This window comes from Fringilla coelebs (assembly GCF_963513975.1).
Source record: "Fringilla coelebs genome assembly, chromosome: 28".
Classification (NCBI taxonomy): domain Eukaryota; kingdom Metazoa; phylum Chordata; class Aves; order Passeriformes; family Fringillidae; genus Fringilla; species Fringilla coelebs.
This window is the reverse complement of record NC_140054.1, coordinates 4,837,162-4,973,084: the sequence shown is the minus strand read 5'-3', so window position 1 is coordinate 4,973,084 and position 135,923 is coordinate 4,837,162. Positions and strand designations below refer to the sequence as shown.

The following is a 135,923-nucleotide window of genomic DNA, read 5'->3' as shown; positions in this document are numbered from 1 at the left end:
GAGGGAAAGGGGTGGGATGAAGGGAAGTGTCCCCAGTGTCACCAGTGCCACCCAGAATGGGGGAATTGGGGTGGAGGGAAGGGGGTGGGATGCAAGGAATTGTCCCCAGTGTCCCCAGTGCCACCAGTGCCACCCAGAATGGGGGAATTGGGATGCAGGGAAGTGTCCCCAGTGCCACCCAGAATGGGAGAATTGGATGGGAATTGGAGGGAAGGGGATGGGATGCAGGGAAGTGTCCCCATTGTCCCCAGTGCCGCCAGTGCCACCTGGAATGAGGGAATTGGGGTGGAGGGAAGGGGGTGGCATGAAGGGAAGTGTCCCCAGTGTCACCAGTGCCACCCAGAATGTGGGAATTGGGGTGGAGGGAAGGGGGTGGGATGCAAGGAATTGTCCCCAGTGTCCCCAGTGTCCCCAGTGCCACCAGTGCCACCCAGAATGAGGGAACTGGGATGCAGGGAAGTGCCCCAGTGCCACCCAGAATGGGGGAATCGGGGTGGAGGGAAGGGGATGGGATGCAGGGAATTGTCCCCAGTGTCCCCAGTGCCACCAGTGCCACCAGTGCCACCTGGAATGGGGGGATTGGGGTGGAGGGAAGGGGGTGAGATGCAAGGAATTGTCCCCAGTGTCCCCAGTGCCCCCAGTACCACCCAGAATGAGGGAACTGGGATGGGGGGAAGCGGGTGGGATGCAGGGGGTGCTGGGGAAGGCTGGGTGCCCCCAGTGCCCCCCGGTTTTCTGCCCGGGTGAGCTGCCAGTGCTGCCAGCCACGCTTGGGTGACTTAACGTGTCACCTCCATCGTGTCTCACTGCAGAGAGGCTTTCAAAACTGCTCCATCAGTTGGGAATAAAAACCCCAAAAAACACTAAACCAACCCTTTCCTGCCTCTATCCCAGTGGATAAATGAGCTTTTCCCGGTCCCAGTGAGGGATGGATTTGTCACTGCCTTCCCTAATATTTGGGGTTAAACCCCCCTATTTGGGGCTAAAATCTCCCTAATTGGGGTTAACCCAGGGGAAAACCACCATATTTGGGGTTAAACCCCCTGTTTGGGGCTAAAATCTCCCTATTTGGGGTTAACCATGGGGTTAAACCCTGATATTTGGGGTTAAACCCCCCTATTTGGGATTAACCCAGGGGAAAACCACCATATTTGGGGTTAAACCCCCCTATTTGGGGTTAACCCAGGGGTTTATACTCCATATTTGGAATTAACTCAGGGGTTACAAGCCCATATTTGGGGTTAAACTCCCCCTATTTGGGGCTAGCCCAGGGGTTACAACTCCATATTTGGGGTTAAACTCCCTTATTTGGGGTTAACCCAGGGGTTACACCCCCGGATTTGGGGTTAAACTCCCTTATTTGGGGCTAACCCAGGGGTTACACCCCCATATTTGGGGTTATCCCCTCCTGTTTGGGGTTGAGTGAGGAGGACAGACCCCTCTGCTGTCCCCAACCCACGGAAAGTCCACCACGGGATGGCTTCAGGAACTTTTTTCTCCTCGAGATTTGCATCCAGGGATCCGCCGCGAGCTGGGAAGGAAAGGAAAGCAGCTGCAAGGAAAGGGAAACTGAGGCACGGCCAGCGGAATCTGGGCGCGGCGCTGGCTGTGCCAAGTGTCACCGCCGCTCGATGGGGGGTTAAGCGCCCTGTCCCCGCTGCCAGCAGCATTCCAGGGCTGCCACCTCGCCTGCGGCCGGGTGAATAAATAACGCGTCGCCTCCGCCGCCGCGGGGCTGCCGGCGCGGTAATTGCTTTTTGGGAGCCGCAATTACCGGGCAATGTTGCGGAACGTGTCGCGCCTGCGGGACCGGAGCGCGCTCCCGCCGGGATCCGAGCCTGGCCCGGCCTTGGTGGCAGCTGGTGACACCCCCGAGGTGGCTGGTGACACCCCCGAGGGCGCGGCTGGGCTGGGGGTGCTGCTCGGCGGCGCTGCCCCGCTCTGAGCTGGGCATCCCGATCCTCACTCCGGGGGGATTTTCCTCTCATAAGAGGAGGGAAGGGAGCTGGGAGGAGCACCCCAATCCTCCCCTTGTGGGATTTGACCCGCTGAAGATGTAGGAAGGGATCTGGGAGAGGATGGGGACTGTGATTCTGAGGATCCCAATCCTCTCCTGACCTCACTCCAGGTGGATTTTCCACCCAGAAGAGGAGGGAAGGGATCTGGGAGGAGATGGGCACCCTGATCCTGAGCACCCCAATCCTTTCCTTGTGGGATTTGACCCCCTTCAGATGTGGGAAGGGATCTGGGAGAGGATGGGCACTGTGATCTTGAGAATCCCAATCCTCTCCTGCCCTCACTCCAGGTGGATTTTCCACCCAGAAGAGGAAGGAAGGGACCTGGGAGGAGATGGGGACCCTGATCCTGAGCACCCCAATCCTCTCCTTATCGGCTTTGATCCCCTTCAGATGTGGGAAGGGATCTGGGAGAGGATGGGGACTCTGATCCTGAGGATCCCAATCCTCTCCTTGTGGGATTTGACCCCCTGAAGATGTGGGAAGGGATCTGGGTGAGGATGGGCACTGTGACCCTGAGCGCCCTGAGCATCCCAATCGTCTCCTGCCCTCACTCCAGGTGGGCTTTGCCCCACTCAAAATGGGAAGGGAGGTGATGTGGACCGTGGTGGTGAGAGTTCTGAGCATCCCAATCCTCTCCTTGTGGGATTTGATCCCCTTCAGATGTGGGAAGGGATCTGGGAGAGGATGGGCACTGTGACCCTGAGGATCCCAATCCTCTCCTGCCCTCACCCAGACGGGTTTTGCCCCTCTCAGAAACGGGCAGGGAGCTGGCAGGAGACAGGCACCGCGGTGCTGAGAGTTCTGAGCACCCCAATCCCCCCCTGCTTTTCCCAATCCCCCCCTGCTTTCCCAAAAAGCGCGGGCGGGACCTGGGAGAGCTCAGGCAAAAAACCAGAATCCCGCTCCCGATGACAAACTTGGAGGGAAGTGAGTGACAAACGACAAACGGCGCCGCTCTGATGTCCTCGCAGAAGCCCCGCGTGTGCGAGGGGGGCTTTGCATGAGTAATTCCATACATTTTTAATGGCAGGCCCTGGGGGAAAATCCATCACGCCGTTGAGTTTTCCTCATGCCAGGGAGCACAAAGGGATTGGGGTGGAGCAGGCAGCGCTCCAGAGGCGCCTCTTCCCCCGTTTCCCTGGGAAACACCCCCTGGCAAAGCCCTGGAGGCGCGGGCTGGCTCCGGGAAGGTTTTCCCGGCTGGTTTTGGGGTGGTTTGGGCATGGGAGGAACGCGCTCGGATCGCTGTGGGGTTGTCCCCGCTCTTGCTGGTGGCAGCCAGTGATCACCCCTGGGGTTTGGAGCCGTGCCTCCCTGCAGGGCTCCGGGTTTTTGGGAGCATCCAGTGGAATCTCAAGATTCCCAGAGAATCCAGCCCAGCCGGGGAGAGGGAGAGTGACAGGTCCTGCCAGGAATGGTTTTTTTGAGGGGAAAAAATTCCCCTATTTTTACTCCTGATCATCCCAGCTCCATTCATCTCCCACGGCAGGACACTCAGAGCAAGATGGTGACACCTGGGGACCTGCCACAACCTGGGGACACCTCACCATCCTCTGCCACCCCCAGGCCTCCCTGGCAGAGGTGGCAGGAACCTGGGGAAGCAGCAGGAGGGGATTTTTGGGATGGCTCTGGGGAGCCACTCCAACCTGTGCCGGGGGTATGGAACACCTCATTTACCGGGATATTTCTTCTGCCGGAACGGGAGGAAGCAGCTGCTATCTGTACAAACAAAATTAGGCCAAAGGAGGAAAGTAATTTTGTCAAAGAAATAAGGAGATGCAGGGGGAGATGGAGAGGAGACAGATGAATAAACACAATCTACATAGGAACTGATAAAAATTCAATTTCTGCTCACACACGTCCCGGTCTCACTCACACCCTTCCTCTCCTCCTCTCCACGCGCTCCCCGGCGTTGTCTGCATCCATCTGGGATGTGGGAGGCAAACACAATGATCCTCTTCTGTCTCCAGCATGCTGGAAAATTTTTCCTTTAATTATGGTGCTTTAATTCCCATCCAGCTCTGGCTTTGTATCCCCTGCTGAGCAAGGGGCAGCCTGGGAGAGGGGATGGCCCCAAGACTGGGGGGTCCTGGGGGTGTGACCCCATTGCCACTGGGACCCCAGGGTGGGGATGTGGGGTTGTGGATGAGGGAGCTGGAGGGATTCCTGGGAGTTATCCCGATTCTCCCTGTGGATTCCTGGAGCTGTGGGAGCACAAAGGGCTCTCCTGGATGGGTTTTTAGGGCGTTTAGATGTGGTTCATACAAAAAAACAGCACTTCCAAAACCTTCATGGGGTCACAGTCCGTGTCCCAAGGGAGTTGAGCACTTGCCGTCCACACTGTGGGGACACCGCGTCACCCCCAGGTCGGGACCCCCCGGAGACCCCCCCAGGACACCCCAAATCACCCCAAACCACCCCAAAACCACCCCAAATCACCCCAAACCACCCCAAAACCACCCCAAACCACCCCAAAACCCCCTAAACCAACCCAAACCACTCCAAAACTCCCCAAAACCACCCCAAACAAACCCAAACCACCCCAAAGCAGCCCAAAGCACCCCAAAACCCCCCAAAGCACCCCAAACCAGCCCAAGGAAGAAGCCGTGGATGCAGCCATGCCGTGGCACTTCTGTGTTCCCCCCGGAACGCCTTTTTCAGCTGTGGGGTGCCTGGAGCTCTGGGCTTTGTGGTTTAAAAATCCTGACCCCAGGTGCAACCCTAACCTGGGGTTCTCCTCTCCTGTTAGGCCTGGGATGGGTGACAGAGGGTGCAGAGCACCCACATCCCTCCCTGCACACCCACATCCCTCCTTGCAAACCCACATCCCTCCCTGCTCACCCAGGGCCCCCCTGCACACCGGAGCATCCTCCGGGATGTAGGACCTGCATTGTCCCCAGGAATTCCTGCTCAGGGGACACCCAGGAGTGGGAACTCTGCTCCAGTCCCTTCTTGGGAGGTTTGGGAGGATCCAGACAGAGTTGGGAGAGGGTGCAGGGCACCCACATCCCTCCCTGCACACCCACATCCCTCCTTGTACACCCACATTTCCCCTGCACACCGGAGCATCCTCTGGGATGCAGGACCTGCATCGTCCCCACGGATTCCAGCCTAGGGGACACCCAGGAGTGGGAACTCTGCTCCAGTCCCTTCCTTGGGGTTTGGGAGGCTCCAAGGAGAGCTGAGAGAGGACACAGAGGGTGCAGAGCACCCACATCCCTCCCTGCCCACCCACATTTCCCCTGCACACCCCCGTGCGCGGGGGCTGAGCCGAGCTGCAGCCCGGTTTCCCTAGGAAACCAAGCAGAGCCCAAAATCCCGCAGGGAAGCGCTGGAGGGGCTCCAGAAGGCAGCTGGGAGAGCTCTGCACCCCGGCGGCCCCTGCTGCAGGGACACCGTGACAGTGACAGTGACAGCGTGGTGGCACTCGGGGAGGTGCTGCTGGCAGGTCGGGGGGGACGGGAAGGGGGATTTGGGGCTGTCCCTGACGTGACCAGGGTGACCCAGAGGGTCCCTTCCTGAGGCACAAAGATTTTGGGGGCTGTTCCTGCAACCTCGAGCCCGGATTCCTGCTGCCACCGGGGCATTTTCCTGGGAATACCCCTGGGAGAGGGGGAGGAAGGAGAGCCTCGTTCCGGGATCGATCCTTGGGGACCAGAGAGGGAAGAGCCTCTCGAGGGTGGCAGGGTCACACCTTCACCCTCCGTGCCTCCTCCTCCTCCTCCTCCTCCTCTTCCTCCTCCTCCCCTCCTCCTCCTCCTCCCCGGGCCATTCACACGCTGCCAAGCGGAGATGCATTTACCGGGGCTGCACGCTCCGAAAGTTGCTCCTCTCCCCTCCAGGCAATTAAAGGGAAGCTATTTCTCTTCAATCAGGCGTATTTGAATATGGAAATGATTTTTAATTACTCAGAGTCAATATCATTTTATCACCCAAATGTGTTTGAACGAGGTTGGCCCGTATTTGCAGGGTGCCTAATAGGCGGAATGCAAATTCCCCCCGCTCCTCGGGTTCTGCGCGTCCCGCTGAGCCGCAGGAAGGTGCTGCCCTTTGGAATTCCATTCCCAGGCTCCTGACGGGACAGGGAATCCCGGTTAACCCCTGCCCCGATGGGGAAATCCCAAGGAAGCGACACGGGGACATCCGGTCGCGGCCATCCCCGTCTGGCCTGGCCCCGAACATGGCCGGGGTCAGCTCCGCGCGGAGCCGGTGACAGCTCGGCAGCCTCAGATCCCCGGCCATTGTCTGCTGATTAATTTGCTAATTATGTTCTGCTTTAATCCGAGGGCCTGGCGGCGGTGTGGAAATGTCAGGCACTTGTTTATGCCCCGGGTTGCTGGCGGAGTGACAAAGGCAGCGTCCCGCAGGTGTCACCACGCGTCACCTGGCCCCGCCAGCTCTGAACTCTGCCGCTGCTGCCACCTCCCACAGCCCTGGCGCTGCCTCTCTGCCTCAGTTTCCCCCACAGGAGCTGGGAATACCTGGATCCACCCCACTGCCCGCTCCGGGCGCTGGCACCACAGCCTCAGTGCCAGCTGTCACCAGTGCTGGGGACATCCCTGTCCTCACTGGCGTTGTGCAGGATTGACACTGCTCAAAGCTGGCCCTGAATGTCCCCTCTGGAGCCACGGTGGGGTTGGGGCTATTCCAGATCCCCCATCCCAAAGGGGGCTGGGCCTGGCTGCTGTCCCCGTGCCTCTGTGGGGTTGTCACAGGGGGTGCAATGGTGACCAGGGCAGCTCCCAGTGTCCCCGTTTGGGTCTCACCGCGCTCCAGCCCCCCGGGGAGGTGCCACCTCCTCGCTAACAAGGTGACAAAGGACGCGGCTGAGCGGTTTCCCAACATCCAACCTCTGGGTTTTCCTGCTGTGCAAAACCCGTCAGGTGTCGGGGTTGAGCTCCTTCCTGCCAGCCGCTGCAGCCGGGCTGTCTGCAGCCCTCATGTTTATTAATCGCCATGAATATTTATGCAAAGTTCCTCGCTGGCTTCTGGAGCTGCTCGAATGCAGGCGTGATCTGGCCACTGCTGCCGGGCTGGGCAGTGAGATGGCTCCTGTGCAAAAAGGGGGCTGAGGGTGGGATTGCTCCTTGCCAGGCTGCTCTGCATCAGGGAGGATCTCCCAGGAAGCAGCTGGAGGTGAAATCCCACTTTGTCCCACTGGTGTTGTGCTCATCTCTCAGTCCTACAGGCCCAGCAGGGAGGTCAGCACCTTATCTGGCAGAAATTCCTACAATTTTCCCCCAAAAACTCTCCCCAGCGTGCCCAGCCTGGCACCTCGGGTCCTTCCTGGTGCCTAACCTGTCATCACCTGGCACAGACAGGCAAGGACCAGCCCTGATCCATCCCTGGCTGCACCAAGAGCCTGGGAACACCAAGATGGAGATGCTGAGCTGAAATCCATCTCCCTGGGCACAGCAACGCATCCAGAGGCCCGGGAGCCACCTGGGAAGGGCTTTTGGCTGTGCCCTCAGTCCAGAACAAAGTGAAATTTATCCCACGGCTTGTCCTTCCTCTGCTTCTGGGCTTTCCTCCCTGGACACCAGCGGGAAAAAACTCCCCGCGAAGGTCGCTGGGCAGGGCGGGTCCCTCCCTCTCGGTGAGGGCTCCCATCAGAGCGGATTAGATTATCCTGCAGCCCCAAACTCCCCTGTTTACGGCTGGTTTTGTTTCCCCGCCGGAGCAATTCGCCGCCGAGTTTACGGGAAGCGATTCCGACAAGCGGCTGTCGTTACCGGCTGCTCGGGGGGCTGCGTCCCCTCCCGCCTCGCCCCTTCTTCCAGCCGAGGTGTTCCTCATCAACCTGCCCGAAAAGGGATTCAATCCCTGGGGATGGAGCCCAGCGGGGCCGGGATGAGCATCCCCACCCCCGCGGCCAGGAGCTCGGCTCTTCCCTGAATCCTCACCGGGCACAGAGCAGCTGCCACCTCGGTGACTCTCCCCGGCCCTGATTTCTGTGCCAAATGAAGGGGAAACGAGAGCTCTGCGCTGCGAGCAGCAGCGCCGGGTGCCTGGGGAGCCCCTGCCCGGCGCGGGGGGAGCTCGGCCGGTGCTTGGCTGTCCCGCTGCGCCCGGTCCCTGCGGCGCTGGAGGCCGTTAATGACAGCGGTGGCACCGGGGACCTCGTGTCAGCCTGGCGGGTTGTTATGGCCTTAATGGACGGCTCCGATTCCCAGCGAGCCATGAAGCCCCGGTGTCACCACCTCCGCGCGCTGCTCTAATTGCACCCTGCGAGGAGCTCCGCCGAGCCCAGCCCCCGAACCCTCCGGGCACCGGAGAGGCCCCGATCGGATCGGTGTTTTCCCACATCCCAGCAGCTCATGGGGGTGAGGAGGAGGATGGGGGGGCTCAAAGCCCTCACCCCGGACACGCTGGGGGGGTTCTCCAGTGCTTTTCCGAGCTGTGCCCGAGGGGCTGGGGGGAATGAGCACCCCCCTGGTTGAGGATTTGGCGGCAGCGGCGCTCCCGCGGCGTCGGGGGAGGTTTGCAGGGATGCAGCAGCAGCAACAAGCAGCTCCGGAGAGCACCCAGTTGTCCTGGTAACAGTGGGTGCCTCCCACTCCCAGAGCTCAGCCCCCCCAGAGCCGGAGCCCCCCAGCTCCTCTTTGCCCACCTGGGCCTCAGGGGACTTGGCAGGGAGGGGACGTGGGGGGCTCCCGGGCTGTACAGGGAGCAGCAGGGGGATGGTGGCCTTGTGGGACAGAGTGACACGAGCCAGGATGTGCCACAGCTTTGGGGAAGTCCCCATGGGGCACGGCATCCCACGTCGCATCCATCCTGCATCGCAACTTGTGTGGCATCCGCCGTTGCATGCGGCATTGCATCCTGCATCCCACACCGCATCCCGTGCTGCGTCGTGCATTGCATCCTGCAGTGCAGCCCCACGTTGCATCCTGCATCCCACATTGCATCCTACATCCCATGGCAATCCCACATTGCATCCTGCATCCCATGGCAATCCCACATTGCATCCTGCAGTGCATCCCCACATTGCATCCTGCATCCCAGAGCATCCCCACATTGCATCCTGCAGTGCAGCCCCACATTGCATCCTGCATCCCACGGCAATCCCACATTGCATCCTGCATCCCACAGCAATCCCACATTGCATCCTGCACCCCAGAGCATCCCCACATTGCATCCTGCAGTGCAGCCCCACATTGCATCCTGCATCCCACGGCAATCCCACATTGCATCCTGCATCCCACATTGCATCCTGCATCCCACAGCATCCCCACATTTCATCCTGCATCCCACAGCATCCCCATATTGCATCCTGCATCCCACATTGCATCCTGCATCCCACAGCATCCCCACATTGCATCCTGCAGTGCAGCCCCACATTTCATCCTGCATCCCATCCCGCATCCCGTGCTCCTCGCAGGGCAGTGGCAGCCGGTGCAAGAGATCCCTTTGGAAGTCCCCAGTTCCCTCAGCCGTGCTGGGCTGCTTGGCTGAGGGAGCCAGCACCTTGTGTGGAGCTGGGAATGGCCCAGGGAGCCGTGGTTTTGGGGTTGTTCCTCCAGGGAGCTGTGCTGAGCTGTATTTACAGAGCCGGGGTCGGGAATATCCTCCAGCTCTGGCGGAGCTAATGCTGCTTTTCTCCTCGGGATAAAGACCAGCCTGAAAAGCTGGTTTGCTTTCTCCCAGCCTTGACCTGCAGGGCATGAGTGTCTGTCTGGGGACGCTGGGTCAGGCACCCAGGGACTGCAGGGAAGCGCTGGGAGTAGGGAATGCCAGGAAGGGAAGGAGCTGAGCTGCATGAAGCTCTGGGGTGGATGCGATCCTGCACTTCCAGCAGCACCGGGCTGGATCAGAGCCGGTGCTGAGCCACAGATCCCCAGGGTGCTGCACAGTTGTCCTAGAACTGCCTCCTGGCCTCGCCATCAGAGGTGTCCAGCCTGGATGGAGGGGACAGGGGACAGCTGTGAGCAGCCCCAGGCTGAGATCAGCGCTGGCAGCAGCGCTGGGCAGGATGTGTCCGGCAGAGGTGGACAGGCAGCAGCGGGAATGTGCTGCATTTCCAGCTGCGCTGCTCCCGCAGCGTGGCAGCCAGGCCCTGCCGCATCCTGCTGAGCTCCTCCTGCACGCCCGGGGCTCGGTGGCCCTGACACCCCATCCCCTGCCAGCAGCAGGATCCGGGCTGCAGTGGAGCCTCTGTGCCAGTGGCTCAGTCGCCCGTGGACCACCAAGATCCTCAAGTTTATCCTGTCTGTGCTTCCTCTCTGGGCGTGAAACCGCAGCTCTGCAGCCCCCCGAGGTCCTGGGGGTCCGGCAGGCTCCGTGTCACCCCCACTCGTGCCACATTTGTGGTAGTGACAGCCCCATTTCTCAGCGTCCCTGCGCCCCACACCCCCCTGCAGAACTCCCCGAGGCCTGCACACGTGTGGGGACACACACGGGACACACACAGAGCCCCGCGTGCCTCGCACACGCGTGTGCAAACCTGCACCTCCACGGCAGAGCCTTCACACCCCCCCAGCCGTGCACACGCAGCCACAACCCCCCCCACCTCCGACCCACTCCACGTTTGTGACACGGCTGGGGAGTGGGGGGGGGGACACACGCCACCCACATCCCGGAGCACGACCACCCCCCCCGCCCCTTGTGCGTTTGCATCGCTCCCCCCCGCCCCCCGTGCGGCCCCCGCCGCCCCCCCAGCGCTGCAGCAGCGGCAGCGGCAGCCCGGGGGTCACCTCCCCCCGCACACACGGCGGGGGCGGGGGCGGCGGAGCGGGGAGAGGGGAGGAGGGTGGGGGGGGTCCCCGCCGTGCCCGGTGCTGTCACACCGCCCCGCGCCCGGCGCATGCAGCAAGTGCCCGAGCGGCGCGCGCCGCCGCCGCCCCCGCGCCCCCCGCTCCCCCAGCCCCCCCCTCTCCCTTCCCCTCCCCACCGCATCCGCCGCCGCCGCCGCCGCCACCGGGGCCCGGCGCGCTGCGCGCCCGCTCCCGGCCCCGCGCCCGCTCTCGGCCCCGCGCCCGCTCCCGGCCCCGCGCGCTGCCGCCGCCGCCGCCGCCGCGCTCCCCCGGGCGCGCCCGGGCACCGGCTGCCACCGCCGCCGCCGCCGCCGCCGCTCGGGGATGGCCAGCCCGCTGCTCGCCGCGCCGCGCCGGGGCTACACGCGCTGCTGACGGAGCGCAGGTAAGGGCGGCCACGACCCCCTTCGCCGGTGCACGGAGATATCCCCCCGCTCCGGTGCACCGGCGCTCCCCCGTTCTCGGTGAACCCCCCCCCCCACCTCTTCCCCGGTGCGGCGGCTCTGCTCCCCCCCGGCGCGGCGCAGCGGGGGCGGCAGCTCGCCGCCGATGCGGGCTGCGGCGGCCGGTGCTGCCGCTTGGCAGAGCCCCGGTTCCACCGGGGACCCCCCCGCCCGCCACCCCAACCGCGGCCAACTTTCCTGCCCCGGCGGCGGGGCTGCGGGAACGGGAGTTGCGGCCGCGCCGCGACACCGCCGGTGCCCCGTGCCCGGTGCTCGGGGCGGGCAGCGGCATCCCCGAGGCGGCCCCGGCCCTGCCGGGAAGTTGCGCGGGGCTGCGGCGGCGCGGAGGGCTCGGCACCGGGGCTGGCTGAGAGCCGCGGCGTGCCCGGAGCTGCCGGTCCTTCCCGCGGGGCTGCCGGCGCTCCCCTCTCCCGGGGCTGCCGATCTCCTCCTCCCGCTCTGCCGGTCCCCCCTCCCCGGTGGTTGCCGCTTCTTCCCCCCTCTGCCGGTTCTCCCCTCGGCTCCGCCGGTTCCCCGGGGGTCCCGGTGCCCCTCAGGACCCTCGTGCCCCCCGCGAGGCGCCGTTTCCTCCCGCGGGGTGCCGGTCCCTCCCGTTAAAACAGCGCCCGGCTCCGGCAGCCCCACGGCGGAGGGGCTGCACGCGTGTCCGCGGGCACACGTGTGTTCCTGGGCACACGTGTGGCACCGCGGTGTGTGTCACCCAGCAAGGCCACGGGCGGGTGCAGGGCTCCCTGCTGGCATCCCTGCTGCGGGCACACGCGTGGATCGTGCCAGCCCGGCCAGCGTGGGTGCTCGGCGGGGTTGGTCACCCGGCGTTGTCACCCCTTGGACAGGGCCCCGGGGACTCGGCACGCACCGGGGCTGCGTGGGCGAAGCCCCGGCCGTGGGTGGGTGGGTTCGTGGGTGGGTTCGCAGCCCTCCCCCGCGTGCTGGGGCTTTGTTCGGTGCCAGCGTGGGGGGCTGCTGTGCCACGGCGCCCGGGGCCCGTGGGCGTGCGGGAGGGCACACGTGGGCGCCCTGCGTGTGCCACCGCGGGCACGTGCGGCAGGCAGGTGGCAGCCGGGGTTTTGGGGGGAGCCGGGGGGGACCTGAGGGCCCTGGGAGTGGTGGCACGGAGCGGTGCCAGGTGCGCCTCCCGCGTGTGCCCGCGCCGGTCACTTGTTGAGGACGGGGAGGTTTTTCCGCAGCCGGCGCGGGGGGACTGGCGGCAGCGCGGCGTGTGAACAACCCTTCCCTTTTCTAGGTCATGTCACTGCTGGCTGTGCTGGCTGCCGCCTGGCAGCCGGGGCCGCCGGTGACGCGGGGAGGTGGCCCCGGGGTGGCCGGGCCGGGCTGTGGCAGAGAGCCTGGCCGGGGGTTCTGCGCGGGGCGCACGTGGAGCTGGTGGCACGGGGCTGGCTCTGAGCGGTGCCACCGGGATTGCTCCCAACGCTTGGGGACAGATTTGTCCCTCCTTTGAAGGCCGTGGCTGAGCTGAGGGGGGTCGTGGGGAGGCACCCGGCTCCGCGGGCTCACATGGGGAGGAGCGGGGTGGCGCAGCTGTTGTCACTGTCACCGTCACTGTCACCTGGCTGCTCTCTAGCCGCCCTCAGCAGGGAGGGTCTGCTCCAGGCTCCCAGCAGGGCTCCTTGGTGATGGCACGGTGGCAGTGGATGTGGAGTTGGCTGTGTGGCAGTGCCAGCCCTGCTGTGCCAGAGAGCTGAGCCTGGCAGCAGCTCCTCTCCCAGGCCTGCCCAGTTGCCTGTCAAGCCTTGTCAGCGGCCCCAGCTTTGATCCAAGGAGCCAGGATCCTACAAATTCTGGGCTGTGCTGGACAGAAAACGGACACGGAGCGGGCACAGCGGGCGCTCGCCCCCCGACTGGGAGCCGCGTGGCAGAGGGGCTCCAGCGCTGGCTGGGACACGCTGCCAGCTCTTCCCAGCTCCTTCTGGTTCTTCCCAACACATCCAAGGACCTTTGGCAGTGGAATCTTCTGCCTGGAGTCACTCCCTGCCATGCTGGAGATGTCACTGGGGGTGCTCGGCTCTCCCCGCTGGTGGAGAGCTCTGCCCTGGCACCAAGCTCCTGCTCACCACCGTGGGATTGGATGGAACTGCCACCAGCCAGGGTGTCCCCATTGCTGCCACATCCCTCGTGGGGATTTTCAGATGGGACAGGAGCTGCAGGATGGACTCCCCGTTTCCTGGAGGGAGATGATGCTCCAGCCCCGCTCCAGCCCTGTGCTGCTGTGATGCCTCCACGCTTCTCCATGGGAATTTGGACTGAGGCCCTGCAAACTCATTTCCTACCACGGGCCCGTCCTCTAATGGGGACGGGGCTGGCTCGGGGCCACCCGGTTTGGTTGCCAAATGTCAGAAGCTCTTCAGCTCCTCGCTGCTCACGAGGGCCATTGTGTCCCCCCTGCTCTGCTCCTGTCTGTTCCTTCTTGATGTCCTCCAGGAGCAGGATGGAGCCAGGCCCCTTCTCCTCCCTGGAGCACCTTGGAGGCTCATGGTGGGGCTGGGTCTGGATGAGATGATGGGTACAAAAAAAAGAAATCCCCTTTTGGGGTGAGAACGGATCCTGCCTCCTCTCCTTGGAGCCTTCCTGGGTCTCCCAGCCCTCCAGAATGGAGCTGATGGAAAAGAGGGACTCACATCCAAAGGATGTGGAAGAAACCCCTTGGAAGAGGCCGTGGGAGCACAGTGGCTGCTGCAGCCCCTGAAGCTGAGGTGGGGCTGCGACCCCAGGGACCCCCCAGCTGTGCAGGGCCGGGGGGGAGGCAGCACACGCCGTTCCCTGGCAGAGCAAATCCCTAATCCCGGGCGGAGATTTCTCTGTGCTGTCTCCCGGCCTTGCTTTTGGAGTGGAGTTTTACCAACAGCAGTTAAGTAAAATAAATAAAGGGGCCTGCGCTTGCCAGTGCTCGAGAGGCCGTGCCAGGGATTGGCAAAGCAGCACCATTAATTACAGCTCGGCACCGCTGCCAGCCTGCCGGCTCCAGGAGAGGCCGTGGCAGCTCGCCGGGGAGCCAGAGGGACCAGGGAGACGTGGAATCGTGGAAGGGAGGGGAAACGTGGTCCTGGATGCTGAGGGAATTGTGCCGGAGTGGGTGGAAGCAGCTGGGAGCTGGCGGTCCCCGCTGGGTGTCTGCGTGTGCACACGCGTGTGCAAGCGTGTGCCGAGCAGGGATCCGTGTTTTCGGGCTGGAGGTTGGGATTGCAGAGGAGTTTTTTCTGGGAATGGTGCTGGTGTGTTGGTGGAGGGGCTGGGAAGGCTCAGGACGGCCCACGGAGGTGCTTTGGGGCAGCTTTGGAGGCCCTGGATGCCTTTGAACGGCCGGGGGAGATCCCGGGGATCAGGGGGTGGTGGGAATTGCTCGTTGTGGCGCTGCCTTTGTCACTGTCACCTCTGGGTGGGCAGGCATGGCATCCCATGGGATGGAGCCTCATGGCCGTGCTGTGCCAGGGGCCAGCTTGTTCCTTTTGGCAGGGAGGAGAGGCTGTTCCAGGCCGGATCAAACACCCAGGATGCCCCAGCCTTCCCTTACTTTTTATTCCTTTATCCTAAGCCATGCTCATGTTAGGAATTTTCCTGGATCAGGTCTTTCTTTTCCCCACGGATTTTGTATTTTCTACAGCCTGTTAAAAGAACGGTTGGGTTAAAAACCACATCCCTCCACCCCCAAATCTCCTTTACTCTGCCATTAATCGTTCTCAGATTATTGATGCCGAGGGCTTTAGTGCTGCCCGTTTATCACTTTTTTGGGGACTGCTTGGTTGTCCCCGGCTTTTCCTGATCACGATCTGAGCTCCTGCCGTGCCGGGATGATGGAGCTGGACCGGGATCCAGCCAAAATCCAGGCAAAACATCCTCAGGAAAACAACCTGTTTGTGCGCGGGGAGCAGTGCCGTGCCGTGGCCGGGGAGAGCCGAGCCGCGGTCGGATCCGGCTTTTCCCGGAGCGAAATTCCAGCAGGGATGCGCGGCAGCGATGGAGAGAGACCGCGCTAAGAGACCGGGGAGCCGGGGCTGTCGCTTCCGCCCGCCCGGCCGCTTCCCAGCTCTGTGATGGCTCTTTAAAAGCTTTAATTAAAGCTTTAAACCCACCCCCTTCCCTGCGCCCGGGCGGGAACAAAGGCAGATGGAAGGGGCTGGCGCGGGCGCCCGCGGCGGGCGAGCGTGCCAGGCTGTGCCCGCCGCGCTCCGGGTGACATCGCTGTCCCCAGGGAGCACCGGCCACTCCCAGCGGGGTGCGGGGGGGTCCCTGGGTGGTCGCCAGCTGCCCCCAGGGATCCGGCAGAGCTGCCGGGATGCGGTGACGGCCGCCGGGGGGTTCATCCCGCGCGGAGCGAGGCGGTTTTGGAGGCGGCGGGGGTGATGCCGGCGCGGCCGTGCCCGGGCACCGCGGCCGGGCTGGGCTCCCCCGAGCCGGAGAACGCAGACGGTGACGCTGCAGGGCGCGAGGTCCCCGCCGAGCTGCCGGCTGGGGGTGATGGTGACCCCTGGTCGTGCCACCCGGCAGCTCCAGCCGGGTGACTCCGTGGCCCAGATGTTAAAAATCTCCTCGGGCCCCTCGCAGCTCGGTGAAATATTTTCACTGCAGCAGCAGCGGCGGCGGCGGATCGGGCGCTGCAGGGAGCGGGGCTGGTGCCGAGCGAGCTCCGGCAGCTCTGCTTCAGCCCCGGCCGTGGCTCCGTGCGGTGCCGGGCTCCGGGCAGCCGCAGCCCGGAGGTTTTGGGGCTGGGAGGAAGCTCCCTCCATCCCAGAACAGCTGGATCATGCATGCCTGGAGAGGTGAGGCGTGGGCTGTGTCCATCCCCGAGCCTTCCAGCGGGCGGGATGGATGGAGGATGGATGGATGGATGGATGGATGGATGGATGGATGGATGGATGGATGGATGGATGGTGGTGCCGGAGCGCCCCTGCTCGCTGCTCCTGGGCGAGGGAAGCAAGCACCATCTTGTGTCCCTGCCAGGCTGCGGGAGCCCCAGGAGCTCGCTGCAGAGCAGCAGCGTGTCCCTGCCTGACCTCCTCCTCCTCTCCCTCCTCCTCCTCCTCTCCCTCCTCTTCCTCCTCCTCCTCCCTCCCCCACTCCCGGCTCTCCCGGAGCAGCGGAGGGGGCTGCGACTCTCGGGGGGACCCCAGGTCCTTGGTGCAGCCGGTGGGGGATGCCCCGCTCCGGCTGCAGTTGGAATTCGCTGCTTTTGGCTCTCTCCTGTTGCATTTCCCGGGGGCTCTGGCTGGAGACCAGAAGAACCGGAGGGTTTTACTCCGGGAAAGCGGGGTTTGCTTTCACCCCAGATCCCCCTGCTTGCATCGGGGAGATCCAGCCCGGTCTGCTCGCTCCCAGCCCCTCTCCCCGTGCCCTGGAGGGGGGAACTCCAGCACCGAGCTCCCCTCCCCGCGCTGCCGGGGCGGCAGGAGCCAGCGCCAGCCTGTTGCATGAGAATCGGGATATTTTTAGCTCTCTAATGTCCCCGGAGTGGCTCCAGCGCAGGCTCGGCCAAGTGTTCCTCCCGATGAGCCGGGGGATGCCCCAGGATCACCCCCTCGGCTAGGGGGGGCTTGGGAGCAGGATTTGGTGTTTGGGGGTGGTTTGGGAGCAGGATTTGGTGTTTGAGAGTGGCTCAGGAGCAGGATTTGGTGTTTGGGGGTGGTTTGGGAGCAGGATTGGCTGTTTGGGGGCAGGATTTGGTGTTTGATGGTGGTTTGGGAGCAGGATTCACTGTTTGGGGTGGTTTGGGAGCAGGATTTGGTGCTTGAGGGTGGTTTGGGGGCAGGATTTGGTGTTTGAGGGTGGCTTGGGAGCAGGATTTGCTGTTTGGGGGTGGTTTGGGGGCAGGATTTGGTGTTTGGGGGCGGTTTATGAGAAGGATTTGCTGTTTGAGGGTGGTTTGGGAGCAGGATTTGGTGTTTGATGGTGGTTTGGGGGCAGAATTTGGTGTTTAGGGTTGGTTTGGGAGCAGGATTTGCTGTTTGGGGGTGGTTTGGGGGCGGTTCATGAGAAGGATTTGCTGTTTGAGGGTGAGCAGGAGCATCCCCCGCGCTGTGCCAAGCGCTCGGCATCCCCAGCACACGGCTGGGCGGAGGCGAGCGGAGACCTCAGCGATTTTGGAATCAACCTCTGCCACGGCATCTGGCCCTGTGGCCACCTCCTGGATGTCCCCTGATGTCCCCAGGGCTGTCCCTTTGCCACTACTGCCCCGGGCACAGGCTGAGTGACGCTGGCACGTGTGCGGCGGCCTCGGCCTCTGTAGAGCCGTGCTCTGGGCTCACTTAATAAGGCCACGGCATGCATTATTTTATTAATGAGGTATTAAAAAGCTGTTCATGGCCATGCTCTGCATTCCCAGAGAGGCATCCAAGAAATCTGCACTGAGCAGCGACTGCTCACCCAGTGCCTGATTCTTAGGACAGCTGTGGGGACGCCACGCTGCTGGGGTGTCACCGTGCAACGCCAGCACGTCACCCCGAGCTGCCAGCCTGTCCCCACCATGCTCCAGGGCACCAGGATGAGCTCCAAGGGCTTTTGTAGCCCTGCCTGAAGTTGTTTGGTGGCTCCTTGCTCAGGCTGTGCTTGGCCAGGGGTAAGCCAAGGGTGGGAGGGTCACGGCAGGGGGGACCTGCAGGACTCTGCTCTGGTGGTTTTGGGGTGAAATCCTCGCTCTGTGCTGCACTGTCCCCAATCTGGGGACTCACTGGCACTGCAAGGAGCCCCCTGTAACCCCACAAGGTGGCAGATGGGGACAGGAACCAGGTGGGGACATGAACCGGGAGGGGACATGGGGTAACTGGGATGTTGCTCACACACCAGCTGGGCTCAGGGCAGGGCGCTGACCCCCAGCCCAAGCCTCCGGGTAAGCCTCTGTCCGTGTGTCTGTCTGTCTGTCTGCAGGGCAAATGCCATAGGATGACCGCTGCTGGTCCCCTCTTACTGGCTGTGATATCGTCTGTCCTGTGGCTCACGCGGGGCTTCGACCCGGCTCCCAGCGCCTGCTCCGCCCTGGCCTCTGGCGTCCTCTACGGCTCCTTCTCCCTCAAGGACCTGTTCCCCACCATCTCCTCCGGCTGCTCCTGGACCCTGGAGAACCCCGACCCCACCAAGTACTCGCTCTACCTCCGCTTCAACCGGGAGGAGCAGGTCTGCACCCACTTCTCGCCCATGGTGCTGCCGCTCGACCACTACCTGGCCAACTACACCTGCGACCCCCGGGGCGAGGCCAGCCCCGCGCCCGCCCGCCAGCGCCCGGAGCAGCAGCAGCAGCAGCAGGAGGAAGAGGAGGACGAGGAAGCCGAACTGGAGCTGTGCGAGGGCGCGGGGCCCTTCACCTTCCTGCACTTCGACAAGAACTTCGTGCAGCTGTGCCTGGCGGCCGAGCCCGAGGCGGCCCCGCGGCTGCTGGAGCCGCAAGCGCTGGAATTCCGCTTCGTGGAGGTGCTGCTCATCAACAACAACAACTCCAGCCAGTTCACCTGCAGCGTGCTGTGCCGCTGGCTCGAGGAGTGCCTGCAGGCTCCCGGTGCCCGCCGCTGCGGCTTCACCCACGCCGGCTGCAGCTGCCAGGCCGAGAGCCCCCCGGCCCCCCGGCGCAACGGCACCCGGCCCCCGGCCCCCGCGCCCACCCCGGCGCCCGCCGCGCCCGACTGCTGCCCCACCGAGCTGCATTCCGCGAATGCCGACGAGCTCGACCTGCCCGAGGTGCCACACGGTGAGTGGGGAGCGGGGATGGACCCCCCGTGCCGTGCTGGGGGTCGCTGGGTGCTGCTGGTGCTGGTGGAGTGGGTGGGTTCTGCCGGTGCGGGGTCCACGGGGAGTGGGGATGGTGGGAATTGTGCAGTGGGGGGATCCTGCTTGTGTGAGCTCTGTGGGGCTTGAGGTGCCAGCTGGGAAGTGGGAATGGGGCAGGGAATCTGTGCAATGGATGGATCCTGGGGCTGCAAAGTGTCAGCTGGGCACTGGGAATGGGGCAGGGAATCTGTGCAATGGATGGATCCTGGGGCTGGAGATGCCAGCAGGGCACTGGGAATGGTGCAATGGATGGATCCTGGGGCTGGAGATGCCAGCAGGGCACTGGGAATGGTGCAATGGATGGATTGTGAGGCTGGAGGTGCCAGCAGAGCACTGGGAATGGGGCAGGGAATGGTGCAATGGATGGATCCTGGGGCTGGAGGTGCCAGTGGGGCACTGGGAATGGTGCAGTGGATGGATCCTGGGGCTGGAGATGCCAGTAGGGCACTGGGAATGGTGCAATGGATGGATCCCACCCAAGCACGCTGCTGGGGTAGGATTGGTGCCAGCTGGAAGCTGGGCATGGAGCAGGGAAATCATGCCATGGATGGATCCTTCCCTTGCACACTCTGTGGGGCTGGAGGGTGCAGCTGGGTGCTCTGCATGGAGCAGGAAAGCTGGTGCATGGAGCAGGGAATCCATGGGATGGATGAATCCTGCCTGTCTACACTCCTTAGGGCAGGAGGGAGCTGTGCATGGAGCAGGGAATCCACGGGATGGATGAATCCTGCCTGAGCACCCTCCTTAGGGCAGGAGGGAGCTGTGCAAGGAGCAGGGAATCCATGGGATGGATGAATCCTGCCTGTCTACACTCCTTAGGGCAGGAGGGAGCTGTGCATGGAGCAGGGAATCCATGGGATGGATGAATCCTGCCTGTCTACACTCCTTAGGGCAGGAGGGAGCTGTGCATGGAGCAGGGAATCCACAGGATGGATGAATCCTGCCTGTGCACCCTGCTCAGGGCAGGAGGGAGCTGTGCAAGGAGCAGGGAATCCATGGGATGGATGAATCCCTTTTGAGCACGCTCCCTTAGGGCTGGAAGTTTCCAGTGGGACACTGTGCACGGAGAGGGAATCCCTGCACGGAGCAGGGAATCCATACAAAGTTCAAATCCGTGGAGCCGCAGCTTGCTCTGCCCTTTCCACGGCCCGGCCATCTCTGGGAATGCCACAGTGACCCCACCACCGGCAGGGCTGTGGCCACGGCTGCCCCGGCACATCCCACACGGCTCCCCGGCCTCGCTGGCCGCCTCCCCGGCACGGGGCAGGAGCAGGAGCCAGCTCGCTCTGCCCCGGTGGAGACGCGGAAAACAATTTGCAGGTAAAATGACCCTTTGCCGTGGCAAATTACCCTTGACTGCTGCAGCCCGGGCGCTTGTTATTCCAGGCAGGATGTCACGGCACGGCGGCCGGGCTATTAACCAGGCGGAATGAGGCCATTTGCTCGTTCCGGGACCGTAGGAGCGGCTGAGGATAAAGCAGCCGGCTCCGGGATCCGCGGCAGGGCCGCCTTGTCCTGCCGCCGCCCGTGCCTGCGCTGCTAAGCCCGGCGAGGTGGTACGGGGGTTTTGGGACACATCTGGCCAGATGTTTTCCCTTCAGCAGCCTCAGGGTGATGCGCGGGCAGGAGCAATCCCCGACTGGGCTGCGCGGGGTCTTTATCCGGCAGATTAGGTGGCGGGGCCGGGCCGGGGGTGTGGAGATAATTTCATTGGGCTTTAGCGTTTATTTCAGGAGCTAAATGTCATTAAGGGCAGATCCCCCACTAAATCCCCGGTCCCTCACAGCTGCAGGGCTCTAAATCGCCTCATCCCGAGGGGAGCTGCTTGAGCTGATTTCGTTTTATGGGGGTTTTTCCCGTTTTGTTTTGTTTTTCCCTCTTTAAGCGCCCCTCCCGATGGGTGATTAAGAGCTCGGCGCCAGGGTCAGGCGCCAGCCCCAAGGTCAGCCTGGCTGACCCTGTGCCCGAGGGGTGACACCTGTGGTGGCTGGGGCTGCCTGTGGAGAGGGGGGATCCAGGATGGGATTGGGAATTGGGGTCTAGGATGGAGGAGGGGATCCGGGATGGGATGGAGAATTGGGATCCAGGATGGAGAATTGGGGTCCAGGATGGGATGGAGAATTGGGATCCAGAATGGAATGGAAAAGGGGGATCCAGGATGGAGGAGGAGGATTCAGGATGGGATGGAGAATAGGGATCCAGGATGAAGAATTGGGATCCAGGATGGAGGAAGGGGATTCAGGATGGGAGGGAGAATTGGGGTCCAGGATGGAGGAGGGGATCCAGGATGGGATGGAGAAGGGGGGTGCAGAACGGAATGGAAAAGTGGGATTTAGAATGGGATGGAGAATTGTGATCCAGGGTGGGATGGAAAAGTGGGATCCAGGATGGGATGGAGAATTGGGATCCAGGATGGGATGGAGAAGGGGGATCCAGGATGGAGAAGAGGGATCCAGGATGGAGGAGGGAGATCCAGGATGGGATGGAGAAGGGGGGTGCAGAACAGAATGGAAAAGTGGGATTTAGGATGGGATCGAGAATTGTGATCCTGGGGGGGATGGGAAAATGGGATCCAGGATGGGATGGAGAAGCAGGATGCTCCTCCAGGGGACCCAGCACGTCCCCAGGAGTGGCTCAGTGGGGTTGTTTCCCCCGAGCCTGGCCCAGGCGCTGGCCAGGGGGGTCCCTGCAGAGCCGGCAGGGCTCAGCGCCACATTCCGCCTCTCCGGCTGCCGCGGCCGCAGCGCAAACTCCGGCTCCTTCTCCAAATTACATTTGACATTCAATTAAAGGCTGGAGCGCCCGGAGCTTCGGCGTTATTGCGGTGCCAGAGCCACGGGGGTGACGCGCTGCCACGGCCACCCCTCGTGCCACGCCGCCGCCACCGTCCCCCCCCGGGTGTCACCGCGCTGAGCCGCGGGGCTGCCTCACAGAGCGCCCTTCATGCAGCTGGGGGGGGTCCCAGGCTCCCACCTGGCCTCCCCCAGCCCCCCGGGGTGGAGAATGGTCCCCTTTCAGGGGGATGGATGGTGGCAGGCAGGGCCGGGGGGCTGAATGGCGCCTGTGAGCCGAGGCTTGGCGGGCGCCCAGCGCTGATCTCAGCGGCTGCTCCGCCGCAGCGCCGTGGGGCTGGCGCCCGCCCAGAGCCTCCCCACAGCCCTGACCCCGGGGTCCCCGGTGCCCACGTCATCCCCGCTCTCCCAGGGGGATGCAGGGATGAGGTTGGAGCCACGTGGGTGGGTTGGGGTTTTGTGGGGTGACTTTGGGGTGTGTTCTACCCTGCTGCTCCAGGCTCCAGGCGGTGTGACCCCTCTGAAGACCCCCAAAAGGGTGACCCCCTCTTTTTGATGGCCTCTGGGTGACCCTGCTGTGTCAAGGCCAAGCAGCTCCAATTTTGGGTTTCTCTCACCCCAAACCCGTCCCTGCTCAGAAACCAACACCCAAAGAGGTGCTGCTGGGACAAGGACACAACCAGCTTTGAGATTCACCTTGAGGTTCCCAAAAAACCCCTCTGGTGTCCCCAAAATCCCCTCCCATCCTTGCCCCCACTGTGGTGGGGTGCTGGGGGACCCCTGGGCGGGGTGGGGTGCGGTGTTGGGGTTGGCTGCAGCCTCCTGGTGGTGACAGGCAAGGATTTAGTGCTCTCTGAAGGAAATTGAATTTGGTGTCTCTGTCGAACACAGCCAGGGAGAACGCCCTCGTATATCCTCGGGATTTATGGTTTTCCCCGGGCTCTTGCCGAGCCGTGTGTAATTCTGCTGTGGTGCTCCCAGAGGGGGGCTGGCCCTGTGGGGAATTCAGCCTGGTGGCCCCACAGAATCCCCTGGGCATTCCCTCAGTGTCCCCAGGTCCCCCTGTGTCTCCCGTGCCCCTGGGAATTCCGGAGTGGGATGTCCGAGGACAGGATCTGAGGGTGCCAGCGGGGAGCCCTGAAGGGTTACCCTGGGTTAAGGCAAATCAGGATGAATTTGGGGCTTTTTGACAGCACAAGCAGTGCCAGAGCAGGCTGTGCTCCCTGCCTGGGGCTGGCTGTCCCTCCTCTGTGTCCCAGTGGGAGCCACCATGTGCCCAAAGCACCCTGGCAGTGCCAGGTGTCCCCATGCCACCTCCCGTCCATCCCTTGGGGACATCGCTGTGTTGGGCTGGCAGGCACTTGTGCCATCCCTGGCTGCTCCCGTGGCTGTCACAGCAGTGGAGTCACCCCAGCATTTTGGGGGTTACATCCCTGGGGTGGCATCAGTGGTGCTGTCCCTCTGTCCCACATCCATCAGGGTCAGCCGGGATGAATCCGTGCGAGCTCCAGGGCCCAGATCTGGGGACAGGAGTCCCTCTGGAGGACAGGGTTGTGGCCCAGGGGGGTGGGGGAGGCCGAGGGAGGTGTCCCCCTGTGCCTGCAGCCGCGTCCCCCGCCGGGCCCCGCACATGCCAGTTAATTTCACGCCAAGTGCCCTTGATGGATCACTTGTTATTTTTGGTGAGCCAAGCCATAAATTTGTGCCACCTCGCTGCAGCGAGCTGATAAGTGGGGACAGGAGAGCACCTCCGCCTGGCACGGTGGGGACACAGGCACCCTGCCTGCGCCAGGGACGTGGCACCTCGGGCTGGGCTCCAGCTACCACCCCCGGGACATTTTGGGGTGGCTGTGACGCAGGTTTGGGGCGCTGGGAGTGTGCTCAGTGATGCTCAACCAGGTCTTGCTCTCAGCATGGGGTCAGGCACCCCTGTATCCCCCTGAAATGTCCTGCACTGGCCTGTCCTCATCCCTGTCCCCATCCCTGTCCCCTGCCCACTCTCATTTGGACATTTCTCTCTCTTAGGCAATGCGGTCGAGGAGAACCAGAAGGTGAAGACCCAGTGGCCACGGTCAGCAGATGAACCCGGGGTCTACATGGCCCAGACAGGTACCAGGAACAGGCAGGGGGACACTGGTGACACTGGGCTCGTGCACCTGGGCAGGGGTGACAGAGATGAAGCGACTCCCTTGAGCTTCCTGCCCACGGACTGGCTTAATTTGCTCCATTTATATATTTTTTCCTCTGCACTTTCCTCCGAGGGTTGTAAAGCAAGAGGGGAAAAAAAAAAAAATCTATTAATTGTTTCGTTCCAATGTATTTATTTGGCAAATCCATCTGGGTAATTTGAACGTGCTGCTCCCCCCTCCCCAGCCTCCCTGATTTATGGTCGGAGGGCTCGGAGGCGAGCGGGAGATGGATGGGCACAGCTCTGCTCCGTGTGCCTGGTGTGCAGAATTCCCGGCCACACTCGGCTGCTCAAGGGGCTCCTGCCCCGCCAGGAGCTCCTGGGTGACCCCAGGGGTGGCCCTGCCCATTCTCGGGGTGCCCGTGTGACAGGGAGCAGCCCCGGCACGTTGCCACCGCTGCGGGTGACACGGGAGCCACGTTCTGCTTGTCTCCAGGACAAATGGTCCCCTTTGGAGCCCTCCCCCATCTATCCCTGTTTGATTTAAACGGATGGGCTCTGCTGCTGGGCTGTCCAAGAGCCTCAGAGACATCATCAACCTTAATAAGAGCCAGTTGTTGTAAATGTCAGCGTGTGACGGGGTGGGGAGAGGGAGCTGCAAAGGGCTGCCCGTGCTGCCCACTGCTCACCATGTCCGTGCTGCCCACTGACCACACTGCCCACCCTGCCCACTGACCACTCTGCCCACCCTGCCCATGCTGCCCACTGCCTACCCTGCCCACCCTGCCTACTGACCATGCTGCCCACCCTGCCCATGCTGCCCACTGACCACTCTGCCCACTCTGTCCACCATGTCCGTGCTGCCCACCGACCATCCCGCCCACCCCACTCACTCTTTCTGGGCAGCCCAGCTGCCCACTGACCACCCTGCCCACCCTGTCCGTGCTGTCCCCTGCCCACCCTGCTCATCCTGTCCCCACTGCCCACCCTGCCTACCCTGCCCACCATGTCTGTGCTGCCCACTGACCACCCTGCCCACTCTGCCCACCCTGTCTGTGCCACCCATTGACCACCCTGCCCACCCTGTCTGCCCTGCCTGCTCTGCCATCCCCTCCCAGGACAGATCCCGTCCCTCACACCAGCTGCCATCCCCTGCCCCAGTCCCTTCCCCACCTCCATCTGCAGCCTCACCTCGCTCACACCCGCAGTGCCACCCCTATCACCCACCCCACCTCATCCTCACCCTGCGCTCACCGGTGCCACCCACCCCCCTGTCCCTTTGCCGGGCTGCCCTGCTGGCATGTCCCCTGTCCCCCGCGGGCTCTCAGGCTGCCTGTCTCCCTCAGGGGACCCCGCGGCGGAGGAGTGGTCGCAGTGGAGCGTGTGCTCCCTGACGTGCGGCCAGGGCTCCCAGGTGCGGACGCGCTCCTGCGTCTCCTCCCCGTACGGGACGCTGTGCAGCGGGCTGCTCCGGGAGACCCGCACCTGCAACAACACCGCCACCTGCCCAGGTACGGGGGACACTGCTGGCAGTGGGGACAGCGGGGACAGCGCGGGGCTGCGCTGCCGGCTCCCTGCAGGGCTGAGCAGGCGGGTGGGGATGGAGAGGATGCGTTGCTGGGATGTCTCTGGGGTGTCCTCGGGGTGCTGTGGTGGATGAGAAGGGTGACTCGGCACGGTTGTGGTGCCCAGCCTGTGCTGGGATGCTCGGGGTGCTGTTGGCATCCCTCCATCCTCTGGAGTCTCTCTCGGGGAGGTGTCTGGAACGGGTGCCCTGCACCCTGCGCCCTGTCAGCGAAGCTGCTGCTGGGGATTTGCCTCGGGAACTCCGTTCCATCCTCTCTCCTGGTGAGCTGTGGGCTCCTCCTGGGTGCCCCCAAGGCTTTGTGCTGGAGCCTGGGGCATTTGGAGCATGGCATTCCGAGGGATTCCCCCTGACAAGGAACAGGAGGGCGGCGAGCTGCTCGGTGACTTGAGGCAGGTGACAGCAGGATGCTGTCTGTCCGTGGTGGTGTCCGTGTGTCTCATGCGGGACACTGGAGGGACCTCAGGGTGCCACAGCAGCAGCCACGCTGCCCTGTCTGAATCTGGGGCGTTTCAAGGGATGCTCACCCCCAGGACATGCAGTGTCCGTACTGGGAAGGGCAGCGCCGCCCTGGCACTCTGGGGACATCAGAGCTCAAGGAGGAGCATCCTTTAGGATGGTCCCTGACCCTTTCCTGGAGCTGAGCTCCCGTGGACACGAGGGGCAGATCGTGCTCGGTGTGCTGACAGGGATCATGCGTGGCTTTGGGGGGACGTGCGCCGCCAGTGCCAGCACCCCAAAAGGGAGGCTGGAGCGCCAGTGCCAGCACCCCAAAAGGGAGGCTGGAGCACCAGTGCCAGCACCCCAGAAGGGAGGCTGGAGCACCGCTGCCAGCTCAGGGATTTGGGACCACAACGCAGCAGGCAGCGCTGGGAACTGTGCCCAGCTGAGCCCTGGGCAGGGCACGAGGGGTCTGCCGTGCCAGGACCCCTCGGTGCCGGGGCCCCTCGGAGGCTGGAGCCCCTGGGCTGTGCTGTGTTGCAGTTCCCGGCGCGTGGGAGGAGTGGTCCCCGTGGAGCCTGTGCTCGGTGACCTGCGGGCGAGGGGCCAGGACCAGGACGCGGCGCTGCGCGGCCTCGCGGCGCGGAGGGAAGGCCTGCGAGGGCCCCGAGCTGCAGGCCAAGCCCTGCAGTATCGCGACCTGCCCGGGTCAGTACCTCCCTCTCCCCACGCTCCTTCTTCCCGCCGGGAATGCCAGGAGATGGTGCCGGCTGAGCGCCAGGGCCGCGCTCCTGGTGCCGCGAGGGACGGGTGGCACCGCCACGGGCAGCTGGGACACTGGGTGCACCGTCCTGTCCCCGCTGGAGAGCCAAGGGGGAACTGGGTGCTGCTGGCTGTGCCGGGGTCTCACGACCCCGTCATGGGCAGGGGACCACGGAGGAGGCGGCTCCTTCCCCACCCCTCTGCTGTGCCTGGCACTGGGATGGCACAGGGACGCTGTGGGGTACAGCAAGGTGACAAAGGGGGTCAGCTGCAGGGTCTGTCTGCACACAGGTGGCAGTGCCACAGCTGTCCCTTTCTCCTGCGTGCCACCTGGCCGTGGTGGTGGCTGTGGGGTTTCTGCGGTGACAGGCGGGGATGCCATGTCTCAGATGTTGTCCCATGTGTGATGTGGGTCAGCTGGAGCAGGAGGGAGGGCAGGAGCTGCTCCTGCAGCAGCTCTGACAGGGACGTGGCACCCATGGCGCACAGCTTTGGCCACAGCAGTCCTGTGGAGATGCTTCTGGAGTCTTGAGCTTGGCAGGGAACGATGCCAGGGATGTTGGATTTGGTTGGAAGTGATGCCAGGGATGCTGGATTTGGCAGGACTGATGACAAGGATGCTGAATTTGATTGGAAGCAATGCCAGGGATGTTGGATTTGGCCAGAAGTGATGCCAGGGATTCTGGGTTTGGTTGGAAGTGATGCCAGGGCTGCTGGATTTGGTGGAAGGCAACGCCAGAGCTTCTGGATTTGGCAGGACCGATGTCAGAGACACTGGGTTTGGTTGGAAACAACACCAAGGCTGCCAGAAACGCGAAGTTCGGTGCGAGCAACACCAGGGTCCCCACCCTGAGCGTGTCCCTCATGTCCCAGCCGGTGGAGGGGCCAGTCCCAGTGACAATCCCCCCTCCCAGCACCACCTGCCCAGTCTAGCACATCCGTAGGCTGGACCTGTTGCCCGGTGAGCCCGAGCCGGGGCTGTGTGGCCGAGCGGCCGCAGTGCAGTGGGAGCTGACGCCTGTCAGAGAGCAAGACAACCCCAATGAAGGCAGGAAAGGATGCTTCTGGCTCCATTGACAGCAGCAGGCTAATTAATGACTTTATTATTCTATATTGTTCTATACTATATGACACGGTATCGCATCGAATCTGCCAAGCACTCAACTCCACTCAACTGCCCAGAATCTCATGGCTGTCCGCCGACAGTCCCGACACACACACACACCTGGCCCTGACAGGCCAAAGAAACAAAACCCCATCGCTCTGGGTAAACAATCTCCACACTGCACTCTACTTCTGCACAAACACACAGCAAGCGAGATCAGAGCGGCTTCCCCTTCCTCTGCGCTTCAGAGAACGCGAATCCCAGGAAAACATCCCGGGGAGGTCGTGCCTTGCTTTTCTCTGCGAAGAGAAACGCGGCTACAGACGCCGCTCTCCTTGTCCCCGCAGTGGAAGGGCAGTGGCTGGAGTGGGGCGCCTGGAGCCGCTGCTCCGTCACCTGTGCCAACGGCACCCAGCAGCGGACGCGCAAGTGCAGCGTCTCGGCCCACGGCTGGGCCGAGTGCCGGGGGGCCCACGCCGACGCCCGGGAGTGCTCCAACCCCACCTGTCCCAGTAAGGCCCCGCGCGCTGGGGGGGAGCGGGGGGACGGCACCGCGCACCCGGCACGGCCCCGCCGTGGCGCCGCCGCGGCGTCACCGCCCGTGACGCCCGGAGTGCTGGCGGCCCCCTTCGCCGCGGGGAGCCTGAGGGTGATGCCAGGGATCACCGGGCACGTCTCGGCTGGAGGAGCCGGGGGTTGGCACTGTCCTCGTCCCGGGTCGCGCTGGGGACCCGTCGGTGCCAGGTGGCGGCGGGTCCCGCCGTGCTTTGGGCGTACAAGCACGAGGGAGACCTCACGTGTGCACACGGGGCTGGGGACGGCTCTGGGCGTGGGGACACCGGGCAGAGGATGGACCGCGGGGTCCTCATCCTGTCCTTCGAGCCGCTCCTTGTTTTGTGGGAGAAGTGGTGGCACTGGTGGCAGCCACAGAGGGAGGTGGTGGCTGTGCCATGGTGCCCGTGGATGGCGGCAGGGAATGAGGGGCATCTGCAGCAGGAGGGGCATCTGCAGCAGGATGCCAGTCTGCTCTCAAAGAGATTTAAATCACCGATCCATGCATTTCACACCCCGCGGGATTTCAGCTCACAGCGTGTGGGGCAGCACTGACGGCGCCCCGTCCCCGTCCCCACGGGTGCCACTCCCTGTGCACGGAACCAGGTGTCCCACAGTGTCCCCATCCCCACAGCAGACAGCAAGTGGGGTCCTTGGAACCACTGGAGCCTCTGCTCCAAGACCTGCGACACCGGCTGGCAGCGGCGCTTCCGCATGTGCGAGGGCACGGGCATGCAGGGCTACCCCTGCGAGGGCACCGGCGAGGAGGTGAAGACCTGCAACGAGAAGAAGTGCCCAGGTATGGGGTGCCCCCCACCCCCCAGCACCCCTCACCCCATACCCGGGCTGTGCTGATCCCCCCTTCCCCCCCAGCCTACCACGAGATGTGCAAGGACGAGTACGTGATGCTGATGACCTGGAAGAAGACAGCTGCCGGGGAGATCATCTACAACAAATGTCCCCCCAACGCCACAGGTGACCCCAGATGTCCCCAGGGCTGGCACAGGGCAGGGGGGGGTGGGTGGTTGAGCACCCCAAACCCCACGGATTTGGGGCACAAGTGGCCCAAACCCCTCTGGCCTGGAGCAGAGTAGGGGGTGTGGGTGGCATTTGGGTTGAGCCACCTCAGAGCCCCAGGGGCAGGGGGTGACACGGGGGTCAGGCCCCCTGGAGCAGGGCAGGGGGTGGTGGGTGACACTGGGGTCAAGCACCCCTAAATCCCCTGGCCCTGGAGCTGTGCAGGGGGCTGTGGGTGGCACCGGGGTGCCAGGAAGGGATGGCAGTGCCAGCCCCGATCCCAAATCTCCGTGTGCAGGGGGCTGTGGGTGGCACTGGGTGCCAGGAAGGGATGGCAGTGCCAGCCCCGATCCCAAATCTCCGTCACAGGGACTGCCAGCCGCCGGTGCCTGCTGAGCCCCCACGGGGTCGCCTACTGGGGCGTGCCCAGCTTCGCCCGCTGCGTCTCCCACGAGTACAGATACTTGCATCTCTCAGTAGGTGCCCGCTCTGGCACGGCCCCTTCTGTCCCCTGTCCCTGTCCCTGGGGCTCTGCCCCATCCCTGGCACTCCAAGAGCCACCTCACCTCTCTGGCGTGGGGAAACTGAGGCAGGGCTCCATGGGTGGGTGGGGAAAAGGGGATTCCACCCAGGCTGTGTCTGTGGGAAAGGGTTCTTAGGACGGGAAGGTTCCCTCAGATCGCCATGGAATCCCCTGTGGGGTGGGAAGAGGGATCCCATCCCAGAGCTGGAGGGGGGTTCTGGTTGGAGCTGAGTTCCTGTGTGTTTGGGAAAAGGCTTTTGGGGTGGAGAGGATGGCCCCTGACTCCCATGGATGTCCCCAGACCTCCCTGGATGTCCCCAGACTCCTGCGACCACCCGCAGCCCTCTGTGGGCTTGGAAAAATACCCCAGTCCCAGAGCTGGCCTGTTTGAGTTGCACTCCCACGTGTTTGGGAAGAGGCTTTTGGGATGTGGACGATGACCCCAGACCGCATGCGTGTCCCCAGACCCCTCTGAAAGTCCCCAGACCACCCTGGACGTCCCCAAACCTCTGTGAATATCCCCAGACCCCTCTGAATGTCCCCAGACCCCTCTGAATGTCCCCAAACCTCTGTGAATGTCCCCAGACCACCCTGGACGTCCCCAAACCTCTGCGGGCTCCCTCAACCCGCGCGTCCTGCAGCTGCCTTAATGAGCTCTGCAGCGTCCCCGGGGCTTTGGGGACACACAGCACCGCTGGGGGGTGGTGGCACCAAAGTGACACCGCTGTCCCTCCCCGTACCAGCTGCGGGAGCACCTGGCGAAGGGCCAGCGGGTGCTGGCAGGGGAGGGCATGTCCCAGGTGGTGCGGAGCCTGCTGGAGCTCATGGCCCGCAAGACCTACTACAGCGGGGACCTGCTCTTCTCCGTGGACATCCTGCGCAACGTCACCGACACCTTCAAGAGGGCCACCTACATCCCCTCCTCCGAGGACGTGCAGGTAGCGGGCAGGGGGACGGCCAGGGTCCCCTCCCCGGGGAGGTGGCGGTCGGTCGCTCGGTCCATCCCCAGCCCCGCTGAGCCCCGTCCCCGCAGCGCTTCTTCCAGGTGGTGAGCTACATGGTGGACGCCGAGAACCGTGACAAGTGGGAGGATGCCCAGCAGGTGAGTGGCACGGGGTGGTGGCAGCCGGGATGTCCCCGCCACGGGGGTGTCCCCACCGCGGTGATGCTTCCCGGCGGTTCTGGAGCTGCCCCCGCCTCCCACAGGTCTCTCCCGGCTCCGTGCACCTGATGAAGGTGGTGGAGGACTTCATCCACCTGGTGGGGAATGCGCTGAAGGCTTTCCAGAGCTCCCTCATCGTCACCGACAACCTGGGTGAGCGGCGGGGCGGGCGTGGGGACCTGAGGGGGACGCAGGAGCGGGGAGGTGACACGGGTGTCCCCTGACAGTGACCAGCATCCAGCGGGAGCCCGTGTCCGCCGTGTCCAGCGACATCAACTTCCCCATGAAGGGCCGGCGGGGGATGAAGGACTGGGCCCGCAGCTCCGAGGACAAGCTCTTCATCCCCAGGGAGGTGCTGAGCCTCGCCTCGGCAGGTGAGTGGGAGAGCCCAGGTGTGGGCACAGCTGGCAGGGTGGGCACAGCTGGAGGTGGGCATGCGCCTACCTGAATGCTCCTGCACGTCTGGGACAGCGCCCTGGCGTGGGCTTGCACGTCTGGAGGGGTGCATGCTGGCAGAGTGCACATCTGGGAGCGTGCAGGTGTGCACACAGGTGTGAGTGCACATCTGGGAGCACACACATGCTTGCACATCTGGAGGGGTGCATGTTGGCAGCATGCACATCTGGGAGCGTGCAGGTGTGCACACAGATGTGAGTGTGCATCTGGGAGCACACACATGCTTGCACATCTGGAGGAGGTGTGCATGCTGGCAGAGTGCACATCTGGGAGCGTGCAGGTGTGCGCACAGGTGTGAAGGTGAACATCTGGATGTGCACACGTGCGTGAGCCTGCACATCTGGGCACGTACAGGTGTGCACACACATGAGCATGCACATCTGGAGGCGTCCCCGAGGGCACACCTGCTGCAGATGTGGGCTCACATCTGGCTCCCATTCACACACACGCGAGCTGCAGCCCCAGGCACGTGCAGGCCACCACGTGTGCTCTCGAGCTGTGTGCCCCACACATCTGGGTGCACATCTGGCGTGCCCCGCGTGTCCCCTCCCGCGTGCCACCCGGCCTGTGGCTCTCTCTGCAGAAGCCGAGGAGTCGTCGCACTTCGTCATCGGGGCGGTGCTGTACCGCACGCTGGGGCTCATCCTGCCCCCGCCCAGGTGAGTGGCGCCGCCCGCGGTGTCCCCCGCTGTCCCCCGGCCTGTCACAGCCCGTGTCCCTTCCCGCAGGAGCCCCCTGGCTGTCACCTCCAAGGTGCTGACGGTGACGGTGCGCCCGCCCACCCGGCCCGCGGAGCCGCTCGTGCTGGTGGAGCTGTCCCACATCATCAACGTGAGTGTCCCCTCCCCTGGCACTGGAAATGTTCCTTCCTGTGTCATCAACGTGAGTGTCCCCTCCCCTGGCACCTGAAATGTCCCTTCCCGTGTCATCAACGTGAGTGTCCCTCCCATGTCACCTGAAATGTCCCTTCCCACGTCACCAACGTGTCTCATGACATCAACCTGTGTCCCCCTCCAATGTCATCCTGTGTCCCCCTTTCCGCATCAATGTGACTGCTCGTGTCCCTCATCATCGCTGAGTGTCCCCCTCTGTGTCATCCACACAAGTGTCCCTTGTCCCACATTGCCATCGTGACTGTCCCCTCCCGTGGCATTGCCCTTCCTCATCACCAACCCTCCTGTGTCATCAACGAGTTCCTTCATCACCTCCATGAGTGTCACCTTCCCCTCCCATGCCGTCCAAGTGTCACCCTGCTGTCCCATCGCTGTGTCCCCTCCCAGTCCCAGGTGGGTCCCTGTCATCTGCAGGCACCGAGACCCCGGCAGGGACCAGCAGTTCCCAATTCATGGCATAGTCCCTGTGCCCACAGTGGGGACATGCCACCCCTGGGGCACCCAGGGAATGTCCCCAAGGGCCACCGCTCCTTGTGGGGTGGGGACAGGGCTGGTGGCAGCTCTAACCTGTCCCTGTGTCCACAGGGCACGTCCCACCCGCAGTGTGTCACCTGGGACTACTCGAGGACGTGAGTGAGGGGCAGGGGCACGGGGACATGGGGACACTCTGGGGACAGGGCAGAGCTGGCAGTGCCAGGGGGCTGCTGGGAGGGAGGGAGCAGGGACAGGGAACAGGAATGGGAACAGGGAACAGGGAACAGGGATGGGAACAGGGACAGGGAACAGGGATGGGGATACCGGGATAGGAACAGGGACAGGGAACAGGGACAAGGAACAGGGAGAGGGAACAGGGACAGGGAACAGGGATGGGAACAGGGACAGGGAACAGGGATGGGCACAGGGATGGGGGAACAGGGATGGGAATAGGGACAGGGAACAGGGAATGGGGGTGGGGACAGGGACAGGGAAGAGGGAACAGGGATGGGAACAGGGATGGGAACAGGGATGAGGAGCCAGAACCATCCCTTCCCGCATCCCGGCCCCGCTGGCACGGGTGAGCTGAGCTCCCACGGGATCGATGTGGCCCCGGAGCCGCGGGGCCGCCCGCGCCAGGCTGCCAGATGTGATTTGTTAGTGCTGGCAGGAATGAGGGAAAGTAGGGCAGGGAGGGGGGCGGGCAGCGCTGCGGGCTGGGGGAGGGCACTGCCCGCCCCCCTGCCCAGGTAGCCCCGCAGTTTGGGGTCACTGGTTCCGCTTCATCCCCCAAGCCGGTGGGGAGGCGTTGGCTGTGATGAGCGTGGCAGGCTCAGTCCTGCCCCAGGGACAGTCCCCAGCTGTCCCACAGACCCAGTGCCCAGTTTTGTGTCCCCCAGTGATGTGCTGGGGGCGGTGGCTGCTCTCCCAGGGCGTGGCAGTGCCACCCCACTCTCTGCTCCCTCACTGGGGACATCCCCTGGCAGGAGGGCTCCCTGTGACAGGAAGGGTCCCCAGGGAGGAGAAGTCCCTTTAACAGGAAGGGTCCCCATGGCTGAAGGGTCCCCACAGAAGGAAGGGTCCCCATAAAAGGGGGGGTCCCCATGATGGAGAGATCTTTCTAACAGGAGAGCCCCCATGGCAGGAGGGTCCTCAAGGGTGGGAGCGATCCCCAAGGGCAGGAGGGTCCCAAAGACAGAAGGGTCCCCATAACGAGGGATCCCCATGGTGGGAGAGGACCCCATGGAGGGAGGGGTCCCCATGGAGATAGGGAATCATCGCCCCCCTGGGAAGGGACACAGGTGCCAGGGGGCTCTTGGGGCTGTTCCTGCCTGTCCTGGCACTGCCCCAGTGCTGTTTCTTCGCCCCCAAATCTCTGTGGGATGATTAAACCTGAGGCCTTTCTGCTGGATCAGCTCAGGGCACGGCTTCACCCCCTCCCTGAGCTCATGGGGGTCCCCTGGCAGTGCCCCCTCGGTGCCTCCCACCGGGCAGGGTCAGGAAGGGGTTAACTCCGGCGAGGCGCGAGGGGCTGCGTGTGTTTGATCATTTCAAATTGCTCTCCCTCGCTCTCTTCCCATTAATCAGGGATGCTGGCTTGGGAAACTGGGACACGGAGAGCTGCCAAACCCTGGAGACCCTCCCGGCGCACACCAAGTGCCAGTGCCGCCAGCTCGCCACCTTCGCCGTGCTCGCCCAGCTGCCCAGAGACCTGGTAGGGGACAGGCTGGGGACAGCCACCAGCCTGCTGGGGACACGGCATGTGGCTGAGGGGTGACCCCCGGGCTGGGCGGGGGCGCTCCCGAGGGAGGGTGGGGATGGGCACGGAGTGTTTTCTGCTGGGATGAGGCGGGCACTGGAGGGTGGCGGTGTCCTCCAGCGGCCAGGGGAAGGGTCCCAGCACCCCCAGCACCCCCAGCACCCCCAGCAGGGTGGGTTTGTGTGGGCAGGGGCTGCCACGGCCCCTGGAGCTCAATACAGGGTGCTGCAGTGTGCCAGGAGGGGAGGGGGCACCCCGTTGTTATTCCTCCCGCATTCCCTGTTGGCACCGAGCCCCCTTTGGCTGTGCCACCGCTGTCACCGACCCCTTCTGGCACCCTGGGGAGGGCCCAGAGGGGGCAGGGAGCAGTGGGGAGGGGGCTGGGCTCAGCCAGTGCCCCCCCCGGTGTCCCCCCCCTCCAGGCCATGGACCCCTCGGGGACGCCGTCGGTGCCACTGATGATCGGCTGCGCTGTGTCCTGCATGGCCCTGCTGACCCTGCTGGTGATCTACGCCGCCTTCTGGAGGTGACATGGGGACATAGGGGACACCTGGGGCGTGAGGCCATGTGGGGAGGGGGTGACAGAAGGGGACAGGGCACCGGTGAAGGCTCAACACCAGTGGGACTGGTGGGAATGGAAAACCTGGGGGGGAAAAGATGCCTGGGAGTGTCGCTGCCCAAGGGCAGCGCCCACCCTGTGGCAGCGTGGGACAGGGGACAGGGACAGGGACAGGGACAAGGACATGGAACAGGGACATGGGACAGGGATGTGGGACAGGGACAGGGACAAGGGACAGGGACAAGGGACAGGAGACAGGGACATGGGACAGGGGACAGGGACAAGAGACAGGGACAGGGACCAGGGACAGGGACATGGACATGGAACAGGGATGTGGGACAGGGACAAGGAACAGGAACAGGGACAGGGAACAGGAACAGGAACAGGAACAGGAACAGGAACAGGAACAGGGACAGGGACAGTGACAGGGACAGGTACAGGGACATGGGACAGGGACAGGGACATGGGACAGGGACAGGGGACAGGGACAGGCTGGCCCCACGCCGCTCCTGCCGCAGGTTCATCAAGTCGGAGCGCTCCATCATCCTGCTCAACTTCTGCGTCTCCATCCTGGCTTCCAACATCCTCATCCTCGTGGGCCAGTCCCAGATGCTCAGCAAGGTGGGTGCCACCACGCTGCCACCACGCTGCCACCCTCGCTGTGGCGCCAGGCCACTCGCCTGGTCCCCTGCCGGCTCCCAGCAGCAGATTGGATTTGGATTAACTCGATCCCGGGATTAAATCCCCCGCGCCCGCCCCTGGCTTTGACACAAACCTCGCCGGGCGCGGGGGTTTAACTGCCACTGTGCCAGACACTGATGTCCCCCGGTGTCCCCTCCCCTGCAGGGCGTGTGCACCATGACCGCCGCCTTCCTCCACTTCTTCTTCCTCTCGTCCTTCTGCTGGGTGCTGACCGAGGCCTGGCAGTCCTACCTGGCGGTGATCGGCCGGATCCGGACACGCCTGGTCAGGAAGCGCTTCCTGTGCTTGGGATGGGGTAAGAGTCCGGCCTGGGTGGGAGGGGGGCACCCCTCGCTCCTCCCTGGCACCCCCCAGGCTCATCAGGAGGGAAACTGAGGCACAGCGGAGGAAAGCAGACCAGGTGTCTCAGCTGTGCATCCTCAGGCTGTGGGGAGCTGTCAGAGGAGTGTCACCGCTGTCCCCACCCCTGGAGCTGGCACAGGGGGGGACAGTGCCACCTTCCTCCAGCTCCTTCAGCCCCGTGTCCCCTCTCCAGGGTTGCCAGCCCTCGTGGTCGCTGTCTCTGTTGGCTTCACACGGACCAAAGGCTACGGCACAGCGAGCTAGTACGTGGGGACAGGGGACAGGGGACATGGGGCGGGGCACGGCGGCTGCTGCTGGCTGGGAGCAGGGCACGGCCACAGGGCTGTCCCCTGACCTGGGCCTGTCCCCTGACCTGCCACCCCCGGTCCCCTGCAGCTGCTGGCTCTCTCTGGAGGGCGGTTTGCTCTACGCCTTCGTGGGACCCGCTGCTGTCATCGTGCTGGTGAGCTGCCCCCGAGAGCCCTGCACCCCCCAAAACCCACCCTGGGGGGTGTCTGGTGGCAGCTGCTGCTGCGGGCGGGGGGCTCCTGCCCGCCCTGAGCCCACCCTCCCGCAGGTGAACATGCTGGTGGGCATCATCGTCTTCAACAAGCTCATGTCCCGCGACGGCATTTCAGATAAGTCCAAAAAGCAGCGAGCTGGGTAAGTGCCCTGTGCCCCGCGGGGGGGTCCCGGGGCTGCCCCCCGACCCCCGCACCCTGCTGGGGGCTGGGCACGGGGTGCCCCGGCAGCGGGCTCAGGGTGGGGCAGATTTCACCGCATCAGTGGGCGGCGGGGGCCAGGCCCAGGGTGAGCACAGCCCCTCGTTGGGGGCTGCTGGAGGGGCAGAATTTGGGGGGCAGCCACCCCCACTCCTTCCCTCGGGGAAGGGGGGTCCGCAGGCCGCAGCCCCCCCTCCGTGCCCGCCCCCTCCCCTGCCGCTTGGCCACCCCCCCTCGCCATTAACAGCTGCTGCCCTCGACTAACCCGACGCTCTCTTTCTCTCTCTCTCTCTTTCTTCTCCTCCTCCCATTCGCTTCTTGCCTGTGTCCGTCCGTCCATCCATCCCTCCATCCATCTGTCCATCCATCTGTCCATCCCCCCGCCCTCCTGCCTTGCTCCCTCCCCTCTCCCCGTGCCTGCATCTCCCCCCGTTCCCCCCGCGTGGCCCGGTCCTGGCCGCGGGGCGCCGGGGGGGCGCTGGGCTGGTAGCTCCAAGCCCCCCCCGTGCGGCAGCCTGCTGCTGAAATGCACCAAGTGCGGCGTGGTGTCCAGCGCGGCCATGACCTCCGCCACCGCCAGCAGTGCCATGTTAGTGCCCGTCCCGCGCCCGCCGCGCCCCCCGCCCCGAGCACAGCGCTGCGGGTGGGGAGGGGGGCTCCGGGCATCTCCCCGAAAGGGTTGGGGGGCGGGTTGGGGGTCCCCGAGGGGAAGGAAGGGTGACGCTGTGTGCTCGGGGCGGGGTGTCCCATCACGTCTGCATGGCATGGCTTCCCATGGCAGGTCACCTCATCGCTGGGGTTGGGGGGCTCTTCTGGCCTGGGGTGGGGGGTGTCCCCGGGACCCTCTTCCCGGGGTGTGAGCTCCAGAGGCTGCCAAAGTCCCCGCTCATGGGGGTTTGGTCACAGCAGAGGCAGCCCCAAAATTCGCTGCTAAAAAAAAGAGAAAAAAAAAATATCCCCTCTCTGCTGTTCTGGTGGCCGTGGGAGGGTGGCGGTGGCCCCGCGTCCCCCCAGCTCCCTGTGGCTGTGTGGGGACAGGGACACACCTGGCGGGCTGGAGCCCACAGGTCCCCTCAGCCCTCAGTTCCCCGCCGGTGCTGGCTTGGGGACACCGAGGAAGAGGGGACAGCTGTGTCACACAGCCCCGGCCATGCTTGCGGGGCGCGGGGCAAAGCTCGGGGGGCTGCTGCAGGGGAGGGGGGCAGTGCTCGGGGGGCTGTCCCGGGGCGGTCCTGCCCCGCGGGCTGACCCCGGCCCCTCTCTCCCTGCGCCAGGGCATCGCTGTGGAGCTCCTGCGTGGTCCTGCCTCTGCTGGCGCTGACCTGGATGTCGGCCGTGCTCGCCATGACCGACCGGCGCTCCATCCTCTTCCAGGTCCTCTTCGCCGTCTTCAACTCCGTCCAGGGCTTCGTCATCATCACCGTGCACGGCTTCCTGCGCCGAGAGGTGGGGCGGCGCCGGAGGGGCGCCGGGGGACAGCCCTGGCCGCGGGGCCGTGACCGGCTCTGTCCCCGCAGGTCCAGGACGTGGTGAAGTGTCAGATGGGGGGGTGCAGGAGCGAGGAGAATGAGAACTCGCCCGACTCCTGCAAGAACGGGCAGGTGCAGATCCTGGTGAGTGGGTCCCGCCCTGGAGACCCCGCCGCTGCCCGTGCCGGCCATGGTGCTTCATTTCCCCGTCTCTCTCCCTCTCTTTCTCTCCTCTCTCTCTCGCTCTCTCCCTTCTTTCTGGATTTTTATAGACAGATTTTGAAAAGGACGTTGACCTGGCGTGTCAGACAGGTGAGCTCCCCTCTGTTGTCACCGTGCCACACCCGGGAGGGACAGGCAGCACCAGCCAGGGGGTCCCTCCAGTGATCCCCACCCTCCGTGGGACCCTCAGGGCCGGCTCTGACCCCGCTCCCTGCCCACAGTGCTGTTCAAAGAGGTGAACACCTGCAACCCCGCCACCATCACGGGCACCTTGTCCCGCATCTCCCTGGACGGGGACGAAGACCCCAAGCTCAACACCACCTCGGAGGGCGGCCTGGGCTTCTCCAGCCTGCCCGGGAACATCCCCCCCGCCAGCATCCTGGTGCAGGTGCCCAAGATGACGCCCAACGTGGTGGCGGGTCTGACCGAGCTGGGCGAGCCGCAGGCGCAGCAGCTCAGCCTGGAGGCGCCGGGTCCCGTTTACCTGTGCACCGAGAGCAGCCTTCGGCCGCTGGAATACGGCTGGATCCGGGCCCCCGAGCCCCCCCGAGAGAGCGATTACATGATGCTGCCCCGCCGCACCGGCAGCCTCAAGCCCTTCCCCCGGGAGGAGGGAACGCTCGGTGCCGGCGCGGAGGAGGCGGTGCCCGGCGGGACGGGGCGCCCGGCGGCCGAAGGGGACGCCTATCCCGGGTTTGTGGCCGTGGATCACGTCAATGTGAACCTCAACCAGCCCTACGCCACGGTGAAGGCGCCGTACGGCCTCCAGTTCAAGCAGCACCCCACGGTGAGGCAGATCCTGGCCTCGGAGCTGTCGGAGCGCAGCCGCACCATGCCCCGCACCGTGCCCGGCTCTGCCATGAAAGTGGGGTCCCTGGAGGTGAGCGGGGGGCTGGTGCTGTTGGGCAGGCGTGTGGGGAGGGATGTTTATGCCCAGGACACGAGTGCACGTGTAGGGTTGCATGAATTCCCCCCGTGCTGCCCCCTGGCCATCCCACCCTTGGGAGGATGAGCTCCGGGTCCCCAGCCGGGCATGGATCGGGGCTGGCATGAGCCCCGAAACCCCGTTCCCCCTCATCCTGGCCCTGCAAAGACTTTTCCCTTTTCTTCTCCATCTCCTCCCCTGCTCCTGCCTGTCCCCCTGCCAGAGGAAGAGGTTGCGGTACTCTGACCTGGACTTCGAGGTAAGTCCTGCCATGGAGGTGTCACCGGTGCCATCGTGGGGGACTGATCCAGTTTGTCCCCACTCCCTTTGCCCCGCCAGCAGCTCCGGAGCTCTGAGGGGTTTAGACCAGGCAGTACCAAGTGTTGGCTCTGGATTAAAACACCGATGATGAGCGTGGAGTGGGCTCTGCTGCTGGTCTGGGATGCCCCAGGAAGGCAGGGATGGGGACAGGGATGGGGACAGTGCCGAGGGACAGGGGACAGTGCTGAGGGACAGCGGGCAGAGCCATGGCCACAGGCTCTGCTCTGCCCCCGCAGAAGGTGATGCACACACGGAAACGCCACTCCGAGCTCTACCACGAGCTCAACCAGAAATTCCACACGCTGGACCGGTACCGGGCTCCGTCCACCGGCTCCTCCAAGGTGAGGTCCTGGAGGCCCCGTCCTGCCCTGGTGTGCACCCTGCAAGCCTTTACCTCCTCCTGCATGGACTGTGGCACCCCAGGGAGATTGAGGGCACCCAGGGGCACCGCCGGGGCTGAGCGCTGGGGTTTTTCCGCAGCGAGAAAAGCGGTGGAGCGTCTCGTCGGGCGGCGGGGACAAGAGCACGGGCAACGTAAGTCCTGATTCCTCCTGGGGGGTTGTCCCATCCCATCCTGGAGAGGGCAGGAGGTGCCTGTGGGACAGAGCTGGCCACAGCTGCCCCCCACCCTGCAGGACGTGACCAGCCCCGAGGAGCAGCGGCCGAAGGCTCCGGCCGCGCCGCCCAAGCCGTGGAGCACGTTCAAGGCGATGACGCTGGGCTCGCTGCCCAGCGCCCAGCGGGACCGGCTGGAGCTGTGCAGGGCAGACTGGGACAGCCCCTGCGCCGGCCTGGACGCGGCCGACGGCGACTTCCAGACGGAGGTGTGAGCCCCGCGCCCGCCGCCGCCGCCTCCGCCCCGTGCGCGGCCCCGCGAGCCGACGCGCCGGGTTTGCTCCGTGCTCCGGGGCGGCCGGGGGGTCCCTGCCCCCCGGGAGAGCCGCCTCCCACTCGTCCTCGCGCGGTTCCTCCTCCCGCCACCCCCAGGACGCGGGTGTGGAGGGGACCCGCGCCCTCCCTCCCCCAAAATGCTCACCCACGCTCACGCCTGCACCCCACCCCCGGGGCAGGACCGGCCGTCGAGGCCCTCAGACCTTCGTTCTTTTCTACCGGGATGTTTCTTCACGCCGTGCACCGTGTGCACGCGAGCGGCCGCCCCCCGGGACCCCCCCGACCCCGGGACCCCCGCGGCCGCCCCCTCCCAGCCCTCCCCACCGTCCCCACCCCACGGGGCAGGTGCTGTCGTTGTTGGAAATAAAAGTTCACTCTCTGTGGTGCCGTGGGGCTGCGGCCGCCGCCTCGTGCTTCGCCTGGGGGTGGCTGTCACCCAGTGTCACCCCGCTCTGCCTGTGCCCCCCTGCCCAAAAATCCCCCCCTGAGCTGGGCTGATCCTGCACTCACACACTGCAAATGAGCGTCTGGTGATGGGAAGCAAGAGTGGTAATTACAGAGCAATTAATCTGTGAGTAAATTAGGAATCTCGGAGGTCATCACCACGTGGCGTCGCTCCAGGTGGGCTGCCCGGGAGCATCCCTGGCATCTGGAGATGGAGGTGGGGCAGCAGGGGCAGCAGCTGTGGGTGGGAATGCCCAGAGCAGGAGCTGGGTCAGGACAGCGCTGCTGGAGGAGGGGACATCTCTGCTGGCGGCTCTCGGCACATCTGGGATGAGAGACTCTGATCCACGGTGGGATCACGGCACCAAAACCCTCCTGCTGTGAGTGCTCCTCCATGGCTGCGCCCTGCTGGGAGCAGATCCTGCTCGTGGCTGTTCCTTCCCTCTGGGAAAAGCCTCCTGAGCTTCCTGAGGGCTTCACCTGGACAGGACAGGCTGGCAAAGAGCAAAGGACACGGCCCAGTTTGGGCTGGTGGCCGCTGCCCAGTTCGGACCATGGGACAGGACAGGGCTGCTCCCAGCCCCAGCACTGGGACGCTGGGACAGGATGTGACCCTTGGAGTGGGGGAGCCTCTCCCCAGCCCCCACGGGAGGGAAACACCAATTTCATAGCCCAGTTCATCCCAGCAGTGCCCAGTTCAGGTTTGGGGCGCTGGGAGAAGCCATTTGGGTTCCAGCGTGGTGATGGGAGTGAAGAGGAGGGGGTGGAAGGAGCCAGATTATTCCACTGACTCCTCCTAAGGGGGATCCAGCTGTGTGGGGAGGGGGCTGGCACGAGCACGAACATTTTGGCTGCCCAAGCCAGGGGTCAGGACCGTGGGTGACAGCCGGGGCTGCCATGGGGCTTGGCCCAGGTTCCCAGCCCCACAGAGGGTGTGGGTCAGGGGCACCATCCCCTCCCTGGGGTGTTCCCTATTTCTGCTGGAAATTCTGCAGCCACATCCTCCAGCTCTGGTCTCTGAGAGCTGCCACGCACTGGGATCCCCCCACCCCCTGCTCTGGGGGATCCGGGGCCTGCTCCAGCTCCCCTCCTCTCCTTCCCAGCCAAGCACAGCCGCGAGAGGCAGCGTCAGGGTTTCCTGGGGCATCTGTTGGCAATTAGCAGCTTTTATTACTCATGGAGACGCCAGATGGGGCGAGGGAACAGAGCCCGGGCCAGCAGCACAGGCTTGCGGTGTGTCCCAGCGTAAGGGGACAAGGGACAGCCCCCAGTCCTGCGGGACGGGGGGTGCGGGGCGGGACAGAGCAGATCCCAGAACTCTGGAGCCGTTTTCCATCTGCAGCTCCCGTCTCAGCCAGGCTGTGTCCCACCAGTGCCAAAAATGTGAGGTTTGGGGGGCGGAAATGATGGAGAAGCGGCTCAGAGGCTGCGTGGCCGCGGAGGCTCCGCGGAGCTTCTCCCTCCTCTCCCCGCGAAAGAAACTTCACCAAAAAGAGGCAAAAAGTGCTGTTCTAGCACCGCGGGTACGAACGGCCCAGGGAATCTGGAAAGAATTCCTGCAGGCGCTTTCCTTCCTGGCTGGAATTAGGCGGGGAGGGGGGGAATTTTGTGCCTGGATTGGAGCAGAAATTAATGCTGAGCCGCTGAAATCCTCGCCGCAGGAATTCCCTCCTGCGCCTCATCCAGGCCGGCAGCTGCCTCTGAGCCAGCGTGGTCCGGACGGCGTCATCCCAACCCTCATTCCCTGGATTTGGGGAGCCTTTTAGGGGGGGCTGAGCTCGGGGTGAGACGTGGGGAGCCCCAGGGTAACACAACCGCCGCCTCGCTCGGAGGCAAAATTATCTCCAGCCCCAAAATTGTCGGGCTCTGCTCCGGCTCGTGTTTTTTGGCAGGCGGCGCGGCAGTTTCTTGGAAGCGCAGCGTGCCTCTGCTTTTTCCATGATGGGATGGAGGGTGGGCAGGGGCTGCAGGATCCTGCTTTCCATCCCCCCGCTGGGCGCCGCTCCAAGCCAGAGTTCTGGGGAGGCGGGATCCGGCTTCTCTCTCCCTCTGGAAATGCCGATCCCGTGCTCCGGAGCAGCGGCGGGGAGCAGGAGCTGCGCGGAGCGGGGTTTTCCACGCTGCTGCCACCCCTGGGGGTGGCAGGGTCGCTTTGTGTCGCTGGGCTGGGGACAAAAAGCACCCTGGGGAGTGAGGGAAACTGAGGCACGGGGAGGGCGCCTCAATTGTAAACCCTCCGAAGTGTTTTGCAGATGAATGGAGGATCCTGGGGGATGCAGAGGATGGGATGAGGCTGCCCTTCATCCCTGCTCTGCTGTGGGGTTGGGATGGGATGTGGGGCCAGTTTTGGGGCCGTGCCCCTCACCCGCAGGACACGCAAACCCATCGCTGCTGGGAGGCCCCAAACAAAGAACAGCTCGAGGAGAGCAATCATCCCAAACGAAAGAACGAGGGAAATTCGCTGTATTTTCGTTCCCACATGCTTTAATTACCCTTAATTACCTCAGCAGGCACCTCGCGGGAGCGTTGTCACCACGTCACCGGGACTGGCAGAGCCGAGCTCTGGGGCTGCCCACGACAGCTTATTTACTGCCTCTGCACAAGCAGCAGTTGTTAATTAGCGAGTTTATTGAGATCCATGCGTCCCTCACGCGTCTCTAAAGCTGCAGCCTGAATAGACCCATCACAATTTGGGAGAAAACGCAGCTGGGCCGTCCTGAGGGTCCTGTGCCACCCCAGCACGGTGACACAGCTGCCGTGGAGATGCCAGTGGATGCTTTGCACCCTCCAGACCCAAACTTGCATGAGCTGGGCTCGTTCCCTGCCTGGTTTTGGGGGGTCAGGGCAGCCTGGCACGCACGGGAAGGGCAGGATGGGGCAGCCAGGCCCCGGGGCAGCATTCCCGGCTGGGATGGGCCGGGATCCCTCCAGGGCTTGGCAGGGCTCTGGGAAATCAGCAGGACGTGGGAGCAGCGGCGGTGCCAGCGGCGGGGATGGTGGCAGCGATCCCGTCTCAGTGCTCTGACCCCGGGCACCTCTCCCTGAGCCAGACTGTCCCCAAGCCACCCCGAGGCGCAGGGAGGGGACAGCAGCTCCGTGTCACACAGCGGGCTGGCTGTCCCCATGCCTCGAGAGCTGCCCGGAGCTGCTCCTGGAGCTGCGCCAGTGGAGGAGCATCCTTGAGGGACACCCTCCTTCCGCGGGGACAGACAGGCTGGCCAGCGATGCCACCACCGGTGCCAGCAGCGGGTGCCCTCAGCTCCCTGCGGGGAGGAAGAGCCTCTCCACAGGGGTGGCAGCCAGGGAATGGGATATCCCACCCCGGGATTGGGGTTCCCCTCTTCTGGGCCGGGGTCCAGCGCCCGGAGGGAGGAAGGAAGGTGGGGAGGGAGTGGAGGCGCTGCCGGGGGAGGCGCCCGGGGGAGGAGGAGGAGGAGGAGGAGAAAGGCGGGGATGCAACGGCGGCCCCCCTCCCGGGTTGGGGGGGTGGTGCGGAGGGCGGGCAGCGCTTGGGGGGGCGGCTCGGGCCCCCCCCCGGAGGGAGGCGGGGAAGGCGGCGGGGGCGGCGCGGCAGCTCCCGGTGTCCCGCGGCGGAGTTCCCGGTGTCCCGCGGAGGAGTTCCCGGTGTCCCGCACCCCCCGACAGCCCCGTCCCCACCGAGCCCCGTGCAGGTGAGCCCCGGGCAGCGCCGCACCGGGGGCGGGCGGAGCGCGGCGGAGCCCGGCCCTGCGGCGGGACGGGACGGGACGGGACGAGGGGGGATTCCCCGTTAATCACCGGAGTTAATCACGCCCCGGGGCCGCGGGGACCCGCCGGTGCGGAGGGTGCGGCGCGGGGAAGGCGGGGAGCGGGCGGGGGGAGCTGCGGAGCGGAGCGGGGGGCGCGGGGGTGGCGGAGGGGGTGGGCGTGGGCAGTGCCAGGCCAGCGGAGCCGGGTGGCAGCACCGGGGACAACCGGTGAAGGGGTTGTGGCTCGGGACAGGGGGGCTGGGAGCCTGGGAAGGGCTGGGGGTGCGAGAGAGCCCCGAGCAGGCAGGACAGGGGTGGCCCCGCTGCCGGGGATCCCGGGGGCAGTGCGGGGGGCGAAGGACGGGGATGCGCGTCCCGCTCCGGCAGCAGCCCCGGAGCCGAGGGTGTCCGGTCTGCCCCGGCTCCGGGCCCTGCCTGCAGCCCCAGCTTGCCTCGTGGCAGGAAGCAGGAGGGAGGCCAGGTCGGGGTGACCTGCAGGGACACCCCGGCATCCACACGGGACCGGGAGATGGAAGGGGAGGCGGTGAGACCTTCCCGGGGGCGTGCACGCTGGAGGTGCCCGGTTCCACCCTGGGGAACTTCAGCCAATGCATTTCTGAATGTTTGGAGTAAATTCGGGTGCTGGCCTTTGACACCCAGGGATGCTGAGGCTGGGGGTGGGTGTGGAGCAGATGGATGGGGGCCACACTGACCCCCAAAACATCCCCAAGCCATGGCCAGGAGGGTCAGTGCCACTCCATGCTGGTGGCTTTCCTGATGTGGGCAACCTCATGGGCTGGTGGCCACCAGGTGCCCATCTCGGGGTGTCACCTTTGCAGGTGGCCGTGAGGGCCCTGAGCCTCTGCCCCGGGCACCATGAGGGGTCTCTGGGCCCTGGTGCTCGCCGGGCTCGTCAGCGCCTGCCAGGGGGAGGAGCTGCTGCCAGCGGAAGGTAAGGACCACCGGGGGCTCCCAAGCCACCCCCCTCCTCACCTGTCCCTGTCACAGCTGGGTCAGACCAGGGGTGGCTGAGCAGAGGTGGCCGCAGGGCCGTGAGCTGTGCCAGGTCCCCCGTGCCAGGACCGGAGCGGTGGCTCCAGACTGAGCGCCGGGGCTTTGCTCGGCATCCCAGGCGGGCAGGGGGCCGGGGAGAGCCAGCCCGGGACACCCCGACACCGCCCCACAGCCCCGGCCGTGGGGACGGATGGGGCTCGGCCACTCTGGGACCCGGGGACGCTCGGTGGCAGCCAAGGCAGCGCGGCTGGAGCCGGGTCCGGGCGGGGCAGGTGAGCCAGGACCGCTCGGGGCAGGGTGAGGATGCACAGAGCTCCCGAGCGAGGTTTGGCCGGGAAGAGGTTTGGCCACGATCCACGCGATGGTGGAGGGCTGGCCAGTGTCCAGGCGCAGCTGGGGACAGGGGACGATGGCTGAGGCCAGCTCTGCCGGGTGTCCCCGGCCTGGGGGTGGGTCCCGGTGTGGGATGAGCCCCGGGCTGCAGGGGAGGAGCCGCTGGAAGCGACACCGTGGTTGCATCAGGCTCGGTGGGGGTGGAGCAGGGCTCGGGTTTGCCCAGGAGGGGACACTGTCACTGTCACCCGCTCCTGCTGGCCGGCATGGAGTGGTCTCGCGTGTCCCAGCCTCTCCTGAGGGACAGAGGGTTGGACAGGCGAGACTTTCCCTTCCCAGGGCTGGGAGAGGAACAGAGGGATGGCACTGGGGTGGTTTTTGCTCCTTGGTGTCTCCTGCCCTGCTGAGGGTGATGTCAGCGCCGGCTGGAGGGGACTCTGCCCCCGGCTGTGACATTCCTGCTGTGGCACTGGCTGGGGTCCCCATGCCCAGAGATGTCCCCACACCACTGCTGGCCCCGTGGTCAGCCTGGGTCACAAGCCACGGTGCTGCCAAGCTCTTGGACAGAGGTGGGCAGGGGCTGGGGGGGGTCAGAGACCCCCTGGGAACATCCAAGGAAGAGGTGGGAGCATCTTTGGTGCCCATCCTGCTTTGCATGGAGACAGAACGAATCCCTCCCTCCCTACTCCCTTGTTTACTCCTTTATCTCCCACCTCCCAACATCTGGCACATCTGGAGGTGGATTGGTGCTGCCGGAGCCGTGATTTATCCCTGCAAGCAGCGGCAGCACCCCCGTGACCACTCCTGACACGGCATTTCCTGCTCCTCAGCCTCCGGCTGGACCCTCAGCCTGTCCCCGAGGGCCACCAGCTCTGAGCTGTCACCGGGATGGGGCAGGAAGGGACAGATCTCGATGGCACTGTGGGTGTCCCTGGCAGCCGTCCCAGTCTCCTGATGCTGGTTGCAGCCGCGGGGCTGTCTGGAGGCAAAACAGCCAGGGCTGGGGAAAGCATTTCACCTGTGGGAGGCGCCAGGGCCAGCTCTGTCCCCTCCCAAGCCCTGTCCCCTCCCAAGCTCTGTCCCCTCCCAGCAGCTCCTGGAGCATTCCAGCCTCCCTCCTCCCTCCTGGGAGTGGGGTTTGCTTGGTCGGCGCTGCCTCGGGGGGCTGGGGCTGGCTCCTGGCAGCCCCCCAAGACCCTCCTGGGCTTGGGGAGCTCTGTGTGGTGCCACCCTGCTTGTCCCACCGTGCCTGGGGACACTGCAGTTACAGTGATGTGCCGGTTTGCCTCACAGGGGAGCTGTGCCCGCGGCTCTGGGACGAGGATCTGGTTGGGGACAAGTATGAGAATGTCACAGGTAAGGAAAGACCCTCTCAGGGCTCCCCTGACACCCCAGGATGGGCTCTGGGGACTGTCACCTGTCCCAGGGCCGGGTCTCATGTCCCCTGCTCTGTCCTGCAGGTTTTAACCTGGTTAAAAGGTTTGACCTGCTGAAGATCTCGTCGGTGAAAAAGATCCACAGCGCCCGGGGGCCCCTGGTGCTGCGCCTGGGCACCGTGCCCCTGGTCCAGCCCACGCAGTGAGTGGCCCTGGGTGACCGTGAGGTGGCCCTGGGTGACCGTGAGGTGGCCTTGGGTGACCTGTGAGGTGGCTCTGAGCGACGCTCAGGTGACCCGAAGCTCCTCCAGGCTATCCCCAGGTGTCAATTTGGGGTCTGGGTGCAGCTGGGTGGGCTTTGCCCTTCGCTCGTGCCAGGGATGCCGGGCAGCTCCGTGTCACCCGTGGGGACACCGGGGACGCCGAGGCTGCCCCAACACCTTTCTCCTCGAAAGTAAACCCCAGGCTGCCACGGCTCTGCTGGGTGCTGGCCAAATCTTGCGCAAGCAGGGCTCTGTGGCTGCTCTGTGGTTGCTCTTGGCAGAGCCTGCGGGGTCCAGACGAGCTCCAGAGGCTCCAAGCAGGCACTGCTGGCTGTGTGGGGGCTGCTGGGGGGGCACAGGGCGACTGGCCCTCATCCCCTGCTCAGTGTCTGGTGCCCACAGTGCCAGGGCTGGCAGGGATGCTGCAGCGTGGCAGGGTGGGAGCAGATCCACATCCTCCTCCTCCTCGGGAGCTGCTCCTGCAGGAAATGGCTGTGGTGTGTCCCCACACTGCCCCAGGGCTGGCACCGAGCTGTGCTGGGCATGGGGCTCTGCAGAGAGCCAGGGGATCCAGCCTGGGCAGCCAAATCCTTGGATGGCTGCGGGATGGGTGGTGGAGGCTCCAGGCTGGTGTTGCTCTTGGCCGGGGGTTTCTGGCACCCCAAATCCAGCCTTGGGGAGTCTGGACATGGGGACAGCCCAGGCTGGGAGATCCTGTGGGTGCCCACCCACCTCAGTGCCCTGCCAGGGTGTCCCCGTGCCCTGTGGAGAGCAGAGGGCACCGCTGGCCTTGTCCCAGTCTCCGTCCCTTGGTCCAGCTCCAGAGCAGTGGCTTGGAAAGCTGTGAGTGTGGAGCCAAGGCCAGGAGCGGAGCAGAGCCCGGAGCAAACATTTCCAGTGGCTGAATGGGCTGTGGGCGAGCTGGGAAAGGCTGCCACAGCTGCCTTGGGGATGATGGATGCATTTCCTGGCTGTCCTGGGACAAAATTCTGGGCTAAGAACACAGCCCTGGGCACTGCAGCCACACCAGCAGGAGCATCTTTGGGGCGCACAGCGTGGGGCAGAACGCACTGTGATGCCATCTGGGGTGCCACCAGTGGGGACAGCTCATGGCAGGACCCACGGTGGGGGGGTGGCTGGGGTGGTGCTGCCACCTGAAAGTGCCCTACGGATGGGTGCCACTCTCCTTGGTGCCAGCTCCATCCCCGGATCCCCCTGTCGGGCCCAGCCATCCCAACAGCTGTCCCCACAGGCAGGTGTTCCCCCGGGGGCTGCCCCCCACCTTCACGCTGGTCCTCACCTTGCTGCTGAAGAAGAACAGCACCGGGGAGCACTGGCACCTCTTCCAGGTCACCGACCGGCAGGGATACCCCCAGGTACACCCCGAAACGTGGGGGGACACCCCAGCAACGGCCAGGAGCCGTCCCTGAGCATGGCACTATCCCCTCTGTGCCCAGCTCTCCCTGTCCGTGCACGGCCCCGAGAGGAGCCTGGAGTTCCAAGCCCGGGCGCCGGGCGCCGCCTTCGTCAGCGCCGTCTTCGCGGGCAAGGCGGTGGCGTCGCTGTTCGACGGGCGCTGGCACAAGGTGGTGGTGGCCGTGCAGGGCCACGCCGTGTCCGTGCACCTGGACTGCGCCTCCATCTCCTCCAAGCCGCTGGGGCCGCGCCGAGCGCTGGCCCCGGAGGGCAACGCCTTGCTGGGGCTGGACGCCGTGCGGGGCACGCCGGTGCGGGTGAGTGCCCGGGGGCAGGGCGGCCCTGCCCGTGCTGTTGGGGACACCCCTGACCTGTCACCCGCGTCCTGCCACAGTTTGACCTCCAGCAAGCCCAGATCTACTGCGACGCCGAGCTGGCCAGGCAGGAGGGGTGCTGCGAGATCTCGGCCAGAGGGGTGAGTGCCCCTGGAGCCCCTGAGTGACACTGAGTGACTCTGAGTGACTCTGAGTGACACTGAGTGACACTGAGCACCCCTGAGTGTCCCTGAGTACCCCTGAGTGCCACTGACACTGAGCACCTGAGCACCCCTGAGCACCCCTGAGTGTCCCTGAGTACCCCTGAGCCCCCCTGAATGCCCCTGAGTGCCTTTGAGTGCCCCTGAGTGTCCCTGAGCACCGCTGAGTGTCCCTGAGCACCCCTGAGTGTCCCTGAGCACCCTTGAGTGTCCCTGAGCACCCCTGAGTGTCCCTGAGCACCCCTGAGTGTCCCTGAGTGCCCCCACCCCAACCCCAGCCAGACCCTGGAACTGCCCTGTACACGCTCAGGGTTTTCCCCACAGAGGAAACTGAGGCACAGTGAGGGCAGGTCTGTCCCCTTTGTGTCACTGCCTGGTGCTGGCTGTCCCCACGGCCCCGGCTGTCCCCCGGCAGCCTCCCCGTGACCCCGCTGTCTCCCTGCAGTGCCAGACGGAAACGCCCAAGACTCGCCGGCAAGCGGAGGTGATGCAGAGCAGCAATCTCATCGAGATGGTGCCGCAGCCTGAGGGCAGGGTGTTCACCCGCTGCTTCTGCCTGGAGGAGCCGCTGGGCACTGTGAGTTCTGGCAGTGCCACCCCGGCCCCATCCCGGTCCCATCCCAGTCTCCATCCCCACCCGTGCCTGTCCCAGTCCCTGTTCCCATCTCCATTCCCACCCGTCCCCATCCCAGTCCCTGTTCCCATCTCCATCCCCATCCTGGGTCCCCATCCTGGATCCCCGTCCTGTCACTGTCCTGCCCCTGAGCCCATCTACATTCCCATTCTCATCCCATCCCTGTTCCCAGCCCTGTCCCCATCCCCAACCCCATCTCCAACCCCATCTCCATCTCCATCCCCATCCTGGGTCCCCATCCCCATCCCAGTCCTCATCCCCATCCCAGTCCCATCCCCATCCCCATCCCAGTCCCCATCTCCATCTCCATCCCCATCTCATCCCATCCAAGTCACATTCCCGTTCCCATCTCCATTCCAGTCCCTATCCCAGTCCCAACCCCATCCCAGTCCCATCCCTGTTCCCAACCCCATCCCAGTCCCATCCCAGTCGCATCCCAGTCCCATCCCAGTCCCATCCCTGTTCCCATATCCATCCCATCCCCATCCCAGTCCCCATTCCCTTGATCCAGCCCCTGGAAAATCCCTTCCTCCCTACCCAGTGCGAGGCTGGGCATCCCGAAGGGATGAGGGACAGGAATGTCCCCCACTGCCTCCTCCTCCTCCTCCTCCCAGGATTCAGGAGAGGGAGCACCCAGGGCTGGCACGATCCAGGCCGGTGCCCCACGAGCTCTTCCCTCCCTGCAGGAGCCGGCCAGAACCTCGGGAAGGACCAGCCTGAGGGACGATCCCAAGGAGAAGGTGAGCGTGTCCCAGCCCTGCTCCCCTTCCAGCGCCACCCCAGCATGCCACCCGCTGTCCCACACCCAGGCTGGCTCTGTCCCTGCCGCATTTGGGAGCTCCCAGCGCTGCGGGGACGCCGGCAGGAGCGGCTGCTCTGCTCCCCCGAGCGGGGATTGAGGCCCCACTGGCTCCGTGCTGCTGCTGGAGCCATCCCAGCTCTGGCCAAGGGCCTCTTTGTTCCCTCCGAGCGGAGCTGGGAATCGTCTCCAGCGCTCCTGTTCCTCATCCCTGAGTGTCTCTGGGATCCCTCGTCCCAGCCTGCACATTGGAGTGGGGGGTGATACACGGTCCCATAAGCTCCTGGACATTTATGTCGCACCCAAGATAGCTCAGCTGCCTCAGAAGGCATAAAATCAGCAGGATGGCTTCTGTGGGAGTGTTGGAAACAAAAAAAGTTTTAATAAAAGGCAAAATAACAAAGTTCTTTACAGAGATAAACGAGGTGCGAAAGGTTCTTGCTCCCGGTAAAACACCTCACAAAAGCGATTAGTTTTTTTGTTCTCCTCTTTTTCTACTAAATTGCTCAGGCGGGACTTTCTGGCTCCTGTCCAATTGGCCATCCTTAAGTGCCCTAGGTCCCATGAGGTGTCTCTTCACCTAATCGAGGAGAGAAACTTCTGGGCTTTTTTTCCTTTTTAAGGAGCCAAAAGATCGTTTTGTCACTCCATCAAGGGGCCACATTCCTTGTCCCCAGTGCCCTGGGGTTGGTTTGGCTCGGCAGAACCGTGGTCAGGCCACAAATCCGCCGGGACAGCGGGCCAGGAGCTGGGCACCTCCCCAGGGAGGAAACCCGGCGGAGTTTCCCTTCTCCAGCCAGGAATTCCCTGCACCCAGGGAGCTCCGGGGATGGGGGAGAAGCTGCTGGGGGATCCCCACGGGTGTGGGGTGCTCAGGGGAGCGGGGCAGTGGCTGTGGGGTTTGGGGTGCTGTGGGGTTTTGGGAGTGCTGTGGGGTTTTGGGAGTGCTGCGGGGTTTTGGAGTCCTGTGGGGTTTGGGAGTGCTGTGGGGCTTGGGGTCCTGTGGGGTTTTGGAGTCCTGTGGGGTTTTGGGGGTGCTGTGGGGTTTGGGTGCCCTGGGTTTTGGGGTGCCATGGGCAGTGCATGGGGCTGCTCCAAGCTTCCATCCCTGTCTCTTCCAGTGCCCTCCTTGCTCATCCCAGACGGCATCAGGAAATGTGAGTGGGACCCTGGGCATGGGGACCCCGGGCTGGCCAGGCTGGGCTGTGAGCTGGGGGTGACAAAAGCCACCGGGGCGCTGTCACCAGCCCCCCACGACCCCACAGCTCCTCCTGGCCCTGCAACATCTGGAAGGCCCCTGATCCTTTCCAGATGTGGCCCCATTCCTACAGCAAGCGCTGGCTGGGGTGTGGGGGGATGGCGGGGGGGTGGCAGGCCATTGGGGCACCTCATGCCCCATGGTGGCACTTGGGGACAGAGTGCTGGGACCATGGGGACTGTGGTGGGCTCAGGACTCTGTTGCTGCCACCTTAGGGGACACATTTCTCCTGTCTCCACAGGTCACCCTCGGTCCCCCAGGTCCAAAGGTTGGTTTGTCACCCTCCGGGACACCCAGAGCTCCAGCAGGAATGTGGGAATGCTGTGCCAGAGCATCCCTGCTGGGAGCTGTGGGCACACATGGGGACGTGGGGACACCCTGTGCCCGTTTGTCACCCTCCCTGTGCCCCTTTGTCACCCTCCCTGTCCCCCTTTGTCACCCTCCCTCCCTCTCTTGCAGGGCACCAAGGGTGAGCGGGGCCTCCCTGGCACGGCCGGTGGCAAAGGGGAGAAGGGTGACCGTGTGAGTGTCCCTGGTGTCCCTGTCCCTTGTGTCCCCCCTGTCCCTTGTGTCCCAGGGAGCTGCTCCCTGCAGGGGATGCCCTGGGGGTGTCCCTGTCCCCCAAACCCCCCCTGTCCCTGAGCCACCTCTCCCCTCCGCAGGGCATGGACTGTGTGCGCACCCACCCCGGCGGCCCCGTGCAGGTGAGACCCCCCAAACCCTCCCCAAAGCCCCCTCCCCATCCCTCCCTCCCCTCTCACCTCCTCCTCCTCTTCCTCCCAGTGTGCTGAGGGGCCGCGGGGTGAGAAGGGGCAGCGTGGGCAGGTGGTAAGTCACACTGTGGGGACAAGCTGTGGGGACACTGCGGGGGTCCCCCTGCCCTGGCCTGGGGTGGGGGGTCCAGCTCTGCAGGTCCAGCTCCTTGTGGGCATGAAAGGAGCAGGAGGTGACCCTGCAGGAGCCCACCTGGGCACCCACCTGGGCACCCACATGAGCCCACCTGGGCACCCACATGAGCCCACCTGAGCACCTGCATGAACCCACCTGGGCACCCACTTGAGCCCACCTGGGCACCCACTTGAGCCCACCTGGGCACTCTCTTTGTCCCCTTTTTCCCCTGCAGGGACTCCCGGGGCCAGCTGGCTCTGAGGGGCAGAAGGTGAGTCCAGCCCACCTGGGGGTCCTGGCATGGCAGCAGGGACACCTGGGATGGTGGCAGAGGTGCCAGGACCTGCCAGTACCAACCTGGGCAGCTTGGGTGACACCACGGGTGACACCACGGGTGGCATCTGTCTGTCCTGCAGGGCCAGAAGGGTGAGAAGGGCGACGGGGGACTGCAGGGCAAGCCGGGGCGCCCTGGCCGTGATGTGAGTAGCGCTGGGGGGTACCTGGGCACCCCTGGGCACCCCTGGGCATCCCCCAGGCCAGGGGGCTCCGGCCACAGGAGCCTTCACACCCCACTCCCCTCCTGGCAGGGCCGGCCTGGAGAGATCTGCGTGGTGGGGCCCAAGGGCCAGAAGGTATCTGGGGGTTTGGGGGTGAGGGGTGGGAGATGGGGGCACCTGGTGACACTGCCAGCACCGCCACAACCCCCCATTGTCCTCCAGGGTGACCCTGGCCTCGTGGGACCGGAGGGGCTGGCCGGTGAGCCAGGAGCCCCGGGCAAGCCAGGCTCTCCAGGGGTTGGCATTCCAGGGAAGCCGGTGAGGAGCCCTGTGGTGTCCCTACGGTGGGCATGGCCGTGGCAGGGGCAAGGTGCCACCCCACAGCCAGAGCTGGCTGGCCAAGGCACCCCAGCAGGGCTAACACCTCCCTTTGTCCCTTTCAGGGTGACCCTGGTGGCCCCCCAGGTCCGAAGGGAGAGAAGGTGAGTGCAGGGAGAGGGGTCCCAGGTGTCCCCCGTGCCCAGAGCAGGGCTGGCAGGGCAGGGGGGCTGTGCTGGGAATCCCATCCAGAGCCAGATCCACCGGGGCTGAGCTGCAGCCATCAACCACTCTGGGTGGCCCAAGGACCTGGCTTGGGGGGCAGGACACTCCTGGAGGGACAGGGGTGTCACCCAGGGCTGCGGTGTCCCCCTTGCTGAGCTCAGGATTCCCCATCTCTGGCTCCAGGGCAGCCCGGGAGCTCCTGGACCCGGAGGATCGCCTGGGACACCCGTGAGTAGCAGAGCCAGGAGCCAAAGCCGGGGTCAGGGCCAGGTTGTTGGCTCAGGGTCGGGGCTGCTTGGCCAGAGAGGGGCCGGGATCCGAGCCCAGGAGCTGAGAGGGCTTTGGGAAAAGCAGTTGGGAGGGCTGAGGAGAAGTGGGAGCCAAGAAGGATTTGGGAAAAGCGGGAACTGAGAGAGCTTTGGGAAACCCAGAGCCGAGAGGGCTTTGGGAAAAGCAGGAGTTGAGAGGGCTGAGGAAAAGTGGGAGCCAAGAGGGCTTTGGGAAAAGGGGGAACTGAGAGCTTTGGAAACCCAGAGCCGAGAGGGCTTTGGGAAACCGGGAGCTGAGAGGGCTTTGGAAAACTGGCAGCTGAGAGGGCTTTGGGAAAAGCAGGATCTTCGGGAAAAGCGTGAGCGTTGCTTGGGGCTCGGATGACCCTGTGGCATGGCTGGTGGCCAGCTGAGGATGCTGGGTGGCCCTGCTGGGGCACAGCATGGCCTCCCTGAAGCAGCCCCATCCCCACTTTGCTCCTGCAGGGTCTCCCCGGAGTGCTGGGGCCGAAAGGAGACAAGGTAGGTGTGGTGACACGGGGGACGTGGTGACACGGGGGGGTGCGATGACACGGTGGGTGCGGTGACACAGTGGCCACGGGCACATCCCCCGGCCCTGGGGCTGCCGGGGACATCCTGGGGGCCACTGCACAGAGCCCCAGCCTCAGTGTCACTGCTGCCACCGGGCAGGGCGAGCCGTGCCAGGCGTGTCCCAGCGAGGGGACGCTCGGTGCCGTCGGAATTCCGGGGCCACGGGGAGAGCCCGGAGCGCCCGGCAGGGATGGAGTCTCGGTGAGTCTGAACCCGGGGGTGGGGAGGGTGGAGGGCAGGGCGGTGTCACCTCAGCAGCGTTGATGTTCCCACTGTTTCCCCCTTCCCAGGACACACCCGGCCCCGCGGGACCCAAAGGGGACAGGGTAGGTGACACGGGCCGGGCTGGCTCGTCCCCATCTCCAGCTGGGGGACACCCGAGCGGCGCCCAGCTCCTGCTTTTCCTTCCCAGGGCGATCCCGGCATCCAGGGGATGAAAGGGGACAAGGTGAGTGCGTGACCCTCCGTGCCACGCCTTGCTCGGCCCCGGCAGCCCCTGAGCTGTCCCCTGCTGCCATCCCAGGGGGACTCGTGCCAGCCCTGCGACCTCCGCGTCCTCTCCGCGCTGCGCCGCGGCCCCGCCGAGGACCTCGAGGGGGAGCCGGGGCTGCCGGTGAGTAGCGGGGCGGGACCCCCGTGAGTAGCGGGGCGGGACCCCCGGTGAGTAGCGGGGCGGGACGCGCCTGTCCCAGGGCGGGGTGACACCCCGGGCTGCTCTGGGCGCCAGGGCAGTGACCACACGCGTGTCCAGCAGGGCCAGGTGGGGCTGTCCGAGCTGGCCGGGATCAAGGGTGACAAGGTGAGTGACCCCCGTCCCCTCTGGGCATCCCTGGGGGGAGCGGGAATGGCCGGATGGTCCCATGGGGGCGGGGCAGGCTTGGCTGATCCCGAGCCTAATTCTAATCCTGGCTCTACTCCCTTTCAGGGGGACATTGGCCATGTGGGACCCACGGGCAGACCGGTGAGTGGGGACATTGTGGGGTCTCAGGGGTGTCAGAGCTGGGTTTTGGGGACCGTGGTGTCACCTGTGCTGTGGATTCTCGGCACAGGGAATGCCAGGAGAGAAAGGAGACCCAGGCGTGAGGGGGCTCAAGGGAGAGAAGGTGAGCGCAGCATTGGGGACAGCCCTGTCCCTGCCTTGTCCCTGCTGAGCTGGGGAGGGCAGGGAGCCGTGTCCGGGTCCCCAAGGCCACCTCCCAGCCGGGATGTCCCCCTGCAGGGTGACCAATGCGGGCAGTGCCCTCCCACCCCTCAAGCCCTCCAAGGGACAGCGACGGTGGTGGCAGTGCCAGGGCCACCGGGTGAAAGGGGTCCCGGTGGCCCCCCGGGCCGAGCGGTGAGTGCCCCCCGTGCCCACCGGGCCCGTTTTTGGGGGGGATGCCCCACCCTGACCCATGGCTGCATTTCCCCAGGGCAGACCCGGCGAGGCTGGCGAGAAGGGACAGAAGGTGAGAGGGGCTCGGGGTGGCTCCCGGCGGGCTCGGCGGTGACACGGGGCGCTGTGACCTCTGCGTGCCGTGCATCCCCTCCCTCCCTGCCCCAGCTTTGTCCCCTCTCTTTGCCAGGGCGACGCTGGCAGCCCGGGGGACCCGGGCACGCCGGGCATGGCCGGTGTGCCGGGGCTGTCGGGTGAGCCTGGCATCAGGGGACCGGCCGGCCCCAAAGGTGACAAGGTGAGGGGAGCCCCACACCCTGTGTCCCCGCGGTGTCACCCACCCCTCCATCCCTCTGCTGTCCCCTCCCTGCAGGGAGAGCCGTGTGAGCCTCACCCCGCCGTGCTCGGGCACCTCCCGGACGCCGTGGGCACCCCGGGACGAGCCGGGCCCAAAGGGGAGCAGGGCCCGCCGGGCACGGGCCAGCCGGGCAGACCCGTGAGTGTCCCCTCCCCAGGGACAGAGCCCGCTGGCACCGTGCCCCCAGGGTGACCCTGCTGTGTTTTAGGGCAAGCCGGGGCTGCCGGGGGTGCGGGGTCCTGCCGGGCCCAAGGGGCTGCAGGTGAGTGGGGTGTGCAGGGTCTGGGGTCCTGGGGACACCTCAATGCCTCTCTGTGTCCCCAGTGGGGTCCTGGGGACACCTCCCTGCCCCTCTGTGTCCCCAGTGGGGTCCTGGGGGCACCTCAGTGCCCTTCTGTGTCCCAGTGTGGTCCTGGGGGCACCTCAGTGCCCTTCTGTGTCCCAGTGTGGTCCTGGGGACACCTCAGTGCCCCTCTGTGTCCCCAGTGGGGTCCTGGGGACACCTCAGTGCCCCTAGGTGTCCCCAGTGGGGTCCTGGGGACAGTCAGTGCCCTTCTGTGTCCCAATGGGGTCCTGGGGACACCTCCCTGCCCCTCTGTGTCTGTAGGGTGAGCCAGGACCGCGGGGGATCGGCCAGCCAGGAGCACAGGTGGGTTTTGGGGTGCCTGCGCTGTCCCCTGCTGTCCCCTGCAGGGTGGCTCTGGTGGCTTTCACACACTCTGCTTTTCCCAGGGAGACCCCGGGAGCCCCGGACCCCCCGGACTCCCCGTGAGTAGGGTTGGGGTTTTGGGCTCACACCCCTGCCAGCCCTCTGTGCGCCTCGTGGCAGCTCTGGGGACAGCGTTGTCCCCTCCTTGGGGGGAACCCACACCCTGTCCTGCCCCCAGGGCCCCCCCGGACCGCAGGGACCCCCGGGGATGGCGGCAGAGAAAGGTGCCAAGGTAAGGGAGCGTCCCCCAGCCCCCGGTGCCCCCCGTGCTCCCCATTCCTGCTGTCCTTCCTCTGCAGGGATCTCCGGGCCCCAAAGGTGCCACGGGACCCCCTGGGCCACCGGGGAGCGGCGTCACAGGGCCACCGGTAGGTCCTGCCCTGGGGATGGGCAGTGCCACCCTGCTGGCACCTCGATCCCGGTCCAGCCAGGCACTTCCTCACCCTCCTCTTCCTCACAGGGCCCCCAGGGGCAGCGGGGGCCCCCCGGCTCCAGCGGGCAGCCGGTAGGTGATGGGGCGGTGCCAGGGGGGTGTGCCAGGGGTCTGGGGAGGGGTCACACGGTGGGTGGGGGGCACTGAGGGCTGCCCTAACACCCATCTCCGTTTTCCTCTGGCAGGGGGAGAAGGGTGCCCAGGGAGAGAAGGTGAGTGGGTCCAGGTGGAGCCGTGCCCCCCCCTTGCCACCCCAACCCCGCTCTGCCCTCACCCCCTGTGCCCACAGGGAGACCCCGGCGAGTGCTCCTGCCCCTCCAGCCCCCGCCAGGACCCCAGCTACAACGGGATGCCGGTGAGTGTCACCCCCCTGGTGCTGTGCCACCCTCCTGGGCACCCCCAGCCCCATTTCACCCCCCGGGATTCTCTCGCCCCCAGGGAGCGCCAGGATTATGGACCGGGATGTCCTGGCAGCCCCAGCCCGGCCCGCAGGTCGGTGCCACCCCTGTCACCCCCTCAGCCCGCACCCCTCACCCCTCTCTGATTGCTTTTGGGGGTCTTGCAGGGCCCCCCCGGAGCTCCCGGCCCCCCCGGGCCGCCCGGTGCCCCCGGTCGCCAGGTGAGCGGTGGGACAGGGGAGCGGGGCCGTCCTGAGCCTCCAGGGCAGGGTTTGAATATTCCCCCGGGATTTAGGGAATGCCAGGACACAACGGCTTGCCCGGGCTGCCTGGACCGGCTGGAGACCTGGTAGGTGGTGACAATTCCCTTGGCAATGTCCCCTGTCCCCATGGTAGGGACAATCCCTCCCTCCATCCCTCCCTCTCTTCCAGGGACCTCTGGCCGTCATGGCTGGGAGGAACATCGAGGTGCTGAAGGTGAGAGGGTGGGGATGGGGTCACCCTCCTGCCCTGGGGACCCCTCTGAGCCCCCTTTTCCCCCCTTTTCCAGACTCTCTGCGGGGACTGTGCCCAGCTGCAGGCAGCCCTGGAAGCTCCCGGAGGAGTGGAGGGGGAGAAGGGGGACGGGGGCATGCCAGGCGCCCCTGGCAGCGAGAACTGTGCCAGGGTGAGTTTCTGGAGGAGAATTTGTGTGCCCAACACCCCCTGGATGTGCAGGGGTGGGGTTGGAGAGATGCTCCAAGAGAATTGGATTTGGTGGCAGTTGGGGTGGAGGAGATGGGGACATGCCAGGCAACCCTGGCAGTGAGAACAGTGCCAGGGTGAGGATTTGTGTGCCTGACACCCCCTGGCCGTGCAGGGGTGGGGTTGGAGAGATGCTCCCGAGTCCCTCCCGAGTCCCGGAAAATTGGATTTGGTGGCAGTGGGGGGAATTGCCACCCTCTGGGGACACTGGCCCCTCTGGGCACAGCCCCAGCAGGGATGCCAGGCTGGTCCTGTGTCACAGCCGGGTGACTCCGGGGTTCTCTTGCAGTGCCTTGAGCAGTTCCCGCCGGCGGAGGAGGCGCGGGTGAGTGACACCGCTGTCCTGGTGCCACCCCCTGCTCCCCAGGCATGCTCCCTGCCGGGCATCCAGGGCTGCCCCCCAGCTGTGGGGGCTTTGGGGAGGCTTGGCAGGGCTCAGCGTGGGTGGAAGTGCCACCTCAGGGTCCTGATGTGTGCCCACCCCTGCAGGGTGACAGCCCTGACTGCACGGGTCACCCCGGGCTGCCGGGAGCCCCGGGCATCCCAGGAGAGCGAGGAGAGCAGGTGGGTGAGCCCCAAGCCATCCTCCCCTGCCACCCCAGCCCTGCCTGGCCGCTGTGGCGCTGTCCCCACCTCGGTGGTCACACCTGGCACCCCCATCCCCCTCCCAGGGCTCCCCAGGGCTGCGCGGACCCCCAGGACCGCCCGGACCCATCGTGAGTACCCCTGCCCGGGCTGGGGGGTCTGGGGGGCTCGCAGCCCCTCAAAGCAGCTTGCCAAAGGGGCCTGGCACCCTGCCCTGAGGCAGAGGGTCGTGGCCGTGGCGAGGCACAGGTGTGACGTGGCACGGCACGGATGTCCCCACGGATGTCCCCAGGGAGGCTGGAGAAGGAGGTGACGCTGCTGCCAGCCCGGAGGTGGAGCGGGAGCTCTGTGGCACCCGCAGGGCTCAGGCCAGGCTCCCCAGCGCCTTTTCCAAGCTGTGACCTCCCTGTTTCTCCCCTCAGGGCCCCCCAGGCTTTCCTGGAACGCCGGGCGCCCCCGGACTGCCCGTAAGAACCCAGCACGGCTCCGCTCTGTGCCCTCGTGTCGCTGCCGCTTGGTTTGGCTGTGTCCCCTGTCCCTGTCCCTGCTGGGGACAGCCGCAGCACAGCTGTCCCATCCACTCCATCTCCATCCCACCATTCCTGCTCCTCCCTCCCAAAGCAGGGGGTCCCAGCGGACCCGGGTTTGTTTGGGGGTGATCTTCCTCACTTCAGGGACCTGCTGCTGGCACTCGCCACCTGCTGGGGGTGGCACTCGCCACCTGCCGGGTCCCCGCGGCACCGCGGGGCTGGTGTGGCTCCAACTGTGCCAGGGAGGTGCCACCTGGGCCAGGTGACCCGTCACAGCTCCCCTGATGGTCACCAGGGAGACCCCTGGTGGGGACCGGGAGGATCCCGTGTGTGTGACCTGGGCTCCTGTGCGGTCACTCAGCCTCCACCACCATCTCCATCTTCATCTCCATCTTCATCCTCACCTCCACCTCCATCTCCACCCTCCTGCTGCCCCCTGCTCGCTCCCCACAGGAGCTGGTGGTGGGGCTGTGCCGGCGGCTCTCGGAGGATCCTGCGCTCCTGCTCGTGTCCCCTCGTCCACTAATGTCACCGTCACCCCACGGCCTCTCTGGGGCCCTCTGGGGCTCTCTGTGGGCCGTGCTCTGCGGTGTGCCAGCGTGTCCTGTCACTCTCTGTCACCTCGGCACCACGCCACCCCACTAACCCACCCCGGAGGTCCCCGTGGCGCTCCAGGCTGTCCCCGTGTCACCCTGGGAGGACGGGGGGCACCGGGCTGGAGCTGAGGCTGCAGCCAGAGCCGGGCACCCCACGCAGCCCCCCCAGGGCTGGCATTTCCGTGGCACCAGGGTCTGAGCGTCCCCGCCGCGCCTGGGTACTGACCCCGGTGCCAGGCAGGGTCCCAGCAGGCTGGCAGAGGTCACAGACCCCAAGGGCTGTGCCCAGGCCCTGCTGCCAGGTGGGCACAGCCCCGGGAGGGGCTGTAGGAGACCCCCCTGCATCTCTTCTCTTCTCCCCACCAAGGGTCTCCAAGGGGAGCGCGGCCCTGCCGGGCTGGCCGGAGCCAAAGGGGAGCCGGTGAGTGCTGTGGGACGAGGGGACAGGGGGACACTGGTGGCCCGTGGGGGTTGGCACCTGGCTGGGGCGCTGCAGGGGGCTCAAAGTTCTCATCCCTCACACACAGGGACCTCCAGGACAACCCGGCTACCCCGGGGCCACAGGGCCACCCGGCCTTCCCGTGAGTACTGGGGGGACCAGGCTGCCCCTGCCAGCCCCCATGGCCCATCCCTGCCTCAGATCCCATCCCTGTGCCAAATCCCATCCCTGCCCCAAATCCCATCCCTGTGCCAAGTCCTATCCATGCCCCATATCCCACCCATGCCCCATATCCCACCTGTATCCCAAACACCACCTGTACCCCAAATCCCATCTCTGTGCCAAGTCCTATCCATGCCCCATATCCCACCTGTACCCCAAATCCCACCTGTACCCCAAACCCCTCCTGTACCCCATATCCCATCCATGACCTACACCCCATGCCTGCCCCAAATCCTATCCCTGTGCCAAGTCCTATCTATGCCCCACATCCTACCTGTACCCCATGCCCCACCTGTACCCCAAATCCCACCCATGCCCCAGATCCCATCCCTGTGCCATGTCCCACCTGTGCCCCATGTCCCACCTGTACTCCAAATCCCATCCCTGTGCCCCAAGTCCCATCCCTGTGCCACGTCCTGTCTGTGCCCCATGTCCCACCTGTACCCCATGTCCCACCCGTGCCCCAGATCCCATCCCTGCCCCGTGTCCCATCTGTGCCCCATGTCCCCACCCTGTCCCTTCCCTCCCAGGGCATCAAAGGCGAGCGAGGCTACGTGGGTCCCCCCGGCGAGAAAGGGGAGCTGGTGAGTCCCTCAGGACCCCGCTCTGGGGGCAGTGGGGCTGGGGGCTCCCCCAGGTGTCCCCCATCCGTGGGCACCGGGGCTGGCACCTCCACCTGATCCTATTCCTGTCCTTCCCAGGGCCCCCCCGGCGTGGACGGGCTGCCCGGTCCCGTGGGGCCAGCGGTAGGTGCCCACCCTGGGGGCTGTGGGGAGGGAGGGAGGGAGGGGGTGGCTGGGGGGGGTTTTGGGGTGCTCCCACCACCCCATCCTGTCTCTCTGCAGGGTCCCAGGGGCGAGCGCGGGCTCCCAGGAAGCGCCGGAGAGAAGGGGGACCAGGTGAGTGTCCCCAGAGGGGACAGGACCCCCAGGACCCCTGTGGGCTGTGGGGTCCAGCTCAGCTCCTGTCTCTCCTCAGGGCTTCCAGGGCCAGCCTGGCTTCCCGGGACCACCGGTGAGTGAATCCCACTGGGAATTGTGAGTAAATCCCACTGGGAATTGTGAGTAAATCCCACTGGAATTCTGAGTAAATCCCACTGGGAATTCTGTGTAAATCCCATGGGAATTCTGAGTAAATCCCACCAGGAATTCTGAGTAAATCCCACTGGGAGCTCTGAGTAAATCCCATTGGGAGCTCTGAGTAAATCCCATTGGAATTCAGAGTAAATCCCACTGGGACCTCTGAGTAAATCTCACTGGGAATTCTGTGTAAACCCCACTGGGAATTCTTAGTAAATCCCACTGGGAATTGTGAGTAAACCCCACTGAATTCAGAGTAAATCCCACTGGGAATTCAGAGTAAATCCCACTGGGAATTCTGTGTAAATCCCATGGGAATTCTGTGTAAATCCCACTGGGAATTCTGAGTAAATCTCACCAGGAATTGAGTAAACCCCACAGGGAATTCTGAGTAAATCCCACTGTGAGTTCTGAGTAAACCCCACTGGGAATTCTGAGTAAATCCCAGTGGGAATTCCAGCACCCTGCGAGCTGGACCCCATTCCTGGCTGTGTGTCCCCACAGGACAGGGGGTTCCACACGGGGGACACGAGCCGGGTGAGGAGCAGGGAGCAGCCCTGGATCAATCCCATTAAATTAAACCAGGAAAGAGCGGGATTTATGGGCTGGGATCCCCCCTCACTCGGCACCCCTCTCCCCTCCAGGGTCCTCCTGGTTTCCCGGGAAAGGCTGGTCCAGCCGGGCCACCAGGGCCTGTGGCAGAGAAGGTGAGTGCCAGGGACAGGTGCCACCGGGCGGTGGCTCTGTGCTGTCCCCGCCTGTCCCCTGGGCTGTGCCCGCCTTTGGTGGCCCTGCCGTGCCTGTCACCTCCTGTGGCTCTTGCAGGGCAGCGAGGGCATGCGGGGCCCCACGGGGATGCCAGGGCCCCCCGGGCCCCCCGGACCCCCCGGAATCCAGGTAAGACCCCCCCAATGTGTCACCCTTGGGTGCTCCTGGGAACACTGCTGGCTGTTCCCATCCCCAAGGATCTGTTCCCATCCCCAGGGATCTGTTCCCATCCCCAAGGACCTGTTCCCATCCCCAGGGATCAGTTCCCATTCCCTACAACCCGTTCCCATTCCCAAGGATCTGTTCCCATCCCATAGATCTGTTCCTATGGCCTGGGGTGCCCTGAGCAAGTCCCTCACAGGGACCCCCAGAGCTCCCCAATGCCAGCCCCCCTCTGTCACTGTCACCTTGTCCCCACAGGGCCCTGCTGGCTTGGAAGGACTGGATGGCAAGGATGGCAAGCCAGGGCTGAGGGTGAGGCTCTGGATCTCCCCGGGTTTCGCTGGGGGGCAGCCACCCTGCACCCCCCAGGACACCCCCAACCCCTCTCTCTCTCCCCAGGGTGACCCTGGTCCCCCCGGGCCACCAGGGATGATGGGTCCTCCGGTGAGTGGCAGCCCTCCTTGTCACCTCTCCCTAGTGCTCCCCTGAGCCAGGACTGTCCCCTGACAGTGCTCCTGGGGACACCGAGCTGTGGGTGGTGGCCCTGGACCAGCGATGCAGGCTCAGGGTCACTTGGCAGCACCCTGGGACCCCCACCCAGCTCTTTTCTCTCTCCAGGGCTTCAAGGGCAAGACAGGACACCCAGGGCTCCCAGGACCGAAGGTGAGCCGTGGTGACACTGCCTGGTGACATCCCCAAGGACCTCGAGCCTGGCCAGGCCCCCACTCACAGCTCTGCCCGTGATGTCCCTTCCTCCTTTTAGGGTGACTGCGGCAAACCCGGCCCCCCGGGCAGCACGGGCCGGCCGGGAGCCGAGGTGAGCGAGGGCTGGGTGACCCCCGAGTCCCCCTTGTCACCACCCCCCTTCCTCCTCCTCCTCCTCCTCCTCACCTTGCCTTCCTCAGGGCGACCCCGGACCCATGGGACCCCAAGGCCGGCAGGGACCGCCAGGGCTCATCGTAAGTTGCTGTCCCCGTGACGGGGGGATGCCAGCGGGGATCCCTTTGGTGGGGACACCACCCGTGACCCCCAGCTGACCCCCCCGTCTCTGTCCCCAGGGTCCCCCTGGCAGCCCGGGACAGCCGGGGCCCGCTGGCCTCGCTGGGGTGGTGAGTAGTGCCAGGGCTGGAGCTTTGGGGTGGGGATGGGTGGGTTTGGGATCACCTGACCCCGGTGCTCCCGGTGCTCCCGGTGCTCCCGGTCCCTCCTCCCCGCAGGGGCTGAAGGGCGAGCGCGGCTCTGTGGGCGAGCGGGGTCTGCCGGGAATGCCAGGACAGCCAGGACCCCCGGGACACCCGGGACCACCGGTGAGCACAGCAGGACCCTGTACCCTGCAGCGTGGGGACCTCGGGGGTGGCCCTGTGGTGTCACCACCTCACGCTGCCCCTCTCTGACCCCGCAGGGAGAGCAGGGACCCGATGGACCCGTTGGGAAGGAGGTGAGCAGGGTTCTCTGGAGATTTCCTGCCCTGCTGGACACAGATTTTGTCATCCTCTGGCCCGGCTGGGGTGTCCCCAGGGTGGGGACATCTCTGTCACGCTGCTCCTGTTTTCCAGGGACCCCCAGGAAAACCGGGCATTGCGGGCCCGGCCGGACAGAAGGTGAAGCTGTGACACCCGGCACTGCCACCACGGCCACCACGGCTGTCCTGGCACGCCAGGACTGACCTTTCCTGTCCGCAGGGTGACTCTGGAGCCCCCGGCGAGCGGGGCTACCCCGGGGAGAAGGGCAGAGCCGGAATGCCGGGGGGGCCGGGCAAAAGCGGCTCCATGGGGCTCGTGGGGCCACGGGGACCCGCGGGAGAGAGGGGACCCCCGGGCTCGCCGGGCCCCGCCGGCAGCCCCGGCCTACCGGGACCCCCGGGGATGATGGTAAGGACAATGGGGGGGCCGTGTCGGGGGCAGGGCACTGTCCCTGTGGCAGGGCACGGTGGCTGCAGCCCTTTGTGTGTCCCCTCGTGTGTCCCCTCGTGTCCCCTCGTGTCCCCGCAGGGAGATGTGGTGAATTACGACGAGGTCAAGAGGTTCATCCGCCAGGAGCTGAACAAGATGTTTGACGGTAACGGGGGGGTGGTGACAAGCCCGGGGACCGTCCCCGTGTCCCCGCCTTGTCCCCGCGGGCTGAGCTGGCTCCGTGTCCCCGCAGAGCGGATGGCGTACTACACCTCCCGGCTGCACTTCCCGGTGGAGATGGTGGCATCCCCGGGCAGGCCCGGTCCCCCCGGGAAGGACGGGCTGCCCGGCCGGCCGGGACCCCCCGGCTCCCCGGGGATGCCGGGGCAGATCGGCAGAGAGGGGCGGCAGGGCGTGCCGGGCATGCGGGGTACGTGCTGCTCCCGGGGTAACCGCTGTCCCCAGGATGGTCCCGGTGTCCCTGGGATGTTCCCGGTGCCCCTTGGTTGTTCCTCAGTGTCCCCATCCTGTTCTCGATGTCCCTGGGGTGTTCCCAGTGTTCCCAGCACCTTCCCAATGTCCCTGGGACATTTCCCAGTGTCCCTGGGGTATTCCTATTGTCCCCATCACGTTCTCGGTGTCCCTGGAGTGTTCCAAGTGTCTCTGGGTGCTCCCGGTGTCCCCGTCATGTTCTCGATGTCCCTGGGGTTTTCCCAGTGTCCTTTGGATGCTCCTGGTATCCCTGGGCTGTTCCCAGTGTCCCCAGGACATTCCCAGTATCCCCAGTTCATTCCCTGTGTCCCTGGGCTGTTCCCAGCGTCCCCAGGACATTCCCAGTGTCCCTGAGCTGTTCCCAGTGTCCACAGTTCATTTCCAGTGTCCCCAGTTCATTCCTAGTGTCCCCAGGACATTCCCTGTGTCCCTGGGCTGTTCCCAGTGTCCCCAGTTCATTCCCAGTGTCCCTGGGCTATTCCCAGTGTCCCCGGGCTATTCCCAGTGTCCCCAGTTCATTCCCTGTGTCCCCAGTTCAGTCCCTGTGTCCCTGGGCTGTTCCCAGTGTCCCCAGTTCAGTCCCTGTGTCCCTCGGCTGTTCCCAGTGTCCCCAGGACATTCCCAGTGTCCCCAGTTCATTCCCAGCGTCCCCAGTTCATTCCCAGTGTCGCTGGCACTGGGATGCTGTGCCAGGTTCTCACCCCTCCTCTCCATCCACCTCTCCCCCAGGTGAGCCGGGTGCCAAAGGAGAGAAAGGCGAGAAAGGCGTGGGGCTGATGGGGGACAGCGGCCCCCCAGGACCCCCAGGTGAGCCCCCTCCCTCTGCCAACCCCCAGCCCTACGCTGGCCTTTGCTGCCACCCCACCTTTCTTTCCCTCCATCTCTTCCAGGTCCCCAAGGACCACCGGGCTATGGCAAGATGGGTCCCCCGGGCCCCGTGGGGCAGCAGGGCATCCCCGGCATCCCCGGCCCTCCCGGTGCCACGGGGCAGCCGGGCAAGACCGGGCACTGCAGCCCCGCCGAGTGCCTGGGGGCCGTGCCCATGGAGCAGCCACTCTTCCAGCCCAAGAACGTCAAGGGTCCCTTTGGCTGAGCCCCCCGTGCCCCCCGAGCCCCCCGGATTTGCTGTTAATATTGTTCCTGTTGTTGCCCCGCTGTGCCGGGGCCGTGCCCGTGGCGGGGGGCTCGGGGCTTGTACAGCTCGGCAGGGGCGGGTGGATCCTGCCCCAAAAATACACCTGTGAGTGGACACGAGTGGGTCTGTGCCTCCTCCCCAGCTTGTCCCCAGCCCTGTCCCCAGCCTGTCACCGAGGGATGCTGCTCGGGCTGGTTCTGAGTCACTCTGGTTGGGGACACGGTGACCCTGAGCTCCCTGGGGTGGATGGGGGAGTGGCAGTCCTGATGCCAGGGGATCCTGGTGCTGTCTCAGGGCAATCCCTAGCCCTGATTTGGGGTATCCCAGCGCCATTTCTGGGGAGATCCCGCTGTCATCCCAGCACATCCCAGCCCCGGTCCCAGGAGATCTGGGATGGGGTGGGATCCCAGCCTTGGCTCTGGAGGAATCCCAAACGAATTCCCGTGGTCTTGTGGTGATTCCAGCCCTACTCTCAGGCTGACCCCAGCCCTGCTCTTGGATTTTCTGGAACCCCAGAAAATTTTGTATTCCTGGGAAGCCCAGACCGCCATCCCACTCCTGCTCCTAGAGGGATCTCCGTCCTGCTGCCAGGGGAATCCCAGCCCTCATTTTGTGGGGTCACCAGCCGCACTCGCAGGCTGATTCCGGCTGAGCTCCGGGGAATTCCAGCCCCGCTCCCGGGCTGCTCCCGGCGCTATTCCCGCCGGTGGGCCCCACCCCAACCAGGCGCCGTTGCCGCTTTAAGGCTCCACTCGGGCGCGCGCTTCCCGCGCGTCACCGCTCTGCCTCCGCTCCGCCCAGGGGGCGTGGTCACAATTCACCGTAGCCAATGGGTTTCTACCGTTTCTGTGACGTCATCGGGGCGTGGCCGGGGCGGAAGACCCGCTATGGCGTACCCGGGGCAGGTTCGGGACCGGGACCGGGACCGGGATCGGGATCGGGGTCGGGATCGGGATCGGGACCGGGATCGGGATCGGGATCGGGATCGGGATCGGGATCGGGATCGGGATCGGGATGGGGATCGGGATCGGGATGGGGATCGGGATCGGGACCGGGACCGGGACCGGGATCGGGGTCGGGGTCGGGACGAGGACCAGGAGCGGCGGCGGGGAACTGGGACCGGAGGAGTGGGAGCGGCGGCAGGGAGCGCGACCGGGACCGGGGAGCGGGGACTGGGGACCGGGGAGCGGGTCCGGAGAGGCAGCGGGGAGTGGGACCGGGCAGCGGGACCGGAACCCGGAGCGGCGCCGGGGACCAGGGACCGGGATCCGGACCGTGACCGGGATCCGGACTGTGACCGGGACTGTGTCCCGGATCGGGACTGTGACCGGGATCCGCACTGTGACCGGGGCGGGGGTCGGACCGGGGGCTGGTCCGGGGGTGGGGGCCATGGGAGGCGCGCAGGGTCTCCAGGGTGAGCGACACCACGTCCATCCCCGTGCCCATCTCGGTGCCCGGTGTCCGGTGCCCGCCTCACACCGGCTCTGTCCCCTCCCCAGGGCTACCCCGGCGCAGGACAGATACCCCCGGTCGGCCCCTACCCCGGGGGTCCATACGGCGGGGGGCCACCCCCGGGACCCTACGGGCAGCCCCCACCCGGGGGTCCCTACGGCGGCCCCTACGGCGGCCCCCAGCCCGGGCCCTACGGCGGGCCGGCCCCGGGAGGTGAGTCCGGGGGTCTCCCTGCCGCGGTACCCGGGACGGAGGTGGGAGCGATGGGGTCCCCAGCCCGGTGCGGGGTCGGGGGGCTGGGGGATCCCCAGTCCGGTGCGCAGGCGGGGGTTGAGGGGGTGCCCAGCTGAGCAGAAGCCACCACGAGGATGAAATTGCATGTCCCGGTTTATTATTTTGAAATCCTGGAGGAGGAGGAGGAGAAGGAAGAGGAGGAGGGAAAGGAGAAAGAGGAGGGGGAAAAAGAGGAAGAGGAGGAAGAGGAAGTGCCAGGCAGCCCTAAAACTTTCACCCCACACCCGTCTCCCTTTGCTGCCGGCTTTCTGGGGCAGCACCGTGGCTCTCTCTACCCCGGAGCTCCACCAGGCTCTGGTTCCCAGCCCGTTCCCGGCTCCAGCCGCTCCGTGCCCATCCCAGCCCTTCCTGCCCCGTTCTCCCGGGATTTTACCGGGCTGTAAAACCCGTGGGAGGAGAAGCTCTGCCCGGCCCTGGGAGCCACCCCCGGGGCCAGCCCAGCCCGTGGTCTGTCCGAGGGGAAGGTGACAGCTCCGATGGCCTCTCCCCGCGCAGGGAATGCCCCCCCAGGGGTGGATCCTGAGGCGTTTTCCTGGTTCCAGACGGTGGATACGGATCACAGCGGGTTCATCTCCGTCAAGGAGCTGAAACAGGCTCTGGTCAACAACAACTGGTCCTCGTTCAACGATGAGACCTGTCTGCTCATGATCAGTGAGTTTGGGGTCTCCTTCCCCTCTTCTAATCTGGTTTGGTTGGATTTGGGGTGAAGCCCATCCTGGCAGAATTCCCCTTTTCCCTGGGCATTGCTCCTGGCTGGAGCTGGGCAAACCGAGCAGTTCCCAGTGGTGCAGGACACGGGTGAAGGGCCCAAATTCCTTCTTGGGAAAGGAAATCCCAGCTCTGCACAAACCCCAGATCCCAGAAAAACAGGGAGGAAAGGGAGGAAAGCCCAAAAAATGCAGGGACTGACCCAAAGCTTGCCCCAGCCTCAGCTTTTGGTGCCGTTTCTTACCAGCCTTGGGGGTCGAACGGTCCCATTCGCTCACAGTCCGGGTGAGGGTGATTTTTGGGATCAGAGCAGGATTCCAGGGAGCCACTGCATGGATCCCGAGCTCCCTGGAAGTTTCTGCAGCTTTTCCCCTCCTCCCTGCCCTGTTCCTGCTCCTCCCTGCCCAGACATGTTCGACAAGACGACGTCGGGGCGCATCGACGTCTACGGCTTCTCCGCCCTGCTGCGCTTCATCCAGCAGTGGAGGAGCCTCTTCCAGCAGTATGACCGGGACCAGTCAGGCTCCATCAGCTTCAGCGAGCTCCAGCAAGGTGGGTGAGGGGCACAGCCACCAGCCTGGCCCGTCCTGACCCCCCCCATAACCACTGCCCGGCTCTGTTCCCAGCTGGAAACTGGAATTCCTGCTGGAGGGGTCCCTGGGATGCTTCCCTGGGAATTATCCGTGGGATAAACCAGGAGCTTCCCAGGGGACAGGAGGTGATGAGCTGCAGCAGGGGTGGGGCACGAAGTTCCTTCAGGAAGCCCAGAATTCCCTCTCAACCATGAGTGGCTGGACCCTGGTTTTTGGGGAGGAGCTCTGGGGTGTGTGTAAAAGGGAAAAACGCCTGGAATTTGTGGTTTGATTCCTCTGGAGAGCCCTGCCCGCGCACACCCCGAGCGGGAAAGGCGGTGGGAGTGGGAGATGGGATGTGTGGCCGCTCCCCCCTCCCTTTGGGAAGCTTCATCCCGAGTTTTCCTTGCTGCCAGCTTTCTCCCAGATGGGTTACAACCTGAGCCCCCAGTTCAGCCAGCTGCTGCTGGCCCGGTATGCCCAGCGCTCCCCCAATCCCAGTATCCAACTGGACCGGTTCATCCACATCTGCATGCAGCTGCAGAGCCTCACCGACGCCTTCCGGGAGAAGGACACGGCCATGGCGGGCACCGCCCGCCTCAGCTACGAGGATTTCCTCACCATGGTGGTGACACGGATGCTCTGACATCCCCACTCCAAACGTTTGGAATTCTGGAGCTCTGCAGGAGCTGCAGCCATCCTCATCTTCCTGTTGGATGTGGCTGAGCCCCTCTGAGAGTTCCCCCCCCCACCCAGGGCCAAATTTCCAGCTTGATCCACCCCAAATCCTGGCAGGGTTTTCCTGGCTTGGATTCCTTGTGTCTGTTTTGTGGGAGTCAGGGTGAATCCCACGCCAAGCTGGGACAGCCAAAGCAGCTTAGAGCCCGTGCCAGCCCCAAATTCCAGCTCCATCCCGAGGTGCCTGCAGCAGAACATCCCTGTTTTGGGGAGGAAAAGCTGAGCCTTGGGTTTGGAAGCAGCTTAGAGCCCGTGCCAGCCCCAAATTCCAGCTCCATCCCGAGGTGCCTGCAGCAGAACGTCCCCGTTTTGGGGAGGAAAAGCTGAGCCTTGGGTTTGGAAGCAGCAGGAAAGGGGGAAAAATGAGGACAAAGCTCCTTCCTTCCCTCCCCGAGTGCCCTGGGAGCCCATCCCGCCCTGGGAATGCTTTCCTGGGGGTCTCATTCCTGTTTTTCCGGGGGCTGCTGGAATGGGATGTGCTGCTGCAGCCCCGTGGGATTGTCCCCTCGCTGTTGCCAATCCTGAAGCCAAATCCAGACAAAGTTTAGAGCTCAGTTTTTCCAGCTTTGGAATAAAACGTGTCCTGCTCCGGCTGCTCTGTGGTCTCTGTGTCCAGGGGGGGCTCCAGGGGACGTCAGGTGCCTCCTGTCCCCTGTGGTGGCACCAGGGGACACGTGACCATTGCCTAAAATCAATTCTTAGGAATTTCATGGCCAAATATAGAAAATAAAGAATTGGGGGGGTGCTCCTGAGGCACAGAAAAATCCAATCAATGCCGGAGTTTTCCTCCCAAGTGATGAGCCTGGAATTCACCCCGAGGAATCTCCAAGAGATTTGGAGGAATTCTTAGGGAATAAAAGGTGAAAAGGTCTGAGACCAGCAGGAGGAGCCCAGGCTGGAGTTTGCTGTGACCTCGGTGTTTTCCAGCCCCAGGCAGGACTGGCTGTTCCCGACCATCCCCGAGCATTCCAAGGATATTTTCCCCTGAGCATTTCCAATATTTCTGTTGAGTCAGAGCTCGGCCCTGCTTGGGCTTGAGGCAGAGGGGTAGGGGGCTGTAAATACATATACTTATATATATTTTATATGTGTATTTTATACACACATATATGTATGTTATATATATATATAAAATATATTAAAATAGAAAATACATATATAAAATATATATAAAAAATACATATCAATATCTTTTTAAAAATACCTGCATTATATATATCTTTATATATTTCCATATGCACATAGGTGTATAGGTACATAGATATATTTATGTAGATATATATATGTTTGTATGTGTATATATATACCCTGGTGTGCATATATATACATATATATAAGTGTGTATACATGCATATTTTCACATATAAATATATATACAGGCATTTTAATATATATATACACATAAACATATTAAAAACTGTTTATGTAAATATATATAAAGGCTTGTGCTTTTATATATATATATGTATATATGTAAATACATAGACACATGTTTTATATACAATATATATAATATATTAGATATAATATACAATATCTAATATATAATATATTCTGTACGCTATATATATTATATATATTATAAATTATGTATTCTATAGTCTATAACATATATGTTATATATTATTTATATTAAATTGGTGTGGTTGCATGTACATATATACAGATATAAAAATATATACAGGGTGGTTTTTACATATATATATATATATATATATATATATATATATATATGCAGGTGTATATATACACACAGAGAGATATATTTAGACATATTGATATATATGTCTATAGATAGATATTGATATATAGAGATGTATATAGGAGATGTTCATGTCTGGACACAAACAGGCACCTGTATATATATAGATATATATACACAGACATATTTATACTCCTGTATATCTCTACCTATACATAATAGAGATATTTTAACATATTTTAAGAATATAGAAATATATACGCAAACATCCCTGCAGTTGCAGGCAGTCACCACCAGGTGGCACCGCCCTCCACGCTGTGAGTGTCCCCAGCGTGGGGACCCGGGGGTGACCGAGGGAGGGGACACGGGAAGGGACAGGGACCGCCAGGAACGCAGGCCTTTGACAAGGGCGACAACAGCCCCAGCGCCACCCCGGGCATAGCGCCAGGCGGCTGCGGGGACACGGCGGCTGTGGGGACACGCGTGGATGTGGTGGCACACCTCACTGTGGTGGCACTTGTGGCCGCGGTGGCACTTTGGCCGCGGTGGCACACCCAGCTGCACGGCGGCTGTGGAGGCGGTACCCGGCCGTGGTGGCACAGCTGGCTGTGGTGGCACAGGTGGCCGTGGTGGCACAGCTGGCCGTGGTGACCCCCCGGCCGCGGTGGTGGCCCCGAGCGGCCGCGCGTGCCCGCGGCGTGGCCCGCGCTGGCCGCGGTGACCGGAGCGGCGGGGCCGGAAGGTGGACAATGAGCGGGGCCTTATCTCACCCCCCCAGCCCTTCCCGAGGCCACGCTGGGCCCCCCAGACAGGGGTGACAGGGGCCACGTGTCCCCCTCGGAGCACTGAGCGCACCCTCTGGCCTCTGAGGCTTCCGTAACTTTATTTACAAACAATAAAAAGCAAAATAAATACAAAAAATGTCTTAAAAGTACAGCCCTTGGGTTGGGGTGGAGGGGGGAGGTCCCGGGCTGTGCTGGCTGCGTGGACCCCACTTGTGGCCCCCCCAGGACAGGGACACCACGGGGCTGAGCCCTCCCTTGTCCCTGCTGTCCCCCAGAGGGGTGGCAGGGCCATAGCACCATAGGGACGGGCTGGGGGGGGGACGGTGGGGACCCCATCCTGGCAACACCCAGCCCTGGGGGCTCAGGGGACCCCCCCGCTGGGTTATTTCACCCCCCATCTCCAGCACTGCCCTGCTGGGGGGGAACTGCTGGGGCCAGGACGGGAGGGGCAGGAAAATGGGGGTCCCCAAACTGGGAAAACGGGGGGGGGAATCCCACAGCCCCAGCCGGGATGGAGTGGGGGGTGAGGGGGGTGCAGCTGCCTTTGAAGAGCCCCCTGCCGCCACCGCAGCCCCGCCGAGCCCGGGGCAGGGGGGGATTAGCGGGTAAATCCCATGGGAGACGGGAGCAGCCCCCGGGGCATCCCCCGCGCACGCCCCACTGCCCCCAGCCGCTGCGTCAGCACAGCGGGGACACGCTGCCCCCGGCCGGGGGACACAGGGGACAGCGCCAGCCCCCGGCCGGGGGACACGGGGGACAGCGCCAGCCCCCGGCCCAGCGTGCTGTGAGCTGGGCGGGGCCGCGCTGGGGACAGGGACATCGGGAGGGTGGGGCTCACTTGTGGGGCATGTCCTCCATGCTGACGCGGCCCCAGACCCCCACCACGAAAGTCTCCACCTCGCACTCGTTGACGCCGCGGGCGATGCGAAAGTGGCCGCCCTCGCCCCACGCCGTGCCCCACGAGTTGGCCGCCGTCTGCAGAGTGGACAGGGGACACGCTCAGCACGGTGACCCCCACACCCCCACAAAGCCAAGCTGGACCCCACATGGGTGAGGGGACCCGGCAGCACCCCCTGAGCCCCCACCCCAAACTCACCCAGTATTTTTGGGTCTGGCCGTCGGGCAGCTGCTCCTCTCCCCACCTGCAGGAGGACAGGACAGTGAGGGGGGGGTCCCCAAGCACCCCCGGACTGTGGGGTCCCCAAGCACCCCCCAGAGTGTGGGGCCCCCAAGCACCCCCCAGATTGTGGGGTCCACAAGCACCCCCCAGATTGTGGGGTCCCCCCACCCAGCCCCGTGGTGGGGTTGGGGGGATGGGGGGCTGACCCTGCTCATTTCCTGCCCCCAGCACCTCTCCAGGGCCAGGCCGAGGTTGTGACATCCGCTCCCAGAATAGGGGCAGCAATATTTAGCCACAGCAGGAGGAAGGAAACACCGACACAGGGCAGATCCCCCCCTCCCCGGGGGTCTGCACCTCCAAACCCCCCCTCTTCCAGGGTGCTGAGCCCCACACTTCTGCCACGTGTGCCACCATTCCCCTCCCTGCTTCCTTTCCCAGCTCGGGGACACCCACACGGGATATTTTTCCCACCCTGAGCAACCCTGTGAGCCCCCCCAGGCCACCCCCACACCTACCCCGTGATTTTCACCGAGTGGGTCCCGTGCCTCTGGTGCTTCGGCCCCTTCCCCTCGGCGGCGGGCGTGTGCCGATAGATCCCGCTCTTGTACATGAAGAAATCCTCGTGCACCTCCAGGATGGCTGCGGGGAGGGCCACAGGGGTTGGGGACACTGCCCACTGTCCCGAGGGAAGGGCTCTGTGTCCCCCTGGGGTGGGGGATGCGGGGGCAGCGCAGTCCCAGCGGGAGGAGGGGAGGCGGCAGCCGGAGCCTCCCCGGGGCGATGCAACCGCGCTCCGAGGAGGTTTCAAAAAGCACAAATAAAGTGAAACAAACTGCCAAGGCGGTGATTAAATCTCAGGAGTTAATGAGCAACCCGGTGCGGGCAGTGTGACGGGCACCGGGGCAGCACTGCCCGGGCACGCAGGGGGAGAAGCTGAGCGGGGTTCTGGCGGCTCCCCCAGCCCTGACAGAGCGGTTTTTCCCCCATACTTTGCTCCCCCAACCTTTTGGGGTGCACAGAGGGCTGCCCCCGCCAGCTCCGTACCTTGCACGGGGCCGTTCTCCAGCAGTTCCTTCATGATCTCCTTCTCCTGCAAGCACAGAACAGGGTGGCACCGGGTGGCACCGGGTGACAGCGGGGTCGGGACCCCCGGCACTGCCCTCCCCACCCCCAGGGATGCAGCAGAGCCGCTCCAGCAGCCACAGGCGGCTGCAGTGGAGGTGCGGGGCGGAGGAGCCGCTCCCCGCGGGCTCCGCAGCGGGGTTTTCCCAGCCGCATTCCCAACCTCGGTTTTCCCAGGTAAAGCAGCCCGAGCCAAGCCCCTTCCCGCTCCAAAGGGCTCCCGCTCCGCCCCCGGGCCCGGCGCTCACGCTGGAGGAGAGGCGGTAGGCGGGGGTGGACTGGTAGATCTCGTTGGAGTGGGTCTGGGGGTTGGGGCAGCGCGCTGTCGCCTGTCGCTTGCCCCGGCCCGTGGAGCGGCTGTGCATCATGCAGGGCGGAGCCGCAGGCTGGCTCTGCTGGCTCGTGAACGGGTAGCACTCGTCTGTCACCACCCTGTGTGCAGGGACAGGGGTGTAGGAGGGCTCCATCCTCATCCCAAACCCCACTCCCATCCCCATCCCAAATCGAACTTCCAGTCCCATCCCAATCCCATCCCCGTACCGAACCTATTCTCCGTCCCCACACCAAATCACCCTTCCATTCCCATCCCAAAACCCACTCTCATCCCCATCCCAATCCCCACTTCCATCTTCACCCCAAACCCCACTCCCATCTCTGCTCTGATCCCAGTCCCACCCCAATCCCAAACCCCACTATCCATCCTGCCCTGGCAGCCCTCATTCCCCAGCTGTCCAAGGCACAGGATGAGCACGGGGATCTTTGGGCTCTCTGCAGGTGACCAGAATCCCAAACCCTCTTTATCCTAGAGCAGTCCCTGTCCCCCACCCCATCCTATCCCAGTCCCATTCCATCCTGTTCCACCCCATCCAGTTCTTTTCCATTCCCATTTCATCTTGTCCCATATTGTCCTGTCCCATCCCATCCTGTCCCTATCCCACCCCATCCCATTCTGCCCCATTCCCATTTCATCTTGCCCCATAACACCCTGCCCCATTCCATCCTGTCCTGTCCCATCCCACAACTTTCCCACCCCATCCCACCCCTTTATCCCATGATCCCGTTATCCCACCCCACTCACCCCCTCCTGCGCAGGTACCACCAGGCCCCGTCCAGGCGCCCCCCGCTGCAGCCGCGCTGGTTTCGGGTGTCACAGGACAGGAGGTTTTGAGGGGACAGCGCGGGGGTCATGTGGCCCATGGAGTGGATGGAGATGCGGTCCGAGGCCACGGCTGGGGAGGAGCGGCAGCTCAGGGGGAGGCGGTTCCACCCCTGTCCCCGCTGTCCCCGCAGCTCCGGGGAAGGCGGCTCCATCCCTGTCCCCACTGTCCCCACTGTCCCCGCAGCTCCGGGGGAGGCGGTTCCGCCCCTGTCCCCGCTGTCCCCGCTGTCCCCGCTGTCCCCGCATCTCCGGGGGAGGCGGTTCCGTCCCTGTCCCCGCTGTCCACGCAGCTCAGGGCCAGGCGGTTCCGCCCCTGTCCCCGCTGTCCCCGCCCGCCGCCCCTCACCGGCCGTGGAGAAGGCCCAGGAGCCCGCGCAGTTCCCCTGGTCCAGGGGCTCGTGGATCATCCCCGGCCACTTTGCGGCGGCGTCGAAGTGCCGCGGCAGCACCTCGTTGGAGTCCATGTTCATCTGTGGGGCAGAGATGGGGGGCTGAGCCCACCAGGACCCCCCCAGCTCCTCCTGCCGTCCCAGCCATCCTCTGAGGTCGCCCCCAGCCAACTTTAGTGTCCCCAGCCCCACTGTGGGACCCCTGCTCCTCCTCCTCCTGCCCCCCAGCCATCCTCTGAGCAGTGTCCCCACCCAGGTTTTGTGTCCCCCAGCCTCATTGTGAGACCTCTCAGGACAGGGACATCACCCTGAGCGACAAAGATTCGGGTTCCCCTTTATCCCAGAAGGGCCACACCCCTCCATTTCCCCCAAATTTGGGCTCCACCGCCCCAGCAGCTCTTTGGAGAGCACCAGAACCCAGTGTCCCATCCCAGAGCCCAGCAAGGCCCCCGGTGGCCACCCCGAGGGGACAGCTCTGGGTGACACAGCCCCTCGGGGTGGCCTCTGGCCCTGCCTTTCCTCCCTGGAGCGGGGACAGTGCCCCCGCCCTGGCCTTCCTGGGGAGGACACGGCCACAAGTGCCCGCAGGAAACGCCTCTAAAATGAAACCTCGGGCTCCGGAGCGCGGGGCTGGGCGTGCACCGAGCTCTGCCAGCACCCCGGGGACCCCCGGGGGGCGCCCAGGCCGGGTTTGGGTGCGGGCAGAGGCAAAGAGAGGGAGCAGGCGGCTCTGCTGAGTCAGCAGCAGCGGGGCCGGCGTTCCGATGGGAAACGAACACGGAGGAGAGGGGGAAAAAACAACACTGGCAGCCCGGGGATTGTCCGGGGGAATTTGCTGAGCTGCTGTCTCCAAACACGAGGGCTGCCCTGCCTCCCCCACCATCTGAGAGCCCCTTCCCAGCCGTGGGGGATCACTGGGCGTGCCTCAGTTTCCCCCCCGGGGGGACTTACGTGCATCTCGTTCATGTTCATGACGGTGGGAGAGGGGCGGAAGGTGCCCAGGCGGTACCGGATCCCGTCCTCCAGGGTCATCCCCCAGAACTGGCTGTAGTTGGCGGCTCTCCAGCTGCGTGGGAAGAGGGGACACGGCTCAGGGGTCACCCCAAAAAGCACCGAGGGGCGCAGCATCCCGGTGCCACCCTGGCGGGTGCCCAGTCCTTACCCGTAATTGCCCCTGTTGATGGCATCGATTAACTCCCCATCCATCAGGCAGGCGTGGTCCTCGCACTGCCACTGCCCGCCGGGCCCGCAGGTGCTGCAGAGGGGACAGTCGGTGAGAAATTATGTCCCCAGGGTGACCAGGGGGACCCTGAGTGGTCGCTGCCCCTCCCAAACTGGGCAGGCAGCGAGGGGCTCAGGGCTGCTTTTGTTAGGGGTCACCAGAGCTTGGCACCTTACAGCGGGGTGATGCCGTGGGCAGCCCTCTGGGTGACCCCGAGTGGCCTTTGGGTGACCCTGCGTGGCCTCTGGGTGGCCCTGGGAGCTGTCCCCCCCCCGCCCCAGCCCCCGCAGGAGCCCCGAGGGCAGCCAGGCCATGGGACAGAAAATCAGCTGAAAAGCTGCCAGGGCTGCAGACATCAGAGAGGGGCTTGGACGGCAGCCCGGGGCTGGGGGTCGGGGCTGGGGGTCCCCATGGGTGACCCACAGTGACCAGGTCACCCCATGGGGACAGAGGGGCCGGGGGGGGGCTCTGGGGGTGTGGCGGGTCCCCTGGGGAGCCCCGGGCTGTGCTCCCCCCGTGCAGTGAGCAATGCTTGGCATGCTCCCTCCTGCCCAGATCCCGGCACATTTCCCTTTTATGGAGCTCCCTTTCAGTGAGGCCGCGGCCGTGTCCCGCCAGACACCCCCATCCCAATCCCGCCAGCAGAGCAGCACCTGGATTCCAGAGAATTCCAGCCTTCCCCCATCCATCCCTGAGCGCTCCCGGAGCTCTGTGTGACACCTGGCGACTCGGGAGCACCTCAGAGCTGGCGCACACCTTGTGTCCCCCCCATGGGTTTGTCCCCTGTCATCCCCCAGCAGGACCCCGGCAGGGACAGGGGTGGGGGTGCTGCTGCAGAAATTTCCCTTCTCCAGGCACCAAGTGCGGAGGAGGAGGGTTTGGAAGGGAAGATTTGCCCCCTCCCTGGCGCTGGTGGGTCAGAGATGCTCCCCCAGCAGCAGAGAGGTGACATCCACCTGCGTGGCTTGGGGACATTGATTTGGTGACACCCTCCATCCCTGAGTGCTCCGTGCCGCGATCCCGGAGAAACTCCGGGCTGCCCCAGAGCTGCGGGGAGGCTCCGGTTGGCTTTTCACCTGCAGCCCCGGCGCACACACATGTTCCCACACGTGCCCCTGCCCTCGCACACGCCCCAGACGCTGCCTTTGATTTCCGCTTATCTGCCGCATCGCCCCTCCGGCTGCAATCCTCGTCTCCCGGCAGCTTCCAGCGCCGCCAGGTTCCCCAATCCCCACCTCCGCATGCCAGTAATACCAGTACAGAAACACCAGCATTCCCAGTTAACCCCCTGCCGCCGCTCCAGCCCCGAGCTGCCCGGCGGGAGGCACAGCTGGCACGGAACGGCCCCGGCGTCCCGTCAGGCTTGGGCAAGCTGGGCTGGGACCAGCGTGGCCAAAACCCCCCTGGGCAGCGCCGGGGCGAGCGGCTCCCACGCAGGCATGCGCTGAAACTTGGGAGCGGCTCAAGGCCCTTGGCTCCGAATTTGTTAGAGCAAAAGCGTTTTGGCAGCGGCTCCCACCACCCAGCTCGGGCCTCGCTCTCTGAGGCCCACAGGACCGTGACACCTTCCTGTGGTGACATGCTGGTGACATGCCACAGGTGCCCACACGGCGTTCACTCACCACAGGTTGCAGTTCTCCCGGTACGTGGCTCCCGTGGGATAATTGTGTCCGGCACGGGCACAGCCTGCATGGGAATGGGAGAGCCCCTGGTGAGGGCTTGGGGTCCCACCAGCCCCCCAAATTCGCGGGGGTGCAAACCAAAGGGAAAATCAACGCGGTTCTCAAATCCTTGGCACCCCAAAGTTCTGCTGGGGGTCAGCGGGTGCAAGGTGGGAGCGGGGCTGGCTCGGCGCCGGGAGGGTTAAATGTGCTCAGCCTGGCGGGACAGGGATAAAGGGGCCGGTTGTGCCCGGGAGCTGGCTCTGCTCCGCAGGGACTTCTGAGAGAGCCTTGTGCTGGGAGCTGGGGGCTGCCCGTGCCCCCTCCTCGCCCCCCGCCGCCCCAGCTGCCAGCAGGGTTAAACCAGGGCCAGCATCTGCCTGCCCCAGACGTGACCAGGCAAGCTGGGATGGCGTCCCCTCCTGTCCCCTCACGTCCCTGCTCTGCCCGCAGGCGCTGCTGGAGCGGCCGCTTCCCCAGGGAACGGCTCTGGGGTCGCACACCTCTTTTCAGGGAGTCCATCCCCATCCCGAACACTCTGTAGGAGCTTTGAGGGGTCTGGAACAGCTCTGCAGGGAGGGCAGGACCGTGGGGCGCCACATCCATCACCCCGAGGAGCAGCAGCAGCACCACCCAGGGCACGCAGCACCCCAGGGCTGGCCCCCAGTGCCCGCAGCCTCACCTGGAGCTTTGGGGAAGGGCGCCGGGATGCCCAGGCAGTATTCCCAGAAGTCGGGGCAGCAGTCGGACACGGTGCGGTTGCAGAAGAGGTCGCAGTAGCAGAGGGTGTCGTGGTAGGGCACGGTGCAGCCGTCGTCGCGGCCGTGGCAGCAGACGTCCCGCTGCTGGCAGTAGGAGCCGCCCGCGTCGTAGACGCCGTGTTCGTACAAACCGGGGCCCAGCTCCCGGCGGGTGCGGACCCGGGAGGACAGGGCCACCTGGGCTACCTGGGCCACCAGCCAGAGGCACAGCAGGGCCCGCATGTCCCCGGTCATGTCCCCACACCTGCGGAGGGAGGGCGGTGAGGGCGCGCCGGCCCCACCGCGGGGTGGGCGCTGCTCCCACCCTGCCCTCCCCGGGCTCCTCAAAACATTCCGGTTTTGTAACTCCCCTTGTGACCACGCAGTTCAAGCTCCAAAACACCCTCTCCCCCCAGCTCTGCACATCCCGGCCTCGAAGGAGCCCCGTGCCCACCCACCCCTTCACCACCGCCTCCAAAACCAAACCCCCGGGGGAAGGGGCTCCCCGGGACACTCGGGGGGCTGCCCGGGGCTCGTTTCCAACGCCACCCCCAGTCCCCACGGCGGGCAGTGCGATGAGCTGCCGGGTCTCAGCCCGCGGGGCCCCAGGAGGTGATGGGGACCCCAAAAGGTGCCGGTGGGGACAATCCGAGGGCACACGGGGAAGGATCCCCTCCTGCCGGCTCCCTCCCGCGGCCGTGCCCACCCCGCCTGCAGCGTGGGGGCTGCCGGGACCCCGGTGAAGCGGGGAGGGTGACCCGAGAACCCACGGGGATCCCACGGGCTGCGACCCTCTCTCCGTTCCCGGCCGTACCTGCCGCGCCCGCCGCGCAGAGACCCCGTGAGAGGAGTGGCGGGTCCGGTGCTGGGATCCCTCACGGAACTCATGGGGCGGGACCCCCGTCTCTCCTCCTGCCTGGCACCCCCCAGCCCCACCCCGTGCCCCCGGAGCCCGTCCCGTACCTGCCGCGCCCGCCGCTCCGCCGCCCCGCGCCCGCCGCCGGCCCCGCCGCTCCTTATAGCCGCGCCCCGGTCGGGGGGGCGCGGCGAGGCGCCGCCGCAGCCGCGACCGGCCCGGGGCGGAGCGCAGCGGGGCGGGGGTCGGGCCTGGGGCTGGAGAGAGGAGCCCCGAACTTGTGGCCCCCTCTGTCCCCGCGGGGCAGGGGTGTCCCCGGCTCCTGATCCCCTCCCGGTGCCCCCCGGCACTGCCCTCGCCAAATTGGGGGGGTCCCGGCTATGGGGCCAGCAGCCCCGGCTCCATGAAGGGGGGACCCGTCCTGGGGGGCTTCCCCATTGCCCGGGTGTGCGGAGAGGAGGGGAGGGGAGGGCTGGAAAGGGGAGGGGGCTGCATTCCTGCCCCTTCCAGGGGCACAGCTGAGACAGGGACAGCCCAGGCCAGCCCAGGGCATGGAGCTGGTGTCACTTGGATCCAGCCCGGCTGTCAGCGCCCAGGGACCACAACAGGGGGGGTCTTGGCCGCCCCCCAGGCTCCGGTGCCCCCGCGGCACCAGCACCTGCTGCGGGACCTCAGCCGCCCACGCGGGGCTCCTGCCGTCCCCGCCTGGCCGGGAGCATCTCCCGGCGCTGCCAAAGGATTCCTCGAGGATGCCTCACGGCCGCCAGCACGGGAGCACCGCGGGGTTCCCTGGACGGCCACGGGCCACGGGCCACGGGCTCCTGGCTGAGCCCGCGGGGGGGGCGCCGCGGCCAGGGTGGGCTGCATGCCGGGCAAGTGGGGAGCACCAAATCCCGCCGGGCACGGGAGCTGCCTTCTCCCCTGGAGCCCGGGGGGCTCTGGGCGCCTGATCCAGGGTCCTGTGGAGCCCCCTCCGCAGGGAGCCCCTCTTCCAAGCGCTCTTGGAATTGCCTTTTCCTGTGAGCGCGTCCTTGGGCAGCGCACGCAAAGCGGAGCTGGAGGCCGGAGCGCCGCAGGAAGGAACTGAGTCCAGCCCAGTCCGTCTCCAGCATGACTGGACTCGCAGGAATCCACACTGAGTCACGAATTCCCCCAAGACCCCCGGAGAACAAAGCAAAGCCACTGGCACAAAGGACATCGCTGGTCACTGCTCTGTGTCCTTGTGCCCCCGCCAGCTCCCTGACAGCTAAAGACGCCGTGGGGTGCTGCGGGAGCAGCTGACCGTTCCCGTAACAACCCTGTCCCCCTGCCAGCTGATAAGAGGCTCTGCGCGGAGGCTGCCGGCGACCGTCCAAGTGTTTGGAGCATCCCCTCACCCCGTTCCTGCGGCTGGGCTCCGGCGGGACGCGGCCAGCTGGCCCTGCCAGGACACAGCTCCCTCTGTGTCACTCTGGCGCCGGCGTCTCCCCGCTGCGTGTGTCCCCTCTGCGGGGAGTGGCAGCCTCGGAACACGTGGGACAACCAAGGTGGAGGGGGACAAAGTCCTGCCGGGGCACCTTGGGCCCATGTGACGGCGGGTGGCAGAGCCGCGGGCTGGCACACACCTCCTGTCCTGCCTGTGCCACCGTCCCCGGCCGCGCTGGGGGAGGGACAAGCTGCCAGCACCCCGTCCCCACTGCTCAGAGCCACGGGAAGACCCCACAGCCGGCTGGCTGTAAAACCTCTGGGAAGATCCCACTGCTGCGGGCGTGGATCCCTCCAAACCCACCCGGGAAAGCCGCCCACCCCTCTGGGAACACCGCGAGAGGCCGGTACAGCGCCCCCCAAAGCCAGCCCCCCAGGGATCGCACCCCGCACATCGGGCACTGGGCGGAACCGGGGTGCGGGAGCCCCCCCGAGCCCCCAGCCCCGGGCCGGGCAGCTCTGGGGGCACCGGGGCGCTGCCCCCGCAGTGCTCGGCTCTGAGGGGATCCTGGAGAGAATTTCTTGGCAGGAGGCAGCCAGGAAAGGCAGGGACTGAGCCACGGCCAGCCCCGGCTTCCTCCCCGGCCAGCGGCACGGGAAGGAGCCGCCTCAACCCCCGACATCGCTGCAGGACGTGATGTCCCCCCGGGGATGCCAGCTCACAGCCGGGGGTGAAGCTTTGCTGTCCCTAGAGGGGTCTGGGGGCTCCTGGGGAAGGAGGCTCCACCCTCACCTCCCTGGGATGGCCTTGGGGACATGGCAGCGTCGCCGCTATTTGGGGGGGGGGACACACCAAACAGGCAGGGGGGCACAGCCCTTCCCGGGGCAGCGACCCTTCCCTGTAAGGTGCCAAAAAAGCAGGACACGGGTCCTTCTGCAGCGACACCAACCCTGCACCCCCTACCCGCAGCATGGGGAGGGCGAACGAGCTGGAGCTGCGCTCGCAGTCCCATCTCGGTGGCTTTCTGCAGCTTAAGGAGTCTGGGAGGAGTCCGGACATTTGTGTCCCCTGCCGGACATTCGCGTCCCCCGGGCGGACATGGCTGTCCCCTGGCCGCGGCTCGGTGGCAGGGCTGGAGTGCCACCTCTCGGGAGCGCCGGGAGACAGACGGCAGCAGGCGGGCAGCCTCTACTCCAAATTTTAATGAAACAAATAAGTTAATAAGTTAATCAAGTGAGGTAACTACCGCTGGCTCTGGGGGAGGGGGGTCTGCGGGGACCAGCCAGCCTGGGGAGGGGGGTTCTAAGGGTTAATTCCTGCGTGCGGCTGCGGGCAAAGCTGTCACATGCACCTCGCCCCCACGGCCACCCGCCCGGCGCTGTCCCCTGGTGTGGCACCGCCCGGGCACCCCCGGGGCAAGGGCAGGAGCGGGCTGGGGGGGTTCGAGCAGCCCTGGCACGGCCCGCGCTGGCCACATGCACTAACGGGGCGAGGGAACGAGCAGGGTCGGGAGCCCCCGGTGCCCGCAGCAGAGGCACGGGAGGAGGGGGTGAGGGTCCCACGGTGCCGAGCCCGGAGAGGGGAGGCCCTGGCAGCGGGGGGAGCAGCCCAGGACAGATCCTGGCACTGTGGGGTGACCACCGAGCCCCCCTGGAGCCCCGGGTGGGCGCTTTGGCACAGCCCCGGCGTGGCTGGACCGGGAGTGGGGCAGTGCAGGGGACTGGGGCAGCGCGGGAGCTGTCGTGGCTCTGTTGTAGGTGACATGCAAGGACACCACCCCGTGGCAGGTCCCCTCCGGGCCCGGCCCGTGCTCCCCGGACCGCAGAGGGGACAGGGACACACTGAGCACCGCAGGACCCAGCCGGGAGGGAATCCTCTAAGCAGGAGCAGGGGCTGGGACACAGGGGGAGGGACGCTCCTTGGGGACCGCGCCTGTCCCCACAGCCCCTGCTCAGCTTCCTGGCTCCAGGGTCACCCTCGGGGGGAGATTTCCCCCCAGCCCTGAGCCCTCAGGGCCTCCAGGGCCCTCCTGGGCAGCAAAGTCCAGCCCTGAGAGCTGGCAGGGGGTTGCTTATTGCCTATGGCCCCTCGGGTTGCTCTTCCCAGGGGTGTTGCATATTAAGACATTATTGCATAAATATATATAATCTATATATATATATTGCCCTGGGAGCATGCACGGGCAGGCAGAAGGCTCTGCTGTGCTTCTGGAGAGGTGCAGCCTGGGGAAGGGGGGACAGTCCCCTGCTCCCCACACTGAGGACCCCCAGTGACACGGGTAAAACCACCCTGGGTCGTGTCCCCACACCCCTGCACTGGCAGCAAGAGGGAGATGGGACCTTGCATAGCTGGTGGTGGCCCCGGCTCAGCTCTGGGGGGACCAGGCAGGACCTGTCCTGAGAGCTGGGGATGGGGTTCAAACCAAACCCCAGCAGATGGGGCCAGCCCAGAGCATCCCCACCACAGCTGGGGAGCACCCAGGACCCCAGAGCTGGGAGGGGGAGTGTCATCCTACAGGAGCATCCCAGGAGCACCTCAGGAACATCTCAGGACTATTCCAGGAACACTCCAGGAATGTCCCAGGAGCATCCCAGGAACATCCCCAGGAGCATCCCAAGGAGCATCCCAGGAATGTTTCAGGAGCATCCCCAGGAGCATCCCAGGAATGTTTCAGGAGCATCCCCAGGAGCCTCCCAGGAATATTTCAGGAGCATCCCCAGGAACATCCCCAGGAGCACCCCAGGAGCCTGAGCTGGCCATGCCCCAGTGCCACAGGCACCCTGCTGCAGCCGTGTCCCCACAGAGGAAGACTCGGTTCAAGTAACCCGGCGAGGGGACAGCGAGGGGACAGCGAGGGGACAATGCCACGCCTCCCCCAGCGGCTCCATCCCGCTGCCTCCTGCTCAGTCCATGTTGGCGCTGGCCGACCTGGAGATGCTGAGGGTCTGTGCGGACACGGAGATGTCCTCGTGCTCCGCGGGGCTGTGGTAGTCCGAGGTGATGTCGGGCTCGCCGGGCGGCGCCCGCACCGCCGCCAGGCTGAAGGAGTTGCTGGAGCCCTTGCGGAGGCACTGCGAGTAGAGGCCGAGCAGCAGGTCCAGCTTGTGCTCGATGGATTGCACCTGCAAGGCCCGCGGGGTGGGGGCTCAGCCGGGCCCACCCCCGCGGGAGGGGTGGCGGAGGGCTGCGTCCCTCCCAAGGGACGGCGACACTGCCGGCGTGTCCCCTCCTGACCTGCCGCTCCACTTTGACCACACGCCCCATCATGCTGAGCTCGTCCACCAGCTCCGCCTCCAGCGCCGGCTTCTCCCCCTTCTCCCGAACCTTCTTGTCCGCGGGGAGAGCCCGGTCCCTGCCCACGATCTGGTCCACGCTGCCAGGGAGGGAAGGAAGGGGCAGAGCTCATCCATCGCTCCCGAGGGCTCGGCAGCTCGCCAGGGAATGCCCCAGGGTCAGGAAGGAAGGGGCAGAGCCCATCCATCCTCCCGAGGGAATGCCCCAGGGTCACCTGCAGGGCACCTCACCGCGTCTGCAGGCTCTTGATCCTGCCCAGCATGTCCAGGTGTCCGGCCGAGTACTGCTCGATGACATCCTTGACGTCGTAGGGACGCAAGGTCTCCTTGAACTTCCTCTTGGCCACCAGGAACTTCAGGATCCTGCAGGGACAGCCAGGCTGGAGGCACGAGCGGGGTGCCCGGGGGGAGCTCTGTGGGAGGGGACAGTCTCACCTGACAGCCCGGATGAGGGTCTTCACCGCCGGCATGACCTCCTCGAAGGTCAGGTCGCAGGGGGAGTTCCTCTCCTCGCCGCTGTCCTCCGGCGGGCAGTCGGCTGTGGGTGCCAGGAGCGGGTGGGTGGCAGAGCCCGAGGGCTGTCCCCAACCCTGCAGCCCCCCCCGGTGTCCCCCAGGGGCTCACCCTCGGTGGGGGTCCGCGGCTTGAGCCGCAGCGATGCTCGGAACCGGGTGCGGTCGTTGAAGCTCCAGCTTTTCTGCACCTTGGTGGGGCTGGAGGCTTCAGCGACGTCCTCGGTGCTGGGGGAGCGGTGCAGGGGCGGCCCCAGGTGCTGCTGCCGGCCGCGGCTGCCCTGGCGCTGCGAGCTGCTCAGCCGGATCCGCTCCTTGATGCCCATCTTGTTGCTGCGCGGGGACAGCGGCGTCAGGGCCGTGGGGACAGGGACAGGGACGGGGTGGCCGCTGTTTGGAGTGGGGGTGGCCGTGCTGAGCTCACAGAGAGCCCCCGGTAGGTGATGGGCACGAACCAGGACAGGAGCAAGCGGTTCCTGCAGGGGCAGCTCTGGGGTTGTTCCTTTAAATCCCTTTATTTTTGTCCCAAGAGCAGAGAAAGGAGGTGACAGGCAGGGAGAGAGGGGACAGACAGGCAGACAGAGCCACCACTGAGCTGAGCTCTGCTCCTGCTCCATCCCTGCTGGCACGGGGTGTCCAAACCCGGCCAAGCTGCTTCATCCTCCTCCTCCTCCTCCTCTTCCTCCAGGCTGCACCTCCCAATCCAGGCTCTGCTCCTGCCCTACCACGAGTTCTGCTCCCAAACCCAGCAGCGATTTCGGGTTGAGGGGAAACACCAGGCATTGTTTATGCAGGACCTACTCAAAACCCCCATATTTTCTGTGATGAGAGACCCCAAAGCAGCTCAGGGGGACACACAGGGAAGGACCCTAAAGCCAGGGAGGACAGAGTGAACCCCACACCCTCTGCAGGTCAGGCTCCGTGAAACCCAGGTGTTGGGGGCATTCCTGGATTTCCTCAGGCAGGGCAAGGCAGGGATTCAGGCAGGGTCCTGGCAGGGGTACAGGCAGGGTCCTGGCAGGGCATGGGGCTCCCAGCCCTTCCCCATGCTGGCAGGGGCGCTGCCACACATCCCACACATTCCCAGGCCGGGAAGGGCTGTGTCCCAGGAATCAGGCTGCAGCACACAGCTGGGATTTATGGGATTTTTTATGGGATTTATCCAAGCGCTGGAGATGGTTACCACCAGCCCGTGCTCATTCACGTTGCAACGGGGAAACTGAGGCAGTAAGGGACAGCGGGACAGCTCAGCCCAGGCCATGCACATCCTCCCTGCCCTGCCGAGGGACCCCCGGTTCCGCCTCCATCCCAGCCCCGGCCATGCCGCAGGCACGCAGGCAGAGGATGCATCCATGCATCCCGAGGCTCCCGCTCTCGGCGGGACGGGCAGGACACGGTACCTCCGTCTCCACGTGCCCCACGTCTGCAAGAGCCTCCTCTTACCACTAAAGATGGGGCTGGAGGGGCAGGGCAGAGACACAGGAGAAAGGAGAATCAGCGCCGGGCGGCGGGGAGCGGAGCGTGCCCGCGGTGCCACCGTGGCTGCCGCGGCCCCGCCGCCGCCGCCAGGGCAGGATGCTTGTGTAGGTCCTGCATAAACACCCGGGCGCTGTCTCGGCTCTGCCGGAAGGCTCTGGGGACAATCCCCGAGCAGAGGGACCGTGGTGGCCCCGCCGGGCTGGGGTGGGGGCTCCCCGCGGCCGGGGGCGAGCGTTACCTGAGGCGTAAACACCTGTGGGGCTGCGCGTCCTCCTCACTCCAGCTTGGGGGGCAGGGGGGGCACGGCGTGTTTGGGGAGGGAGGAGGGATGGAGAGGAGGAGGAGGGTGAGCGGGAGAGGGAGGAGAGAGAGAAGATGAGATGTTATGAGAGGTGGTGCTCGTGGGGGAGATGGGCGGGCTCAGGCCCCCGAGGCGGGGTCGGGTCCTTCCCCTGCCAGTTCCTGCTTGGTCGCCGAGCCCAGGGAGGAGCCCCCCAAGCCCCGAACTCACCTGGGGGAGCAGGTGCCCCTCATCCCCGCACCCGCAGCCTCAGCCCTGCTGATGCGGCATCACGGGGGAAACTGAGGCACGAGGCCTCTCCCCACCTAACCCTGGCGCTGGCCCGATGTCCTGGGGGGTGGCCAGCGTTGGTGGCACGCTGGGATCTCCTCTTCAAGCGGAGGGGACAAGGGACACGGTGCAGAGCAGCTGCCAGCAGCAGCAGGGAAGCCTCAAGCCCTCCCTTCTCTCCTCATGGGCTCCGGGAGCCCTTCCCGGCCCCAGGCTCTGGGATTTGCTTTTTCCTGGGCTCCATCCCACCAGGATGGCACCACTGCCCCTGCCAAGGGGTTTCCTGCCACTCTCAGTTACCCTGTGCCACATCCCGGGGTCACGGCCACGTGAAGAGGGCAGCGAGGTGACCTCAGGAAGGCACAGCGGCCCCGAGTGTCCCCTGGGATCAAATCTGGAGCTGGAATGGGGCTGGGAGCAGGAGCAGCAGCAGCAGGGACACTTTGGGGTGGTGGCACCTCGGGTCTGGCAGTGACAGTGACATCTCAGGAGGGCACGGAGGAGACAGAGCAGAGAGGAGGGAGAACAGGGGGGCTGCCCCCTCCTACCTTTCCCCTGAACACACGGCCAGGCTGAAGCTTTTCTGGGCAGGGGTGAAGCAGTGATAGGGTGGTGGGGCTCTGTCAGGCCATTTTTTCACCTCTGAGTTCCTAAATCCTCCGTTGCGGACCCGGTGCAAATGCTCAAATATAAGGACCAGCTCTCTGAGGTCGGGGTGAAATAAAAATGGGGAGAAATTAAAATTCCCAAAGCAAACAGAACCAGCAAAGCCAGGCTGAGCAGCGCTGGGTCCTCCTGAGTGCAAACCAAAGCAAAACCAGAGCAAAAGGAAACAAAAAATCTGCATTTTTGTTCAAAGATGGTTCCTTAACTGGGGGTGATGGGGATGGGGAAGGGTCCTGGGACGGGATTGCACAGGAGGAAGGGTTGGACGTGCTGAGAGGGATGGATCAGGCAAGGACAAATCTGGGACGGGGACATGGGGACCTGTCACCATCAGATCCTGGGCTCCAGCCAGAAGGGGGAAAGCTCAGACCCAGCAGGGATGGAATCTGGCTCTGTGTGGATTCCACTGCAGGGAACACAGCTCCTGGCACAGCAGGAGGGGCAGCAGAGCCCCCCGGGATTCCCAGGATCCGGGGTGATGCTCGGGAAGTTGCATCAACCTCCAGGGCTGTGGATGCTGAAAGCTCTGCCTTTGGAAAAACTGAGAGTGGGACAGGCAGGGATGCTCACAGGGATGTGGCAAACCCTCAGGATCTGGAAAAGAAGTCTGGAAAACCTTTGGGAAGCCTTTGATCCACCCACAGTGGCAAAACCGCGGGGATCACGGGAGGGACACGCTGCAGGAACGGGACACAGGGCTCCCACCGGATCCCCACACCTGGAACCAGCTCCTGTCTGGCTGCAGCTCCCCCCCCACAACCGTGGGGCTCCCGGGGCACCACCCCGCTCCCTGTGGTGCTGGAGGAAGGCCATGGATGGAGTGAGGGGGGATGGGATGGGTGCTGTGAGGATGATGAGGATGAAGGAGGCTCCTTCAGCAGACTCCCATCCCGGGAAGCTGTTGGTGCTGCTTGACCCCACCGAGCTCCTGGGGCTTCCACAAGGTCCCTCCTGGTTTCCCGGGCTGTTCATCCCCACGGGGACCCCCGGGAGCCGCCCAGCCCTCACCCCCTCCCGCCTACCTGAAGGCGGGCAGGAGGCTGTCGTAGTAACACCACGTGGCCGTCAGGTACCCCCGGCTGGCATCCGTGGAGTACAGGCGCCAGGCAGCCTGCAGGGAGCGAGATTCCCGGGAATCGGGATCCATCGGGATGGGAGAACCCTCCTGGACCCCCCCCATCCATCCTGGCCCCCACAGGCAGCAGCGCCCACCCCGCAGGATGCGGGTGCTGGAGGTGGGGCCGGGAGTTGGGGCAGAGCAGAGGAGGGGACAGCAGAGCATTCCCGGGAAGGGGCGGGGCGGGACGCGCCGGCCCTGCCTCACCTGGATCAGGTTGGCTGCTGGAGTCCGCCTCTTCTCGAAGTGCTTCTGCCGATGCTGCTCCTGCACTTTGAGGGCGAAACCGGAGCCCAGGATCCCCTGGGGACGGGAGGGGACAGAGCCATGGGTGCCAGCACGGTCTGAACCCCACACAGAGGCAGCCCTGCCCATTCCCCCCCTATTTTGAGCCTCTCCCAGCCCTACTCACGGCGGGCAGGGCGAAGAAGGAGATGCCGAGCAGGGCGAATCCGGCCGCCAGCATCCGGCCCAGCCACGTCTGCGGCGCCTTGTCCCCGTAGCCAATGGTGGTCAGGGTCACCTGCCCGGGGGCACAGCAGCGGGGGGCCTGCAGGGCTCTCCCCCAGCACAGCCCTGTCCCCTCCTGTCCCCGGGGAGCCACGGGGGTCGAGCTTACCGTGCCCCACCAGAGCGAGTCGGCGTAGGTGGCGAACTGCACGTTGGCGTCCTTCTCGGCCAGGTAGACGAGGAAGGAGGCGAAGATGAGCACCAGGAAGCCGATGTACCAGGCGGTGATGAGCTCCTGCGGGGCACGGCGGGGCTCAGCATGCTTGGGGGCACGCTCAGGGGGTGTCCCTGGGTGGTTTTTTGTTGTATTGCACTAAATTGTTATTTAGTTGTTTGTTTCGCGCTGGGCGATCGGAGATTTGCACTGAACAGTCTTTGTGTTGCACTGAATTTTGTGTTATGTTTGTAAGTTGATGTTGTATCACGTGGTTTGTTCTTCTCCTCTCCTGTCACGGGGGTTTCCCTTCTCCCCAGTACCCCTGGTGGTCTCTCCCCTGGTTTACCCCTCCTCACTGGTATCCCACAGGCTGTGCTCCTCTTCCTACGCCCCCATTCCCCCAGGTAGAAAAGTCTCCCGCCCTCAGGAAATGCCCTCTTTCCCATCTGGGGAGTGAGGCGTCTGCTCACCAGTCAATAAACAGAGAGGACATTCGTCCCCACGTGGAGAAGAGCTTCTGCTCTGAGCTTTCATCCATGCAAGCTCCCGTGGGCTGGGGTCCATAGCTGGCCGGAGTGCACCCTGTCCTAGGGTGAGGTTATGATGCCTGTGTCCCCATTTGTGTGCTCTGTGTGTGTTCTGTGCCTTCAAGACTGGCTCTGAGGGGCGAATGTTTTATTTTGGTTTTGTTATCAGCTGCTCCTCCACGGCTGGCAGGACACACAGACGGGGCAGGACATGGTGCAGCTTTTGCCTTTTGCTTTACTCTTGCTTTTTGCTCCTGCTCATTAGTCAGTTTAGCTAACCAGTCTGAATTTTTCCCTGGACTGTTTTTCCTTTCCCTTTTTGGAACCACTCGAGCCCGCTCTGGATGGGCCCTGGGAACACCAAGAGTTTGCACCTTGTGGCTGCAGCAGCTGCCCCAGCGCTGGAGGGACTGAGAACAGAGCACCCACCCCAGAGAGACTTTCTGGATTTGTCATCTTTTTCAGAGCAGTGACAGAGTGCTGTCACCCAGTGTTGTTCATTTTGATGCTGGGGGTGCTGTGCCTGTCAAATAAACACTTTCTTTCCACTTCTCTCCGAGGAATCCCTCCCGAACCGCTTGGATGGAGGAACCGTGTGGCTTTGCTTTCTGACGCTGCCCCCTTTTGAAGATTTTCTCCTTAATTCACCCCAAACCAGGACAGAACCCAAACAGCCACCAGCCTTCCAACCTTTTCTCACCTTGCTGTGGGCGTAGACGACGGAGCCCAGCAGCTTCCAGGTGCCGCCGCGGCGGTCCATGCGCACCATGCGCAGGATCTGCAGGAAGCGCATGCTGCGCAGCGCCGACGTGGCGAAGATGTTGCCCTGCGTGCCCGCGGCGATGACGGCCACCGAGGCGATGAAGACGATGAAATCTGGGGGGACAAAGGGACTCGGGGTGTTGTGGGTTAGCCTGGGTTCCGCCCTGTTCCAGATTGCAAGGCAAGATGTGTTCTATTGGCATCTGTATGGCAGTTGTCTGGTGTCAAGTGGGCAATTCTCCTTATCTCTCTCCCTGAGTGATCACAATCACTCCTCCCTCAGCAGGGGACATCTGCTGATAAGAGGCTATTGAGCGTCACCACATGACTGATAAGAACTATAACATCCCATTGTGAGATGCTCCGCCCAGAGGGAGGAGCCAAGCATTCCTACCCAGATATAATCTGGACATTCTGACACACCAGCACAGCCTTTGCTCCACTGGACTCCCCAGAGGAACAGCAGCTGCTTCTCCTTCCACAGATCTGCGGAGGAAGAATTCACCCCATTCCTACAGGACCCCCCTGCTCCAACAGAACCACGCCTGACACTCCAGGAGGACTGCAGCCCCTTTTCCAACTGGACTGCTACCAACACCCTGACCCACAGGGTGTCAGGCTGAGTTCTGACTCTGTCAGTGTTGTTCTGGTGTATTGCATTGTTGTATTTTATCCTTTTATTTTTTTCCTTCCCTATTAAAGAACTGTTATTTCCTGCTCCCATATTTTTTGCATGAGAGCCCCTTAATTTAAAATTCATAGCAATTTGGAGGGGTGGGGAGGGTTTGCATTCTTCATTTCAGGGGAGGCTCCTGTCTCCTTTAGCAGGTACCTGTCTTGTCCAAACCAAGACAGCCCATAAAAATCGACGGTAAAATCCCCTGTGTTGCCCTCATTTTTAAAGATTTTCTCAGCCTTCTGATGTTGACATTCTTGCAGAGAACTTTCTCACACGCTTTCTGTAAATAACTCATTGTTTTGCATTCTTTTATAGAAGAAAACTTTGATAGACTGTTAGTTTGTCCAGTGTCATTGGAGAGGTGGCACTGTCACCCTCCAATCCGCTGTCACTTTTAGAAAACTATAAATGTTAGAGTCAGAAAATAAACTTCCCTTTTGCTCTTCACCTTGAGAGCAGCAGGTGTGCACCTGTGTTCTTTCATGTTCTGTAGGGACACCCCTGAAAAGTTTTCATGTGCTAATGTGTTACATTGTTAATTTATTATTGTAAAGTCCCGTGTTGTACTAAAGTGTTATATTGATAATTTATTGTCATGTTCGCTGGTAAAGGGTTTGAACAGGGCAGACCGTGCAGTGCCAAGCGAGAAATTTCCAAACTTTGCTGGATTTCTCCAAATCTAAACCTGCCAGCAACGAGGACCCTGCAAATCCTCAGAGCCCCAAATGCCACCTTTAACCTGACACACAGACCCTGGGGAAATGACTTCTTTTTCCCATGGAAAACAGCCTCCTTTTGTGGCCACTCAGCCTGGCAGACCGTGCGGTGCCAAGCGAGAAATTTGCAAACTTTGCTGGATTTCTCCAAATCAAAACCTGCCAGCAACGAGGACCCTGCAAATCCTCAGAGCCCCAAATGCCACCTTTAATCTGACACACAGACCCTGGGGAAATGACTTCTTTTCCCAGTGCCAGCCCGTACCTATCACGCAGAAGGGTTTCCTGGCGAAGCGGAAGCGCCCGCGCCAGCCACGGTAGCGGCAGCAGCAGCCGGCGGCCCAGACGCGGATGATGTACTCCATGCCGAACACCACGATCATCACGAACTCCTGCCGGGGAGAAAACGGGGGTAGGGAGAGCAGAGGGGCTCGGATTTGAGGGGGGAAGAGCGAATCGGGCTGAGCGCGGCGCGGGGCGGCCCCGGCGGGGCTGGCGGAGCCGCCCTGGGGGATGAGGGCGGCGGGACGGAGCCGTCGGGGCTGTGAGGGAATCGCTGCTCTCCTCCTCACCCCGAGCTGGGTCCTTTTCCTCCTCTGTCAGCATTGTCCTCCTACCTCCCGCACAAACAAGCCCCCGTTCTGCTTACTGGCAGGAAAGTCACAAGGACCTTCCCAATTTAGTCTCCGTCACTCGGGAGAAGTCCCTGCGTCAGCTCTTTCTGACAGTTTGGGGGAAAGTTGCCTTTTTTAGCCCCTCGTGCCCTGCCTGTTCCAGCGGTTGGTGCACCGAGGGACAATGGTGGGATGGGCCACCCCGAGCCCTGGTGACACCCACGGCCAGGCCAGGCCACCCCCGAGGTGCCATCATCAGTGACTGGTGATGAGGTCACAGGGGTTCTGCCTGCAATCTTGCCCCGATTCTTTTAGGGTATGAAGTGGGGAGAGGAAATCCGAGCAGCAGCCCCGCTGCTGAATCACTCACCAGGATGAAGAGGCACTGGTTGGCCAGTTTCTGGTGCTCCTGGATGGTGGAGAAGACTGACAGCACCAGGCAGCTGAAGACGAGGAGGAATCTGGAAAGACAAAGCATCAGTGGGGGCACAGGGACAGCCAGGGGACCCCAGCCCACAGTGTGACCCCCCCTCACAGCCTGAACCCCCAGCCAAGACCTCCCCAGGCCGTGGCAGAGCCACTGGGGACAGGTTTTGCCTCTAGATGGTGGCATGGAGCCTTTGGGGAGCCCAGGAGCTGCCGTGGGGCTCGGTGCCAGCTCTGCCGCAGCCCTGCAGCTTCTTAATTAAAGGCAGGGAGGGACACGGGGGTCCAGCACTGTGGAGGGTCCTGCTGCTGCAGGAGGGGGAGCAGAGCTCCTCAGGACTGTCCCCAGCATCACTACCACCGTGGGGACCTGCCAGGAACACCTGGGAGGTGTCAACCCAGGGGAAGAGTCCCCAGGAGCAGCTCTGAGGCTGCTTCTCCCTGAGCGCCAGGCTCAGGCACGAGGGGCTTTGGCCCATTTAAAATAAGGAGGGGAATTAAAAAAAAAAGAAAGAAAGAAAGAAAAAGAAAAAAAGAAAGTCGACTCTGAAGCTGGAGCAAATGAAACCTCCAAAAATACATTTTTTTCCCCTGATCCAGCGATTCTAAAAAAGGAAAGCGGAGGGCTTGTGCCACCGGCCCACGTGACACAAAGGGCCACTCGCTGCTTCGTCACCACCGCTCCGGGATGGCACTGGGGACCACGGGCACACCGGGGACCACGGGCACACCAGGGACCACGGGCACACCATGCTTGGTGGCCCTGGCATGGCCTGCCTGAGCCCTGGTGGCCCTGGCACCTTGGTGGCACCCATCTCAGCCCCATGGCCCCATGGTGACAACGCCCGGGGGCCACCAGGGGTGGATGAAACGTCCCCAAACCAATAATGAAAACGCAACGGGGAAGGAGAAATCTCCTCAATTATTCCAAGGGCTGTGGGGACTCAGCCCCCTCAGGAGGACGCTCCCATCTCTTTGATGTGGGGTTTTTGGGCAGAACCAGCTGCCTGGGCCATCAGAGGGGTGAATCCTGTCCCAGCTGTCCCAGTGCCACTGGGAGGGCACCAGGGGACACAGCAGAGAGGGGCTGATGCTCTGTCATCCTCCCCCCAACCCCACAGCCCCGTGTGCGGCTGGGGGCTCTCAAACCTGGCCCTGGCATGAGGGTGGCACAGCCTAAAGGGCACAGCCGGCTCCTCTTCCCCAAAACGCTGCTGGAGGTGGGACTGACAGCAAAAAAAATCCTCAGGAGTGGGAGAAGGGCTGGATGCAGAGCAGGGAGGAGGGAGAGCTGGAGCCAGGAAGGGGCCAGGGGTGTCACAGCCGTGTCACCACCCTGTCCTCGCTGCGCTGCTGCTCTCCTGGCACTCCCCACCCACAAGGCAGAAGGTTGGAGCCAGCTCCTTCTCCCTCTGAATTATTAATTGGGTTTTTTTTTCCCTCCAGCGCAGCAATTCTGGAGTGAAACCCCACAGGGACCAGCAGCACCCCCGTGGCTCTGGGCTGAGGAGCAAACACGGCCCAGGGCAGAGCTCGGAGCTTCGTGCATCATCAGCAATAAAAGATTATCCAAGCAGGATTTAGCAGGCAATTACACGGGCAGCGGAGCACAAAGCAGAGGAGAAGGCAGAAACCTCCCAGCCTGCAAAGATTTGTGCCTCTCACCTCACCCAACGAGCAGGGAGAGGGGGTCCCCCGTGCCTGGGCACACGAGGGGACTTGGCTGTGGGTGGCCCTGGCTCTGATGGGGTGGGGAAACCTCCCCGGCGGCATCCCGCAGGATTTGGGGAAGGATACAGGCAGGAGAGGTCTGGCTGGGAAAGGAACTTTCTGGGAAGGCATCACCTGCTAGGAATTAATTTGTAAAGCCTGAGCAAACGCCCTGTCCCGGCTGCCGGCAGCGCTTAAGCGGCTTAGGGAAGGGTCAGATGCCTGAAGGCATCGAGGGGAGCCAGGAACCAGCATCCCCCATCCCTCCCGGGCAGGAATTCCGCTCTACCGAGCACCCAGGGGGGGTTTCACACCCTCAGCCCCCCATCAAACCCCCCTGGGGACCGGCAGTGCCAGGCTCCCATCCCAGTCCGCTGCTCTTCCCACCCTCCAAGAGGAGCTGGAAAAGCGAGGAATGCTGGCAGGGGGATGGGGAGGGGGCAGAGAGAGGGACACAGGGATGCCCGTGGCGGGGGATGGAGGGAGCAGAGGCTGAGCCGGTGCTTCACCTCTCCCGAATAAAATTCCCATCCCCAGCCCCCTCCCCGCGGGGTCCCCCCCTTTCCCAGCGTGTGTCACTGCACGGACACGGGGACAGGACCCGGCAGGAGCAGAGCAGCAGCAACGAAACCTCCCCAAAACAATAATGAAAACCCGGCGGGGAAGGTGAAACCTCAATTAATCTTCATTAGGGTGGGCTTTGCCATCTGCTGCCGCCCAGGAACAGGTGAGCCGGGAAAGCTGCTGAGCTCAGGGGAAGCAGGGCCAAGTCGGCCTCCCCGGATGGGCAGGCGGGCACCACTTGGCTCCCAGTGCCCCCCAAACACCCCTGGGCAAAGGGGCTGCACCCCAAAACAGCCTGGGACGAGCCAAAGGAGCGGGATCCTCAGAGCTTGTGGGGTGGGATGGGGATGGAACGGCCTGGCCCTCCCAGGGTTCATCCCCAAAGCCCCGGGACTGGTACGGGGGTGACACCAGCACTGTCAGGACTGTCCCTGTCCCTGCTTTGCCTTCCCCCCAGGACTGGCACGAGGGTGGCACCAGCGCTGGCAGGGTTGTCCCGGTCCCTGCTTTCCCAAACCCCCGGGATTGGCCCGGGGGTGACACTGCCCCTGGCAGGACTGTCCCTGTCCCTGCTTTGCCTTCCCCCTGGGTGACACTGGCACTGTCAGGGCTGTCCCTGTCCCCATTTTCCCGACCCCCCGGGGTTGGCACGGGGGTGACACCAGCACTGTCAGGGCTGTCCCGGTCCCTGCTCTGCCCAAACCCCCGGGGATGCCCCGGGCAGGGGCACAGGCGGCGATAACAGCGCAAGGCGAACGCCACCCGCCGCAGGACAAACAGCTCCGCCGCGGGATGAGCGAGCAAACCGGCCCCGGGAAGGCTCAGATCCCTTCCCTGGCAGCACCACAGCGCCTAGGCCGTACCCTCCAGCTGTGCCACCGCTGGAAATTCCGGATTTGGACCAAAACTGCCCGAGCGCAGCTCCAGCGGGGATGGGGATGGCGTTTCACCCTGCCGGCTCCCCAGGCCGCGAGGTTCAGCTCCGTCTGCAGCTGTATAAACAGCACATCCCATAAATCCCCGTCCCTCGGCCCCGCAGCCCTCCAGGAGAGGTGGAGCAGGCGGCCGGGGGATATAAATAACCGGGCTGCGGCGGCCCTGTTTGCGCCCCGTAACCATGGCACGGAGCGTCCCACGCCGCCCAGAAGAGAAGCAGAAAAGCTCCGACGGGCAGGGAGCCGGCAGAGGCACAGCAAAGCCCGGCACAGGCTCAGAGCCCGGCCCCGGGATGTTATCAGAGCTGTTATCAGGAGGGTGCTGCTCGCAGAGGCAGCACGGGATGTCCCCGGCAGTCTGGGGAAGGCTGGAAGCAGAGCCGGGATGCAGAGCCTGTCCCCCCACCCCATGGCAGCACCCACAGGGGGACACCCTACAGAGGTGTCCTACTCAAATCTTGGTGTTTTGGGAGGAGAATCTTGCTGGTGGCATCAGCTGGCACCCCCGTGGCAGGCAGCACCCCCCGTGCCCGCGGGGAGCACGGTCACAAGGCTCCTGCGGCCGTGCCAAGGCGCTCACACGGAGCAGCCGGGATAGTTTTGCTCTTGGATCATCTGGCAAGGAACGGGCTGGAGGGGGGGAAGGAAGCAGAGTGTTTTCTGAGGCACCCCAGCAGAGAGAGAGAGAGATTCGGGGATGTCACCCTCTGCCAGCACCTAGGGGGACATTTGGGGCACAGTGGCCCCAAAGCTGGGACCCTCAAAGAGGGGAGGGGAGGTTTGGGATCAAACTGAGCGGGACAAAGAAGCAAAAAACTCTCCAGCATCACCCCTGCACCCCACTGGGGTGCCAAACTGCCAGTCTGGGGGGCCTGGCAGGAGCAGGAAGAGGGGAAAAGGAAAAAGAAAAAACCAGAAGGAAAAATCAATGCGCCGTTTCATGTTGCGCCAAAGTTGCTTAATTTTATGCCCTGGTGACACCACATCGGGCTGGGGAAAGTGCTGTGCCGGCTTCTCCTGCCGCTGGCATTGCCCCTGGAGCAGCTCCCGTTTCAGCCCCAGGCAAGGTGGCCCTGGGGGCACAGGGGAAGGGCACAGCCTCCAGCCCCTCCGGTGTGGCCATGCCACCAGCCCAGCCGGGGGGACACACCGGTGACAGCGAGTTAAAAGCCTTCAACGAGCTAAATTCAAAGAGGTGGAACGGCTGAGAGTTCAACTCGGGAGTGAGAGAGGTTGAAGAGTTAAATTCAAGTTTTTTTCCAAGCAGGCGGTGGGGAGTCAACGCTGAGCAGGGATGGAAGGATTTTCCTGCAAACCAGGCTCCAGGCCTAGGAATTGCCCCGGGGCTGTTGGCAAGGGCTGGGCACTGGCCATGGTGGCACTGCCAGCATGGCAGGGGGGTGTGACACGGTCGGGGAGTGGTGGAGGTGACAGCCCCGTCCTGCCCTCCACACCCGGCTGGAACAGGAGCCAGGCTCGGGGATGCTCCGGGAGGGAGACATCCCACTGCCACCGTCCCGAACCAGCCGGGATTTCCCACTGGAGGCCAATCCTGAGCAGGGACAGCCCGTGCCTGGCATCCCTCACCCAGTGCCAGGCTTGCCCTGCGACTCTGCCGGGAGCTGCCACCCCTTTGTCCCCACGACGACACCAAATACCCAGCAGGGACAAGGCGCCAGTCTGTCCCCTCAGGGAAATTCCTGTCCCAGATGGGAAATTCACCCCAACAACCAGGGAAATTCCTCTCCCAGACGGGAAATTCACCCCGACAGCAGCGCAGGGAGCTGGGCCTGGCGCAGGGGATGCAGCTCCAGGCGGGGGATTGCGGCTGTTCCTGGTGCTGCTGGCTCAGGCATCCCTAATTTGCTCCAGGTGAAACTGCATGGAAATGCTCCTCCAGGACTGGCAAAAGTGCTGAGCCGAGCTGCTGGTGGCCCCAGCAGCCGTTTCATAACCGTGGGCACCAGCAGACCCCGGGAGCCGCCGGGAATTTGGGGGTCTGGCGGGTGGGCAGGGACAAACCACAACGGGAACAGCTGGAATTGGGCACCTGGAAAAACGTCTGGGACGGCTCCAGGCTGCAGAACCCCCCCGGCAGGGCGGCCCCTGCCCACGGGCACGCAGCTGTGCCCGTGCCAAGCCCGCAGCGGCTTTGCCGGGAGCAGGGAAGAGCCTTCCCGCCGGCTAACGAGGAGGAGATTGGAAAAAGGAAGTTCTTATTTTGCCTCCTGGCTCTAAAGCCTCTGGCTTAATGCTCTGGGCTCCCTCTCGGATTTGCTCCGTAAGCTCCAGGGCTGGGAATTCTCATTCCAAGCGGGCGAGGCAGGGCTCGGTGAGGCCGGCCGGCGCCTCCCTTCATGGTCAGCGCGGGGCTGGAGGGGCTGGGAAACCTCGGAACTCGGATTTCCACCTGCACGGGCTCCCATGTCCTCAGCACCCCCCTCCCGGAGCTTGGGGGACTCTGGGGACATCCTTCAGACCCCAAAAGGAGCTCCAAGCCCTCCCAGCCCCCCGGGCAGAGCTGCTGCAGAAATGATTCGGTCACCAAACCGCTGAGCCCAGAGCAGGCGCTGGGTTAAGATTTGGGATCAATTCGCCGACAGAAAGAGGCTGAAATCGGTCAATAAACGCGATGGGCTCGGCCCCGCTCCGCGGCCCCGGGAGGGAAGCGCGTCACTTCTCAGCGGGTATTTCCATTTTAGCAGTTTTCAGCCCTGTCTCGGAGCCAGCCTGCTCGGGGGAGGCAGCGCTGGGGACCGGTTTGTGCCACCAGCGCTGCCCCGACCTCGGGCCGGGGGCTCCGTCCCCTCCCATGCCTCAGGGGGGGAAAGGGGAGGGGGGTAACACCTTCCTCCTCTTTTGTTAAAACCCAGGGATTGCGGCACACAAATCATCCCCGACAACTTCAGAGCCGCTGCAACAGCTTCGCAGCTCCCATCTGCTGCGAGAGAGAGAGAGAGGGAGAGGGAGAAAAAAAAAAACCCTACAAAAAACTTGGAAGAAGCCAGAAATGAGCAACATTACGGGAGAGGCTTCGCAGAACAGATGTCTGCACCTTGCACCCACTGCGGCGTCTTCCCACAGGATTCGGGGGGTCCCTGGCAGGACTCTGCCCTGCAGCTGCCTCAGCCCTAAAATTAAGCGAGCAAGTGAACAAAAAGCCTCCCCAGCAAAGGCTGGAGACGTTTGGCTGCTGCTGCCGGCGGCTGCACATCTTGTGGAACAAAGCCCAGCACCCGGGAGCTGCGGGCCAGGCACGCTGGGGTGGCAGGGGAGGGACTGGGGGGGCTCTGCAAATGGGGCACGCTGGTCCCACGCGGTTATTTTTGGGGTACAACAGGCTCAAACTGGTGGAGGATGCTCAGGGATGGATATCCCAGCTGGGAGATGAGCAGGGACACAACTCTCCCTCATCCCATGGGGGTGTGTGCCATCCATCCCGACCGCCTCCCCTGGCAGGGGCTTTGGCTGCCTTTCCCTGCTGGAGCAGCTCTTCCCAGGGTGGGATTTTCCACGCAGGGATTCTGGCTGTGCGAGTCCGCTCCGGAGGTGTGGTTACAAATGGGCCCCGGGCTGGTGTCCCGGCTCCCCGGGGAGCTCAGGTGCCCTTTCCTCCAGTGACAAATTCCTGCTGCCAGCTCGATGTGCTAACTTAGGCAAGACCCATTTTCCTGCCTCTTAACGAGCTCCGGCTCCCGCACCCCAGAAACGACGCAGCCCCGCGGCACCGCTCCAGGTGAGAGGGAAGGAGGCAAAATTTTGGCTCCTGATCTCACAGAAGGTCCGTGCCCACACCTGGCACACGCCAGGCAAGGAGGGAAAACGCGTCCTGCCCCACGGCTGCGGCTGCGATGTCCCGGCAGTGTCCCCAGCAGTGCCACCGAGTCCCACCCCCAGAATGGAGCCCCCTCTGTCCCTGCAGCCCCCAGGTGTGTTGGGGACCCCCAGATCTCTGTCACAGCCCTCCCCTACCCCCAGGCAACAAACCCGAGGGGGTGAAGCTGTTCTGAGCCCTGAGCTGAGCCCGCGTGCCAGGAGCCGTGGGATGCTCACATCCAGCGAGGGAAGCTGGAGCAGAGCTTAGGAAAACAGCCGGAGCAGGGAAAGGAGCAGGTGTGCTCCGGGAGCGGCCCTCTGGCCCTGGAGAGGGATTTCCAGTGCTGGGGATCCACGGTGACCCAGGAACGGGAGCAGCTCTCGGGGTACAGCAGGGACAAGAGCACCCCCGCTGTCCCCATCCCAGCCGGGCACGGCTCTGGGGTGGCACTTCTGCCTCGTCCCAGCAGTGCCACAGGTACAGGAGAGCAGAGTGTCCCCGGTCCCACCGGAGCTGTCACCCCCCGAGGGTCCCCTGCCTTTGAGGGTCTCCCCACGCCCAGAGACCCCGGCCAGGGACAGCGGCAGAGCGGGACGGCGACGCGATGCCACCGGGAAGGGGCTCTGGGTCACCCCGGAGATCGAGTCCCATCCCCGGGGACGCGCTCAGCTCCTCGCCCCGGACCCCCGGACCCTCCGCCACCGACCCCCCCCCGGGTGGCGGATCCCGGGACCGGCTCCGGCGGCAGGAGCGGCACCGGCGCGTCCCCCCCGCCGAACGCAGCGCAGAAACTTCCCGGTGGAGAACGGGGGGGCTCGCTGGGAGCCCCGCGGCACTGCCGGCACCCCCGGTGCTCCTTCGCCGGGCAGCCCTGGGGGTGCGGGTCCCTGCGGCCCCCCCGGTGCCCGGTACTCACATGAAGACGTGGTAGATGAAAGCCCAGCCGCGGGGCCGCTCCAGCACGTTGTACAGGCAGTTCTGGAGGCGGCGGCGGCAGCAGCGCGGGGCCCCGGCGGGGCGGGGGGCGGCCCCGGGGCGCGGCCCCGCCAGCAGCCCCCGGCGGCGGGGCGGGGGCGGCGGAGGGGGGGTCCCGCTGCCGGGGCCGGGGGTCCCCGCGCCCTCGGTCCGCACCGCCGTCAGCGCCGCCCGCCGCTCCCCGCCCGCCGCCGCCGCCCCGGCCATGGCCGCCCCGCTCAGGCCGCCGCCCGCCGCATGGCCCCGGCCGCCGCGGGACCCCCGAGCCAGCCCGGGGCCGCTCCCGGGGCCACCTGCCTTTAGCTGCCCGCCGCCGCCAACGGGCCCTCCCCCGCCGCCGCCCCGCCGGGCCGGCCCGCCCCGCCGTACCTGGCCCCCGCCCCCGGGGCTCCGCGGGACGGGGCGGGCGGGGAAAGCGCCGTGCGGGGCGGCGGCGGCACCGGGCGTGCAGGGGATGGGGCGGTGGGTGGGCGGCTGTCACCCCCGGTGTGGGTACGGGACCCTGCTGGGGACGGGGAGAGTCCTGGGGGATCCCGGGGCACCGCATCCCAACCCGCATCCGGCACCGCGTCCCAGCTGCGTCCCACAGCTCATCCCAAACTGCGCCCTACACCGAGTCACAGCCCAAACCACATCCCAGCTTCATCCCACACCGCATCCCAAATCGAATCGCCACCCAAACCACGTCACTGCCTCCTAAACTGCATCCCAAATTGCATCCCGAACTGGATCCCACAGCACACCCCACACAGAGGGTGCGGAGCATCCTGGAGCGAGAGTGAGCCTCCCAATCCCCACGGGATGGAGCATCCCTGGAGGAGATGGAGCATCCCTGAAGGAGATGGAGCATCCCTGGAGGAGATGGAGAGTCCCTGGAGGACATGGAGCATCCCTGGAGGACATGGAGCATCCCTGGAGGACATGGAGCATCCCTGGAGGAGATTGAGCATCCCTAGAGGAGATGGAGCAGCCCTGGAGGAGATGGAGCATCCCTAGAGGAGATGGAGCATCCCTGGAGGAGACGGAGCATCCCTGGAGGGGATGGAGCATCCCTGGAGGAGATGGAGCATTCCTGGAGGAGATGGAGCAGCCCTGGAGGAGATGGAGCAGCCCTGGAGGAGATGGAGCATCCCTGGAGGAGATGGAGCATCCCACCCCTCCCATACTTTGCAGACTCAGCCTCAAGCCGGGCTCCAGGTGTTTCCCAAGTTCAGCCCTTTGCTCTCCCTTCCACCTCAACCTCTCACCAACACTGAGGCGGGGACTGGGAATTCCCTTTCCAAGCTGGATCCCAGCTGGGTCCTTGTGCTCCCGCACCTTTGGGGGATCCGGTGCCCCCACCCCACCCCTCTGGCTTCTCCCGAAGCAGAGATGAAGTTATTTAGAGAGTGAATTATTTAGTGGCAGTCAGAGATCCTGGCACAGCGTGGGGCCCTCGTGAGCACTGCGGGATTTGGGAGGTCTCGGCAGTCACACACAATAAATTGACAATTTTATTTACTTGGAGGAAATGGTGCTGTTAAACCCACAATTCCCCCCCAAGGATGCCACAAAAACCCCATGCAGACGGGATAAGAACCGTGGAGGCTGAAATGCTGGAAATCCAAACGAAATTCTCCCCTCCATCCATCCCTAACTGCTGCATCCCCCCAAAAAGTGTTTCCCAGAGCATCCCCCAGCTGGTCTGGCCCCTCTCCCGGCAGCAGCTCCAGCGGGAGCACCCTGACCTTCATCCCGCTGCCTTTGGAGCAGCACATTCCCCTCGCTGGAGGTTTAGGTTTCACCTGGGATTGATTAAAACCTCGGGGCTGCGGAGGGGGCAGGGTTGAGGTGACCTGGAAAGGACTCGGTTGTTCAAGGGGCGGGTGGGAATTGGATTCCTCCTGGGGCTGGGGGTCACCACACGCAGTGGGCAGGTCCCATTCTCACCTTATCACCTGCCCAGACCCTGGGAATCTCCATCGATCTGGGAGCTGGGAGGTTTTGGGATGGAGCCAGGCAGTCTGAATCAACATGGCACCAACCCATTTGTCAGATGGGTGGAGGTTTTGGGAAGGCATCCCAGGATTTGATGATTTTACCCCACACCTGCCCGGCTTCGGGGGTCCCACAGAGCCACTCGTGTCCCCAGCCCTGATGAGACTTTCAAGAGGATTCCAGAGGCCGGGAATGGCGAGGGGGAGGCCTCAGTGCTTGGAGCCTGCTGCCCTCTCGGGATTGCAGCTCGAGTTCCTGGCACGGACCGGCAGCCAGGATTTGCATCCACAGGATTTCCAGTAAGTTTTGCAGGCTTGGAATGCAGCTGCAGGGCTGCGGGGCTGGGGACAGGAGCTGTGGGACCAGGGACAGCCAGGACCCCTCACTGGGACACAGGGACAGGGGTAAAGCCCCACTTTGGCTCCATGGGTGGGGGACACCGGGGGGACATCGTGGAGGGGGGGATTCATCCGACCCTTGGGAGCGGGAGAGACTGGGATGGGCAGAGCTGGGGACAGCGGCCTCGGGGGGCCCAGAGGTGGCATTGTCGTGGTGAGGGGAGCGCTGGTGACAGCGGTGACAGCGGAGCGGGGAGCGGGGAGCGGGGAGGGCTGCGCAGCACCTGCTCCAGCCGGAGGTTTGGCCTCATCCCAGCGCAATTAACTCCTGGCAGCGGCGCTGGGACAAAACAGCGCCTGGGACAGCCCGGGCTCCTGCGGGATGGGGAACCTCGGGGCAGGGGGCTGGGGCTGCTCTGCCCCAAAGCCACCCCAGAGCCCGAGCTGTCCCCGAGCTGGGAGTGACTCCAGCGGCACCGCCCGGAGCTCGGGCACGGCCCGGAGCGGCCCCGCGGGAGGAACAGGGAGCGGCCCCGCTCGGCTGCAGCGGGGAGCGGGACGGGGCAGGGCTCGGCTCCGCTCCGCAGCTCCGGAGGCGAGGAAGGAAGGATGGATGAGGACGCCGAGAGCTCCCGGGCTCGCCAGCGCTGGGACAGTTCCCGGCCAAACCCCTCCCGTCGTGCCAGAGGTGGAGCAGAGCGGAGAAGAGGCAGAGCCGATCCCCGAGGGAACGGGACTTCGGTGGCGCTGGCGGCAGGTGGTGACTCCAGAACCTTCACCAGGAGCGTCTTCCCCCAGTCCAGTGTCCCTCGGGGATCCTGCACCCACGGCGGCAGCGCGACCTCCACCGCAGTGAGTTTTCCTTGGAAAAGGGTGGCAGGAGGTGGCAGCTTTGGGCGGGGGTGACAGCAGCACTGGAGGGGACAGCAGGACTGGAAGGGACAGAAGGGACAGCTGTCAGCAGCCAAAGCCCGCAGCAAACCGAGCGTGGCCGTGCCCGAGCGCCAGCGGCCGGTGCTGAGCTCATCACCCCGAGGAGAAACGGCATCTCGAACCGCTCCTTGGCAGGGAAGCGCTGCCTCCTCCTCCTCCTCTTCCTCCTCCTCCTCCTCAGCTTCATCCCGGGTCCCTGGGAGTGTGACCAGCTCTGCCCCGGTCGCACTTGTCCTGCAGAGAGGTGGCACTCACTGCGTCACACACAGAAGGGCCGATGTCCCCCCCGCGGGTGCCACCGCTCTCTGGAGGGACACGTGTTTGCCTCTGTGTCATCCCACGCCACCCAATTTGTCACCGCGGTCCCCTCGGCCGATCAAAGGAAGCCGCGAGTCCTTGCAGGGAAGGTCTGGCTCCTGCCAGTGCCCGGGTTTCCAGTCCCTGTGACAAACGATGCTGGCTGTCCCCAAAGCACCCATTCTGTCCCAGTGTCCTCTGCTCTCACCTAAACAAAAAATAACTTTTGCCCCATTAAGGTTTATTTCAATATTTAAACCCAAATCTTGTATATGCTAATGAGGTTAATTAAATACACACTCTCACGTTCATGATTATTACTCAGTTCTCTGACCAGATCCGTGAGGAGAAGATTCCATTCTGAAGCTCTTTCTGTGCCTTCAAAAAACCCTATTTTTGTTCATCTGATCGTGAAGTTTTTCATTGAACATGAACTTTTTCCTGCCCAATTCGACACAATCAGGAATTAAAATAATCAGCCTGGCCACCCCCAGCCCCTCTGATCCCTCAGAACTCAACAGGGTTTATTTCCAGCCAAATTTCATTCACTTCATGCAACAGCTGGAAACTCCCTTGGGGAGCAGCATCTCCCTCCCGTTTTCTGTCCTTTAAGCGATTTATTGCCATTCAAATTTAACCAATTTCCAGCAAACCCGACTGCTGCGGGTAAAGAGCTTTTCCTCAGCAGCCGGGGGCTGATAAAGGGAGCAGCGCCCGTTCCGCTCTCCAGCTCTGCCTTCCAGGTCTCTCTCCATCCCCACAAGAGGATTCCCAGCTCTCCAAACCCAAGGGATGCTTTTCCAGAGGTGTTTGGGGGGGCACAGGAGGTCACTCATCTCCTGTGGGGCAGCCCCCGCCGGGTGGGAGCAGCTGTTGGGATCGGAGATCCAAATTCCCATCCCGGCTCTTCCATCCCGCTCCAGCCCTTCCCGCGGCTGCCCGGAGCAGAGACAGGGATGCGGGTGTCGGGAGAAGGGAACTCCGAGACCCCAAATCCAGGGAAAGGAACCTCCGAGCCCCAGATTCCAGGGAAAGGGACCTCCAAACCCCCATCCCGGCTCTTCCATCCCACTCCAGCCCTTCCCGCGGCAGCCCGGAGCAGAGACAGGGATGTGGATGTCGGGAGAAGGGAACTCCGAGACCCCAAATTCCAGGAAAGGGACTTCTGAGCTCCCGATTTTAGGAAAGGGACCTCTGAGCCCACAATTCCAGGAAAAGGGACTTCCAAGACCCCAGATCCAAGGAAAGGAGGGACCTCTGAGCGCCCAATTGCAGGGAAGGGTCCTCTGAGCCCACAGCTCCAAGGAAAGGACCTCCGACACCCCAATTCCAGGGAAGGCACCTCCGAGCCCCCATCCCACTGTCCCATTCCTGCTGTCCCATTCCCCCTGTCCCATTCCCGCTGTCCCATTCCCGCTGTCCCGTCCTCCTGTCCCATCCCCGCTGTCCCATTCCCGCTGTCCCATCCCGCTGTCCCATTCCCGCTGTCCCATTCCCGCTGTCCCATTCCCCTGTCCCATCCCGCTGTCCCATTCCCCTGTCCCATTCCCCCTGTCCCATTCCCGCTGTCCCATTCCCCCTATCCCATTCCCGCTGTCCCATCCCGCTGTCCCATCCCGGTTGTCCCGTCCCGCTCCAGCCCTTCCCACGGGGGCCCTCTCGTGGCCGATCCCACGCTCGGAGCTTTCCCGAAAAGTTCCTTTTCCACCCCAAATCCGTCTTTTCCCAAGCCAAGGGATGCTGCTCCAGCCTGGCACATCCCGGCTCTGCGATGCTCCGGGAGCTGCAGCCCTCCCTCCTTCCCTCCCTCCTTCCCTCCCTCCCTCCTTCCCTCCACTCCCAGGAATCGCGGGGTCGGAAAACCTCGGGAATCAGGAAACGGGATATTTACAAATATTTACAAATATCCACAAATATTTACAAATATCCCCAGGAGAGCCAAAGGCTGAGGCAGAGCTTTGCTGCCCCTCTGGCTGGGACTGGCAAAGGGCACCTGTGACAGGGTAAGGGGACATCTGTGAGGGGGTAAGGGGGACACCTGAGCCAGGTAAAGGGGAAAACTGGCACAAGGTGGCACCTGAGCCAGGTAAAGGGGGAAACTGGCACAAGGTGGCACCTGAGCCAGGTAAAGGGGGAAACTGTGGCACAAGGTGGCACCTGAGCCAGGTAAAGGGGGAAACTGGCACAAGGTGGCACCTGAGCTAGGTAAAGGGGGAAAACTGGCACAAGGTGGCACCTGAGCCAGGTAAAGGGGGAAACTGGCACAAGGTGGCACCTGAGCCAGGTAAAGGGGGAAAAATGGCACAAGGTGGCACCTGAGCCAGGTAAAGGGGAAAACTGTGGCACAAGGTGGCATCTGAGCCAGGTAAAGGGGAAAACTGTGGCACAAGGTGGCACCTGAGCCAGGTAAAGGGGAAAACTGGCACAAGGTGGCACCTGAGCCAGGTAAAGGGGGCATGTGTGCTGGGACAACTGTGCCAGGAAAAGGGGGCACCTCTGTCCAGGCAATGGGGACAACTGTGCCAGGGTCTGTGATGCCACAAAGGGGTCACGTGTGACAGGATAAGGGGGGCAATTGTGCCAAATTTCACAGATTTAGCCCCAAACCCCTCGCATCACCTGAGCTCTCAGCCAAGCCCAGGCATCCTGTGGCTGAGTTCCCTGCTCCAGGTGGAACAATTCCAGGGATTGAGGCTGCTCCTGGCCCTGCAGCTCATGGACAGCACACACAGGATCTGACAAAAGCAAATTTATTTCCTTTTATGAAGCTTATATTACATGCATGGACCAAAGCCAGGACAACAGGTAACAGCAGGGTTGGGGTTTTGTCCAGATTCCATCGGTTCTTCTGGAATCCAGAGGCCAAATTCAAAGATTTTTTTTTTTTGCTTTTAAAAAATACAATCATAATACAAGGAATGTTGTTTTTTTATTTTGTTTCACTTCAATTCTTCCTCCTCCTATTCCCTGCATACAGCAAATGCTCCAAAAAAGGAGGCAGGAAGGAAAAAAATCTAAACCACACACACTTCCCCCCGCCCCTAAAAATTCCCTAAAACCCACTGAGATGGGAGGACCAAACCTAGCTCTATCCAGAGGAAAAAAAAAAAAATACAAACAGAACAGCAGTAATAGAGCTCTGACAGGAGCAGTACCCTCAGGATTTTCCTAGAAATAAAAACATTTCCCACATTTGTTCAATGAGATGCTCCAAATCCCTTCGCATCGCTTCTCTCGGGGTTTGGAAAAGCAGCTGGATACATAAAGATTGGTTTGGAAAATAAAAATATTGCATTCTTGGCAGAGTCTGCTGGATATTCTGGATATTCCCACAGCCAGCAGAGTGAGGTGGAGATGGCAGAGCCTTCCACAGGCTCAGTCCCAGGTGTGCTGCTGGTGCTCAGGGCTGGATTTGGGACTTGTCACCAGGTCCCTGCTCAGTCCCCTGTCACCTGCGTGGCCTGGGCGTCCGAGCTCTGGTTGGTGGACTGGATGAACATGGGCTGGGTGATGTCCTGGCCTGCAGGCATTGTCACCTGCTGGATCTGGTACAGCTGCTGCAGACACAGAAGGTGACAAAGGAAGCTCTGTCAGTGCTCAGCACACCCAGAACCCCCCACAGATTTGGTCCTTCTGAGGTACCCCAAAACCCCAAACCCACCCAAGTCCTGCTGGGAATTCCTCACATCAGGGCCCCTCTGGATTTCCCAGAGCAGCTGTGACTGTCCCAGGATCCCTGGGAAGTTCCAAAGCCAGGCTGGACAGGGCTTGGAGCATTCTGGGATAGTGGCAGGTGTCCCCCACATGGCTGGAAGTGGATGAGCTTTAAGGTGCCTCCAACCTAAACCATTCCATGATTTATGATACTCAATGGAACATCCAGATGTTAAAACCTTTATTCCTGAATTAGGAATTTAGGATTTCACCCAGAGTGCCAGGGACTGGATTAATTCAGAGCAAAGGCAGCAGAACTTTAAGAATCCACCTGGATTCAGGCCAGTCCCTGAGCCCCTCGTGTCCCCCAGCTCTTACCTGTCCATCTGTGAACTGGCTGAACTGCTGCTGCCCCTGCTGCACCTCCGTCTGCGTTATCTACAGAGATAAGAGCAGCTGATCACTGCCAGCCCTTCCCAGAGGGTCACAACCCCACCACAACCATCCTGCTGCTGCCTGGGGAGAGGTTTTTAACCTCAGCCAACTCTTCCAGCACCCCAACCGCGAGAGGAACGGCAGCCACCGACACCTCCAGACCAAACACCACCTTCCAGACCAACACCAGGTCCTTCCAGACCAGCACCAGGTCCTTCCAGACCCAAAACCAGGTCCTTCCAGACCCCAAAACCAGGTCTTTCCAGACCCCAAATCCACATCCTCTCTGCTTCCTCCAGGCCAGCGGGAAGGATCCCTCAACCTCAACGCCGCTCCCGCCGTTCTGCCTTTCCTGCACGGCTCCTCCCTCACCCAGGCAAGAAGGAGAAGGAAAGAGAAGGTTGATGAGCCCAAAATGTTACCTGCAAGCAGCTCAGAAGCAGTGGGAGCTTCACCCAGAGCCACACACACACACACACACAAACAAGCTCTGCATGCACCTCTCACGGACACCTAAAGGAGGTTTCCGCTACGCTCCTTCATTTTTGTTTTTTAAAAAAAAAACTCTGACAAAAACAGGAAGAAAAGAAAAGTAGGAATCCTGAAATCCCCTGGAATTCACAGCTTCAGGAGCTAGGGAAGAAGCCTTGGAGGCAGCTCTGTGGAGTGCATACCTGCTGTGCATTGGTTGCAAGCGTCTGGATCTGCCCCTGGACTACCTGGGTGCCTGACACGGGTTGGGCTAAGCGGATATACTGCAGCTGGCCAGCATTCAACTGGACCTGGAGACAGGTGGAGGGGGCAGGGAAAGAAAATGAAACAGGTCACTCTGCACCCTCAACACACAGCAAAATTCCCTGCTCGATTCCACTGCTGGAGTTATGGGGGAGCTTCCCCCTGGAGCTCCACGGAATTCTCAAGGGTTCCCAGCAGGAATCGCCACAAGGGACCCTAAAGGCAAAACCCCAGGGCACAGAGCTCCTGGATCCATCCCTGAGGCACCACATTTTTTTTCCAGGCTGGGAAGGGTCAGTTAGTAGCTAAAGCATATTAATGGCTCAGTTTCTCAGGGATTTAGAAGCATTTTTAGTTCCAAGGATTAAGTTTTACTCCTTTGAGGCAGCGTTTCACATCAACTGTTAGGAGCTGGCAGCATCAAATCACATCCTGCACCCCTGTCATATCCTGCACCCCTGTCATATCCTTCACCCCTATCATATCCTCACCCCAATCAATCATATCCTGCCAAAAATTAAGGAATAAACAGGAATTTTCTCCACAAATAAAGCCAGCAGAGATGGCAAACCCCAAAGATATTTTTGGAGGCTTTGAAGGCAGCTCTCTGCTCACACCTGTCAAGTCCCACCTGGCACAAGCTCAGCTTTGTGGTGTTAGTGATTCATGTGAGAGATTCAACCCCAAATTTATTCCCTAAATCCCCTAATTTTGGATCCTTGGGAATGTGGCACATGAAGAAAATACAGTTAACACACACCTGAGAGCAATAAAAATGTCACAGATAGCACTGCTGGATTTTCCTTCTGTTATTTAACTTTACAACATTGAGATTTCACAGTTTTAAGAGCAATTTTATACCAGAAAAACCCTGATTTTTTTTTTCTTTTTAAGAAGGGGAAAGTACACACAGAACACACTAAAAAACTGCTGACTGATAAGGAAGTGCCTGGAATGTGGTCCTGGCATTTCCACAAATCCACCAACTCCCTCATTTGTGTCTGAAAGCTCCAAGAGCAAATAAACTCCCCCTGAGCAACGAAATTTCAATAAATAATTGGTTTCTGCATTGAGATCTGCATGGAGGTCAAAGTTTTCCATGCTGGGGGAATTAGGTTTTAATTACATCATGAAATGATGGTGGAAGAGATTTGGGAAAAGTTCTTCCAGCAAGGAGAGGAAGCTCCAGAGAACCTGCCCAAAATGAGGTCTGGGTAAGACAAAGATGAAATTTAACACAAAATTCAAACAATTATAATTTCATTGATGGATTCACTTCCAGTTTTTCTGTTAAAAATTCACTTTTCCACTTTATTTCTGGAATAAAGAGCAGCAGGGAGTGTGCACAGCACCAGGAACATGTGGGAAACCAGGAGTAAGATGCTCCCAACACTCCAGGGGCAATTCCAGGTTCAGGAGAGAGTTTCCAACTCTTATTTGGGTGATCCAAGATTCTCTGCTGAGCCCTCAGAGTGCACAGAGCTGTCAGAAGATGGCTCTGACTGTGCCAAAAGAGAAAGGAAATAAAAGGTGAAAAAAATCAGAACAGCAAAGCAGGAAGAGCAGAACAGACCAAGGACTGGAATTTTGTGGAGCCAAATCCAAGTTTTTCCCCAAGTTTTATTTTATTTCACTTGCTGGAAGCTCCTTCAGCACCAACTCTGGTTCTTCAACAGAAGAATCCTCCAGGTTGCAGCCAAACAGGATCTCTGCTGGATGGGGGGCTGGAAATTGGGATTATTCCATCCCACATTGCTGGTTTCCAGTCTTGGAGCTGTCAGAGATCCAGGTATTCCCAAAAAGATTCCACACTCCAGCCCCTGGCAGCTCCTGAGGAGCAGCCACAGCTCCTTTTTCTCCCACAATCACAAGAAAGAGGGAGGAAAAAGCAAATTTTTGGTCAAAACCAGACCCTAAAACCCCTGCAGTCTGTCCAAACCAGAGGATCACTTCCCAAAGGATCCCCCTGGAATTTCTTCAGGAGGTTTTGGCCCTCACAGCTCCTTTGTAAGGAATTCTTGCTCCCAAGAGATGTCCAAGCCCCTTTCTGCAGTTCCAGCATTCTCTGAGGACAAATCTGAGCTGTTCTTTTCTTGCTGAGGATCCACTGGAGATCTCCTTCCACAATTCTTTGAGAAACAAAGAAAGCCTCTCAGAGAGATTTTCACAAGGAAAACAAGAGAAAAAAGAAATGGAAAAGAAGGGAAAAAAGAAATGGACAAGAAAATGCAGAGAGGAAAAAGAGTTCCTTGTAGTAAAAAAGACAATTTGGGAATTTCTTCCTTCCTGATCAGCAGGAATCAGCTGAAGACCCAAGAGATGAAAAGAGCTGGAAAAATCTGGCAGCTCCCCCAACCCAAACCCTTTCCAAGATGCTCTGACCACGAGCAGAGGGAAGCTCAGCAAGGCTGGAAAGGCAAAACCTCTGTGAAAGCTCCAATTTCACAGCGAAACTGAAACCCAAGTGAAACACCTGGCACTGGGTGACCTTTGGAACACAGAACTGGATGATTTTTATTTATTTATTTTCCTCTAACAGGTGTGATATTTTCCAGCTGGGAACCAAAAGCCACAGCTTTGTTGTAATTCTAAGTTCATGTGACTTTTTTTTGTCTTCTGTGTTTACTTTGGACACATTTCACAAAGTTTGGCACCCAAAATCCCATTTTTAAGGCTGATGTAAAAGTGAGGAGGTATCTCCTGGTTCTGCAAAGCCATTCCTCCAAGCAGCTCCAAATATTTTGGAGAAATATTTCTTTTAAACATCAAAGTTTATTAATAACTCCCAGATGGCAACTTTCCCACTCAGCCTGCCAGGTCACGACTTGAGATTGCAGAGGCACAACCAAGTAAAGGCAAAAGAAATGAATTCTTCTTTATTCAAACCAGGCTGTGGTGAAGAACTGAGGTTTAACCAGGAAATATTTGATTTATTGCTTCCTAATCACAACTATTTCACTCAGGGGAAGGTGTTTGGGGTGGGCAACGAGTCTGGATTAAATGAGTTAAGATTTATTTCCCCCTTCATGTCACACTTGGTTGGTTTTCCTAAGTGCAGGAACCACATCACTCAATCCAAACTTCCTCTGCCAGTTAACAAAGCAAACAGAAACAAGCCTCATGCTCACAAATTTGCTCAGGGGGACTTTTCCATCTTTATTCCTGGCCAAATCTTACCGGGATTTGTTGGATTTCTCCCGTGTTGGTGATGATTTGCTGCATCACTTGCATGGTTTGTCCTGTGCCACTCTGAGCCTGCTGGCTCTGGCCCTGGGGCTGAGCCTGCACGATCTGGACCTGCTGCCCCTCTCCCACCTGCATTGTCACTGGGGTGGTCTGCACAAAAAACAAAACAGGGATGAGGATCAGGAGGTGGAAAATCCATGAGATGTCAGGATTGGGGCAGACTGAGCCTGTCCTACACCCACAAACTGTGGGGATTAAACCACCACAGATGGAGCTCAGAAAGTGAGGCACTTTCCTACAAGATCTGACCCAGGATCGACATTTGGCCCAGGAGAGCTGAGGCTGTCCTACAGAAATGTCCAAGGTAAGGCAGGACAAGGATTGGAACAACTTGGGACAGCAGAGGGTCCCTGATCATGGACCAGGGTGAGATCTCAGTTCCTTCCCTCCTGGAAGGATTAAACCCATGATTTCCAAGCTGTGACTGATGTTCCTGAGCAATCCATCCCCTGAGGACCCTGTCCTGGAGGATCTGACCCAGGAACAGGACCAGGATCCACATCTGGCCCTGAAAAGCTGAGGTTATCCCACAGAAATGTCCAAGTAAGGCAGGACAAGGACTGAAACAACTTGGGACAGCAGAGGATCCCTGATCATGGACCAGGGTGAGATTTCAGTTCCTTCCCTCCCAACCCAACCCAACCCAACCCAAGCCAAGCCAAGCCAACCCAACCCAGGGGTTAAACCCACGATTTCCACTCTGTCACTGATGTTCCTGAGCACTCCATCCCCGAGGATCCCCCTCAGGCCTGGCTCACCTGGCCCTGCTGGGGCTGGGCAATGATGATCTGGCCCGGCTGGATGGTGGTGGTGGCCGTGGTGGTCTGCTGGCCCTGCTGCTGGCCCTGCACCTGCACTGCTGCTGGCTGCTGGGCCAGGGTGAAGTAATACTGCACGGGCTCGGCCGGCGTGACGGCCTGGCGCACCTCCTCCTGCAGGGAAACAGGGCATGGCAGCATGGCACCCGCTGGCAACATGGCCAAACAGCCCCCCCAGACACATCCCCAGGTAAAGGAGCTTCAACACCTCCCTCAGAACACTTCAACCAGTCAGGGTGAGCTTGGTTGTTGAGCTCTGTGGAAATCAGGTGCTTCGTGCACCTGCAGGGAAACAGGGCATGGCAACATGGCACCCGCCTGCCCCACGGCCAAACATCCTTCCCCAAACACAGCCCAGGTAAAGGAGCTTCAACACCTCCCTCAAACACTTCAACCCAGTCAGGGTGAGCTGGTAAAAGCTTGGTTGTTGAGCTCTGTGCAAATCAAGTGCCTGGTGCACCTGCAGGGAAACACCAGGAATGTGGATGGGAACATGGCACCTGCCTGTCCCACAGCTAAACATCCCCCCCAAACACATCCCTGGGCAAAGGAGCTTCAACATCTCCCTCAAACACTTCAACCCAGTCAGGGTGAGCTCCATAGTTCAGCTCTGTGCAAATCAGGTGCCTGGTGCACCTGCAGGGAAACACTGGGAATGGCAACATGGCACCCGCCTGCCCCATGGCCAAACATCCTCCCCAGACACATCCCCCAGTAAAGGAGCTTCAACATCTCCCTCAGAACACTTCAACCAGTCAGGGTGAGCTGGTAAAAGCTTGGTTGTTGAGCTCTGTGGAAATCAAGTGCCTGGTGCACCTGCAGGGAAACACCAGGAATGGGGATGGGAACATGGCACCCGCCTGCCCCATGGCCAAACAGCCCCCCCAGACACATTCCCTGGTAAAGGAGCAGCTTCAACATCTCCCTCTAACACTTCAACCCAGTCAGGGTGAGCTCCATAGTTCAGCTCTGTGCAAATCAGGTGCCTGGTGCACCTGCAGGGAAACAGGGCATGGCAACATGGCACCCGCCTGCCCCATGGCCAAACATCCTCCCCAGACACATCCCCAGGTAAAGGAGCTTCAACATCTCCCTCAGAACCCTTCAACCAGTCAGGGTGAGCTGGTAAAAGCTCCATTGTTCAGCTCTGTGGAAATCAGGAGTGTTCCAAATCAAGTGTGGATAATGTGCCTTACAAAGCTCAGTGCCTCGCTGCTGAGGTGGAGGAGGAAATGAATCAAACTAGCAGAGCTGAAAGCCATGGAACCTCCTCATGGGTGAATTCCAGCACAGGAGCAACTGCAAACACCTCAGGAAAACTGACAGAGCCTCCTCTGCCACCCAACCCCTCTCCTGAGCAGTAAAAGTCATGATTTGATGCTCACTGTTGTGCCTGGAGTTATTTATTTAAACCCAGCTTTGCCAAACATTCCCTGCTGTGGGAAGAACCAGAGGCTCTGCTCTGCCTCCCTGGCAGCTTTCTTTCATCTCAGCAGAGAAAACCCCCTCATCATCAACGATATTCCAGGATTTTCAGAGATTATGGGATGTAAATCCTCCAGGATCAGAATTCCTGAGCTTCCCAGAGCAGTTGGATGAGGGCAGATGCAGCTCCCAGACGTTCACTCCATGGCAGAAGGCGTAAACAATCCTCTCCCAGCCACCTCGAGTTCACAGCTGAGAGTGTAGGATGTTTACACGTGCTACAACATGGGACATTCCCACTTCCAGCAGCCTGCTGCAATCCCTGCTTTTCTGAGCCTTGCTCATGGATTCCCCTCCAGTTGATCCAGCTGGGCAGGAAAAGGAAAATTCACATTAAACAGGAGCGTGTCTGGGTGAGCAGAGGGCTGGAGTGAGGAGTTTGTTGGCTTAGAAGCTGTTTTTGGAGAGCAGAACAATTCAGGAGTTACTCCTGGGAGGTTTCCCAGAGTAAGAATCCCAAAAATTCAACTGATAGTTGTAAAAAAAGATCAACTTTGAGCCTTGCTCTCAGGACAAATCACATCATCACAACCACCACCAAACACAACATTTCCTATTCCTGCAGCTCCTCTCATCAATTCCTCTGAAGGAAGGAGTAATAATATTCAATATTCCAATATATTCCCATTCCCCTCATCAATTCCTCTGAAGGAAGGAGTAATAATATTCAATATTCCAATATATTCCCATTCCCCTCATCAATTCCTCTGAAGGAAGGAGTAATAATATTCAAAATTCAAATATATTTTCAGCAGAGCAGGTCTGCAGTGAACCAGCAACCCACAAGAGCTGGGGCTGCTCTAAGCCCAGTCCTTGGTTATTTCTGGAGTGCTCCAATCCCCCATTCCATGAATCCTGAAATAATGAAGGCCACTGAGACCTCCTCTGAGCATCTATTCCAGGATGCTCAATCCTGTTTGCAGGAATGCCTTTAAATCCAAATCTGCTTCCATTCCCTCCTAGCCCAGAATTTTATTTCCATCTTTTATTTCTAAGCCACAGCTGGAGCTCCTAGAGCAACACAACACCAGGATTTCATTCCCAGTTCCTCCAAGAATCAACACTGCCTTGTCAAAGGAGAGAAAAATACAGATTGTGACACCAGGCAAAAATAAATTTAAAAAAAATTGAAAAAATTCCAAGCACAGGCAGCTTTTCCAGAGGATTTTCCCTGTAAATCCTTAACCTCCATTCCTACATTCTCCATTCAACTTTTCCTGCAGGAAAAATCATTCCTGATGATCACAGATGGGTGAGGAACATCTCCCCAAGCTCATTTCTCATTTCCACCCAAAACCCCCCAGGATTTCCTGGCTGGGATGGATCAGCAGTTATCCCAGATGCTGCAACACACTCCTCAAGTGCTCCAGGAAAATTCCTTGGATTCCAGAGCTTGGGTGTTCTGTAATCACAAGGTCCTGATGGGAATCAGGAGAGGAGAAGACACAGGGAATGCTCTCCCCTCCCAAACATGGTGCACTGCTAAAAATAGAAAACTACAGGAATGAGGCACCTCAAGGATTAAAATAAAAAAAAGAAAAAAAAGTGGATTTTCAATGCCAGAATGGAAATTTCAATGATTCCAACTGAAAAAGAAGTTAAAGAAGAGCAGCTGTGGGGGCTGTTTTGTCTTTTAATTAACACCAAACCATGAGTCTGGGAGAAATCATCAGGATTTATGTTGATGTTTCTATTTTGAGTCAAGTTCCCAGCACACCTGGCAGGCTGATTTTAACCCCAGGAGCAGCAGGATGGACTCTCCAGGATTCTGGGACATGGAAAAGTGTTTTCCTTATTTTCTAGACCTTCTGGAAATCAGGATGGGAAGTTAAAGGCAGCTCAGGGCACCATCCCAAAGGAAGAGGTGTGGGTTCTACTCCCTCCCTTCATTGTCACCCCAGGAGCAGCACCAGGCACAAAATCCAGCAGCAGCCTCCAAAATCCAGCTCCAATTGGGAATTGTACACTCAGAGCAGACAGAATTTCCGTGCTAGCCAGGATTTGGAGTGGAAAAGGTGAAAAAAATTCCATTTTAGAGACAAACATCCAAGCCAAGATGTTCCACAAGATCCCAAATCCCTCAGTTTTTTTGGGACAACTTGGATTTCTCCACACTGCAAACCTTCAGAAGGAGTTGTTTAAACAATAATTTGATTTTTTTTTCTTTTTTTATCACAGGAACAGAATTATCCAAACCTTGAGGGGAACCCAGATTTTTTATCCAGCAGGGAAATGTGCAGGAAAGGGATGAGGAATCCCTGCAGCTCAGCTGAGAGCAGCAGCCTGCTGCTGTAAACATCCGACTGAAAGCTCCTTCCAGCACCTTCCAGCTTCCAGTCAAGGATGTTTACAGAGGCACTGACTGCCCCAAAGGATGCAGGAGGGGGATTTTTCAACCCAAAATGCACAGAAATCCATTTTTTTTTCAAGTTAAAATTCTTCCCACTGGCACTATTTGGGATCAGAACTGTTCAGGAGTGATTTTGGTTTGTTGGTCAGACTGGTGTGATCTCCACTCAAGCTCTAATTCCATAAAAACCCAGTGGGGTTTAGTTTTATTTATGAATTTTAGTTTTATTTAAGAAATTTATATTTATTTAAGAATTTTATATTTATTTAAGAACTTAAAAACCTGAAATTTAAGAATTTAAAAACTTGAAATGAAAGAATTTAAAAACCTGAAATGAAAGAATTTAAAAACTTGAAAGAATTTAAGAACCTGAAATTAAAGAATTTAAAACCATAAAATTAAAGAATTTAAAACCATGAAATTTAAGAATTTAAAACCATAAAATTAAAGAATTTAAAAACATGAAATTTAAGAATTTAAGAACCATGAAATTTAAGGATTTAAGAACCTGAAATTAAAGAATTTAAGAACCTGAAAACCACAGGGAAATAAAACAGAGAAGAACAAACCCCATGTTTAAATCTGTTTTCATCAGAGGTTGAAACCATGCTGAGAAAAGGATAAAAATTGCAGAATTTTGTGTCTCACCTGCCTTTTTGGAGGCTTCAGCTCATCCCTGGGGACAATATCGATCAGGAAATCAAACTGATCAAACTTGGTGATTGCCATGGCGATGTCATTCCTCTGCAACAACAAAGGGAAAATCCTTCCTCAGCTCCAGGAGCAATTCAGGGTTTTGGCACTGGATAAATGAAATTTGAGGTGTTTAAAGCTGAGGGGAAAAAGGGGGGAATGTCTCCTGCAGGTCCCAGCTGGTGGAAATTCAGTTTTGTGCTGAGCAAAGCCTCTAAAATGTGCAATAAAAAAAGGTTTTTAAGCAACTTTAGCCCAGTTTAATGGATACCAGTCATGGGTGCCTGCCTCTAAATCAGCAATTCCTGCCCAGGGACAGAGAGCTGATGTTGGCCTGAATATCCCAATTTTCCCCCTGACCTGAGGGCCTGAATTAATGGCTGTTACATTTTCCAGTAGTTCTGCTCAATATGTAAGACTAAAAGTGAAAACCTCCTCTTTTTTCTCCATAAAATCACCTTAAAAAGTTGTATTTTACTCTTTATTTAAGAGTTATATTTTACTCTTCAACCATTAAAACACTAAATTTTTTTTTTGAGGATTATTGAGGAAATGGATTCTCTACAAAACCCAATGGGTATTATTGAGGAAATGGATTCTCTACAAGAACCAATAATCTGTATTTTGTTGCATTTTTATTTTCACCTCCACACTCCCATCACCACAAACCAAACCTCTCCAAGTTTAGATCACAACTAACAACAAAATCAACCAGAAATTCAACAGCTGCAGCCGTTCCAGCAGGTCACAATCAGCTGAGAGATGGGAGATTTCTGTTTGGGTGAGTTTATTTTAATTAAATTAATAAAAAAAGCAGTTCTGTGTACAAAACACTCCTGGTGTTATGGAAACAAGGAGTGGGGAAGGGATTTAGGAGCAGCTGGGATTTGGGAGCTCCTTCACCTGCAGGGTCCTGCGTTTGTTGTCCTCTGTGTGGATCCAGGCTCGCAGGGTGAGCTCGGTGATGAAAATCTGAGCAGCTTTTGCAAAGAGCACAGGGGCTTCTGCACTGATCATCTGCCAGAAAATCAGATTATTGTCAGTTTTAGCACTCAGTTCTAACAGTGCAATGAGAAATTGCATTGGCTGAGTGGAAGTTGGGTGGTTAAATGGGAATTTGGGGGAGTTTTCACCTCAGGATTCTCCTTGACTGAGTTAAGATCATGGGAGAAGAGTTTTGGGTATATAAAATATTCTTTAAAGAGAATTGTTTGTGGTTTTTTTCACCAAATTTCCTTTTCCTTAAAAAATATCTGGCTATCATTTAACTCAAGTGAAGGGGGAGTTTTCACCTCAGGATTTCCTCAGGTATGACTGAGTTAAAAAATTCCTTTAAAAAATATCTGGCTCCAGTTTAACTCAAGTAAAAGGGGAATTTTCACCTCAGGATTTTCCTTGACTGAGTTAAGATCATGGGAGAAGAGTTTTGGGTGTATAAAATATTCTCTAAAGAGAATTGCTTGTATTTTTTTCACCAAATTCCTTTTCTTTAAAAAACATCTGGCTCAAATGAAGCAATTTGGTTATCAGCTGCCTTGGCATTAATTCTTATTAATTAACCTTTAAATAGGAATATTCCAGAGAGGCCAGAGACCTTCCCTGCTCTCCACTCTGCTTTAAAATCTCATTTTCCACTTTATCATCATAAATTTGGCATTTTTTTTTTTTGGTTCAGACACTGAGTTGGGCCCTCAGAAGTCTGGGATTCTTTTCCAGGGAGTTTGAATAGAGAATTTTCAGGATCTCATTTAAATGAAGGGCTGTCCTGACAGAAGATGCTGTCACACTGAGGAGGAAAAAAATAAAAATAAAAAAAGACCAAAAATTCTCTTTTCCCTCAGGAATTAAATGACAGTTTTCCAAATAAAAAACCAGGGATGAGTGGAGCAGCACAGAGTCAAAACCTGCAGGTGATTCCTTTATCCTTCTTTCTGTGTCAGGGAGTTTTCATCAATTTGTGTGTCCTTGTCATCAAAATCCCAAATACTGGGATCAAACCCAGGTTATCCACCTGAATTATTGCTTATTTGTCCATAAAAAAGTAAAATAAATGGCACAAATTTAAGTGATGTCAATTTATTGGGATCAAACACATGTTGTCCATCTGAATTATTGCTTATTTTTCCATAAAAATGGAATTAGGTGGCACAAAAATCACTCTAAATCTTTGTGAGAGTGGAGAAAAACAAAGAGGGAACTTGAGAGGAGACAGTTAAACACTAAGGAAAACAGGAAATAGCCAGAATTATTTTTGTATTTATTATACCCTTAAAGTGGTATTTATCACAAAAAAACAAAACTGCAAAATTAAAACAAAAATCCCAAATATTTTTTCTTTCCCAGCTCAGTTTAATTACACAAGGCCAAGGGAATTTTGCTAAAAAACACTTAAAAAATAATAATAATGAGAAGATTAATGAATTTCAAAGAACAATAATAAAATATCCAGGAAAAGAATCACAAATCCTTTTCCAGGATCATAAATTCCAGGTAAAAATCCTGAATATACCTTCACATCTTCATCCAGCTTCATGATCTTCTTAATCCGAGCCAAGGGCAGTTCCTGAACCCTGAAATCTTTCTGCAGAGAGATTTGAGAGACTTTTTACTGATATTTAACTAAAAATAAAGGTAAAAAAAGGTTAAAACAATCAGTGTGTTCTAGAATTGATGATTCCAGTGTTGGGATCTTTTCCTGTTATCCCTTTTCCTTCCCTGCCTTCAGTTCCCAAAATTCAGGGTAACAACCATGGGAGTAATTTTAATAATAAACAGAATAAATGTCAGGATTTGATTCCACAATATTGGGATGATTTCCTGTTATCCCTTTTCCTTCCCTGCCCTCAGTTCCCAAAAATCAGGGACCAACACAGGATCAATTTTAATAATAAACAGAATAAATGTCAGGATTTGATGATCCCACAGTGCTGGAATGATTTCCTATTATCCCTTTTCCTTCCCTGCCCTCAGTCTCCAAAAATCAGGGACCAACACAGGATCAATGTCAATAATAAATAGAATAAATTTCAGGATTTGATGATCCCACAGTGTTGGGATCTTTTCCTGTTATCCCTTTTCCTTCCCTGCCCTCAATCTCCAAAAATCAAGGACCAACACAGGAGCAATGTTAATAATAAACAGAATAAATTTCAGTATATTTCAATAAATTGATGATCCCAGGGATCTTTTCCTGTTATCCCTTTTCCCTCCCTGCCCTCAGCTCCATCCCCAGTGACTCCTGAGCAGGCAGAGCAATAAATAGATCTCAGTGACAGTTGAAAATGAAGCTGCCCATCCTTGATAAGCTGGATAATAAACCCCTTTCATGTGGAGATGAAACTCCAGCTCCCAAGAATTCTCTGTGCTCAAAGAGGAGAGTAATTAATTCTGGTTATGCATACAAATTTCTACATCTGTTTCTTTAATCAACTATCTGCACACAGGAAAAAAAAAAAGCAGCTTATCCTGGGCCTGGTGGATTTGGTTTTTTTTTTTATTTTGAAGAGCTTGGCTTGGACTTGAAGTTCTTTTGTTTTCAGCTGTGTTAAAAGCACCAGGAAAGTGATTTTTGGATCATAGGAATGCATCAATCTCCCTTCAAAAGTCATTTTTATTATGTGCCCTCGTTCCTACACTTCTTGTGAGGATGGAAAAAAAAAGGAGTTCCTTAGTCCAGTTGTTAATCTCAGCCTAGATGGGATTTTTTAATCAAATGTCTTTAATTTAATAACACACCTGATAATGACACACTCGGAATTTGAGTGATTTCAGCACTTCAGGGCTGGCAGAGGAGGTGGGATCTGGACTAGGGCAGGAATTTAAACTCAAATTCATTCATAAAATTGGAATTAGCAGGGAATTCAGGGAGGAGGGCAAGGTCCAAGCTGTATTTTGCCAGTAAAAACTCGCTGTGGACAAGGGTTCCCTCACAGGTTCATAATTCAGAATATGAACAGCAGCACAATGTGAGATTTTTATCCTCAAATCCCTCAATCTTCTGCTACCTAAACAGCCTCTGGCAGCTCCTTTTTCACCTGGAGCTGGTTTAGAACCCCCATCCTTTCCCTCCCAGGAGGAATTTCCCAGGATGCAGCCATGGCCAGCTCTGAGCCTGATAAAAGAACTTTTAAATCACCTTTGGGGTGTTGTTTTAGCCCAGAAGGAGCTGCAGGTTTGATTGTTCCACCTCAGAGAGGGAACATTCCCTGGAACACTCCAGGCCAGCCTGGATGAAGCTCAGAGCCTCCTAATTTTTCTCTAAATTTTAATATTTTAATTGGGATAGTGAAATTCCCAAGGAAGACTTGGGATGGTTCTATTTAAATTCCCAATTCCTGTGCCCAAAGAACAGGAATAACCCTGAAGATCTCTTCCAAGCTAAACCATTCCATGATTTCATGACTCTGCTACAATTTCATCTCCATTTTTTTTTTTTTTTGTTTTGAGATTCCTGGATGAGTGATTATTCCTCACTTCCTAAACCCCTTTATCCCATAGGAACACCCCATTTCCCAGGTCCCAGAGCAGGAAGCTGAGCTTGGACAGGGATTTTTCCATTATTTTTTGGGGAATATCTCAACCCTGGGGATGCTCATGGATCTGTTTTAATTCCCATTCCCTGTGCTCAAGGAACAGGGATAACCCTGAAGATCTTTTCCAAGCTAAACCATTCCATGATTTTATGACTCTGCTACAATTCCATCTCCATTTCTTTTGGACATCATCCCTGGCTGATTATTCCTGACTTCCTAAACCCCTTTATCCCATAGGAACATCCCATTTCCCAGGTCCCAGAGCAGGAAGCTGAGCTTGGACAGGGATTTTTCCCTGTTTTGTTTCTGGGGATATCTCAAACCTGGGGGTGCTCATGGATCTGTTTTAATTCCCATTCCCTGTGCTCAAGGAACAGGGATAACCCTGAAGATTTTTTCCAAGCTAAACCATTCCATGATTTTATGACTCTGCTACAATTCCATCTCCATTTTTTTTTTGTTTTTGGAGATTCCTAGATGAGTGATTATTCCTGACTTCCTAAACCCCTTTATCCCATAGGAACACCCCATTTCCCAGGTCCCAGAGCAGGAAGCTGAGCTTGGACAGGGATTTTCCCTGTTTTTTCTGGGAATATCCCAGCCCTGGGGTGCTCACCACGGTGAGGTTGCGGATCTCCTCCATCACCCGTGGCCAGAAGCTCTGCAGGCTCTGCTGGGCATCGCTGTTCCCTGCTGTGCCAAAGCCACCATCCGTGGACATCCTGGCACCTGGGAGAGGAAAAAATACAGGAATGAGCAAGGAGGGAGGAAAAAAAAACCAGGAAAGAAACAGGAGGAGGAACACGCAGGAGAAAAACCAAGAATGGCTTCAAATCGAGGGGTTTAGGTTAAATATTGGGAAAAAATTCCTTCCTGGAAAGGGCTGGGATGGATTTCCCAGAGAAGTTGTGGCTGCCTCATCCTTGGAAGTGTCCAGGGCCAGGTTGGAGCCATGGATGCATCCATTCCTTCATCCAGCCATCTATTCATCCATGGATCCCTGCATGGATCCATCCATGGATCCATCTGTCCTGCCTTCCATCTCTTCATCATTCCATGGATCTGCCCATCTCTCCATGGATTTATCCATTCCTTTGTCCATCTCTCCATGGATCCATCCATGTATCCCTCCATGGATTTATCCATTCCTTTGTCCATCCATAGATCTGTCCATCTTTCCATGGATTCATGCATGGATCCCTGCATGGATTTATCCATTCCTTTGTCCATCCATCCATGGATCTGTCCATCTCTTCATGGATTGATCTATGGATCCATCCATCCTGCCTTCCATCTCTTCATCATTCCATGGATCTGTCCATCTCTCCATGGATCCATCCATGGATACCTGCATGGATTTATCCATTCCTTTGTCCATTTTTCCATGGATTTGTCCATCTCTCCATGAATCCATCCATGGATCCCTCCATGGATTTATCCATTCTTTTGTCCATCTCTCCATGGATTAATTCATGGATCTCTGCATGGATTTATCCATTCCTCTGTCCATCCATGGATCTGTCCATCTCTCCCTGTATCCGTCCATGGATTTATCCATTCCTTTGTCCATCCATCCATGGATCTGTCCATCTCTCCATGGATCCATCCATGTATCCCTCCATGGATTTATCCATTCCTTTGTCCATCTATCCATGGATCTGTCCATCTCTCCATGGATTCATCGATTCCTTCATCCATCCATCCATCCATCCATCCATCCATCCATCCATCCATCCATCCATCCATCCATCCAAGCAGTTGCTCCAACCCCAAATTCTGCTGCAAAACATGGAAAAAAATCCCAGGAATGGCTGGAGCTGTTCCAGGGGGATTCAGGTTCTTCCCTCAGAGGGTGCTGGGCACTGCCCAGGCTCCTCAGGGAGTGGGAGCATTCCCAAGGCTGCCAGAGCTCCAGGAAGGTTTGGACACCGCTCTGGGGATGCTCAGGGTCTGGATGATCCTTGAGGATCCATCCAGGATATTCCAGCTGTGCTGGGATGAGCTGAACCCCCCGAAATCCAGGCTGGGAGAATCCCAATGAGGAGATCCACGGATACAGCTCTGAGGGGAACAGCAGCAAGGAAACAAAAACCCAACCCCTGCCAGCAGGGAATGAGGGAGAAGCTTTCCCAGAGAAGCTGTGGCTGCCCTGGATCCCTGGAAGTGTCCAAGGCCAGGCTTGGAGCACCTGGGATAGGTGGAATTCCCTCCAACCCGAGGATTCACCTCCAACCCATCCCCACCACCACTCCAGACAGAAAAACATTTCATTTTTCCAGACTGAGGGGAAAAAGAAAATGCAGGAAAAGCTGAAACCTCGCTGATTCCAGAGCAGATCCCAGGAATATCCCAACAGCTGTCAGAGCTTTTCCACCCACCAGAGCACGACAACATCAAAATTCCCAAAATCCTGCGGCGGCTGACAAAAACCTGCGAGAGTTTCGCTTCATGGAGAGCAAAGGAAGCGTGAAGGAGCCTCTGGATGGGGTTTTTTGGGTTATTTTTTGCACAAATGCTTTTTCTGCTCTTTTTTTTAGGTGCCTTGGGAAGGGGGAAGCAGCCAAACGGAGCCGTCTCCCCTTTGGAAAATTTGTCACTTCAGCTCCTGGGGAAAAATCCCAAACAAACCCAAAAGCTCTGAGCCTGCAATTCCACCCCTGAGCAGCATCCAGAGTTTTTTTTCCATGGAAAAACACCAGATCCACATTCCAAAAGAGGTGGGATGGGGATAATAGCTCCATCCAGTGAGAGCCCTGGCACAATTTTTGCTGATTTTTTAAAATTTAATTTCATTTTAAATGTGATTTTCAACTTTGACCAAGTTCCCCCTGTGTAAGAAACCAAAAATTCCAATATTTGGGAATTGATCCAAATAGTCCAAAGGATTTGCAAACAGAAAATATCAGAGGGAAGGAATCAGCAGCACCATGGTGGGATCACAAATTCCAGCTGCTTTCCATACAAAATTCCCAAAATTCTGGGGAAAATCCATGGAAAAAGCAGCAATTCCTGCCCAAAATCCCATCTGTCCCTGGGAATTCATTCCCCCTCATCCCTTAGCCCAAATTCCTCTCCAAATAAAACACAAAAAGTTTAATAATAAATGAAATAAATGAATAATTATTAAACTATTAAAGCTAATTAAGCACCGAACCCACAGCATCCTCATCACTAATTAAATATAATATTAAAATAGAAATTATATTAAATATAATTAAATTAAATATAATTATTAAAATATAATAAATATCCCAACATTGTGGACAGGCAACAAGTTAAAAACCAATTCAAAGCAAGCAGAATAATTAAGACTTTTTTTACATTGAACATTGATTTATTTATCCAAAAAAGATTCTATAAAATGATGTTATAAAAAATCCAACAGAACAGTGGGAAAAGGGAATGGATACAAACTGAGAGGAGGCTGAAATTCTGCTTTAAAATAAAAAAATGTAACCATTTTAAACCAAATTTTAAGAGATTAAAAGGTTATTTAAGAATTAAATGCAACCAGTGAGGAGTTCAGGCTGCAAAATCTTGGGAAATTCAAAACTTGGGCACTCCAGGAGTTTTTTTTCCAAGGAATATTTAGGATTTTTCCACCTTTAAACCCCAGAAATTCTCCACCACATCCCCTGTGCTGCCAGCCTGGGGTTTTATAGGGGAATTTTAGGAAATTTATAGGAAAACTTCAAATTGGGTGAGGGGAATCTGGAAGAAATAAATGATTTTAATCCATCATTTTAATCTGTATATTTATATAAACCCATTTATTTCTGTACTTATTGAGAAATATCTATTTAATTCTATTATATTCAATATTCCTATTACTGTTTTCACTTCATTTTATAAATTAAATCATCCAAATTAAAATTTAATTATTTTTTACAGAAGTTTTTCCCTCCTGCTTCAATCAAGCCCAACCTGAAGTGCTCCAAGGCAGCCAGGATGGTTTTAATTTCTTTTTTATTCTTTTATTTTTTATTAAAATAAAAATGCTTTGGTGTTATAAAGATGCAAATCTCCTTTAAAAAGGGACAATTCCTGCTCTGATTTGAGCAGGAAGTGAAATAAACAGAAAATCCAAGAAAATCCCTTCAGCTTTTGGGAATAACTCCCCAAAAAAATCTCATTTTTTAACTCCCAGGATGCTTTGAGATGTCCTGAAGTTTGTTCTTGCTCTGAAATAAAAGTTCAATTATTCTTCATCATAAATAAAGAATTTAACTAATAAATGGCTTTAAAAATTTAAATAATTGATGATTTTAGGTTGAAAACTCACCAAATTTAATTCATTTACAACACAATAAACCCTGAAATGAAGAAATCACCTCGTGAGCCAACTTAATTAAAATACAGATGTCAGCCCCATTATATAAATCCAAGATATTAGCCTGATTAAATGAAATAAAATCCAAATTTAGTGGCTGAAAGGTGACCTCCTGTGGGCAACCAAACTCCTGACACGCTCACTGAGGTGGGGGCAAAAAAAAAGGGTGAAAAATTCAATTAAAAAAGAAAAAAAACAAAGGTTGTTTTACAAGGTTGAAGGTCTAGGTTAGAATTTGAAGAGGAATTAAAAATTAAAATTTCCAGGAAGAGCAAACTGCTGGAAAATCAAGGTAGAAAAATCAAATTTAGAGAGAATAAAACTAAAAAAATATCAAATTTATAGAGAATATAGGTAAAAAAATCAAACTCATAGAGAATTCAATTTAAAAATCCAACTTCTAGAGAATAAAGGTAAAAAATCCAAATTATGGGGGATAAAGGTAAAAAATCCAACTCATAGGGAATAAAACTAAAAAAAAAAAATAAAATCAAACCCATAGAGAATGAAATTTAAAAATCAACCTTCTAAAGTTAATAAATCAAACTTATAGGGGATAAAATTTAAAAATCAAATTCATAGGGGATAAAACTAAAAAAAAAATCAAATTCATAGGGAGAATAAAAGCAGAAAAAAAAAATCCAACTTCTAGAAAAGAACAACAAAAAGAAATCCCTGGAGATCTCTGGAGCAGAAATTCACTCCTTAAAATGGGACCTTCCTACCCCTCCAAAGGTGGAAAAAATCCAAAAGAACTGGAATAATAAATAATAAATTATAATTTATTTGCTAATCAATCCATATCCAGATTTTTTGCTGCTCTTGACCTAAAAAGATCAAGTAGAACTGATTCTTCCCCAGCCTCCTGCACGCTGAAGGCATCAAAATATTCCAAATTTTAGGTGGAATCAAGATTTCTGCAGGATTTTTATTTGGATTTTTTTATTCTGCAGGTTGTCCTCGTGTGCTGCCAACACTTGAAAGCTGGATAAATCCTAATTTTTAGGGAAATCAATTATTCTGGAGAAATTATTCTAGGGAAAAATAAATTATAATTAGGGAAATAAATGAAAATTTCTTCTTTTTGCTTCAAGATGCTGACAATGACCTTCATGCTCACGGGGAATTCTCCAATCCTGGCCCACAGGCGGCTCCAGAAGTTCCTCCAACACTCCCCAAATTATCAAAATCTGATTTTTGGGGACATTTCTCCTCTTATTCCCTTCTTCACTCAAACCGTGACGATGCCGAGGAGCGGAATAACCCCGAGACGAGGCGCTGGGAGCGTTAATTTGGAATTAAACCCCAAAAAATCCCACTCGGAATAAACCCCAAACCTCAGCAAAGCCTGACAGGAGGCAAAGCTCAGCTTCGAGGCCCTGCACCCTCATCCTAAAACCCTTCCAAGAAGTTTCACCGATTAATTATTATTAATTACCCAAACCAGCGCTTTTTAAACTCAACAATCCCCAGCAGAGAAGAGGAAAAAGGTGAATTTTCACCGCGGGAGGAGCAGGAACACGCACGGCGCGCTCCTAAAACCCAACTTTAATCTAAAGCCCGGACTATCTCCGCGTCCTTGATGCCCTCGGCCACCGCCAGCGGCTCCGTTTTTTCCTCCTCTTTGATTATTTTTTTTTCTCCTTTTTTTTTTTTTTTCGGTCCAAAGTGCCGCAAACAAACTTCGTCCTTCAGAGTGTTGGCTCGCAGCGCTGGCATTTCAAGGTCACTCGTGCAGGCCCCGCTCCAAGTCGGGCTGCGCCGGGGCCGGGGCCGGAGCGCGCCCGGCCCGGGGCTCGCCGGGGCCCCGGGACCCCTCAGCGCCGCCAAGCCCCGCTCCCCCCGTGACCTTCGGCACCGACTTCCCCACAAAAACGGCAACAAAGGGCGGCCGGCCCCGCCGGGGGTGCGGGGGTGCCGCGGCTCCGCTGTCGCCCCCCGGCCCCGCGGGGTGATGGCGGCCGGGCCAAGGGCACCGCGGAGCCCCCGCCGCGCTCGGGGCACCCCCGCTGCTTTGTCCCCCCTTTCCAGCGCTGCCCTGTCGCCGTTACCGGCGCTGCGGGAGGCTCGGCGGGGAGCGCCGGGGGTTTAACCCCGCAGCCCGCACCGGGCACCTCCCGCCGCGCCCCCCCCCTTCCCGCACCGGCACGCGCGAGCATCCCCCGCCGCCGCGGCCTGTCCCCGGCGCACGGGCCGCCCTCCCCCGCCGCCACCGCGGCGGCAGCGCCCCGGACTCACCGCCGGCCGTGCCCGCGGCCGGGGGTTCCCCGCCATGGCTTTGTCTTTGAGTGACCCCGGCAGCCGCGGGGGCCCCCCCGGGCCGGGCCGTGCCCGCGGCCCCTTTAACGGCGGCGGCCCCGCGCGCCCCGCTGCGCGCGCCCGGCCCGCCCCGCGCCCGCGCCCATTGGCCGCGCGCCCCGCGGTCGAGCTCTCCCATTGGCCGCGCGCCCCGCGGTCCCGCGCTCCCATTGGTCGGCGCCGCGGCGCAGCCTCGCCGGCCGCTTCCTGCTTTAAAGTTACCTTGAGCGGCGGCCGCAGGGGTCAGGCAAGCCCCGCCCCTCAGCCCCGCCCCGATTGGCCGCCTCTCCTCTTATTCAAACGCCTGAGGAGGCCGGCGGGGAGCGCCCGCCGATTGGCCCGCGCGCCTGTCAATCACGGCCGTTCCCGCCACACCTTCCCGGCGGGGCGCGGGGCCGCACGTGCGCGAGGCGCGGCGGGAGCGCGCGCGCCCCCGGCCCCGAATTCCCGAAAATTTTTGGGGGGAAGCTTTGGAGATGAGGCAGCCCCAGGGCAGCGTCACCCGGAGCAGGTGACACAGGGACAGCTCCAGGTGCGGTCGGGATGTCCCCCAGATGAAGTTCTTCCTCGGGGTGAGGAGGAACTCGCTGTGGTTTTTAATTCATGGCCGCTGCTCCTCGTCCTGTCCCTGACCAGAGCCTGGCTCCATCCTCTGTCCCCCTTTGGGGACGTTCCATGGATGGATGGATGGGATTCTCTGCCAGCCTGCCCTTCTCCTGATGCAGCTCCCAGGTTTTCCTCACAAGGATCCCTGAGAGCTCCAGCTTGGAGAAATCTGGAATAATTCATTCCAGCAGGGTCACCCAGCTCATCCCCCAGACCCTCTCCTTGTCCTGAGTATCCCAAAATTGGATCCCCTGTGGCCCCGATGCTTCCTGGTGAGAACAGGGACAGGGGACATTCCCTGGGAGCCACCTGGAACAGGGGCTGGGATCCCACTGGGCTGCATCACCCCACAAACATTCCATGGGATGAGGGAAAATAAAAAACAAAGAAGAAAATTAAAAGAGGGGTGGATTTACCAAGTCATTGGAACAAGCCCAGAGGCCTGGGCAGGATAAATCCCTACAAAATTCCTGGCAGGAAGCACAGGTGGAGCTTTCACCTCCAAAAATCAAAAATTTCCCTTTGGTTTTAACCACCCCCAGCCTCACTCTGCCCCCTCCAGCAGCACTGGGAAGAATGGGAATGACCCACAATAAAAAAGTTGTGGAAGTCAGGAGATATTATATTTTTCTATATTTTATATATTATTATATATATATCCCCTGATATTATATTTTATTATATATATTATAATATTACTAGATATATCCCATTATATTGTATTATATTGTGATTATATATTATATTATTATTACTATATACATATATATATATATATCCCCTGATATTATATATCTCTAGATGCAGAAATCCCAATTTTATCAACATCACCACCATGGATTTGGAGCTGTAATTCCAAACTATAATTTCCTCCTGACAGGATTATCCAGAGAGGAAAAATATTGGGAAGCACAGCCAAGCCCTGCAGATTAAATCACTCTGAGTCCGATAACGAGGAGAGATTAATTTAAAAATAGATCTTCCTGATGATTTGGGGGAATAGAATTGGTTAAATCATGGCCTTAAAAAAATAATAATAAAAAAATACATTCTGTTCTCTTCCTGTGGCATTCCTCAGATAAAAAGCAGGGCCTGGAAGCTGTGGAATTCTGACTATTGGAATTATGTGAGGTACTTTGGGTGGTATGAAAAAACAAACCCAGCACCTTTCCTGCAGAACAGAGGAATGCCTGGCTGGAATTGTGGAATTCTGACCGGCCAAACACATTCCCCTGTGCCTTGGCACATCCCAAGGGTCCTAAATTAATAATTCCTCATGACAAAAAAAAAAAACAAAAAAGGGTTAATTTTGGGAAGTTCCACAGTAAAGGGTTTCTTTATGGGGGAAAAAAAATCCCCAAATTAATTTTGGGAGCCCTACAGTAACAGGTTTATTTGTGGGGACATAAAAACCCCAAATTAATTATGGGAAGTTCTGCACTAATGGGTTTATTTGTGGGGAGATAAAAACACAAATTAATTTTGGGAGGTCACACACTAAAGGGTTTATTTGTGGGGGATAAAAACCTCAATTTAATTTTGGGAGGCCCTACACTAACAGATTTTATTTGTGGGGGATAAAAACCCCAAATTAATTTTGGGAGACCCTACAGTAAAGGGTTTATTTGAGAAAAAAAAAACCCACTAAATTTATTTGGGAAGCCCTAAAAGGTTTATTTCAATCATTGCAGCTGTCGTTGCTCTGGAATCACAGAGGGTTTGGATTAATTTTGGGAAGGAATTCTTTCTTGGGAGGGGCTGGGATGGAATTCCCAGGGAAGCTGGGGTGCCCCTGGATCCCTGGCACACCCAGGGACAGTGGAAGGTCCCTGCCCATGGAATTGGGTGGGATTTAAGATCCCTCCCAACTCAAACCATTCCATTAATTTCAGAGTTATTGGGAAAACATGGGGGGAAAGGAATGTTCTGCCCCCTGTGGCTGTCACCTGCCTCTCTGAGGCACTTCCAGGAATCCACCACTGATTCCTGTGGGGCAGGAAAATGTGCTTGGACAAACAGGAATTATCTTGATAAACCATAAACTCACGTGGGACAGAGTGGGCAGGCAGGAACAGTGCCCAGCTCAACATCACCAGGGAACTGTTGGGATCCCACCTGGAATGAGATCCTGAGATCCTCAAGGATCATCCAGTCCAATCCCACCCTGGGCATCGCTGGGAGTGGTGTCCAAACATTCCTGGAGTTCTGTCAGCCTTGGGAATGTTCCCATTCCCTGCACAGTGCCCCAGCACCAAAAACCCCCAAACCTTTCCCTAAATCCAACCTGGAACAGCTGCAGCCATTCCCTGGGATCCTGTCCCTGGTGAGGCTGTCAGAGAGCACCAGGACAAACAGACCCAGCAGGAAGAGCCCAGTCCAAAACCAAAATCTCATTTCAGCAAGGAAAGGCCCCGGATGTTGCCAAGAAAGTTTGATGGTTTGGTTTGTAGGGCTGAGGGAAAAGGTAACAAGCTCATGGGCTGTGAATTGTCCATGCTCAGACAGCGATGGAGACAAGGAGGATTTATTCCCAAATCCATGGAAAATATTCCACTCACCAAGAGAAATGGCTCAGAAAAATCAGCGAGTGCCCCCCCTGCCATGGCAGGGACACCTTCCATTGTCCCAGGCTGCTCTACCTGGCCTTGGACACTTCCAGGGATCCAGGGGCAGCCACAGCTTCTCTGGGAAATCCATTCCAGCTCCTCACCACTCTCACAGCCAAGAATTTCTTCCTAAACTCAAATCTAAACCTGAACATCCGAGCTCCTCTCTACCCCCTCCCTTCTCAGCCAGGTCAGGATCACAACGTGCCTTGGAATCACAGCACCAGGAACGCTCTGGGTGAAAGAGACCTTAAAGCTCATCCCATTCCACCACACCACGTTGCTCAAGGCCTTCTCCACCTTGGTTTGGACCCTTCCACGGACGAGGCACCGCAGCACATCCCGTGTGGCGGCCCGGTGGATCCCACCCGGTTAAACACCGGGAGGCCTCCGCGGTCTGTGCTGTCCTGCCCGCCGGCCGTGAGGCAGCGCGTTACCCCGGGCACTGCCAGCCCCGAACCGCGGCTCTCGGGCCGGGGGTCCCGGGCGCTGCAGGCCCCGAATCGCGGCTCTCGGGCCGGGGGATCCCGGGAGCTGCAGGCCCCGAATCGCGGCTCTCGGGCTGGGGATCCCGGGAGCTGCAGGCCCCGAATCGCGGCTCTCCGGCCGGGGGGTCCCGGGCGCTGCAGGCCCCGCATCTCGGCTCTCGGGCCGGGGGTCCCGGGCTCCGCCAGCCCCGGGCCTGCCCCGGCCCCGCCGCCCCCCCCACGGCGCGCCCGCGCGGGACAACGGTCCGCTCACTGTCCTCTCCCCGGTCCGCACCCCGCCAGCCAATCAGCGCCCGCCTTCCCGCGCCCGCCTCCCCCGCGCGGACCAATCAGCGCGCGCGCCGCGGCCCAGCCAATCGCAGCGCTGCCGTTGCTGAGTGGGGGGGCCGCAAGGACCCCTCGGGCCGCCCCCGCCCCGCGCCCCCTCACGGGCCGCCGCCGCCTCCCTCCCGCCGCGCTCCACGCGTACTCACCGGGGCGGCCGGCGCCGCGACCTCCGCCTGCTCCGCCCGCTGCCCGCGCTGCCTCCGGCGCGGCCGGCGGGAAGCGGAGGGGGGGGGGAAGGGGGGGCGGCCGGAGCGGAGTGAGCGCCGAGCGGCCGAGAAACAAGATGGCGGCGGGGCCGTGAGGCGGCGGGGCGGAGGCTCCGCCCTTTTTTGTCGTTCCCGCTCCCTTCCCCTCCCCGGGCTGGGCCGCGGCGGCGCGCGCGGGCGCGTGACCCGGCGGGGATCTCGCGAGATTTGCGATTTGGGCGGGAGTGGGCGGGGGGACCGTGAGGGACCGGGGCAAACGTGAGGGACCGGGAGAAACCGGGACAAACCTGAGGGACTTGGAC

The 135,923-nt window shown here is 60.8% G+C and overlaps 6 protein-coding genes across 9 annotated transcripts; 3 read left to right on the top strand and 3 right to left on the bottom strand.

Moving 5' to 3' along the window:
* Positions 1 to 18,117: 18,117 nt before the first annotated feature.
* On the top strand, positions 18,118 to 40,746 carry ADGRB2 (adhesion G protein-coupled receptor B2; the record flags this gene model as incomplete). Its single annotated transcript, XM_084222578.1, has 31 exons — positions 18,118 to 18,925; positions 23,823 to 23,906; positions 25,272 to 25,436; positions 26,495 to 26,659; positions 28,166 to 28,330; positions 29,005 to 29,169; positions 29,244 to 29,345; positions 29,757 to 29,863; positions 30,654 to 30,848; positions 30,944 to 31,012; positions 31,117 to 31,225; positions 31,300 to 31,446; positions 32,112 to 32,187; positions 32,257 to 32,359; positions 33,007 to 33,050; positions 34,483 to 34,609; positions 35,077 to 35,180; positions 35,732 to 35,834; positions 36,060 to 36,210; positions 36,451 to 36,520; positions 36,654 to 36,720; positions 36,835 to 36,920; positions 37,470 to 37,568; positions 38,254 to 38,425; positions 38,497 to 38,592; positions 38,721 to 38,760; positions 38,892 to 39,550; positions 39,819 to 39,854; positions 40,153 to 40,257; positions 40,397 to 40,450; positions 40,552 to 40,746. Exons 1-31 carry the CDS (start codon positions 18,127 to 18,129, stop codon positions 40,744 to 40,746), a joined length of 4,659 nt encoding a protein of 1,552 aa, XP_084078704.1. The 5' UTR covers positions 18,118 to 18,126.
* A 5,109-nt stretch (positions 40,747 to 45,855) lies between these two features.
* On the top strand, positions 45,856 to 67,308 carry COL16A1 (collagen type XVI alpha 1 chain; the record flags this gene model as incomplete). Its single annotated transcript, XM_084222871.1, has 70 exons — positions 45,856 to 45,931; positions 47,620 to 47,682; positions 47,787 to 47,904; positions 49,218 to 49,341; positions 49,423 to 49,698; positions 49,776 to 49,856; positions 50,362 to 50,493; positions 51,237 to 51,290; positions 52,471 to 52,506; positions 52,849 to 52,875; positions 53,067 to 53,129; positions 53,270 to 53,311; positions 53,391 to 53,435; positions 53,731 to 53,766; positions 53,912 to 53,974; positions 54,083 to 54,127; positions 54,215 to 54,310; positions 54,436 to 54,474; positions 54,719 to 54,763; positions 55,291 to 55,326; positions 55,495 to 55,596; positions 55,686 to 55,721; positions 55,808 to 55,843; positions 55,919 to 56,008; positions 56,150 to 56,194; positions 56,321 to 56,356; positions 56,445 to 56,498; positions 56,615 to 56,731; positions 56,808 to 56,843; positions 56,961 to 57,068; positions 57,144 to 57,266; positions 57,337 to 57,390; positions 57,736 to 57,777; positions 57,861 to 57,896; positions 58,016 to 58,069; positions 58,137 to 58,205; positions 58,298 to 58,342; positions 58,456 to 58,482; positions 58,560 to 58,625; positions 58,709 to 58,762; positions 58,836 to 58,889; positions 58,964 to 59,017; positions 59,101 to 59,145; positions 59,219 to 59,335; positions 59,702 to 59,737; positions 59,902 to 59,976; positions 60,084 to 60,128; positions 60,420 to 60,464; positions 61,491 to 61,544; positions 61,651 to 61,704; positions 62,315 to 62,368; positions 62,486 to 62,530; positions 62,630 to 62,683; positions 62,763 to 62,798; positions 63,508 to 63,570; positions 63,689 to 63,760; positions 64,052 to 64,105; positions 64,193 to 64,237; positions 64,412 to 64,456; positions 64,557 to 64,610; positions 64,699 to 64,752; positions 64,852 to 64,902; positions 65,011 to 65,100; positions 65,196 to 65,231; positions 65,350 to 65,394; positions 65,476 to 65,664; positions 65,785 to 65,851; positions 65,939 to 66,115; positions 66,907 to 66,984; positions 67,068 to 67,308. 70 exons carry the CDS (start codon positions 45,856 to 45,858, stop codon positions 67,268 to 67,270), a joined length of 4,818 nt encoding a protein of 1,605 aa, XP_084078997.1. The 3' UTR covers positions 67,271 to 67,308.
* Positions 67,309 to 68,177: 869 nt separating this feature from the next.
* Positions 68,178 to 71,667, top strand: PEF1 (penta-EF-hand domain containing 1). Its single transcript, XM_084222881.1, has 5 exons — positions 68,178 to 68,217; positions 68,812 to 68,977; positions 69,554 to 69,709; positions 70,175 to 70,318; positions 70,755 to 71,667. The coding sequence occupies exons 1-5, from the start codon at positions 68,200 to 68,202 to the stop codon at positions 70,982 to 70,984; spliced, it is 714 nt and encodes a 237-aa protein (XP_084079007.1). The 5' UTR covers positions 68,178 to 68,199; the 3' UTR covers positions 70,985 to 71,667.
* Positions 71,668 to 73,642: 1,975 nt separating this feature from the next.
* Positions 73,643 to 82,001, bottom strand: TINAGL1 (tubulointerstitial nephritis antigen like 1). Of its 2 annotated transcripts, none has more exons than XM_084222875.1 (12): positions 81,940 to 82,001; positions 80,919 to 81,241; positions 80,198 to 80,261; positions 78,516 to 78,608; positions 78,305 to 78,419; positions 77,311 to 77,434; positions 76,884 to 77,034; positions 76,054 to 76,237; positions 75,728 to 75,773; positions 75,199 to 75,322; positions 74,660 to 74,705; positions 73,643 to 74,538 (listed from the first exon to the last, which is right to left on the bottom strand). In XM_084222875.1, exons 2-12 carry the CDS (start codon positions 81,229 to 81,231, stop codon positions 74,398 to 74,400), a joined length of 1,401 nt encoding a protein of 466 aa, XP_084079001.1. In that variant the 5' UTR covers positions 81,232 to 81,241; positions 81,940 to 82,001; the 3' UTR covers positions 73,643 to 74,397. The 2 variants fall into 2 exon arrangements, with proteins under 2 accessions (XP_084079001.1, XP_084079000.1); XM_084222874.1 differs by lacking the exon at positions 81,940 to 82,001 and adding an exon at positions 81,791 to 81,923.
* Positions 82,002 to 84,480: 2,479 nt separating this feature from the next.
* On the bottom strand, positions 84,481 to 103,474 carry KCNQ4 (potassium voltage-gated channel subfamily Q member 4; the record flags this gene model as incomplete). Its single annotated transcript, XM_084222872.1, has 14 exons — positions 84,481 to 86,359; positions 86,472 to 86,610; positions 86,762 to 86,893; positions 86,966 to 87,068; positions 87,155 to 87,375; positions 89,641 to 89,796; positions 90,781 to 90,869; positions 91,083 to 91,178; positions 91,288 to 91,398; positions 91,495 to 91,620; positions 92,770 to 92,945; positions 94,492 to 94,618; positions 95,211 to 95,301; positions 103,209 to 103,474. The coding sequence occupies 14 exons, from the start codon at positions 103,472 to 103,474 to the stop codon at positions 86,141 to 86,143; spliced, it is 2,052 nt and encodes a 683-aa protein (XP_084078998.1). The 3' UTR covers positions 84,481 to 86,140.
* A 6,248-nt stretch (positions 103,475 to 109,722) lies between these two features.
* On the bottom strand, positions 109,723 to 135,723 carry NFYC (nuclear transcription factor Y subunit gamma). Of its 3 annotated transcripts, none has more exons than XM_084222878.1 (10): positions 135,562 to 135,723; positions 125,377 to 125,489; positions 122,738 to 122,809; positions 121,132 to 121,245; positions 120,184 to 120,279; positions 115,641 to 115,814; positions 114,814 to 114,972; positions 111,576 to 111,683; positions 110,845 to 110,904; positions 109,723 to 110,369 (listed from the first exon to the last, which is right to left on the bottom strand). In XM_084222878.1, the coding sequence occupies exons 2-10, from the start codon at positions 125,479 to 125,481 to the stop codon at positions 110,250 to 110,252; spliced, it is 1,008 nt and encodes a 335-aa protein (XP_084079004.1). In that variant the 5' UTR covers positions 125,482 to 125,489; positions 135,562 to 135,723; the 3' UTR covers positions 109,723 to 110,249. The 3 variants fall into 3 exon arrangements, with proteins under 3 accessions (XP_084079004.1, XP_084079003.1, XP_084079005.1); XM_084222877.1 differs by lacking the exon at positions 135,562 to 135,723 and adding an exon at positions 131,329 to 131,457; XM_084222879.1 differs by lacking the exons at positions 111,576 to 111,683; positions 135,562 to 135,723 and adding an exon at positions 131,329 to 131,457.
* Positions 135,724 to 135,923: the final 200 nt, after the last annotated feature.

Excerpts from the sequence above, each read along its gene's own strand:
- PEF1 (XM_084222881.1), top strand. Across the intron at positions 69,710-70,174 it reads GACCTGTCTGCTCATGATCA|ACATGTTCGACAAGACGACG; the intron begins GTGAGTTTGGGG and ends CTCCCTGCCCAG. Across the intron at positions 70,319-70,754 it reads CTTCAGCGAGCTCCAGCAAG|CTTTCTCCCAGATGGGTTAC; the intron begins GTGGGTGAGGGG and ends CCTTGCTGCCAG.
- TINAGL1 (XM_084222874.1), bottom strand. The coding sequence starts at position 81,864 with ATGAGTTCCGTGAGGGATCCCAGCACCGGACCCGCCACTCCTCTCACG. Across the intron at positions 76,238-76,883 it reads TGGTACCTGCGCAGGAGGGG|GGTGGTGACAGACGAGTGCT; the intron begins GTGAGTGGGGTG and ends CCCTGCACACAG. Across the intron at positions 75,774-76,053 it reads CCTACCGCCTCTCCTCCAGC|GAGAAGGAGATCATGAAGGA; the intron begins GTGAGCGCCGGG and ends CTGTGCTTGCAG.
- NFYC (XM_084222878.1), bottom strand. The coding sequence starts at position 125,481 with ATGTCCACGGATGGTGGCTTTGGCACAGCAGGGAACAGCGATGCCCAG. Across the intron at positions 115,815-120,183 it reads TGAAGCCTCCAAAAAGGCAG|GAGGAGGTGCGCCAGGCCGT; the intron begins GTGAGACACAAA and ends GTTTCCCTGCAG. Across the intron at positions 110,370-110,844 it reads GCCAGTTCACAGATGGACAG|CAGCTGTACCAGATCCAGCA; the intron begins GTAAGAGCTGGG and ends CTGTGTCTGCAG.